The sequence below is a fragment of the Mobula birostris genome, chromosome 1 (genome assembly GCF_030028105.1).
Source record: "Mobula birostris isolate sMobBir1 chromosome 1, sMobBir1.hap1, whole genome shotgun sequence".
NCBI classification, from domain to species: domain Eukaryota; kingdom Metazoa; phylum Chordata; class Chondrichthyes; order Myliobatiformes; family Myliobatidae; genus Mobula; species Mobula birostris.
The window spans coordinates 142,789,279-142,925,699 of record NC_092370.1 but is presented as its reverse complement, the minus strand read 5'-3'; the positions used below and the strand labels follow the sequence as shown (position 1 = coordinate 142,925,699).

General features: G+C 42.6%; 1 protein-coding gene and 1 long non-coding RNA gene across 2 annotated transcripts in view; one reads left to right on the top strand and one right to left on the bottom strand.

Annotated features, from left to right (window-relative positions):
* The window catches only part of LOC140206674 (uncharacterized), an 11,807-nt gene extending 4,966 nt beyond the window's left edge, over window positions 1-6,841 (bottom strand). Inside the window, exons 1-2 of the long non-coding RNA XR_011888360.1 lie at window positions 6,567-6,841; window positions 5,340-5,563 (exon numbers count right to left, since the gene is read on the bottom strand). This is a non-coding gene — a long non-coding RNA (uncharacterized lncRNA). The remainder of the gene's footprint in view (window positions 1-5,339; window positions 5,564-6,566) is intronic.
* An 8,021-nt stretch (window positions 6,842-14,862) lies between these two features.
* Window positions 14,863-83,641, top strand: dpys (dihydropyrimidinase). The gene is made up of 9 exons (XM_072274934.1): window positions 14,863-15,139; window positions 40,443-40,601; window positions 42,723-42,902; window positions 52,703-52,892; window positions 59,204-59,360; window positions 64,889-65,030; window positions 77,379-77,521; window positions 78,443-78,650; window positions 81,002-83,641. Exons 1-9 carry the CDS (start codon window positions 14,876-14,878, stop codon window positions 81,047-81,049), a joined length of 1,491 nt encoding a protein of 496 aa, XP_072131035.1. The 5' UTR covers window positions 14,863-14,875; the 3' UTR covers window positions 81,050-83,641.
* Window positions 83,642-136,421: the final 52,780 nt, after the last annotated feature.

Here is a 136,421-nt window from a genome sequence, read left to right as displayed (position 1 = left end):
CCTTCCAAACTGTCCGGTCAATCACTGGCCCAACTGCTGAAAGGGCCCAGCTCCTCAGACTGGGGTGACTGCTTCCAGATGCCGTGTGCAGTCTGAAATGCCATCGAAGTGGTGGAACTTGCTGTCTCGGCTTTAACTCAAACATCCCTCCCCATCTATTTTCCAATAAGTCTCTATACTGTGCTATAAAATTAATCATCTGCCTTCAGCAACCAGCCTTCTTTACAGAGTACCATCATCATCACACTTTAGCAGGCTATTCATGGTTTTCCAACACGTTCTCTGTGTCTTCTGCCACGCTCTCAGCGTTTTCTGCCTTTGCGTTTCGTCCGGGTATGTTTTCATCAGCTGTGGTCAGGTCTGGCATGGCCGGCTGGTGTTCCTCTCTCAGGTTCTCTGTAATTACATGGTTACTGGGTATGCTTGGTCCCCTGCTCTGTTTGTGGGAGCAACAAGAAAGTGAGTCATATGTTTTAATCTGGTTCCAGTGTTTCCACTGGCTGCCTCGCCGAGTCTGTACACAGACACACATATCATTGGTTAAGAGTACCATTTGTGGTCCTATCCACCCGGGGGCAAACCCCGGCCTTTCCGGCAGCACCCTCACCATAACTTGCTCGCCGGGCTGTGGAAGGACTATCCCCTTTTCCTCTGACTCTCTCTGATCAGCGATTCACTGCTGTTGTTTCGCTCGGTCCTTCAACACTTTAAATTGGTTACAAAGGTCTTTCACATATTGGCTCATTCTATCCCTGTAAGCCCCAGGCTCCCCACAACCCATAATTACCCCATAGGGGAGTCGCATTGCTCGCTCCATCAATAATTCGTAGGGGCTGAGACCCAAAGTGTGATTCGGGGTTGCGCACAATCTCATCAGGATTCCTGGTAATACATTAACCCATGTCTTTCCAGTCTCACCTATAGCTTTGGCTAACGCATTCTTGATTGTTCAGTTCATCCTTTCTACCATCCCTGAACCCTGGGGGTGGTAGGGTACATGGAACCGTTGTCGAATCCCTAGCAGTCGACACATCTCCTTCATCACTTTCCCCGTGAAATGTGCTCCCTGATCTGAATCCACCTGAACTGGGGTTCCCCACCTTGGGAGGATTTCCTGAACTAGGATCCATGCAGCGGTGTGGGCAGTGCAGTCCCTTGTTGGGAAAGCCTCTACCCACCGGGTGAAGTGATCCGTAATTCCTAAATGGTAACTTTCCCCCCTGCTTTCTGGCAGGGGCCCTGTGAAGTCTATCTGGATGTTTTCCCAGGGTCCCCTTGGCCGAGGCTGATTTGCCAGCTGTAGCTTTCTGCCCTTACCAGGGTTATGCTGGGCACAAATGCTACAACGACGGCAGAATTTCTTAACATCCCCTCCCATCCCAGGACAACCAGTCCTGCCGGAGGGCTGTGATCATGCTCTGCCTTCCCTGATGCATCACCCTATGAGATAACTATAGTAGTATCTGTCTAATGCAGGGTGGGGCCACCGTGACTCTTTCCTCCCCGTGTGTCCAGCACCCGTCTGGTTCCTCCTTTGCTCCTTTTCTCCTCCATGGTTCCTTCTCTTCTGCCTCTACCTCTTCATATAATTTTACTAAGCTGGCTTCTGTCGTTTCCTCCTGCACATTTGCAATTTCAATTGTTCCTCTGCTGCCTTCTTCGCAGCAACATCTGCCCACTCATTTCCCTTCTGTTTCATGCTCCGACCCTTCTGGTGCGCTTTTACCTTAATCACTGCCACCTCTTCTGGCAGGCTCACTGCTTCCAGTAGCTGTCGTATTTGGTGCCCATGCTGAATATTAGCACCTGTTGAAGTTATGAATCCTCGTCGTGCCCAAGCCATTAGGTAATCATGCACCACCCCAAATGCATACCAGCTGTCAGTATATATATTTACCCGTCTGCCCTCACTGCAGCGTAGAGCTTCTATCAGAGCAGCCAGTTCTGCTACCTGAGTTGAGCAACGCCCTGGCAGTTCACCTGTTTCCTTTGCCGCGGCCCACCCAGTTTGTGGTTTCCCATCTATGTACCTCCTAGACCCATCTATAAAGATTTCATCTGCTATTCCTTCCAGAGGTGTTTCCTTCACACCGATATCTCCTTCCTTGACAATTTCTATTTGGCACTCACGTGCTTCTCCGTCTGTTAGGATGGTGCTCGTGGGATCCTCCCCCGTGTCTCTAACTATAGTTACTGATTTGTCCTTTAGAATGAGAACTGCCTCCCAAGCTGCTCTTCGGCTATCGGTGACTGCCCTCAGCCTCCCCGTGTTCAGGAGCTCTACAATGGTATGGGCTGTGTGTAGGATCAGTTGCCCCATCATCACAACTGGTTCGCTTACTCGCACAGCCCACGCGGCGCAGTCCAAAGCTGCAACGCAGCGGGGGAGTCCTGCTGCAGCCGGGTCCTGTTTCGTACAGTAATAGTCCCATGGTCCTGCACCACTACCGTGTTGTAGTACCCTCCCTCGTTACTACAGTATAGGTGAAAGGGGCGAGCTGTATCTGGTAACCCTAATGCGGGTGCGGGAACCAGCGCTTTCTTGATTTCTGTAAAGGCCTTTTCCTCTTCTGACCCCCACTTTACTTCTTCCAGAGGGGCTTCCCTCCTTTAATCAAGGCCACTAGTGCTGAGAATCCCGGTATAAAATTTCGGCAGTAGTTTCACAAACCCATCACCTTCCTCACTCCCCTTACGTTGACTGGGCAGGGCATGGAGCTGATTGCCCAGCGTCTGTCATCTGACATGTCCTTCCTCCCTTGGGAAATGGTGTAGCCCAGGTACTGTATGGTTTGTTTGCCCAGCTGAGCCTTGTGCGGACTGATTTTAAACCCTTCATCCTGTAGTACCTCTAAAACACCGGCCATCACTCCTAAATGGCCTGCTTCATCTTCCGAAGCAACGAGTAGACTATCTACATATTGTAAAATGGTCGTCCGGTAGGGCATTAAATTGAGCTTTTCCAAAGTCTGCGCCATGACTTTATGAAAAATAGCAGGGCTATTGTGGAATCCCTGGGGGAGTCTGATCCACGTATACCGCCGCCCACCCAGGGTGAAGGCTAATCGGTCTTGGGATTCAGGTGCTAAGGGAAGCCCCTAAAACCCATTAGTGATATACAGGACTGAAAAAAATTTATGTCCTGGAGACAGGCCATTCAGGATTGTTGCAGGGCTCGCCATGATGGGATGCAATCTGGGTGTGGTCTTATTAAGGGCGGTATAGTCTATTGTTAACCGATATGATCCATTGGGTTTCTTTACTGGCCATATAGGTGAGTTAGTCATGGCTGCAGTCTCTCTGAGTATCCCTTGGTGTTTTAGTTCCTTCACTCTACCCTGGACGGCTGCCAGCACGTCAGGTTTTATCGGATACTGCTTATGGGGTTTATGCAGGTCCCCAGCTATTTTAACTGGGTTTATCTTTACCTGCCCACAATCTTGCTTGTGCCTAGCCCACACAGCTGGGAACTGCTGACAAGGTAACCCATAGACATCATCCTGGCTCCAGTCTCTAATGATCGGGGCAGCTGCGCCTATGCTAGCCATGCTGTGTATTCTGTTGGTTGTGCGCGTTCGCTGCCCTTGACATGTCCGTATTACTTCTCCTTTTCCTGAATCTATAATGAGGGCACGATCCTTGGAATAGACATTGTAATATAACAGCTGTTATATTGCAATGTCTGTTCCAAGGATTGTGCCCTCATTATTTGGACACACCCAGAAAAACACTGGAAGCTGCACTCCCCCGATTTCTAGTACTTGCGACTCGCTTGTTTCTGCTTTTACCATTTTTCCTCCTACTCCCGTAATATAAATAGCCTGTCCGGCTGTTGATAAGGGTAGGTCAGTTATTTATACCGATGCCCCTGTGTCCACTAACATATTATGTTACCGGCCACCTAACAATGCTGTTGTGTACATCCGCGGGTCACCAGGGCTGGCAGTGGAGCCCGCTGCCACATCTTTTCCTGCCCGAAGACGCACCGTTACTAACTCTGATCAGATCGACAGTCAGACTGGTTGCTGATGGGATGAGTGACTGGGTGTCTGCCGTGACCTTCGCCTGGGTTTTCCCCCTCCCTTTTGGACACTGTCTCCAGCCATGTCCCAATAGGCCTCAGCTGTAGCATATCAACTCCTTCACTGTCTTATACCTGGTCCAGCAGTCCTTTGCTGGGTGCCCTGGCTGCCAGCAAGCAAAACAAACTCTCCAGGACATCACAGCAGCTGCATCCACTATACTCACCTTACGATTTCTCTTGCCTTTTCTTTGGTCTATCTCACCGGCCCACGAAACTATTGCAGAGCAGTCGGACCCCACCGTTATGCCTAAATCTAAAACTTCCTGGTGGGCTGAGCTCAGGCCTTCCTTCAGCATTTCTAGGAAGACTGGGTCATCCCTCCCTGGATTATCCAACCCTGTATGCTCTTCGTATGCTTGGTATTGACGTTCTGCATAATCCATGGCTGTCTCATCAGCCCTGTGGGTCACTGCCATTATCGTTCCCCAGCTACTCTCGCTTTCCCCCAGTCACTGCCACACTTCCCTTTTAAAAGAGCGATATCTTTTTTCATTACTGTCACTCCCGGTAGTTGCCCATGTACTATCCCGCACCCCCTGAGACATACTGTCCCACATATTCCTTGGGCACTTGGCTTTCACTAACACGTGTATATCTTTAGGGTGCATCTGGTGAATTTCAACCATTTCCTCAAGCTTGCAACAGAATTCTGAATTCCCACAGGACGACTTTATGTGAGGGCAACTCAGACAAGATGCTCTGTTTCTCCCCGGGGGTGAAGGGCTTATGAATAGTCGTAATCAAGGTCAAGGGCTGGCTCAGGTCATCAGGGTTCTCAACCTGACGTTGCCTGACCTCAATAAGTGCCATTCTGGTAGATCTACCTGGGTAAAACCTCTTCCTGAGTTATCCCCACACTACGCAAAATATAAAAGACGAGTACCAGTTAAACAACACATAGTCAAAACCGCGGAGTATGTATTCCACAATCTGCCACTTTTGAGTACCCGAACTCATGATGCCTGCTGTATTCCCTTGCGTCACACTTGCAAACGCATACACTAACCTGCAGCTCCCCGAACAAGTATATATGCCCCTACTCTGGTGTCTCGAATCGTACGGTCGGTTACCACCTTCGCAACTGGTGGTCCAAGTTAACACGTACAGTTTCCTCACATACATAAACACACATGCACATGCACACACTCCTTTTATATCTACCAGTTCAACTCTCCGTGTTCGTGATACCTAGTGTTCCCGTGTACCACCGACCGAACTGATCCAAGTCTGAGTGTTACTTTAGAAAAATACTCACCAACTTAGACTGCTAGGAACGCTGGCCACACGACGGGTCACGAAGTATTCCACTCCTGACACCAAATGTTGTGGGGTGGATGAAATCACCGGGGAGACAGAGTTACTGGTAGATACAAAGCAGCTTCTTTATTCGACACAACAAGGTACGGTAGGCATCATTATGGATGGAGACGCTTTCGGTAGAAAGATCTGCTAGCCCAATGTGGGCTCGATATTTATATGCTAAACACAAAAGGCAATCGCTGCTTACAAAGTTATAGGCAATGCATGGACAATGCTTCCTATTGAAGCTACATACAAAACATCACACCTTCTGACTTCATCCTTTCCTCCTGACGCCAACATGTCTGAGTTGGTACTCACAGCCTTTAGGAATGCAAGTCAAATCCACAATACATTTATTTGGCATTTTACGTGCTAACATAGAGGACAGTTAATATTTATAAAGTATATATAATACTGTCTTCAAAACTACAGCATCTGGTCAAACTACAGCGTCAACAGCATCTAGTATTCACAGATTTTAGGAAATGCATTGTTGTGAACTCAATCCACAGTACTTTGTCAAACAGAAGACTGGTGACCAGAGTCATTTAAGTGTAAAATGAATCATCTACCCAAAAACTCACTCTGACAGGCTGACAGGGTGCCAGTCGGTCCCAGTACAGCACAACTGCCTTCCGCCGCTCAGGCAACAGCACCCGATATACCACATCGGAGATGCGGTATCACCTCTCCCAGCCCCTTCCAGTGGCTTCCAAGCCCGGGGGATAGTCCCTTCTTCCGGGAGGGGCAGTAGACCCATGCTGGAGCTCCCACCATGAACTGCTGCTTTAGCACCTCAGACTGGCGGCCTAGCCCTTTCTGGAACCTGGAAGCGTCGCAGCAGCGCACGAACGCTCCACGTCCTGCCTGTACCCAGGCCAGTAGAAGCGTTCACGCAGCCTGCCCCAGCGTCTTTGCAAATCCGAAATGGCCGGCCCCCACCAGCCCGTCCACCGACAGCAGCACCTTGGCGCGGAGTCCCCGGGGGACCAGCTGCAAGAGATGTCGGTCACCATCGGACAACTGCCACCACCTGAACAGGAACCCGTCGGGGACTTCCAGCGTTCCCCACTGCGAGTACAGGGCTTTGGTCTCTGGGTCCAGGACAGAGACCTCTGCCCACTCCGGCCGTCGTCCCACACAGCCATGCCCTCACCCGGGCCAACATCGGATCGCTCACCTGTTCGCTGTGCACTGCTGGTCCGTGGTGGGGAGGTGGTCGTCGGCGTCACCGTCACTTGCTCCTGGTTCAGCGGTGTTGCGTTGCGCCACTGCCGGGTGTGCTGCACTGCCCCGGGCCGCTGTGAAACCGGTGTGGTTGTTGCTCCCACTGGGACTGCTTCCTGGAGCTGCCCTGCCGGAGAGCCACGGCTTCAGCACCGAGGTAGAGTGTTGCCCCCGACACATCCACACGGGCCTCTACTGGGACAGCAGGTCCAGGCCGATGATTCAGGACTCTCGGATGTTGGTGAGTCACACCTCGTGTCCACTGCGATGCACAACCTCCTCTTCCCTCGCATTGCCGCACAGTCACCGGTGACCGTAGCCAACCGGACCGGTGTCGTTGTCCACCCAGGCGGGGATGGCTGGTCCGTGCTGGGGAGGACACTGGGACAGATGGTAGTGATAGTTGACTCCGTGTCCACCAACATACAGCACCTGATGCCCTCCAGCACGCAGGCATCCACGTGTAAGCCTTGCTCTTCACCCAAACGGCCCGCCCGGAGGGGTTCTGCTGCTCCTGGGCTGTGGCGTGGTGCCGGGGTGGGGTTGTCCCGGACCAAATGACCTGCCGCACCGCACTGGTAGCAGAGATTGTTTCTTGGCCGCAGCGCTGGTCGGACTTGCCTCACCGGCTCCTCCTCGTCACTTTCCTCCTCAGTCTCGGTGAGGCAAGCCCGGGCTCGCTGGAGGGAGGCGACGCTTTGGTCTTCCTCTTGCACCGGCGGTGTCTGCCATGGTACCCATCCTCCTATGGCTACGGCGTCTTGGGTTCCCCGGTGCGGGTCGCGACGGAGACGAGTGACGCGCTCCGCTCTGTCCCCGGGTTGGGGAGCCTGGGTACACTCGCTCCGTCGGGGCTCCCTGGGAAGGCACAATGCTCGGTTCCCAGGTCCTCCCTCCGGGTCTCGTCTGCTTGAGCCCTGCCCGTGGGTGAGAGGGAGGCATACTGCTCGGTCCCTCGTCTTATTCTCCAGGTTTAAGGCTCTCTGTCCGACGTCGTAGCTGTTCAATCTCGCATCCCACTCCTGACACCAACAACACGTTGGAGGTGAGCATTTGGTCCATAATGACAGACGAGGAAACTCGTTGAACTCGACAACCTTTTTTTTTAAACAAATTATACTTTATTCACAGTAAAATTATTTACAATAAAACATTCAATAACTTTGAGTACTTTACAGACATTACCATTGCATTCTATACAGTTTACCAATTTCAGCCACTCACGTAGCACTCTGTTGGTTCATATTGTACAACCCTTATTGAGGGGCATATTCCCCGCCACCCGACCCCTCCCACTCCCGCGGGAGAAGAACCCTAAACTACGGTCCTTTCCCATCGGGCCCTTGCGGTGGCTGCAGCAAGTTTCAGTGCGTCCCTCAGCACGTACTCCTGCAGCCGAGAATGTGCCAGTCGGCATTCTGCCACGGACATCTCCATGTGCTGGTAGACCATTAAGTTTCAGGCCGACCAAAGAGCATCTTTCACCGAGTTGATGATCTGCCAGCAGCACCGGATGTTTGTCTCCGTGTGCGTCCCGGGACCAGCCCGTAGATCAGAGAGTCCTCTGTTACTCAGCTGCTGGGGATGAAGCGTGACACCAGCCCTTTCATCCTCCTCTGCGAACCCACGGTGTGAAAAAGAGGTGGGTTACTGATTCCTCCCCACTGCAGTCCTCCCGCGGGCAGCGGGATGTGGAGACGATGTTCCGGGCTTTCAGAAGGGATCTGACTAGGAAGGGCCCCTCTCACCCCAGACAGGCGAGGTCTTGGTGGCTTGTTGGTATGGCGCACCAATACCTACCCTGGCTCAACAACCGTTTTATTTTTTTATATATTTCAAAATATACTTTATTCAAAAATAAATATATACAATAAACCATTCAATAACTTTTCATCCTTTACATACGTTTCCATTATACTCAGTACATATCCGTATTTATAGCCACCCACGTGGCACTCCAGTAGTTCAGCTTACCATATCATTGTGATAAACACAAACAGACCGGGCACCATGACCCTGAGAGTGAACCCAACCAGTCTCTCAAGACGGGGGAGGTGACTATCACACACCCTGGTTACAGTTAGAGTGACCCGCAAATACACAAGGAAATAACTGTATAACCCAAGCTAAAATGTAACAATAAATTAACTGGAAACCCAATAATCGCACAAAAACATTTCAACTCAAGAAAAACAAACAGGGCTGGTCATTAGAAATGCAGGGCGCCCCCCAGAGCGTCACGGTATATTCTGCTAAGACTTTTTAAATAATTTTATTCAGCTGAGATGTTACATTCAGGTACGAGTTGTCAGTTTCAGGACTTTACCCATTGTTCGATTCGACCTTAGGTGATATGTACCTTTTTCACTTTGACGGAGATCCCGAAATATTAATAGATTGTAACCAAATGGCAAATAGTTTGCTCCGGCAACTAAATAGATAGCAACTACATGGTTTGATCCAACCAGCAAATGGATTATAACTAAATACGTTGTACAACGATTATTTTCACTAGCTACCAAAATAGATCGTAATCTAATAGGATGGGACCAATAGATTGCAACCAGTATTTCTGCAACTTTGCTGACAGACTGCGAGACCGCTTTGCTGAGCGAGACCCGACGCAGACTGGGAGACCGCTTTGCTGAGCGAGACCCGACGCAGACTGGGAGACCGCTTTGCTGAACATCTACGCTCTGGCCGCCAGAGAAAGCAGGATCTCCCAGTGGCCACACATTTTAATTCCACATCCCATTCCCATTCTGACATGTCTATCCACGGCCTCCTCTACTGTAAAGATGAAGCCACACTCAGGTTGGAGGAACAACACCTTATATTCCGTCTGGGTAGCCTCCAACCTGATGGCATGAACATCGACTTCTCTAACTTCCACTAAGGCCCCACCTCCCCCTCGTACCCCATCTGTTACTTATTTTTATGCACACATTCTTTCTGTCACTCTCCTTTTTCTCCCTCTGTCCCTCTGAATATGCCTCTTGCCCATCCTCTGGGTCCTCCCCCACTCTTTCTTCCCGGACCTCCTGTCCCATGATCCTCTCGTATCCCCTTTTGCCTATCACCTGTCCAGCTCTTGGCTCTATCGCTCCCCCTCCTGTCTTCTCCTATCATTTTGGATCTCCCTCTCCCCCTCCAACTTTCAAATCCCTCACTCACTCTTCCTTCAGTTAGTCCTGACGAAGGGTCTCAGCCTGAAACGTCGACTGCACCTCTTCCTACAGATGCTGCCTGGCCTGCTGCGTTCACCAGCAACTTTTATGTGTTTCTGCAACTGTTTCTCTTTTTGAGGGCTGTGTTGTCCTCAATCCTGATTCTTATCCAATATTTGAAGCCAGAATGTTTTTCTGAACTTTTCACTCAGGTAACAGAGAAACAGAGGAAGTTCTTATCCCTTTTGTTGTGCGCTAAAAATTTCCTCCTTTGTCTTTGAACGTAACAAATTTAAAACTTCAGAATATCTCTGCCCACTAGGCCAAAAATGTTTAAATCCAAGGCTTTTTCAGAAGTCAGGAACGAGGCATGACACTTGTTGCGTCACGATCGTTTTATTAAGAGTTAAGTATTAAGAGCTGGTAGAACAAAGGGAAGTTGAAACAGACATGGATAGAAGTCTACTACTTAAAGAAGAGAAACTACTTCAAGAGAAGATGGTGCTTACACACAAAACAGCTACTTTTATACCCAGAGGTAAGAAAATTGCATAGATACAAATAATCCAGTTAGAAAATACTTATTCAATACTGTAGTGGAAAGTTAACCAATGGAGAAAACCTAATGCACTATATCTGTTGTGGACTTCTTGTGACAAGAGGCAAATTGGAGTAGATCAAAATGGCTTCTCAGGCAGAAGTTGATGCGTTTCATCACCAACCTCTCAAAGCACTTCATCACAGTGGATGCAAATGCTGTTAGACAATAGACATTATGGCACGTTACCATGTTCTTCTTGAGCCTGATGGAAGCAGGTGGGTACCTCAGACTGCACAGTGAGAGGTGGTTAAAGATATCTGTGAATACTCCAGCCAGCTGATCACCACATGCCTTTAGTAATCAGTCGGGAACTCCATCTGGGCTGGGGCTTCACCTTGGTTTCAACCTCCTGAAGATTGCTCTCACATTGGCCTTAGACACTGAAATCACAGGGTCATTGGGGTCTGATGGACTTTGTGAAGGTTCTTTCATGTTTTGATCATCAAATAAGCAGAGAAGGCATTGAGCTCATCTGGGAGTGAGACGTCTGTTGCTTGGTTTCACTTTGTAGGAGGTGATAGATTTCAGCTGTTGAACATCCTTCAGTAATTCATATTTGGTCCAGGTTTGCCACTTCTCACGCTAGATGGTTTTATGCAGATCATACCTGGACTTCTTTTATCACTAGACATCAATGCCACGGTTGTGACCCTCAGCAGATTGCAGATCTGCCTTAAATATACATTAAGTCTTGGCCTCCACAGCTGCTATGGCAACAGATTCCACAACTCTCTGCCTAAAGAAATTCCTTCTCCTCTCCATTCTAAAAGGATGCCCCCCCTATTTTGAGACTGTGTCCTCTGGTCTTAGATATTCCCATCATAGATAATATCCTCTCTACATCCGCTCTATCAAGGCCTTTCACCATTTGATGGGTTCAAATTAAGTCACCCCTCATTCTTCTGAATTCTAGTGAATACGGGCCCAGGGATATCAAACACTCTTTGTATGTGTGACGGGGTCCTGAATTATCCCTATGAACTGTGCTTTTGAAAAGAGAGAGAGAGAGGTGCCCAACGCAAACACCTTGTTAAAAAGAGAGAGAAAGAAAGAGAGAGAGAGGCGAAGACTGCTCACAGCATGTTTAGACTTTCTACAAGGACGCTGCTTGCTTGGAAATTCTTACAGAGAGGGCAGGGAGGAGCTGTTTGAGAGACAGTTGGTACTCAGCACGGGGAGATGAATAGAATGTCAGATGATAGACCTGGAGACACATGGTTTTGGATACTGAATGAGCTTTGTTGTGCCCACAGAAAAGGTGGATTTTGGAGGATCAATCAGGCGGATTGATCAGCGGCTCTCGCGGTGTGAACAGTGGGGAGTTATTTGTTGTATCCAACCCTCGCCTGGGTTGATAATTCCACCACAGAAGAACGGTCCCCTTTTTTGTCGTCACAGTCGGTGACTTCTAAAGGATTTTGGAGGACAACGGGAAGATTGATGGTGTCAGCTCACCTGAAGACTCAAATCTCTCCCTCTCTCCATCACTACTCAACTCAATACCATGAACTGAACTGAACTTTACTCATCGTCGTAAGATTATCTATTTACCCCTAGACTTGAAGAAGCCTGATTTTCATGTATTTCCACACTTACTGATATAGTTATATATAATCATTGCTAACCTGTTTGATTTATCTGCATTTATATTTAACTACTGCATAGTTACTAATAAGTTCCTTTAGTTAATAGCAATACTGAGCTCCAAAGTGTTTTCCATTTGTGCTGGATCTTTAACCCGTCACGGGATACGTGACAGTATGACAAGCTGTCTAATCCAGGAATAATTTTCATGAACCTCATTTGAACCATGCCTCCCTCATCTGCCTCACACACCAACCTGTCTGTTTTCCTTATCTGAGGAGCCTTTCTATTTAGCTGTGGCCTGTATGCAGGTAGGAGGAAGACAGCTGAGTGATCTGTTTTCCTGCAATGTGGTGCAGGCATGGAATAGTAGACATTCCTTATCGTAATATGGCACTGGTTGAATAAGTTGGGACCCTGGTGCTGCAGGTTAATCACTGATGATAATTGGGCAGAGGTCTCTTTGAACAAACTTAATTGAAGGTCCTGACTATGATTTGAAATGTGTTGGAATGGGATGTTTCTTGTTTGGTGATGGCAACATTCAGTATCTTGAGTGCCTGATTAACTTTAACTTTTGGCAGTATGTAAACTGCTGCCGGGATCATGGAGGAGAACTTTCTAGGTAAGTAGAATGGTTGGCACTTAATCATTTGATGTTCCAGATCAGGGAAATGTTACGTACCCCGTAACTGGGTTGCCAAGCCAGCAGAAATGGATCACTCAGTTGGAGTCTGGATTACTAGAACTAAGAAAGTTTTATTAAAGAAACAAGCAACACAGTAATCGAAAGGATAATAAATGCAACAGTTCAGCAATGATAACCACACATGTGCACAGAATTAAGATAACAGCATCAATCAAGCTCTATCGTTGTCTAGGGATAAATGACCAATTTCAAAGTGACACAAAGTTCAGTCCAATTTAGTAGTGCAGTTCGCAGTAATCGTTGCCATGGTGATGGACAACGTGGGGAGAGAGAGAGAGAACGGGAACGACTGATCATTCAGACACGGCTTCCACTCACAGACCGGTGATATGGCTCACAAGCAGCTTTCGGGCAGATCCTTGGTGATGTCACCTGAGGTCACTGACTGTGACCCCTCCTCCAGATGCGGTCGATCCTCTGCAGTGAACTCGGCACCCAAGCAAGGGCGGACACACACCGGGTTCCCACTGATGGTACCTTTCCACCCTGTGCGTTGTCCGGTATTTCCCACCGACTCGTGAGAGGCGCACCGCTTCCAGGGTCTCGTTACCTCGGGTGTCGTGTGTCCTGCCTTAGCGAATCTGTCCCTTTTTATCCCCCTGCTGGGGTATCGCCTGTCCATCACTTCAAACAGTTCAGGGTTCAAAGGGGAAGCCGATCTTGGCAATACCCAGACTGATGGCTCCTTCATTAACATCTCCACATGCTGCTTCATTGTTCCTTATCTCTCCTTCCCCCTGAGGACAGGTGGCAGACCAACTGCTGATGCCACTGATGCTAACCCAGGCCAGCAAACATCTTAATTTTATGTGTATTCTCATCACAGGAAGAAGACTGCTGTGTCTGAGCACTATGAAGAGTTTATCATGAAACAGAAACATCACCTTTTGTCTTCTCTGCATCAGCAGTTCAGTCTATCCTGTGTATTGAGAAGTCATCAAATCTTACCAACGTATCCGGCGTGTCCAGAGTGAGCTATATCTCCATGAAACAAAGAACGTAGCAATTACTCATTTCCCTTCAATACAGCAATCATGCCTTTAGGTCCTCAGTCTTGTTCCCCAGTCACTGTACATTTGGTAACAAGATGCTGAGTAGAGGAACTTTCATTTCTTGATATTTCAGTCTGGCTTGGAGTCCTCCTCTCCTCCCTCTCTTCTGTCTATGCAATAGGTTTAATAGAATCAATTAAAAACTACACACAACAACTGATGTTTCTCGTTTCTTACAAACAACAAGGAGACGCAGAAAATCCTTCAAGACGTTTTAAACTTTAATTTGCAAATCAAAGCTGAGACAATCAGAAGCTAGTAGCTGACTGCCCATCGAGGCTTGTACACAGCATTTTTTATAGCAATCTCCTATCTTAGCTACATTATCATATCCAGACGGCCTGTGATCACATATCATCAATACATCCGCTCTCGACCTTCCACTATTGTTTTACTCCCCAATTTAATTATGTCCTAGTTTACTTTTTAGACCAGGTGTCCCCTCATCCCTAACCACAGTTATTTCTTAATTGGTCTTGTTTTGACATACTGCCACATATTTCATTACCTTACTCGCCACCGTTATCTTCCTACTTGGTTTCATTCTAGTTCTCTTCATGAATTAATAGTGATTAGGTCAAAAGTCATGGCTACATAGTGAATACCTTCCACTGAGCTAGTAGCAGTTACATAGTAAATATAGAAAATATAATGTGTGCATTTGAGTGAATACTGAAATACTGTTGAGTAAATATTGTAAATACTGTAATACATAGAAAATACAATGTATGCGTTTACATTTTCCAATACTGACAAATAACTAATATGCAAAAGAAGACAAACTGTGCAAGTACAAAAGACAAATATTAGTCATAGTAAATAATACTGAAAACATGAGCTATAAAGTCCTCGAAAGTGAGTCCAAACTTTGTGGAATCAGTTCAGTGTTGAAGTGAGTGGAAAAATCCAATCGCATCCTCTGTAAGTTCAAAATGAACGGTAGTCTCACTTCTTCGGAAGGGTCTGTCTCTTGCAATATTAAATGTGTTCTGTGAACGGGCAATCACTGACCTGTTCCACCGTTTCCGCTGTCCCCTTGCATCGGTGGGCGGGGGCAAACGTAGTACCGCCACGGACTGTGGTTAAAACTGGAGCGAAAGGGAGGAGGAATCAACAGTTTTATCCGGACTCTCCTGATCTCTCTGGAAAATGGAACCAACGCTGAACGCCCACAACCGCATCCTAATTCGAGGAGGGAAAGTGGTGAATGAGGACTGCTCGGAGTTCGCCGACGTCTACATTGAGGATGGATTCATCCAGGGTGTGGGGCTCGATTTACCGCTGCCTGCAGGGGCGAGAGTCATCGACGCATCCGGCAAACTTGTCCTGCCAGGGGGCATCGACACACACACTCACATGCAGTTCCCTTTTATGGGTTTCGAAGTTGTCGATGATTTTTATCATGGAACTAAGGTATAAATCAGAAAGTTTTATTGTGCTTTTATCTTTTACGGCTTATCCTTCTGGGAAAATTCAAGTTAGAAAGTCGTGCTAAGGAAAAATCGTTTCTATAGCTTTTCATTTTAAAACTTTTGCGAGAGATAACCTCCAAAACGAATTTGCTGTACCATGGGTTACTGTACTGTTTGGTTTGTGGAAATGTATTTGCATGGTCCCCGAGGTAAGAGATGCGATTTCTAGCGAATTCATTATGTAGATAAAAGTTGGTTTATACCAAAAAAATGTATTGGGTGGCAGGGTGGAGTTATTAACTTCAAACTTTCTGCATCATCACTCAAAGCGTTGAACTGCATGTGCATGTAATGAGAGCTGTATAACTCATCTCCTTCTACCGTAGGCCACGAACGTATCAATCACCCTTGCCGTGGACACTCTCTGGAGGTCCAAGATCCGTATGCTCCATGACCGCTGGACTAAGTGTGTAAATGTAGGAGGGGACTATGTTGAAAAATAAATGTGCTAGGTTTTCTAAAATTGACTCCGTTTACCTTAGGCCACGAACTTATCAATCACCCCTCATATATATATATACATATATGTGTGTGTGTGTGCATATATCTTTTTTTTCTAGTTTGAGCATCTTGATCTTGGGCAGGTGCATTCACTTCACTGGAGTGTTCTCTTATTAATCCTTCTATTGCTCCTTTACGATCCCATCTCTCCTCTTAGTTTTCTCATCTGCAACATCATCTGATGAATCCTTTGTTTTCATATCTCCATTGACTCGTTTCTTTTTCGTCTTCCATTCATCCAGCTGGGCTCTGGTCTTTGTATCTACTTTTACAAGCAACTTTTTGTCTCCCAGTAACCTTAATGCAGGCAGAGTAGATCCTGGTTCTTTGTACTCACAAAAGCCATGTTCTTGCAACTTTCCTCAAGCTCCTTGAACTCTCTTCCAGCTTAAAACCAAGCCATATTTTGCGAGTAACTGCCTGATTAACATATCAGAAGCTTTCTCAGATAGATTACCTACAAAAACAATTGTAGCCAGACCACTGCTTTCACCACTTTCATGCTTCCATTGAGCAGCTTGGTCCAATTAGCTTTCCAACCAGAGGCACAGAGGTTGGCACTAATGCCTGTTTGTCCTCTGATGGGCAATGATTCATGGTGTTTGGCATGGAGACAGTTGTGGCATCATCCAGTACCTTTCTTAATTCACTTTCAAATAGCATCATTGCAAGGAATGTGGCATGAAAATTGTGGATGGATCTCCAATTAAGTTGTAGTTGTCTCAGCCAATCATGTCCCAACAATGCTGCTCCTTCTGTGTTTACCACATACAAGCTCAATGTGTCTTGTTGGTTGTTGTATTTCACTGTTATGAATGTTATTCCCACTTTTTCTCTTCTCTGTTCAATCCATTTATCTTTGTCTGCCCAGCGTGCTCTTTGTATGTGACCTACTTTCTACAAGTTTCACCATTAAATGTGTATTTGTTTGGTGCATATAAGCCCTGCCACAATGGTAACATAATTTGTTTGCCCAGGCTGGTTTCTAAGTTTGATGCTGTAATTTTGTTCACACTCACTTTCATTCTGACTGCAACTCAATTGTGTGTCTGCAGTTTCCATTGAAACAGCGATTTCAACTGTCTTTTAAATGTAAGTTGTGCTTCAGCTAGGAACCATTTTTAAATGTTGAATTTTAAGCTTCCATATACTTCTCAGTGTATCGTTAAGACCACTGTCTTAATAATGCTCAGACAATCTCTTCAATTCAGCCACATATGCTGAAATGGACTCCCCTTCTTTATGATTCTGCTCTTGAAACCTAAAGTGTCCTGCAATCAACAATGGCTTCAGTTCTAAATGTTCCTGCATCACTTTGAGAATATCAGCAAAGCTCATTTCTGCTGGTTTAGCTCGAGCAGTTAAACTTTGAAGCAAATTGCATGCCTTTAAATCTAATGGACTCAACAAAATTGGCAAACAACAGGAATTCTGCAGATGCTGGAAATTCAAGCAACACACATAAAAGTTGCTGGTGAACGCAGCAGGCCAGGCAGCATCTCTAGGAAGAGGTGCAGTCGACGTTTCAGGCCGAGACCCTTCATCAGGACTAGAAGGGTCTCGGCCTGAAACGTCGACTGCACCTCTTCCTAGAGATGCTGCCTGGCCTGCTGCGTTCACCAGCAACTTTTATGTGTGTTGCTTCAACAAAATTGGCACTTGTTTGTCATTGGTTATTTAATTCAAAATATTGTTCAGTTAGTTCAGTATACATCTCTTTTATGTAATCAAATATGTCAATCTTTCTGATGTAGCCAGCCATTTCTGTTTTTGTTTAAATGATTATTATCACCCAGTTCTCACTTTTTATGAACCCATGAATTTTTCCATTTACTGACTTAAAAAAAACTTGATTGTGTCTTCCCTTCTGGAAAACTTGCTGCTTTGTTTAAAAACTTGAACATTTCAGCACATTTTTACGTTTTTATAAATTTCGACCATCTCTCACTGTTTTTTTTTAGACTGAACATCTTGTTGTGCTTTAACAGGTCAGAAGCTGTCTCGGTTTCATTTTGAAAACACCTCATTGCCAATGTTATGTTTTGTATCTTCAAAACATTAAACTAATTCAGATGAAGACACAGGGGTCCAAAATGTTGGTTTAACGTTGAGTTTACTTTAAGCAAGATGTGCATGTACCACATTGTAGTGTGATGATGTATGCAATTCATGTGCTTTTACATATAACCTGTAATTATTTAACTGAACAAAAATGCTTAAACAAAATATATAGGATTATTCAAATGTTCTTGAAATGTTAAATACACAATTTTTTCATGTTCTTGTAGGGAATAGGAAACCATTTCACCCCTAGGCTGATTCACAGTGCAATCCTATTCTCTCACTAGTTTTCCTTGTAATCATTTCTCACCACATTACCGTGAAGAGTTTGATTATGCTACACACCTAAAAAAAGGGGTAATTTGTAATGGCCATTTAACCTTCAGAGTCACAAGAAGAACATGCAAACAGAGCCACGGAGGCCCATTTCCAAGTGAAAACATTGCCCTAACCTCATCGTAACTGTTGACTTTTGTCTTTGTATAATCATTAATCTTACATATACAACATAGCCTCACTATGCTCCATTTTCCCCCTGGTTTTGCCTGAAGTATCTGCTTGTTCTGAGTTGTATCCCATTGGAAGAATTGTTTTTGTTACCCTAGCTTTTCATAATTCTAAATAATTTTATCTATTCTAATAAGTTCCATATTTTTAAAATCGATCTTGGAAATTTTCCCATATAGTGCTGATTTTAATGCTGAGTAAAGAGAAGGAAGCTTGGATCTCATTGTTCGGCATGCAAGCCGATGCATTTTGGAAGGTCAAACCAGAGAATGGCTTATGAATGGTAGGGCACTGGGGCTAGTGAAATGGTATAGAGGAAGAGAAGAGTTGATTGGAAGGGGTGTCACAGGTAGACAGGGTAGTGGAAAAGGCATTTACCATGCTGAATGGTAACGGTTAGCAGAATGGTAACCCAGGGTAGGGGAATCTAGAACTAAGGGAGATAAGTTTAAGGTCTCAGAGGGAAATGATTTAAAAGGAACCTGAGGGCATTTTTTCCCCCACAAAGGATAGTGAACAGGTGGAATGAGCCATCAGAGGAAGCAGTTGAGGCTGGTATAATAGTATCATTTATGAAGCACATGGAGGGGAGAGGCCTGATGGGATATAGGGCAAATGCAGGAAGTTGAGATTAGTTGGGTGGGCAGCATAGTCAGCATGGATTTGTTGGGCTGAAGGGCCTGTATCTGTTCTGTATTGCTCTGTGACTCTGTCTGTTGTTGAGTTATTCTGGGACAATGCAGTCTTAAGATCTGCACTGACTTAGAAAAAACTGCAGGAAGTGAAACACTCTGCTTTCAGAACCACCCCACCTCCCCATCACCCACACAGCCAATGTGTTGTCTTCCACAATCCATTTCTGCTACTCAATTTTGTCTCAGCCTCCCTGACCACACCGGCACAAAAGCCATTTCTTTAGAATGCAACAGAGTGTCTAAGCAATAGTACAGAATTGTGTAGGCATACACTGCAGATGCTGCAATCAGCAGCAATAAACAAGATGCTGGAGGATCTCAGTGGGTCAAGCAGCATGTGTAGAGAGAAATGGACAGTGAATACTTTGGGTCAAGATCCTTCATTTCAGCTGAAAGATAGTGGGTTTATTTAAAAGAAAAAGGAAGGGGTGAAGCATGAGCTAGCAAACGATGGGTGGATCCAAGTGATTGGTTGACAGGTAGGCATTTAATTGTGATCCTTTATGTAACAAAATGGCTACCTTTGTCTTTCCTCACTTATCCAAGATGATGTTGCAGATTGGTCTATCCAATACCTGTAAGTGGGTCATCTCAAACAGACAACAGTGCACACAATACAAGCCTTTCAACCTACTCTAAGACCAGTCTAACCCATTCTGCCCACATAGCCCTCTGTTTTTCTTTTATCCATGTGTCAAACTTCAGTTTTTCAGGTTTGTAGGGAATGTTTTTGGGACAGTGGGGAGTTAGGAGTTGGGTTAGGATTTAAGGGCAGCGATGTGGGGGATTTGAACTCAGGGCTCTGGTATTGTATGTTGGGTGGACAAGTGCTATGGATGAAGCCCAGCGAGGATGAGGGCTGGTGACCCTCCCAGGTGGGCAAGTCCCCACAGGTCAGCAAATCCTGGGATTTGAGGTCCTTGCAGATTGGAGGTATGGTGGTCAGTGACCCCAAACCCCAGGCTAGAGAATCTGGAATCCAAGGGCTGGAGTTGGGAGTTCCAGTACCAGAAAATCCTGTGGTTGATACCGAAGATCGAAGTTGGTGATTGTGGAAATCGAGGTCGGACAGCTGAAGTCATGGGTTTGCGAGTCCACTGGGGAAGTCAGAGACCAGGCTTGGTGGGGGGGGGGGGTTGTGTGTGGCTCTTGTGGGCATGCTATGTTGGTACTGGAATGTGTGATGACAGTTGTGGGCTGCCCCCCAGCACATCCTTAGCATGTGGTGGTTATTAACATAAATGGTGCATTTCACTGCATGTTTCAATGTAAATGGGATAAATAGATTTAGATCAGATTCATTTAAGAGTCTCTTAAATGTCCCTGATGTACCTGCCTCTACCATTATCCCTGGCAGCGATTTTTCGCATACCCACCACTCTTTGTGTATTTTATAACAAACATACTTCTGACATCTCCCCACTTTACTCTCTTCCAATGCCCCATCGTGTTAGCCATTTCCTCCCTAAGAAAAGGTCTCAGGCTGCCCACTCTATATAATTCTTATAATTTTATACACCTCTATCAAATCACCTCTTGTCCTCCTTCACTCCAAAGAGAAAAGCCCTAGCTCGCAACTATGGAAGCCTGCACATACTTTAATCTGTGGCAGGGCTAATTTATGTTGCTATTATATCAAGGGAGAAGGCTGATTGATAAATCACTGCAACTGATATGGTTCCTAAGGTTGTTATAGCCGGGGGTGGTAGTGGGGGTAAGCTCCCACTACCTATAAGCTGCTCCAAATAATGTGCGCCTCTGACAACCAAGTTCAAATCTTGGCTTAGCTACTAGGCCCGGCAGAACTGTTTCTTCTGACAAGAGAAGGGGCAAAGGCGGACCACTGGCGTCGCAAAACCAGATGCTTCAGGCAGGTGAGGCTCATCAGCCTTGGACAGCAGCCTGCTTAGCAGAAGGAAAACTCTGATTTTAAACCTCTGCTGCCTTGCGGCCGTACCCACCTATGGGAAAGACTTCAGGAGTAAACCACGAGGAAGAAATCTGGAGCCAGGGTCTGTAAGGCAGTTTGATGTTGTTTACAACTTCACTCTGGCAACCTCTGTGACGACACTGGTGCCAAGCTGTGTCGGTGCTTGCCCTTCCCTTGGACTACATCAGTGACGTGGAGAGGGGGAACCCGCTGCATGGGTAATAGCCGGTTCGTCAAATCTTCCTGCCCAGGCTTTCGCCCTGGAGAGGACACAGTCCACCGGAGGCGCAAACCCATGATCTTCTGGGATCGACAGCTGCAACTGACATCCTTGATCCTGTCTGTGACTGACAACTTAAAAAGTTGTTATGAATTGAAAAGGTCTTCAGAATCCAAAAGAATACACATTGCTTGAAATGCCAGTTTTCTGTGAAAGCAGAATTTGGATCCCCATTTCCCCCAAGAATAAATACATCTGTAGGGCCATGGAGATTCATGGCAATGTACATCGTGTAGGAGTTATCCACCTAGTTTTCCTTCTCTCTTTCAATTTAGCTCTTCAAATATTTATCTTTTTTAAAAAAATGTATTGTTGAAATTATATCCATCATCTTTTCATCATCATGTTGGCTGTTTTGACCGATCTTCTTATCTTCCAGGAGAGGTGAAGTGAAGTTAAGATGCTGCTAAACAGCGACTCCTTTGCTTGCATCTTTGGAAAAAGCTCTATTTCCATCTTTAATATTTTTATTTTCCCTTTCAGGGTTTCTTTGAAGACCCTGACCTGGAGTTACATGCTAACTTCGGTTCTTTGCAGGAATGGGACCCACTCTCGGGGTTTCAGGACTGGCCATTGTTTGACACGCCAAGGGTTCGGCCTGAGAGTCCGGCTCGAATTTGGAAGCCTAAGATCTTGGGGCTCTGGAGATGGGCGGATTGAGGGTTGGTGTCACAGCAGGAGACCTGTGTGTCGTTGGGGGAAAATCTACTGCTGTATGCCCGAAGACCCGGGATCTTTGTGATCTTCAGGCACAGAGCTTGAAAAAAGTGACGTAATGGACTTCTAACATCGTACACCAGTGAGTTGCTTGTTATGTCTCCCGGCTCGCTAGGAAAATGGAGTCATCTCCTTCTCCCTTATTAGGGAGAGAGAGAACCTGTGGTATGTTGAATGCCGGGTGAAACGCGAAGTCTTTGGGGTAACTGCAAGTCTCTGTCTTTGCTATTGTTTTGCTCACGCTTGAGTGCTTGGTGGCAGTGTTGATGCTTGATGCTTTCTCTTCTTTGCTGGTGGGGGGAGAGGGGATTGTTGCTCGCTGCCGCTTACACGCGGGAGGGAGGCGCTGGGGGGGACTTTGGGGTTCTCACGTTTAACTGTTGTTCATTCTTTGGGGCACTTCTCTGTTTTTGTGGATGTTTGTGAAAAAAAGCATTTCAGGATGTATCCATTTCTCTGACATTAAAATGGACCTTTGAATCCTTGTATACTTTATTTACTCTACTATGTTGTAAGAGTCACCAGTGAACTCAAGTGCAGGAATCACTGCAATTTTGGCAACTCAAACAAAACGAAAGATTTATTACAGAAGTTACCAGCAAAACTAACAAGAACTCAGGCAAACTATACAGAATCTAGAAGAACTGAAAGCAGTCATGATACACAGAAGAACTCAGTCAGAGTTTCACCAGACAAGGATCCACAACGACCAAGCAAAGACGGGTTGGCAAGCCTGTCCCCCCCAACCCCCGCTGAAATGCATTCAGGACCAATCAGACATTCCAGGTGTCCAGATGAAGCAATAACCCCCAACGGCAACAACCACATTGCAAGACATTGAAAATTCCTTGCTAATTAAATGATCCCAAATTTAAGAGAAGTGATAAATACAAAGATATCTTAAATCCTCATGATACCAAATGAGACACCTGCAACATAAAGTGAAAACCCAGAGCTAGTCCAAGATAAACAATTTTATATAAAAGGTAAACAATCCAAGGAACGATGCATTCTCATGAGGAGACACTGAGAAAATAGAATCCACATACTAATTGGGGGGAAAATCTTTTTCTTTTAAAAACAACCTCTGGTTGTGACACATGTAGATAGAAAGAATTTACATGGAATTCGGGGTTTACCTTCAGGAGAAACTTTCCCCTTTATCACAAGCTGACATCAACCTGCGAGTCACTCGAACTGGAACAATGGTCCCGATTCAAAGTGTCTTTTTATTATGCTGTCTATTATCTTCTTCAACCTCATTTCTCTCTATCCTGCATGTGCTGTGATTACCTTAAATGTAGTAAGTCTTTTTCAGTCAATCTTCAGCACCTATGTGCTATATGAGTCCTCAAACTTCAGTGCTTCATGTCTTATGCGAGCCACGTGCAGTTCCATCTTTATCTTGTGTACAATAGCAAGCTTCTATCCTGGAGCTTATGGGATAGTTGCTAAGTTAGTAGCTATGCGTGGGTTTCCTATAATTCACTTTCGCCTCCAACTTGTTACTTGGGTCAGAATTAACCAATTCTAGCCGCCCCTGTCTCCAAGATGAGAGATGAGGAGGAATTCTTTAGCCAGCAGGTGGTGAATCTGTGGAATTCTTTGCCACACACAGCTGTGGTGGCCATGTTGTTGGGTATATTTAAACCAGAGGTTTGTAGGTTCTTGATTAGTAAGAGAGTGAAAGGATACAGGGAGAAGGCAGGAGAACTGTTTTGAGAGGGACAAATCAGGCAAAGTTCAAATGAGAATAATGACCCCAATATCTATAGTTGCTCTTCACATTTCATACCCTCATTCTTGGTACCATTCACTTATAAAAAAAATGAGTGCTATTGTTTTATTACTTTTTGCTTCTGCTGGAATTATCCTTCTGATACTGCATCTTCCAACACCCATCCTCCCACCACCCCCACCAACTGCCCCCGGCTAGGGGCTCCAGTTGTATTTCAAACTGGCAGAAAGACCAGTTTCTGTACAGCTCTGATGCTAAATTGCCTCTTGAGTTTCACTTTTCATGCCAAGAGTGTAAATGCATCTAGTTCTTTAACCCTCAAACTTTGGTTTGGCTGTATCTTTGATAAGCTGGCACTAGTTGCTCTGCAGTATTGTTTCCACAACCTCACTGACTCTAATCATAATCTTTCTTTATTTTAACTTAATATTCAACTCTTTCAAAGGTTTGTTTGCTTTGCAATGCTGACCTTTTCTTGCAAAACCAATGATTTTGCTTGTTGAAGTATGCTTTATTTTAATACATCTGTTTCATTAATAAATTCTTGGGGATTTTTTTTTAGCTACACTGATTTTTGAAGTTGAACCAGACCACTCACAGTTTTGGTTTTATATCTTGTCCAAACGAAGGAGATTCCAATTAAATATTTGCTCTAAGTGAACTGGTGAAGAACTCAGCAGGTCAAGCCAGAAAATGCTCAGTAGGTCAGATCATCATCTGTGGAGAGATAAGCGGTTAACTTCTGGATGATGAATTCTTTTATTAGAACTAGGTAAAAGATAAACAGAAACCTTATTGGAGAGAGCAGTAGAATTTATTTGAGGGGAGATATGCCTGGTAGAGATATGACAGTGAATGAAACTGTAATTGAAAGGGAAATTATGAAAATATAAAGAGATTGCTAGAAGCACTTCAGTCAGGTGACACCAATGAAGAGAGGAATAGAATTAAGATCACCTACACGAGACGCACTAGGTGACTGATTGCTGGAAGAGGCACAGTCTTATGAGGGGATTTTAAGCCGACTGGACACGTTGTACATTCTAAAACTAATTCTAAAATTAGTTCCTGAGGATTGGAGGGTGGCTAATGTAACCCCACTTTTTAAAAAAGGAGGAAGAGAGAAATCGGGGAATTATAGACCGGTTAGCCTGACATCGGTGGTGGGGAAAATGCTAGAGTCAGTTATCAAAGATGTGATAACAGCACATTTGGAAAGCGGTGAAATCATCGAACAAAGTCAGCATGGATTTGTGAAAGGAAAGTCATGTCTGACGAATCTCATAGAATTTTTTGAGGATGTAACTAGTAGAGTGGATAGGGGAGAACCAGTGGATGTGGTATATTTGGATTTTCAAAAGGCTTTTGACAAGGTTCCACACAGGAGATTACTGTGCAAACTTAAAGCACATGGTATTGGGGGCATGGTATTGATGTGGATAGAGAATTGGTCGGCAGACAGGAAGCAAAGAGTGGGAATAAACGGGAACTTTTCAGAATGTCAGGCAGTGACTAATGGGGTATCGCAAGGCTCAGTGCTGGGACCCCAGTTGTTTACAATATATATTAATGACTTAGATGAGGGAATTAAATGCAGCATCTCCAAGTTTGCGGATGACACGAAGCTGGGTGGCAGTGTTAGCTGTGAGGAGGATGCTAAGAGGATGCAGGGTGACTTGGATAGGTTGGGTGAGTGGGCAAATTCATGGCAGATGCAATTTAATGTGGATAAATGTGAGGTTATCCACTTTGCTGGCAAAAACAGGAAAACAGATTATTATCTGAATGGTGGCTGATTTGGAAAAGGGGAGGTGCAATGAGACCTGGGTGTCATTATACACCAGTCATTGAAAGTGGGCATGCAGGTATAGCAGGCGGTGAAAAAGGCGAATGGTATGCTGGCATTCATAGCAAGAGGATTTGAGTACAGGAACAGGGAGGTACTACTGCAATTGTACAAGGCCTTGGTGAGACCACGCCTGGAGTATTGTGTGCAGTTTTGGTCCCCTAATCTGAGGACAGACATTCTTGCCATAGAGGGAATACAAAGAAGGTTCACCAGATTGATTCCTGGGATGGCAGGACTTTCATATGATGAAAGACTGGATCGACTAGGCTTATACTCGCTGGAATTTAGAAGATTGAGGGGGAAATCTTATTGAAATATATAAAATTCTAAAAGGATTGGACAGGCTAGATGTAGGAAGATTGTTCCTGATGTTGGGGAAGTCCAGAACGAGGGCTCACAGTTTGAAGATAAAGGGCAAGCCTTTTAGGACCGAGATTAGGGAAAACTTCTTCACACAGAGAGTGGTGAATCTGTGGAATTCTCTGCCACAGGAAACAGTTGAGGCCAGTTCATTGGCTATATTTAAGAGGGAGTTAGATATGGCCCTTGTGGCTACAGGGATCAGGGGGTATGGAGAGAGGGCTGGTACAGGGTTCTGAGTTGGATGATCAACCATGATCATTCTGAATGGCGGTGCAGGCTCGAAGGGCCGAATGGCCTACTCCTGCACCTATTTTCTATGTTTCTATGTAAAACAAAAATGCAAAGCCATTTGATTGAAAAGTACACGTTTCTTATGGGACTAGACAGGATTCATGCACAGGTGATAGTTTTCCTGGCTAGATTATCTGGAGCTAGTGATTGGCCTCAAAAGAGGCCCAGCTTTTCAGGACTGATACAACGTATCTTTTTTTCACTCGGAGGTAATAAAAGCCAAGAGAGTTGTGGCAGATCAGTCCATGATGTTGTTCACAATAGAGATTGTTGATTATCAAAACAAAACTGCAAATACTAGAATGTGAAACATAGAATTGAACAGCTGGAAGGTCCACTTGCATTTGTGGAAAAAGGAACCAGTTTGTGTTTCTGGTTAGGGACCCTTTTTAAGAACTTGGATCCTTAGAAAATTAGGTAATAAATAAATCAGAGATATAAGATCATACGGCCATAAGATATAGGAGAAGAAGTAGGCGATTTGGCCCATCAAGTCTGTTCCACCATTCAATCATGGGTTGATCCAACTCTTCCAGTCATCGCCACTCCCTTACTTTTTCCCTATACCCTTTGATGCTCTGGCTAATCAAGAACCTATCTATCTCTGCCTTAAATGCATGCAATGACTTGGCCTCCACAGCCACCTGTGGCAACAAATTCCACAAATTTACCACCCTCTGACTGAAGTAATTTCTCCACATCTCTGTTCTAAATGGACATTCTAAACCTCTGAAGTCATACCTTCTTGTCCTAGACTCCCCTATATCTAATCTGTTCAGGCCTTTTAACATTTGGAATGTTTCTATAAGATCTCACCTCATTTTCCTGAACTCCAGGGGATACAGTCCAAGAGCTGCCAGACATTCCTCATATGGTAACCCTTTCATTCCTGGAAACATTCTCGTGAATGCTCTCTGAATCCTCTTCAATGTCGGTATATCCTTTCTAAAATAAGGAGCCAAAACGACACACAATATTCCAAGTGTGGTCTCACAAGTTTCTTATAGAGCCTCAACATCACATCCCTGCTCTTAACATCTATATCTCTAGAAATGAATGCCAACATTGCATTTGCCTTCTTCACCACCGACTCAACCTGGAGGTTAACCTACTCCCAAGTCCCTTTGCATCTCTGCATTTTGAATTCTCTCTCTATCCAAATAATAGTCTTCCCGTTTATTTCTTTCACCAAAGTGCATGACCATACACTTTCCAACATTGTATTTCATTTGCCACTTCTTTGCCCATTCCCCTAAACTATTTCAGTCTCTCTGCAGGCTCTCTGTTTCCCCAACACTACCCGCTCTTCCACCTATCTTTGTATAATCCACAAATTTAGCCACAAATCCATTAACCCCATTGTCCAAATCATAATTCCATGGGCTGTTATCTTGCTAAACCGCCTCATGTGCGGCACCTTGTCAAAGGCCCTCTGAAAACCCAAGTACACCACATCTACTGCATCTCCTTTGTCTACCCTGCTTGTAACTTCCTCAAAAAATTGCAGTAGGTTAGTCAGGCAGGATTTTCCTTTCAGGAAACCATGTGGCTTTGGCCTATCTTGTCATGTGCCTCCAGGTACTCTGTAGTCTCATCCCTAACTATCTATTCCAACAACTTTCCAACCACTGATGTCAGGCTAATAGGTCTATAGTTTCCTTTCTGCTGCCTCCCACCCTTCTTAAATATTCCACTAACATTTGCAATTTTCCAGTCATCCAGTACAATGCCAGAATCTATTGGTTCTTGAAAGATCATCATAAATGCCTCCACAATCTGTCCAGCTGCTTCCTTCAGAACCCAAGGGTGCATTCCATCAGGTCCAGGAGATTTATCCACCCTCAGACCATTAAGCATTAAGATTCAAATTGATGGGTTCAGGTTACACCGCCAAGATAGGACTGCTAAGTCTTTTAAAGCCAAAGGCCGGGGGTGGGGAAGGTGCTTCATGATCAATTCCTCATGGTGCACAAACGTGGCGATACTCTCCCAGTCCTGTTCTCCAAACCTAGAACACCGGCCATCTTACTTCCCGCTGGAGATTCAAGTAATAATTTTGGTAGCCGTGTACAATCCACCATAGGCCAATGTCAAACAGGCTCTAGACAACCTGAACGATATGATCAACAGGCATGAAACAGCACACCCTGATGTTTTCCCTGTCATTGTGGGGATTTTAACCAGGTCAGCTTGAAAAAGTATCTAAGTGATTATGATCAACGAACTTGTAGCAGTGCACTGGATGACTGTTACACCACAATCAAGAGTGCTTACTGTGCTATTCCACACCCACACTTTGGAAAGTCTGATCACCTGGCTTTGCCCCTACTCCCTGAGTATAGGCAGAGACTGAAGACTGCAGCCCCAGCAATGAGGACCAAGAGGGTTTGGACAAGGGAGGTGCAGGAACACTTACAGGACTGCTTTGAGTCAGTGGACTGGACGGTACACAGGGATTTGTCTTTGAGTTTGAATGTGTACACCACAGCAGTCACTGACTTCATTAAAACCTGTGTGGATGCTGTGTGACTACAAGAACATACTGCACATACCCAAATCAAAAGTTGTAGATGAACCAGGAAATTCGTAGTCTGCTGAGGGCTAGATCTATGGCATTTAAGGCTGGTGACCAGGTGTGTACAAGAAAACCAGGTACGACGAGGAGGGCTATTTCAAGAGCTAAGGAACAATTCTGAGTGAGGTTGGAAGCAATATTGGATGCACATCAACTCTAGCAAGGTTTGCAGGCCATTACTTCTTACAAATTAAAGCTCAACATCATGAATGGCAGGGTTGCTTCACTCCCAGATGAGCTCAACACCTTTTATGCTCACTTTGAAAGGAAGAATAAAACTACAGCTATAAGGATCCCTGCTGCACCTGGTGACCCTGTGATCTCTGTCCTGGAGACTAACGTCAGGCTGTCTTTCAGGAGGGTGAATCCTCACAAGACTGTGGGCCTCAATGGAGAACCTGGTAAGGCTTTGAAAATTTGTGTCAACCAATTGGCAGAGTGCTCAAAGACATTTTCAATCTCTCACTGCTACAGTTGGAAATTCCCACCTGCTTCAAATGTTAACAACTATACCAGTGGCCAAGAAGAGCAGTGTGAGCACAGTAGCACTCATATCTATGGTGATGAAATGCTTTGAGAGCTTGGTCATGGCTAGAATCAAGGATCAGCAAGGACCTGTACCCATTGCAATTTGCCTTTAGTCACAATAGGTCTACAGTGGACGTGATCTCCTTGGCTGTCCATGAGCCCTTAGATCACCTAGACAATACAAATACCTTTGTCAGGATGCTGTTTATTGACTATAGCTCAGCATTTAACACCTTCATTCCTACAGTCCTGATTGAAAAGCTACAGAACCTGGGCCTCTGTACCACCTTTTGCAACTGAATCCCTGACTTCCTAACGGGAAGACCACAATCTGTGCAGGTCAACATCTCCACCTTGCTGAAGATCAACTCTGGTGCACCTCAGGGCTATGTGCTTAGCCCACTGCTCTACCATTATTGGCAGAATCTCAGATGGTGACGAGAGGGCTTATAGGAGCGAGATAAACCAGCTAGTTGAGTGATGACACAGCAACAACTTTGCACTCAGCATCAATAAGACCAAAGAGCTGATTGTGGACTTCAGAGAGGGTAGGTCGAGGGAACTCACACCAATCCTTATGGAGGGAGCAGAAGTGGAGAGAGCGAGCAACTTCAAGTTCCTGGGTGTTAATATCCCTGAGACCCTAACCTGGTCCCAGCATATTTACACAGCTATAAAGATTTGGAATATCACCTCAAACATTTGTAAATTTCTGCAGATGTGGAAAGCATTCTGCCTGACAGTATCACTGTCTGGTATGGGGTGGGGGGCCACTGTACAGGATTGAAGTAAGCCGCAGAGAGTTGTAAACTTAGTCAGCTCCATCATGACTACTAGCCTCCATGGTAGCCAAGGCATCTTCAAGCAGAGGTGCCTCAGGAAGGTGGTATCCATCATTAAGGACCCTCACCACCCATACATGCCCTTTTCTAAATGATTCAGGAATAGCTTCTTCCCCTCTGCCATCTGATTTTTGAATGGATATTGAAACCATGAACACTACCTCACTACTTTTTTAGAAAATTTATGTTTTTGCACTACTTATTCAATTTAACTATTTCATGTACATATTATATACCTACTGTAATTCAGTTTTTTCCTGTATATCATGTATTGCATTGAACTGCTGCTGCAAAGTTAACACATTTCACAACATATGCCGGTGATGCTAAACCTGTTTCTGATTCTGATTATAGGAAGATACATTGCCTTTAGCCGGCTGGTGGCGTAGTGGCATCAGTGCCAGACTTCAGAGCGAAGGCTCCCGAGTTTGAATCCAGCCGGTTCCCTTCCACGCTTTCCATCCATGCTGGGTTGAGCGTCGAGCTAGCCTGCTAAAAAAAACGCCGTCATGACGGTGTCCTGATGATTCCACTCAGAGTTAAGGGCTTTCTTCTTCTTCTTCTACATTGCCTTTGGGTCTGTCAAATTGATATTGGCAGTAGTGACTTCACAGTTTAGCTGTATGAAATGAGGAAAGGAAATTTACTTTTGACATACAGTATATTCTGTCGATGCAAGTTTTTCTTCAGACTTAAATAGTGTAAATCATAAATGAGCCAGCATAGTTTGGACATTATCCTCTGAGGTATCATTTTCAAGATAAGCAACATTCACTTACCGATGATTGTGGCAACATCTCTTCATGCGATCTGTATCGATAAGGAAGAAATTGAAGAGATCTCCTCGATGGTGAAATTTCAGTTCTAATTGCCATGTACCTATGTACAGCTGTAAATGTAACTGAAGGCTATTGTAATCATTTGTCTGATTTATAGGGATCGCAATATGAAATGGGGCAAAATTCACATGCAGCATCATAGCACTCTACAGCCTTCCTATTGGTTCTTGGTCTGTTCAGAAAGAGGGGGCCAGTGACTTGGAGCAGTTCAGAGTAAAAGAGAGATGTGGGGTAAAAGCACCATGTCCTCATCTAAAATAATCAAGGAACTTTCATCTTGCACATTGCAGATTGAAGGATGCTATTCAAACACAGTTATCAATATTATGGAGAAAAATATGAAACCTAACCTGCCTCATCCTTCACCCTCTAAATATACAAAGAGGCAGGACCCAAATTAAATGTCTACTCCCTCCCCTGCATCTCAGGGAAAACAAAATGTAAAGAAGGGGGAGGTTGAAGTTAATGTAATAGAAACTGCACAGAAGAATTTCAGCTACAACTCTAATCCAAATGCTCCATCTAACGAATAAGATACAGGCATACCTAGTCCTGCCTTACCATCTGCCAAACCTCATATTTTTGGCAAAATTTGCCCTTGCTGTTTTAATACAGCAACAGTCATTATAACAAATGGCCAAGGTTTGATTGGTGTAAATATAAATCTTGCACAGATTTGTAAAGTGAAAATGCTTTCAAAAGTAATGAAAAGAAAAGTTTCTAAATATTAAAAAACTGTAGGAACAATAAACAGTGAAGAAACTAAATCAATATTTAGTGTGACTACCCTTTGCCTTTAAAATTGGCATGTAGTTCTATACCCTGATGGCATAAATATTGATTTCTCCATCCAGTAAAAAAAATTCCCTCCCCCTCCCCTCATCCCCACTCTGGCCTCTTGCCTTTCTCATCTGCCTATCACCTCCGCTGGTGCCCCTCCTCCTTCCCTTTCTCCTATGGTCCAGTCTCTTGCCCTATCAGATTTCTTCATCTCCAGCCCTTTACCTTTCCCACCCACTTAGCTATCCTTCTTCCCCTCCTTCACCTTTTTATTCTGGTGTCTTCCCCCTTCATTTCCAGTCCTTAAGAAGGGTCTCTGCCTGAAACAACATCAATTGTTTCTTCATTTCCATGGATGCTGCCTAACCTGCAGAGTTATTCCAGCTTTGTGTACCTGCAGAATTTCTTGTGTTTATAAGAAAATCAGTTGGTAGGTTCTTCCAAGCATCTTGGAGAACTTCCCACAGTTCTTCTGCAGACTTTGGTTGTCTTGCTTGCTTCTGTCTCTCCAGGTAATCCTAGGCAGCCTTGATGATGATTAGATCATCAGGGCTCTGTGGAGGCCATACCATCTGAAACCATAAAAGAAAATCTAGGGACCTAAGACTTTTGTGCAGTTATGATAGGGGACTCGATAGTAAGGGGGTCAGATAGGCGATTCTGTGGACGCAGTCCAGAGACCCGGATGGTAGTTTGCCTCCCTGGTGCCAGGGTCCGGGATATTTCTGATCGTGTTCAAGATATCCTGAAGTGGGAGGGTGAGGAGCCAGAAGTCATGGTACATATAGGTACCAATGACGTAGGTAGGAAAAGGGAAGAGGTCCTGAAAGGAGAATATATGGAGCTAGGAAGGGAGTTGAGAAAAAGGACCGCAAAGGTAGTAATCTCGGGATTACTGCCTGTGCCACGCGACAGTGACAGTAGGAATGCGATGAGGTGGAGGATAAATGCGCGGCTGAGGGATTGGAGCAGGAGGCAGGGATTCAAGTTTTTGGATCATTGGGACCTCTTTTGGCGCAGGCGTGACCTGTACAAAAAGGACGGGTTACACTTGAATCCTAGGGGGACCAATATCTTGGCAGGGAGATTAGCAAGGGCTACTGAGGTGACTTTAAACTAGAATGGTTGGGGGGTGGGAATCAAATTAAAGAGGCTAGGCGAGAGGAAGTTAGTTCACAACAGGGGGATGGGAACCAGTGCAGAGAGACAGAGGGGTGTAAAGTGAGGGTAGAAGCAAAAAGTAGTAAGGAGAAAAGTAAAAGTGGCAGGCCGACGAATCCAGGGCAAGCATCAAAAAGGGCCACTTTTCAACATAATTGTATAAGGGCTATGAGAGTTGTAAACGAGCATCTGAAGGCTTTGTGTGTCAATGCAAGGAGCATTTGTAACAAGGTGGATGAATTGAAAGTGCAGATTGTTATTAATGATTATGATATAGTTGGGATCACAGAGACATGGCTCCAGGGTGACCAAGGATGGGAGCTCAACGTTCAGGGATATTAAATATTCAGGAGGGATAGACATGAAAGAAAAGGAGGTGGGATAGCATTGCTGGTTAAAGATGAGATTAACGCAATAGAAAGGAAGGACATAAGCCGGGAAGATGTGGAATCGATATGGGTAGAGCTGCGTAACACTAAGGGGCAGAAGACGCTGGTGGGAGTTGTGTACAGGCCACCTAACAGTAGTAGTGAGGTCGGAGATGGTATTAAACAGGAAATTAGAAATGTGTGCAATAAAGGAATAGCAGTTATAATGGGTGACTTCAATCTACATGTAGATTGGGTGAACCAAATTGGTAAAGGTGCTGAGGAAGAGGATTTCTTGGAATGTATGCGGGATGGTTTTTTGAACCAACATGTCGAGGAACCGACTAGAGAGCAGGCTATTCTGGACTGGGTTTTGAGCAATGAAGAAGGGTTAATTAGCAATCTTGTCGTGAGAGGCCCCTTGGGTAGGAGTGACCATAATATGGTGGAATTCTTCATTAAGATGGAGCGTGACATAGTTACTTCAGAAACAAAGGTTCTGAACCTAAAGAGGGATAACTTTGAAGGTATGAAATGTGAATTAGCTAAGATAGACTAGCAAATGACACTTAAAGGATTGACAGTGGATATGCAATGGCAAGCATTTAAAGATTGCATGGATGAACTACAACAATTGTTCATCCCAGTTTGGCAAAAGAATAAATCAAGGAAGGTAGTGCACCTGTGGCTGACAAGAGAAATTAGGGATAGTATCAATTCCAAAGAAGAAGCGTACAAATTAGCCAGAAAAAGTGGCTCACCTGAGGAATGGGAGAAATTCAGAGTTCAGCAGAGGAGGGCAAAGGGCTTAATTAGGAAGGGGAAAAAGGATTATGAGAGAAAACTGGCAGGGAACATAAAAACTGACTGTAAAAGCTTTTATAGATATGTAAAAAGGAAAAGGCTGGTAAAGACAAATGTAGGTCCCCTACAGACAGAAACAGGTGAATTGATTATGGGGAGCAAGGACATGGCAGACCAATTGAATAATTACTTTGGTTCTGTCTTCACTAAGGAGGACATAAATAATCTTCCAGAAATAGTAGGGGACAGAGGGTCCGGTGAGATGGAGAAACTGAGTGAAATACATGTTAGTAGGGAAGTGGTGTTGGGTAAATTGAAGGGATTAAAGGCAGATAAATCCCCAGGGCCAGATGGTCTGCATCCCAGAGTGCTTAAGGAAGTAGCCCAAAAATAGTAGATGCATTAGTGATAATTTTTCAAAACTCGTTAGATTCTGGACTAGTTCCTGAGGATTGGAGGGTGGCTAATGTACCCCACTTTTTAAAAAAGGAGGGAGAGAGAAACCGGGGAATTATAGACCGGTTAGCCTAACGTCGGTGGTGGGGAAACTGCTGGAGTCATTTATCAAAGATGTGATAACAGCACATTTGGAAAGCAATGAAATCATCGGACAAAGTCAGCATGGATTTGTGAAAGGAAAATCATGTCTGATGAATCTCATAGAATTTTTTGAGGATGTAACTAGTAGAGTGGATAGGGGAGAACCAGTAGATGTGGTATATTTGGATTTTCAAAAGGCTTTTGACAAGGTCCCACACAGGAGATTAGTGTGCAAACTTAAAGCACACGGTATTGGGGGTAAGGTATTGATGTGGATAGAGAATTGGTTAGCAGACAGGAAGCAAAGAGTGGGAATAAACAGGACCTTTTCAGAATGGCAGGCAGTGACTAGTGGGGTACCGCAAGGCTCAGTGCTGGGACCCCAGTTGTTTACAATATATATTAATGACTTGGATGAGGGAATTAAATGCAGCATCTCCAAGTTTGCGGATGACACGAAGCTGGGCGGCAGTGTTAGCTGTGAGGAGGATGCTAAGAGGATGCAGGGTGACTTGGATAGGTTGGGTGAGTGGGCAAATTCATGGCAGATGCAATTTAATGTGGATAAATGTGAAGTTATCCACTTTGGTGGCAAAAATAGGAAAACAGATTACTATCTGAATGGTGGCCGATTAGGAAAAGGGGAGGTGCAACGAGACCTGGGTGTCATTATACGCCAGTCATTGAAAGTGGGCATGCAGGTAGAGCAGGCGGTGAAAAAGGTGAATGGTATACTGGCATTTATAGCGAGAGGATTCGAGTATAGGAGCAGGGAGGTACTACTGCAGTTGTACAAGGCCTTGGTGAGACCACACCTGGAGTATTGTGTGCAGTTTTGGTCCCATAATCTGAGGAAAGACATCCTTGCCATAGAGGGAGTACAAAGAAGGTTCACCAGATTGATTCCTGGGATGGCAGGACTTTCATATGAAGAAATACTGGATGAACTGGGCTTGTACTCATTGGAATTTAGAAGATTGAGGGGGGATCTGATTGAAACGTATAAAATCCTAAAGGGATTGGACAGGCTAGATGCAGGAAGATTGTTCCCGATGTTGGGGAAGTCCAGAACGAGGGGTCACAGTTTGAGGATAAAGGGGAAGCCTTTTAGGACCGAGATTAGGAAAAACTTCTTCACACAGAGAGTGGTGAATCTGTGGAATTCTCTGCCACAGGAAACAGTTGAGGCCAGTTCATTGGCTATATTTAAGAGGGAGTTAGATATGGCCCTTGTGGCTACGGGGATCGGGGGTATGGAGGGAAGGCTGGTGCAGGGTTCTGAGTTGGATGATCAGCCATGGTCTTAATAAATGGCGGTGCAGGCTTGAAGGGCTGAATGGCCTACTCCTGCACCTATTTTCTATGTTTCTATGTTTCTATGTATGGATAGAGAACATCCCCACTTCAGAGTGGGCAATTAAAATGACATATAGATTTTCAACTTGTAATACTCAAGTTCTATATGGTAATTTGTGCAATGATTCAAAGGTGTTCCAAACCACAAAATATACAAAGGTACAGTATATGAGCTGTTGAGACACCTAATACAAGGGCAAGTGCAACAGCTAGTTAATATGAAGAAAATCCCATGAACAATTGGTGTTAATTCTTGGTATTTGGCATTTCCTCATCTCCGGTTAATTAATCATGGCAACATATAGCAAAACATAAATAACGATCGGACATGTGGCAGCTAATATTTATACCTTACAATTACCAGGCAATAACTATCATCAACAAAAGTAGGTCAAGTATTTATTCGTAATGTTCAAGAGCAGCATTATCATTAAGTTTTCAACCATGAGCATCCTGTCGTCAGGGTGGGTGTTGGCATGAAACAGAAATGGGGTTGAATTATTGTTATGGCAGGATAGAGATTAAATGCTTAATAATGAGGAACTCCTCCAAGAGAACCACAACCTTGACATAGGGTTTGGAGGCTTGTGTGCCTCAATGACCCAGAAAGCTATATGGGCTTTATGCTTTGGCTTTTGGTGGGGTCACACATGCCAAACTGATCAAAGCGTAGAGGGCAGACCAAGAGAGGTCCACCGGTCCTCCAGGTTCAGGGGTTCAGCTCAGGCTAACAACCCTGACAGTAAAACGGTTAGAGAAACAGCAATGAATAATCTGTCTGCATCTGAGTGTGATGGTACTCCGGAATCTCCACCTGGGACTTGCATGACTGACAGTAGTGAAAACCCAGCTACTGACATGATGAACACCGCCACAGTTGGATGACCTTCATTGCTGCCCTAAACCTTAGCACCATAATGGTCAGTAGAGAATGAGGAACTGCTTCCTCAATTGCGAGAACCTCTCTGCTATCTGCAAAGTACAAGAATATTCTTCTAAATCAGTGTATCCGCATTACCATCCATCTCCATGCTTCTAGATGGTTCACTCAATCTCTCCAGCGCTAGTTCACTGTGCCTTTACTCTGTGCGTGTGTGTGTGTGTGTGTGTGTGTGTGTGTGTGTTTGTGTGTGTGTGTGTGTGTGTGTGTGTGTGTGTGTGTGTGTGATCCATAGTTAGAAAGCACTGCCAGTGAGAAGAAGTGTAAAAGTATTGGGGGAAAACTTTCCACTTTGTCTCTAATTGCACACTATACAAGGCTAGGAACATGCAGAGGAAGTATGGGGCATAGAATCAAAAAGTCATAGAGCAGTATAGCACAGAAAAAGGCACTTCATCCCATCTAGTCCAAGCCAGCCTGGATTTTTGCCTGGTCCAATTGGCCCACACCTGGACCATAATCCTCCATCTCTTTTTTGCTCCCTCTCATTCATGTATCTATCTAAACTTTTCAAATGTTACAAATGAGTCTGCATATACCACTTCTGCTACCAATTCATTCCTCTGGAATTGTTGCTGATGTTAACAGCCACAAAGTCGATTATCATCAACACATTCTCACACCATCAGTATTCATGTGTTGCTGCTTGGCTTCCCAGCTGTCTTATGTGGAATAGGACTATTCTTAGGGTAAAACTGTAATACAGTGTGAAGTTGATATTGAATTTCTTGACTGAGACAAATGATATACAAAGGTTAATTACCTGGCTAGAAAGGATGGAATTGCCCAGCAGAGAACTGTTACTTCATTTTACAAAAATCAATATAAAGCTTCCTTGATTCTGAGCAATCTGCTCAGTGGAACTTCAAAGGTAACTCAATGGCAAGGGACCATTTCCCTTGAATTCCAACTTACCTCTAAGTGTAAGTATCTTCAAACTTCATAAAGATCTAATTGAAAAGACCCCATTTAAAACAAATGCAGTTTATTTTTCATTTAAGCAGTAGATTTATTAGAAGCATTCTCTGTGTGATCTATAGAAACTTTTTCTCATTGTAAAGTACTTTACTCGTTCACCCTGCAGTTTTTTGTTTGCAAGAGAAAAGGGACCCAGCCCATTCATCATTTCTGATTTGGTGTGAGTGTGCAGTTCATGGGTCATCCCTGTAATTATTTTCCCACATCCTCCAAGCAACTGTTCTTCTGCCTTGTTTCCTCCTCTTCCCCTTCTTCCTTTTCTTTTGGCTTTTTTCCTCACTCCTTCTTCCTCCCTCTTCTTCCACTCTCCCTCTCATTTCTCTTCCTTCTTTCCAGAACAGGGAAGTTTAACATAATATCTACTTTTCAATTTGACTTTTCTAGTGATAAAGAACTGTGCTTTATTTATTTTTCGATTTAAGGCCTTATTGCCTGCACCTTTATTTTCTGCAGCCTTTGGAACATACCATATTGGTGTCATCTGAAAATTTTTAATGAGCTTGCTACATATTTCTAATTCCATATTTTCTATCCTTGCTATGGGCTTCCATGTTGTGTGCTGTTGAAGGTATTTTGAAACTCCCATCTATGTTTCATCTTCTGCAGATCAGGTACTTTTGGTTTCTGCTACTGAGAATAATAGTGTAAGTTTGGTCAATCACCACCCTCTATTTGGAAATCTCTGCTGGAAATTGTGTATTCTCAATCTCTGAAAGCTTTTCTGTGCATCTTTGATGAAGGATTGGATAATATTTCACCAACTCAGTGAGGGGTGACCTCATTGAAACTTATCGAATGCTGAGTGGATGTGGAGAGAATGTTTCCTATGGTGGGGGAGTCTAAGACCAGAGGATATACCCTTAGAATAGAGGGGCATCCTTTTAGAGTGGAGATGAGGAGGAACTTCTTTGGCCAGAGGGTGGTGAATCTGTGGAATTCGTTGCCACAGGTAGCTGTGGAGGACAAGTCATTGGGTGTATTTAAGGCAGAGGTTGATAGATTCATGATTAGTCAGAACATGAAAGGATATGGAAGGTGGCAGGATATTTCGACTGAGATGGAAAATGGATCTGCCATGATGAAATGGCGGAACAGGCTCGATGCACCAAATGGCTTAATTCTGGACGAATTCTCTGAACTTGCTGGATCTCTATTTTTAAACATAGGATTGCTGCCAATCCTCTGGCGGTATTTAATTTTCTATTGACCATTTTTCATTTTTTATGCAAGGCACCTGGCTGCTTTTAGATATATAGACGCAATCCACCTAAAAAAAAAAAATTGCTCTGGGAAGTTTGATTGTGATTTCCCTTTTTGCCCTACCAGGGTAGGATTTACACAGTGAATTTTAAGGCATAAAGGAGTGCAGTAGAACAGAGGGATCTGGGAATAATTACTTGAATGTGATGTCACAGGTAGATAGGGCTAATTTGGAGTATTGTGTGCAGTTTTTGTCACATACCAACAGAAAATGTATCAATAAATTTAAAGAGTATAGAGAAAATTTACAAGAATTTCACTGGAATTTGAGGACATGAGTTTCGAGTATAGGTTGAGGTGATTAGCATTTTATTCCCTGGAGTGTAGGAGAATGAAGGGAAGGGTATATAAAATAATGAAGGGTATAGATAGGGTAAATGCAAGCAGGCTTTTTCTACTGAGGTTGGGTGATTTTAGGACTAGAGGTCAGGTTAAGGATAAAAGCTGAAATATTTAAAGGGAACATGAGGGTGAACTTCTTCTCTCAGAGGGTGGAGTCATTGTGGAAGTGGTGGATGTGGGTTCAATTTCAACATTTATGAGAAGTTTGGGTAACAACATGGATGGGAAGGGTATGCAGGGATGTGGTCCACGTGTGGGTCGATGGGACTAGGGCTACACGGGCTGAAGCGGCTGTTTCTGTGCCGTAGTGCCCTATGACTAGGTAAACCACTACATGACTAATGTCTGAGTGTGTCATCCCATTCCCCTTTAAAGTTTGATTCCTGAGTTACAGACCTGAGTTAAACTTCTGGGTTGAAGGTCAAATGAGAATAAGGCACTTCTCCAAAAATCATGTCAACAGGGTGGGTGGCGAGATCGATTAACCAAAATTCCCAAGGTTCTGAAAGTGTTCTAGTGAATTGTATAACAGAGGTGACATTAGAACTGACACAGGAATCCAATAACAAACGAGAGGTATGAAGACAAACGAGACAGCTGATTAAAGATTCAAGTTTGTTTATCATATACATCAAAACATACTGTGAAATATGTAATTTGCATTAACAACGAGCATATCCAAGTGTGTACTAGGGGCAGTTCGCCAGTGTCGCCACACCATCTGGTGCCAACATAGCACGCCCACAATGCTTAGCAGAACAATACAGAACACAACAAAACAAGCCCCATTCCTCCCTCCCACCCATGCATATGCTATACATAGCTGATGCTGGACTTCGGAACAGAAGGCAAGGGAGAGACACTGGTATGTGATAAGTGGAACTAGATGGAAGGGATTCTGGGCAGATGAAACTAGATTGGGGGAGTGAGTGAATGGGAAACGTGAGAAATTTCTTTGGTCTAACTGAGCTCAGCAATGTAATATTTCATATTTTACAGGCTGCTGTGGCAGGAGGTACGACCATGATATTGGACTTTGTGATCCCTCAGAAAGGTACCTCTTTATTAGAAGCTTATGACAGATGGAAGAGCTGGGCAGATCCCAAAGTCTGTTGTGATTACTCATTCCATGTAGCTGTGACCTGGTGGAGTGCAAAGGTACAGTGAACACATTAAGTTAATTTGTTTCAGCTTAAATAATATTTGTAAAATTCCAGTGATTATCATAATATGTGTTAATATTGAGGGCTTTCTGAAACAAGTCTCAGTAGTTAATGTGTGTTTTGAGATATTTTCAACAGGATTAGTCTTGCATGGGTGATGTAGAGATTGAATATACAGAGTGGTAGTGGAATTCCAGTCAAGTCAAACAATGCATGATATTGTTTGAATTGCACTGATTCAAACAAGTGGAGACATTTCCATCACACATTTGGGCTTTTAGATGATGGGAAGGGTTTGTGTCAGTGTATTGTTCACTGCAGAATATTCTGCCTCAATTCTCTTGTAGCTACAGTATTTATACGATTGATCTAGTTAAGAGGTAGTGATCATAATATGATAGAATTCACCTTGCAGTTGGAGAGGAAGAAGCATAAATTCAGATGTATCGGTATTACAGTATAGTAGAGGGAATTATAGAGGCATGAGAGAAGAGCTGGCCAAAGTTGATTGGAAGGGAACACTAGCAGGGATCATGGCAGAACTGCGATGTCTGGAGTTTCTGGGAGTAATTGGGAAGGTGCAAGATAGATGAATCCCAAAGAAGAAGTATTCTAAAGGCAGGATGACTCAACCGTGGCTGACAATGGAAGTCAAAGACATCATAAAAGCAAAAGAGAGGGCATATAATAGAGCAAAAAATAGTGGGAAGTTAGAGGTTTGGGAAGCTTTTTAAAAACCAACAGAAGGCAACTAAAAAGGCCATGGGGGGAGATGAAATCTGAAGGTAAGCTTATATTAAAGAGAATACCCGAAGTCTTTTCAGATAGGTAAAGAGTAAAAGAGAGGTGAGAGTAGATGCCAGCCTTGGCTTGACTGTGTGTAGGTAAGAGCAGGCACTGTTTGTTACAATGTTTAAGGTTTTCAGGATTAAGCATATTACCGTAAGTGTCAATGCTTTGAAGTTGAGCGCCACAGGTCTCCTCCAGAGTACAGAATTCCAGGTAGTAACTCTGGAAGTTTCTGGCGCCCCCTTACCATTTCTCTTCTTCTCACCTACCATTCACCTCTCTCTGCTGCCCCTCCTTTTTTTTCTCCATTAGTCCATTCTCCACTCCTATCAGATTCTTCCTCCTTCTTCATTCCTTTACTTCTTCCACAAATCACTTTTTAGCTTCTCTTCTCCTTCCATCCACCTTTCCGCTCACCTCCTTTCATCTATCAGCTGCCAGCTAGTAGTCCGACTCCTTTCCCACCTTCTTATTCTGACTTCTTCCCCCTTCCTTTCCAGTCCTGATGAAGGTTCATGGCCCAAAACATTGACTACATATTCCCGCCCATTTATGCTGCTTGACTGCTGAGTTCCTCCACCATTTTGTGTGTATTGATCTGAATTTCCAGCATCTGTAGAACCTCTTGTGTTTATTTTTCCAGGAAGTGGCAGTTATGCTTTGAGGATGCCAGATGTCTGTTCTGTAATGTTCTTCATGAGTCATAGGTGTTACTATAGGCTGGTATACATACCTACTCTGGCGACTCTACATGGAAGTCTCAGTGAATTGTCTTGGATTGAAGAAATTATATTGTTGATAGTATAGTTCTCTGTAGTTGAACACCAACTGCAAATTGACACTGGAATTCATGAAAAAGTTCAAGTTCAGAAGAGATAGCATGTGTGCAACAATAGTACACAAACTATACCGAGTTCAGTAAATATGGATGGTATATTGTGTTAAAGAAACAATCTGGGAATTGATTTGAGTGGCTGGCTGCCCTCCAGTTGCTGACCTGGGCAGCACTTTCATCTCCTTCCCTTGTGTCTCTGCTGTAGTCATCCATTGTCTGGTCTCATTTTTCTCTGTCCCCACTGTTTACCCCCTTCTCCAAACTTGCTCATTGTTCTCTTTTTCTACTTATACTATGTTCTACTTTCTTTCAGCCTCCTTTCTCACTCTCTCTCCTGCTTCTCCTCTCTCGTTCTCGTGTCCTTTTCTCTCTCTCTCTCTCTCGCTGCCTCTTTTTATTCTCTGTCTCCCCCTGCCTCTCTTCTGTCTTTCTCTCTCTGTTGTAGCTGTGGAAGACTACCATATCTACCTGTTTTAATCTGCTTTTTCACAGGTGAAAGAAGAAATGGAAATATTAGTTAATGAGAGGGGTGTGAATTCCTTTAAGATGTTCATGGCATACAAAGATCTCTTCATGCTTCAGGATGACGAATTGTATTCCATCTTCTGTCACTGTAAGAAGTTGGGAGCAATTGCTCAGGTTCATGCTGAAAATGGACATATAATATCAGAGGTGAGTATTAACCAAGCTGTGCTTTTTTCCCTCATTGTTTTCCCACACGTATGCTATACTTTTCGTTTTGGTTTTTGCTTGATAAAAACCAAGGAATTGAAATGAAGTTTTTATGATTCCAACATTTTAAACACTTTGGAAAAGGTTGCTTTCAACTCATTCCACAACTTGACTTGCCATAGCCCTTTGGTTGTAACACTTTAATTATGGAGGACTGAATGAGCTGAGCGTATCTAGCAAGGCAGATTATTTAAAAATAATTTAATGAACAAATATAAATACATTTAAAATGAATGGGAGTAATGTAAATAAATGATACTTGAAATTGGATTTTGTGTTAAAAGATTATGAAATTTTTTGTTTTGATGTTATGATTGATGCCAAATATGTTGCTATATAAGTAAGAGGGGTAGGCGTAATAAACTGTAGCTTCAGCCTACACCCTTTCGGTCTGTTTTAAAGAATATCTATGTTTTTTTTGGGTTGTAATTTTGTCCTATGAAATCATTGTTGAAAATGATGCTTTTTGTCAGGTTTGTACTGACTGAAATAAATTTCATTCACTCATTCATTCAGATGGGCTTCAAGTGAAAAGTGGACTTGGCCAACCCTGAAGCTTCATCCCGGGAGTATCCAGTCTGTTTGTCATTTGCTTTAGGTTTTTAATCAAAACTTTACCATTTGATTTAAATAAGTACTAAGAAATAAACAAAAACGTATCAATGTAAGTGAAATAGGTCAAGCAGATATCTCTATCACAGGGTTGTTGATTGAAATGAATGGGAGGTAGCAGCCATCACTGATGTAGAGGAGAAGGTGTGATGCAAAGAGTATCTGGACTTCAGTTTAGTAAATCATTTCTCAGCTAGTGGGTTTTGTGGTGAGTTCAGTGGGCGAGTGAACAGTTAATTGTGCTTCTAACCTTCAGTCTGTCTGGACTTCTGTCATTCACCATTCCGCGCACACCTCAACCACTTCAGTTATTAGTCACACCAACCAAGCTGATATTTTCAATATCAAATGGTGCTAAAACATGTATAGTCTCTGTTTCATATTCCAGCTGGGTGGTGGCTTCTTCCCCCAGGCTATGAAGCTTCTGAACAACCTGCTACCACCCACTACTCATCATTTATGATAGCACCAGTAGCTGTAATACTGATGTATATTTTTTATTATTAAATTTTTATTGCAGCACCAACAAATTACATTCAATACAACCAATTGGCAATTACATTTTGACTTTAACCCAGCCACCCCCAACCTTCATCACCATTCCCCCTCCACCCCTCTCTCCCCACCATCCATCTTCCCTCCACCAACCAACTGAATAGTAGTACATACACAGACAAAGCATTCCTATTTTAACAAAAGATCTTTTAAGTAAGATATCAAATTTGTCCACATTAAGATTGTGTTTGGTCGTGCATCATTTAGTCTTGCTGATGAAAGTTTCAGGTAAGAAATGTCCAAAAAGCTCTGAAGCCAGTCAGTATTTGAAATATCATGGGGAGGTTTCCAACGCTGGACTACAATCTTCTTAGCTGCAGTCAGGCCTGCCAGCCAGATTTTGCATGATTTTCCGTAAGGGAAAAGTGGGAGTCATCATTTAGAAGATGTACAGTGGGGTCCATTGGTAATTGTACCCCTGTTAGTTCTGTAAGAGTACTGATAACCTACCCCTACAAACCAAAAACCCCTGGACATTCCCATACAACATGTATAAAAGAGCCCACTGTTCTGTGGGAGCAAAATGAGCAACATGGGTCAGGAACCAGTCCCACTTGGATGTCTAATTCTCGGTGTTAAATATGCTCTATGACAAAATTTCAAGTGTGTATACCGATGATTTGGGTTTTTCCAATCACCAGCAGCATTATCCCAAATCACATCCCAGTCTAAGTCTTGTCCCAATTCAGATATGTCCCTATCCCAGGCTTTCATTCCTGATGTGGGCATATATTTCTGGGAGTTTAATTTATCATAGATATATGACACTATCTGTCCTGGAGCACTCTGTATCCAACTTAAAATGGGATGGTCCTTTAAATCTGACCCCCAGGGAATGCCGTAGGCTTTAAAAGCTGATCTTACTCTAAGGTAGAAGAAATGAGAGTGTTTATTAATATTATATTGAGATATCAGTTCTTGAAAGCTAAGGATAATACTTGCCCCATTAATATCTTGAAGAGTAGTAATACCTTTATCCTCCCAAGTTCTGTTAGTGAATGGTTTCCCCCCAGGTAGAAAATGATTATTGTTCCATAATGGAGATGATTTTCACCATACGCTTTTAAATTTTAGGAATTTTTCTGCTGCTCTAATCATTTGTAGCATATGGGTTAAAATTGGACCGTAATACAAATCACCTTTTTTGGTAGACATACCTACAAGGAGAAAGCCCTTCAACTTTATTGGTGCCATTAGCTCTTGTTCTATATTTTTCCATGATGAAACTTTATCCTCCTCCATCCAATAGCTAAGACTTTTTAATACAAATGCCCATTGATACAATTTAAAATTTGGACATGCCAATCCCCCATCCGACTTTTTGAATTGTAGAGCTGACCATTTTATATTGGGTCGTTTACCATTCCAAACATAGCATTATAGTAAGGAGTCCAGTTTTTGCCAATATCCTGCTGGAGGTGCAAGTGGGATCATTCAGCTGATAAAATTAATGCGGGGGAAGATGCTCATTGATGCTGGCAGGTGTCTCCATCTATTAATATCTATTTTTTTCAGAATTAAAGAGTAAATTGTTTTAGCCAGAGATGATAGGGAAGTATTAACTTTAATATCCAAGTAGAGGACCTCATTTGTAACCCTAATCTGGGGAGGGAGAGACACCTTACTTTTATCTGCATTAATCAGCATCAGTGCTGATTTTGACAAATTAACTTTGTATCCTGAAAAAAGTCCAAATTGCTCCAGTGTTTTTAAAACATCGAGGAGAGTTTGTTGAACATTTGCCATATAAACTAGCGTGTCGTCCGTGTAGTGATATCGAATGTGAAGTTGTACCTATTGTAATAGGGGAGATCTGAGGAGAGTTTCTAATTAAATGTGCAAATAGTTCAACAGATATAGTAAAAATTAAAATAACTCTGAGAAACCTCCTCCCACACATACCCAGGCTGAAGGATTAGCATACAGTGTTTGAATCATATTGATAAATTTATCGCTGAACTTAAATTCTTTTAGAACTCTCCAAAGATATGGCCATTCAAGGCAATCAAACGCTTTTTCAGCATCTAGAAATAGCAGGCCACAGGCAGGCAGGCTTTTATGTGTTGCACGCAGTATGTGTAAGAGCCAGCGAATATTATCAGATGCAAGATACCCCCTGGTAAAGCCCGTTTGATCTGGGCTAATTATTTTCCCAAGTACTGTCTCAAGCCTACTGGCTAAGACTTTGGAAAATATCTTGAGGTCAGCATTTATTAAGGAGATTGGATGGTAATTGGCACACTCCAAGGGGTCCTTACCAGGCTTAGGTATAACTGTGATCAGGGCTGTGTTTAGATCTCTATGGAAAGCGCCATTTCCAAAAGCATAATTTAATGTTTCTAACCATACTGGTCCAAGAATATCCCAAAGTGCTAGGTAAAGTTCCACAAGTATGCCATCTATGCCTGGCGTATAGCCCTTATTTGTAGCTTTGACTGCTTTAAGTAGCTCATCCAGTGTAATAGGAGAGTCTAGAGCTTCGGTGTCCTCTAATGACAATGTAGGGAGGTCTAATCCACTAAAAAAATCTGTGAAGTGATTCTCAGAAGGAACTGAACCACTTGTATACAGCTTTAAAGTAGTTCTTGAATATCTCATTTATTTCCTCTGTTGAAGATACTACTCCATGTTTAGCACATCCAATCGCTGGTATAGACCTTTTAGCTTCCTGTTGTTTGAGCATTAGAGCTAAAAGATGGCTCGGTCTGCTGCCTTCTGTGTAATACTTATGTTTGGTTATATGGATCATATATTCTGCCCTGCTTCTTAATAAATCATTTAATTCTGCTTGTTTTGTTTTGAGCTTGTTTTCTTTTGTTATGGTGTATCTCCTTTTGAGATCATTCTCCAAAACCTTACATTCTTCTTCTAGGGTGGGAATCTTTTGAAGCTGGCTTTTATGTAGGTGAGAACTGAACCTTAGGGTGTTATTTCATAAGAAATCCTTGATGGAGGCCCAAATCAGTGTCACACCTGAGACACTATTTTTATTTAAATTTACAAATTCTGTCAGTTTTGTTCTCAGTTGTGATAGAAATTCATTGTTTTTTAGAAGGGTGGAGTTAAACCTCCACCTAGTAGCCTTATTTTTAATTTTGCCATAATTAAAAGTAGATATGACTGGGTTGTGATCAGATAGAGGCCTGGGCAAAAATTCCATTGAGTGTACTAAAGGCAGCAGACTGGAGGATATAAGAATGTAATCTAACTGAGAGAAAGTTTTATGTCTTGTGGAGAGAAGGTATAGTCTTTAGCAGACGGATCATGTACCCACCATACATCAGTTAAATTTAAATCCGTTAGAAATAGATTAAGTGCTTTGGAAGCAGATTCTTGAGAGCCTGATATAGTTGAGGAAGATTTATCGAGGTTAATGTTTACCAAAGCATTCATGTCTGAACCAACATATAGTTGGTAGTCACTTAACTTCAGTAATTGTGAGGTAATTAACGGAAAAAATTCAACCTCGAATATAGTTGGGGCATATAAGTTAATGAATGCAACTTTTTTACCCTGAATGGATATACAGCAAAAAGCTAGATGTCCTTTATTGTCGGTGCCAGTCCTTTCAATTGAAACATTAATATTACGTCTTGTTAATATCATAACTCCTTTCGTACGAGTACCATCAGCTGATGCTATGACGGGTTTATAAAAGCGGTTTTGAACCCTGGGAATGTCATTAGGTTTAAGATGTGTTTCCTGTAACAGCGCGATATCTATTTTCTTTCTGCGTAAGAAATTTAAAACCTTTGAATGCTTGTAGGGAGAGTTTAATCCTCTAACATTAAGTGATACAATAGTAAGATTTTCTAATTTATCTGTGTTGCTCATCTTCCCCTGGATCTGTTGTTGTAAATTGGTGGTGGAGCCCTGAGTTACCCCCTTCCCACCCCCCCTCCCATTCAACCCTTTACTTTGTAACATCTGTGAGTGTCATTTAGCAATGTCAGACACTGAACATTGACATTAACCGCCCCCCCCAGCACCAACAAATTAGAAAGGCAAAGTAGTTCTCATGGACAATCATATCAAAAAGATAAGAAAGAAGAAACCTGGACAATCCTGTTAACCTATATAATTAAAACTGTTTCCGTCTCAAATATAGTATAACACCTAATCAAGACAGTCGCTTAGTGATGGCACCAATTGCGTCTTACCTGGTGCCCAAGAATGTAAACAAGTCTACTGGAGACATAACGTTCTAAAGTTAGTCAAAACAAACCGCTGCTTTTCAGCTTCAGTCTCGATGAAGTATTACATTTGGGTATATTGAATATCACCTTAAAACTCTGACCTGCAATAGTCAGAAACAAATTGGCTCCTTAATTAACTAAATACAAAAGTGCAACGAATGACTTTCCAATAAAAGAATAACCAGAAAACTTCACACCCAGGATGTTAACTTGCCCGTGCCCGTTAGATTGCACATACAGGCTGGTCCGAGCTCTTAATGCAGTTCCATCTCCTCCCGAGGGGCGTGTGGACTTTGCCCAGGGTCTTCTTCCATATCTCCCAGCACCGATGATTTTAGAGCTTCTTTTGCTTCCTCTGCCGAGTTAAACAGCATCTTCATGCCCTTGATATTCACTCTCAAAATTGCTGGGTATATAAGGAAAGAGTCGATCCTCTTCTGTGGAAGCTTAGCGCGGATTTCCTTGTATCCCTGCATCATGCTGTAGTTGGCGAAGAACTGCAGCTGGGTGCCATCAGGGAGAGCAGGTTTGGCTTTCCTCGCACCCTCCAGGATAGCCTGCCAGTGTACTGTAGAAGCCTAAAAATCATGGTCCGGGGTCTTGAGGTGTTGTTGGAAAAGATCCTATGTGCTCTACAAATCTCCAATGGAGTGCTGTGGGAATTCTTGAGTGCTGGAATCCAATTAGGCAGCATCTTCTGGAGGTAACCTCTTGGATCGTTACCCTCAGCGTCTGTCGGTAAGTTGACCAGCCGCACATTGTTTCTCCTGGATCTGTCCTCCAGGTCGTTTAACTTCTTCCATATCTTAGACACCTCCACGAGACAGGAGTTAGTAACTTTCTCATTCTTGCGTAAGCAAACCTGAATGTTGTCTATTTTATTGGAGACCGTGCTAATTTTTTTTAGCATGAATGTCCGCTTGCTCCTTTAACGACTGGAGGATGTTGCCATTCTCTGCCATATAATTCTGTATGGAGTTGAGAGCCTTTTCCAGCAACTCCTTTAGCATGTGGGCTACCGTTTCTTGCAGCGATTCCATCTCTGTTGCTATTGTTTGCTTAGTTAGCATAGCTATTTCCTCGGATGAATCGCTAGCTTGGTGTTGTCTGCTGGTATCTTGTTTCCTGGTTGAATTTGGATCTTTTTTTGAAGCCATGTCTTTAGTTAGATCTTTCTCCAACTCAACCTTGTATTAAGACTGTCTACCAACCCTAAAGAACTTGAAAAAGGAGGGTTATATGTCAGCGCTCAGTGCCGTGCTGCCATCTTGCCTCGTGTCTCACCGGAAGTCCATGTATATTTAACTACATGTTGTATATGCACTTTCAGAATATATTTGTTATTATCTGTTAATAATATTGTGTTAACGTTACTTCATGTGATATCTGTTTTGTGTTTTACCTTGGTCCCAGAGGAGCATTGTTTTGTTTAGTTGTATACGTGTGTATAGTTGAATGAAAATAAACTTGAACGTAACCTTTCACCAGGATAGGACAGTTGTTTGAATACAGACTCTCACTTCCTACCGACTTGGAATTTTGTTTCCCTGATTTTCGGAATGGATTAGGAAGGGATGACTTGATCTCTGTTTAAAGAAGGAAAAGTGAAAGACAATAGGGAAAGGTCAGATCAATGGGATTGCTGTAGTAGTGAAGGATGAATGACTTCCTTCTGTGGCATAATTCTGAATTTCTATTATGGTTACTTGCTAAAATTACATCATAATTGCAAAGTTAACCTCAGGTATGGCACCAGAAAACTAGAGGCTAGCTAGTTCTGTTGCCTTGTTCCAAAAGCTAGTAGGGGATAAGACTGGGAACTACAGGCTGGTGAGCCTCATATCGGTAACTGAAAGTTGATGGAAAAGAATCTGAAGAACAGGATTTATATTCACTTGCAAGGAACGATGAGAAAAAGTCAGTGTACTTGTGCGCAGGGGAGATCATGTCTCACAAAGCTGCATTTCCTGAGGAGGTATCTCAGAAAATTGATGAGGGTAGAGCAGTAGATGTAATTTAGATGAACTATATTAAGGGTTTTGACTAGGTCCTGTATGCTGTGTTGGTCCAGAAGTTTAATGTAAATGGATCCGAGGCACGTTGGCAAATTAAGAGGCAGAGGATGTTTTCATGACTGGAAGTCTGCACCAAGTGGTGTTCCATAGGAGTGGTGCTGGTACCTTTTGTAGGTTGTAATGCATAACAGTCTTGGATGATTGGCAAGTTTGCCGATAACACAAATGTTAGTGAAGTGATAGATAGTGAAGATGATTGTCAAGGGATATAAGTGGGATATAAGTCATCTGGAAAATTGGGCAGAACAGTGATGGATGGAATCAAACCCAGATGTAATGTACTTTGGGAGGTCAAATTCTGGTTGGTCATATAGAGTAAATGGCAGGGGCATTAGGAGCATTGGTTTACAGAGAGACTTTGATTGTAAATCCATAGCTCCCTGATATGTTGATGAAGAAGGCATTTGATGTGCTCATCTTCATAGACCAAGACATGTTGGGTTGTCATGTTGTAGTTGTACAAAACATTGGTTAGACTGCACCTAATTGTGTGTAGTTCTTATTATCACAGTACAGGAAGGATGTGCTAGCAATAGAGAGTGTGCAACAGGAACTGACTGGGATGAACTTCCAGAGGAGGTTATGCAGAAGGATACAGTATGTATTAAAATAGGATTAGCATAGACAGGCATCAAGGTCAGTAGGAACAAGATGAATTCAAATGGCTTGTACTTGTATCTGTCCTATACACTTCTGTTGTACTGTGATTCTTTGTCAGTTGTTATTGGTGCCACAGGTGGCACAGTGACTTGTTGAAGAGTGGATCCAAATGTATTTAGCATACAGCCCTTAATGCCGTATCAGGAAGGGCAGACATTTGGGTGGTAAATTCGCCCCTCCATATAACTTCATTGATTTTCCAATCATTTCACAAATCAAAAGGGACAAATGCTTGGATAATGAAATGCATAGACTGTGCTAAATCAAATTAATGAGGTATGTTCTGGGCAGCCGGCAAACGTCACTACACTACTGGTGCCAACATAGCATAGTGCTCATAAATTACTAATCCTAACAGTATGTCTTTGGAATGTGGGAGGAAACTGGGGAACTCAGAGGACACCCACACAGTCACAGGGAAAATGTACAAATCCTTGCTGTCGGAGATGGGAGTTGGACCTTGATTGGAGATTGCTGGCGGTGTAAAGCGATGTGCTAACTAACCACTTGCTACTGTGTCACCCTGATTGAATTGAATAGTACAAGCAATAACTGCCTGCATTTGGTTAGCACATTTAACTGGAAAAAGCGTGCATAGATGCTTCAAAGAAGCACAGATGGACTTGAAAAACTAAAGCAAGAAATATTTGGAGCGATGGCTTAAATTCACAGGTGAAGACTTCTAATTGAAGACATTTGAAGGCAGCATTCCCATGTAGCTAAGCAAAGACATTAGCATGGGTTAGGACAATGAAAATAATGGAAGGAAGAATTGGGGAGTATGTTCATGCTCTAGAGATTACAAAAATGTGAGAGAAGGTTTCAGCACCAGATGTAGGGGCAGTGCCAGGCTATATTATATGTGTGGATGAAGACTATATAACAGAGTGAATGGGCTTGGAAGACTGGCTCTGAATCAACTAGGCAGCTGATGACAAAGACAATGGTTCAACTCGAGTCTGTGACCAGGGTAGGAAATTAGTAGCAGAGATATATGGTTAATGTCATAGACCGAAGGTTACAGTTCTGGTCTTCTCAGAGATTAGCATAATGGTTCTACTTGTAAATCCGCTGCCTCACCATTCCAGTGATTTCAGCCTTGCAGATTGAATTTAACAGTTAATGTGTGTAATTCTCCAGCTGTGATTGCCTGTATTTCCCCCCTTGTTCCACAGATGTGACAGTTGGAGGTTTGATTGGCCATTGGAAGTTCGCTCTGGAATGCAGATACAGTAAATGGTAGAAACTTGGACAGTTGATGAGAATGTAGGAAAAATGAAATAGGACAGGTATAGGTTTTAGTGAAGAGGGCGCTTGATGCCACTGAGAGCTCAGTCCTATAACTCTATAATGGATATTGGGGAGGGGGAGGAGGGGGGTCACTGAAGTGAAGTACTGCCACAATGCCGCTGATTAGAAAGTTTCAGAATTTAGACCCAATGACAATAGAAAAAGCAGCAGTAATTTTCTAAGTCAGGATTGTTTCTGAGATGGAGGGTACCTGCAGCTGACTTCTTCCTGGCCTAAAGCAGGAATTTGAGCAAAAATTGAAGAATGTTGTAAGTTTTTGCTGACTTCTGCTTTCTACCATAGTATTTAATAAAATCTTCAGTTCTATTTATTTATTTGTTTGTTTTTGCAGGGTGCAAAGCAGATGCTTGCAATGGGAATTTTTGGACCTGAAGGTCATGAGCTTTGTCGACCTGAAGCAGTAGAGGCTGAAGCCACACAAAGGGCAATTACTATAGCCAGTTTTGTTAACTGTCCCATCTATATAGTCCACGTAATGAGTAAATCTGCTGCTAAAGTGATTGCTAGTGCACGGAGAGAAGGTAAGAAATGGTAGACAGTCAATCCCATTTCTTCCTTGCACTGTTGATTTATGGTCTTCCTCACATTTTCAACACATCCCTCAGAGCACCATTGGAATGAAATGATCTGTATGGATGGCATGCAAAACAAAATTTTTTACTGTACTGAAATACATGACAATAATTTACTCATTTATTAATTTGCTGTGTTATGTACTGGAATGTTAATTCTCTGATCCTTTTCTCTCTGGGGGAGCTGCACTGAAGATACAATCATAGATGGATTTGTAGCATTCATGAGCTTATGTAATTCATCCAATACCAATTTACTGACCCCTCTGTTGTGGTGTGAGTATGTGATCACAATGAAACAAAATGGCAGAGCACAGAGACACAGTGACTTCTCTGAATACCAATAATGGTGCTAGTTTTAAATTCTTCAGTCATGTCTTGTCTTGAAGACTGCCTTTACTGAAGAAGAATGCACTGTCAATATAGTAATAAAGCAAGGGGCAGGAATTAGATTAATAAGATAAAAATGGATAAAGAAGTGGTACTTACAGGAAGTGGGTGCTGAAAGTTGAAAAGTCATGTGGACCAGATGGATGCATCTTAGATTACTGGCTGAAAGAAAAGCAAGACTTGTGAAGATTCTGTCCAATCTTACACTCTTCAGACACACACTTAGCAGTTACGGGCTGCTCAGCCTAACAACAAATAGAATTACATGTCTGGAGCTTCATTTGCATTGCATTTTATTCAGCATATCTGATTGAAGACATTTTTCCCCCAGAAGTAAAATGTGACATAAACCATTTTGGGTCATTTCCTGTCCTTTGGAACTCACCTTCAAGAAAATTCAGGATGATGTACACTCATTTGTCCTGGAATGAATTGAATTCTGATGATAATGTGGTCTTCACCCCACAGTAGGAAGTAATTCTTTTAAAGGTGAAATGTGGATATTTGAGAGGGATTACTTGGCATCGAGCTGAGAACTAAGACTGAATGAATGTTTTTTGGACAAAATCCAGCACAGTTGCAAACCTGTTACCTTTGTGATGTACGTATGTTTGGGATGTTTTGTGGACATTATGCAAAATGGTCAGAATGCCCCTTTCTCCCTTTTTGAATGTCTTTTGCTCTATTGTTAAAATAAGCCAATCAATACATGTGAAAATATTGCAGAATGTATGATCAAATAATGAAAAAAAATAAAATGAGTTAATGAGTATATGGTAAGTGAGTATGTATAAATATGGATACTAGAATAAAACTAAGGAAATTAACTGTCAAGATCCACACATCAAAGTTGCTGGTGAATGCAGCAGGCCAGGCAGCATCTCTAGGAAGAGGTACAGTCAACGTTTCAGGTCGAGACCCTTCGTGAAGGAAGAGTTAGTAAGAGATTTGAAAGTGGGAGGGGGAGGGGGAGCCAAGGGCTCCATCCCTCCCCCTCCTGTCTTCTCCTATCATTTTGGACCTCCCTCTCCCCCTCCCACTTTCAAATCTCTTACTAACTCTTCCTTCAGTTAGTCCTGACAAAGGGTCTCGGCCTGAAACGTCGACTGTACCTCTTCCTAGAGATGCTGCCTGGCCTGCTGAGTTCACCAGCAATTTTGATGTGTGTTGCTTGAATTTCCAGCATCTGCAGAATTCCTGTTGTTTGTTGTTTGTAACTGTCAAGATGTTAGGTTTCAGTATTTCCACAACATGCTTCAATATGCTTCAGTATTTTCAGAATATGCTTAACATAGCAACATAATTTATGTTACTAAGATTAACACTGTAAATTCAGATGTCATTTGTGACCGCATGTAGGTGCCAGATACCTCACTCGATGGTCAAGGGCATATATATTAATTGAAAATGCATCTTAACTAATAAAGGTATTTTATTAGCTAAGAGATCAAAAAGCTGCTCTGTGAAGGATAACACTAAAATTTGGTCATGTGTAGTTAAGATTTATGGATTTTGACTATTTTTGCAATATCTCATTTGAAGTACAGTGGATTCTGGATAATTGTACCATTTGTTAATTGGTGCAGCCATTTATTTGGGACAACTCTTCAAGAACAAAAATTAATTGAGGAAGTAGCTGGGATTCCCTTCATTTATTTGGGACAACATGAAGCTTAATTGGGACAGGGGACTGTTTCTGAACAGTTTCTAACTACTGTCAGTCGTGTGCACTTGCATGGCCATTAGTCACTACATTGTGCTTATAGCGAGCAGTTTATAAATAGCATCAGTTGTGCACGTTTGTGTTCAAAAAGCTGTGATTTTTGGCAAGAAATGGGCAGCAAGACAATTCTTGTTTATGATTCCTTCATCAATGACTACTGGGAACCAACACACAAATTTAAAGTATGATAGTTGTACTGGTAATGTTCTAATTAGTTCTGTGTTGTATTTAAATACATTTTTAAAATTTTATTTCGTGCAGAATAGCCCCTTGCAGCCCTTTGAGCCATGCCACCCAGCAATCCCTATTTAATTGATTTAATCCTAGCCTAAACATGTGTGACAATTTGCAATGACCAATTCACCTACCAGCTGGTAGTCTTTGGACTGTAGGAGGAAACTGGAGCACTCAGAGGAAATCCATGCAGTCACGGGAAGAACATACAAACTCCTGGTGGGAATTGAATCCATGTTGCCTGTACCGCAAAGTGTTATGCTAACCAGATTGCTACCATGTCACCGGTACATTTGTTACTCAGTTAAACAGTAGTTTGGTTTTTTAAAAAAAATCTTTTTAACTATTTCCATGAAACTTCAGCTAATTGGGGCAACTCCTTAATTGGGCCAATATGTACTGGTCCTAATGTGTCCCAATTAACCGTAATCCACTCTACTTGGTTGTAGATCTACTCAGCTGGTTTCAGATCAACATAGTAGTATTAACAAAAGAAAGTTCTGAAAGCAAGTTTGGTTCCCCAAAGAGTGTTAACATAAGATGAATTGAAACAGATCATTTAGAAAGGGATCATCTTACTTCTTACATTAACTTAGAAATGACACATGAACATACAAAGTTAAAGAAGACCAAGAAACAGCACTTTTTAGGAGTAATTGCAAAACCATTTTCTGTCTTTAGCATCTGTTAACTAGTTTAATCAGCACCTATTAACTAGTTTGCTAGCTGTGCAAGCCAAGTCATTGAAGATACTTAAATCAGAGGTTGGTATGTTCTTCATCAGTAAAGCTATCAAAGGAAATGGAGAGAAGGCAGGAGATTGGGGCTGACGGGGTTAATAAATCAACTATGATTGAATGAAGGAGAGGACTCAATTAGTCAAATGGCCTAATTCTACTCCTATGTCATATATTAGTCAAGGCACTCACCAGAGTGTATCCAGCCTCTGACTTGACCTTGTAGCCATGCTATTTATGTGGCTGGTTCAGTGAAATTTATGATCATTGGGATCCCCTGTATGTTAATGGTGGAGGAATCAGTATTGGTAATCCCTTTGAAATCCAAGGTTATTGGGCATCCAGCCATGTCCAGATGTCGACTTGAACTGATGTGCAATGACAAATTCCACCATCTTCATCAGGGATGATGCCTAGGCATGTCTAGTTCAGTGGTATATATACTCAACTTCCATCATTCATCCCTCTTGATTGGTTAGTTCTCAACCAGTCCGGTTTCTGCTGTCCCACCTTGTTTAAAATCATATTTCAGTTCTTACTTAGATTGAGACCTTCATCTTTGTTGAAATTCTTATTCTCTAGTCTTATTTCAATGGCTTCCTGTCCAGGTGGTCGCAAAATCCATTGGCATGGCACAGTACTTCTGGGCTGTCGAAAGCAATCCTGTAGTAATTACATATGCAATGTTTTGCTACTGCTGATTTCTCCAGGAAACCCAACAGGTGCACCTCCTATGCTCCTTGATGTGGGTTTCCACCATGCTCCATGTCTGGCTGACATACGCTGCTCTGTAAACGCCAGCTGTCCTGAGTCCCAGGCCACCTTTATCCTGCATAAGATGGGATTTGAGATTCCTTACGGGTTTGTGGATAGTATTTATTGGTATTCCAGTACCAATAATGGTGAGTTTCTATGTGGTGTCCCTGTTCACGTGAGTTTTCATTAAGGAAACTCCTCCTCCTGTGGTCAGGGTTTGATAAGGGTATCATTGACCTTTCTGAACACCCTTACGTCGACAAACTTCCTCTATAAGAGGAACTACTATGAACAAATGGATGGATCTCCTTGTCGCTGGCTATTGCTAATTTCTACATGGAAGACTTTGAGGACAGGGCACTGAGCTTATCTCCCTTGCACCCCAAATGCTTCTTCAGATACGTCAATAACACCTTTTGTAGTGTGGTCATATGGACTCCAGGCACTCCGACAGTTCCACAATCATCTGAACAGCACACATCCAAACATTCAATTTACGATGGAGATGGAGAAGAATGGTTGCCTCCCGTTCCTGGACATTCTATTATGATAGGAACTGGATGGACTTGTATTTCAACAATAACAGCCACCATCTCATGTCTCCCAATGCTCAGCAGTTCTTTCTACTTTGAATAACCGTGAGAAAACTATTTCAGATGTGGACAGTCTCCATGAGGAAATGACAATTATGCAGAAACTTCCTACAGAAGGGCTACAAGATGAAGGAAATCAATTGGGCCTTTAAAAGGATCAACAGAAAAACCTAACGATGAGGAGTAACCTGCTGCTGTCACCTGTCTTCCCTATATTTCCACGGTTTCTGGAAGAATCACCAGGATCCTGAAAAAATACTGGATAAGTACCATCCACAAACCTGCAAAGAACTCAAATCCCAGTTTATGCAGGTCAAAGATGAATTGAGAGTCAGCACAGCTGGGTTTACAGCAATGACCGCAGGATTGACTTTGACAGCACAGAACTACTGTCCTACGCCAATGGCTTTTGGGACTACCTGGTGAAGGAAGCCATTGGAAGTAAGACTAGAGAATAGAAATTACAACAAAGATGAAATTCTTGCTCTAAGTAAGAATTGGAATGCAATTTTTAAATAAGGTGGGACAGCGGAAATCTGTTCGGTTAGTCCTCAACCAATCAACAGTTCAATAATTCCATTTAATATCTGAGAATGTATATAGTATACAACCTGAAATTCTTGTTCTTCACAGACATCCATGAAAACAGAAGAGTGCCCCAAAGAATAAATGACAGTAAAAAAAGTTAGAACCCCAAAACTCCCTGCTCCCCCTCCCATGCAGAAGCAGCAGCAATCATTGACACTCTCTCTCCCCACTTATTTCAGCAAAAAGTTTCAGCACCCTCTACCCACCAAATAAGCAATAGCAAAGGCTCCAAGAAAGACCATGATCTCCAGTACAACAAAAACTAGTTGTTCTCCCGACGAATCAACATAACACAGGCTCTCTCTCTTTGTCTCTCTCTCTCTCTCTCTCTCTCCCTCCCTAATAAAGGTACAGAGAAGTATCACACAGCAAGAGGGAAAACATAAGCAAAATATAAGCTGACTTATGGTGTTAAAGTAGGGACAGACAGACAACGGGAATAGAGTATATATACCACCAGTCTAGACATGCCTAGGTATCATCTCTGATGAAGATGGCGGAGTTAGTAATCAAAACGTCAGTTAAAATTGACATCTGGACCCGGCTGGGAGCCTGAGAAGAGTTTATGTGGTATATACGCCAGGAAGGCACAAGTTCCTTTTTCCAAGGTTATATTTTTAGATTCTCTTTTATTGGACTAAGAATGTGATGATTTCTGGAACTATGTGGTTCTGGTGAAACCAAACTGAGCATAATGAGTTGGTTATTTTTGATGACACTGTCAATGACTGCATGTATCACTCTGCTGGTAATTGAGAGGTGACTGATTGGAACATATCTGGGTGACCATGATATTTCCACAGGTGGGTGACCATGTTGTAGCTTTACTGAAATTTGGTGAGGGAAGCTTAAGAGTTTCAGAACACAGACCATCAGAGCTACAATATTGTTGATTTCTAGAGACTTCGCTGCATCCATTTTTTTTGCACATTGGGTGTTCGACAGTCTTTGTGTGGAGGGTTTCATGGATTCTGCTACATTTCTTTGTTTTGTGGGTGCTTGCAAGTAGATGAACCTCAAGGTTGTATATGGTATACAGACTTCGATAATAAATGTACTTTGAATTCAGAAGGAAACTGAAATGGATAGTCTATCTGGCACTTCTGGTTGACTGTGGTTGTGAGAGTTTCAGTGAAATTTATATTCATACTAACACACAAGAACAGCAATACCTTCATTGAGAAGTTGTGTATTTTGTGATCTAATTAGTTGTGTCTCCTACAAAATTTTTACTTCTAGGGAAGGTTGTTTTTGGGGAACCTATTGCAGCCAGTCTAGGAACTGATGGGACTGCATATTGGGACAAAGACTGGCGCAAAGCTGCAGCTTATGTCATGGGACCTCCACTACGACCCGACCCCACTACACCGGGATACCTCATGGACTTGTTGGCTAAGTGAGTATTGTGAAAACCTGCCTTGCAACTATTAAGTTTACTTCCAGAATGAACAAGAGCACTGTAACACTGCAGTGCTACTTTGCTGTCTCGATTCGTGACGTATAAACGTATCTAGAAATTACATTAAGATCAGATTTATTATCACCAACACGTCATGAAATTTGTTGCTTTTGTGGCAGCAGTATGGTGCAAGGCATAGAAATCTAAATTACTATTAAAATCGTACAAAAGATGGATAGTGAGTTGGTGCATTTATGGATTGTTCAGAAACCTGACGGCAGAGTGGAAGAAGCTGTTCTAAATTGTCGAGTCTGTGTCTTCAAGCTCTTGATGGTATCAGTGGGAAGAGGGCGGGTCCTGGATGGTAAGGATGGTGAGGTGAGGCTTTTTGTCGCATTACATTTCCAGAGTGGAAACATTTATGTGCCGGGCTAGATTGTAAAGATCAGGGTGTCAAGACCAGAGGTGAGTGATGGGCCGGTTCTGCCTAGTTCTGCTCACTAGTCCATGACGTTTACTGAGCTCTGTGCTGACCGAGGCTATGGCCTGTTCCAGCTGCAGTGATGCCTGGCTTCATGCCTTTCATAAAACCTCAGTTCAGAACACTATTTACTTACTTTTATTGTTGCGCATTTTGTTTTTTTTCACTGCATATTGAATGTTTGACTTTTTTAAAATAGGTTTTATTGGGATTTCTTTGTTTTGTGGCTGCCTGTAAGGAGACGAATCTCAGGGTTGTATAACGTGTACATACTTTGATAATAAATGTAAGACCAAAAGACATAGGAGCAGAATTAGGCCATTTGCCCATCGACTCTGCTCATCCATTCAATCATGGCTGATCCTTTCTTCCCCTCCTCAGCCCCACTCCCTGGCCTTCTTCCTGTAATCTTTGATGCTGTGTCCAATCAAGACCCTATCAATCTCTGTCTTGCATATACCCAACGACATGGCCTCCACAGCTGCCTATGGCAACAAATTCTACAAATTCACCACCCTCTGGCTAAAGAAACTTCCCCACATTTGTTTTAAATGGATGCCCCTCTATCCTGAGGCTGTGTCCTCTTGTCCTAGACTCCCCCACCATGGGAAACATCCTTTCCACATATACTCTGTCTAGGCCTTTTGACATTCAAACGGTTTCAGTGAGATCCCCCCTCATCCTTCTAAATTCCAGCAAGCACAGACCCAGAGCCATCCAATGTTCCTTGTATGATAACCCTTTCATTCCCAGAATCATCCTCGTGAACCTCATCTGAACCCTATCCAAAGCCAGCACATCTTTTCTTAGATGAGGAGCCCAAAACTGTTCACAGTGCTCAAGGTGAGGCCTCACCAGTGCCTTATAAAGACTCAGCATCACATACCCGCTCCTGTATGAAGTTAAACTTTAGGGTGTTCTGCACAAGGACTCCCAAAACCCTTTGCATCTCAGATTTTTGGATTTTCTCCCCATTTAGAAAATAGTCTACACATTTATTTCTTCTACCAAAGTTCACAGCCATGCATTTTCCAACATTGTATTTCATTTGCCACTTTGTTGGCCAGTCTCCTAATCTGTCTATGTCCTTCTGCAGCCTACCTATTTCCTCAACACTACCTGCCCCTCCACCAATCTTCGTATCATCTGCAAACTTGGCAACAAGGCCATCTATTCCATCATCTAAATCATTGATATACAGCATAAAAAGCAGTCCCAACAATGACCCCTTCGAAACACCACTAACACGTGCAGCCAACCAGAAATGGACCCTTTTATTCCCACTCACTGCCTCCAACCAATCAGCCAATGCTCTAACCATGCTAGCAACTTTCCTGTGATACCATGGACTCTTGACTTGGTAAGCAGCCTCATGTGTGGCACGTTGTCAAAAGCCTTCTGAAAGTCCAAATACACAACACCCACTGCATCTCCTTTACCTATCCTACATGTAAACCCCTCAAAGAATTCCAACAGGTTTGTCAGGCAAGATTTTCCCTTGGGGAAATCATGCTGATTTAGTCTTATCTTGTCCTGTGTCACCAAGTACTCCATAATCTCATCCTTAACAATTGACTCCAACATATTCCCAACCACTGAGTCAGGCTAACTGGTCTATAATTTCCTTTCAGCTGCTTTCCTCCTTTCTTAAAGAGTGGAATGCCATTTGCAATCTTCTAGTCCTCTGGCAACATGCCAGAGTCCAATGATTTTTGAGAGACCATTACTAATGCTTCCACAATTTTTACCTTTTTCAGAACACTAGGGTGCAATTTGTTTGGTCCGGGTGACTTATGTACCCTTTCAGTTTTTTGAGCACCTTCTCCCTTGTAATAGTAACTGCACTCACTTCTTTTCCCTCACACCCTTCAACATCTGGCATTCTGCTGGTGTCTTCCACAGTGAAGAATGATGCAAAATACTCATTTAGTTCATTTTCCATCTCCTGTCCCCCGATATTATTTCTCTGGCCTCATTTGCTAGCGGTCCTATATCCACTCTTATCTTTTATTTTTACGTAACTAGAAAAAGCTTTCACTGCCCACTGTGATCTTACTTGCTAGCTTCCTTTCATATTTCATCTTTTCTCTCCTAATGATTCTTTTAGTTGCTCTCTGTAGGTTTTTAAAAGTTTCCCAATCCTTTATCTTCCCATTCATTTTTGCTTTGCTGTATGCCCTCACTTTTGACTTACCTTGTCAGCCATGGTTGTACTATTTTGCCTTTTGAGTATCTCTTTGTTTTTGGAATACATCTATCTTGCACCTTCCCATTTTTCCCAGAAACTCAAACCATTGCTGCTCTGCCGTCATCCCTCTCAACTTCTCCCTCCAAATTACTTTAGCCAACTCCTCTCTCAATCCACTGTAATTTCCTTTACTCCATTGAAATACTGCTACATCACACTTTACTTTCTCCTTATCAAATTTCAAGTTGAGCTAATCATATTGTGGTCACTGCCACCTTAGGGTTCTTTAACCTTAAGCTCCCTGATTGCCTTTGGTTCATTACATAATACCCAATCCAGTATAGCTGATCCCCTTGTAGGCTCAACAACAAACTGCTCTAAAAAGCCGTCTCGCAGGCATTCAACAAACTCACTCTCTTGAGATACATTACTAACCTGGTCTTCCTAATTGACCTGCATGTTAATATCTCCCATGAAAATCATAACATTGCCCTTTTGACACATCTTTTCTATTTCCTATTGTAATCTGTGGTTCACATCCCAGTTACTGTTGAGAGGCCTGTATATAACTGCCAGCAGGGTCCTTTTACCCTTGCAGTTTCTTAACTCAATCTACAAGGATTCAAGATCTTCCAATCTTATGTCCCATCTTTCTACTGATTTGATACCATTCTTTACAAGCAGAGGCACGCCACCCCTTCTGTCTACCTTCCTAACCCTCCGATACAATGTGTAACCTTGGACATTCAGCTTCCAACGACAACCATCCTTCAGCCATGATTCAGTAATGGCCACATCATACCTGACAATCTGTAACAGTGCAACAAGATCATCCACCTGATTTCTTACACTCTGTGCATTGAGATATAACACTTTGAGTACTGAATTTGCTACCCTTTTTGATACTGCATCCCTAATGCACTGATACTCACCCTGCTGGCTGCAATTTTGTCCTATCATCTGCCTGCCCTTCCTGACAGTCTGACTGCATGCTATCTTTATTTTATTACCATCTGTTTTATCCTAAATCCCTTCAGTCTGGTTCCAACCTCCTGCCAAATTAGTTTGGTACAATAATAAGTGTACTTTCAACCTTGAACACAATTGGCATAGTTATGATAGAAACTAGATAGACACTTCCAGTTGAAATTAACATATTAATACATTTGATGTGAAGCATAAAATACATATCTAATGAGACCAGTTGTTATGTAATACTGTCTTTCACTATTATTGACGTAAATTAGAGGTCTTGGGTCCAGGTCATGATTCTCTGTTGACAGTGGTGAGAACAACAAACTACTCAATGTAACACCATGCAGAGTTCTGATTGGACCAGCCTGAATGTGTATGGAAGCACTATGTCAGTGGTTAGTTTCCACTGGTTTTTATCAGTGAGAAGTGTCCAGTCCAGTAGCATAATACTTTTTATGTCATTACCTTTGAGACAGAAATAGCAGGAATAATTTCTTGACATATTGTTAGCAAAAAATTCCATTCTTCCCTCCCCCCCACCACCTACACACCAACACATAAGCACCTTGTTCTTGGATATATTCTATAAACAATTCCCTGACCTATAATCTGCATTTTGCCTTGCTTCCATTGGTTACACACTAAGTCTCATTTGACCCTATACCTGCAATCTCAACCTTGTCCTGGCAGTCATAACACCGTTAACGTTCTGAGCCTTTCCAGATTGGACTTCCAAACCCTCTAGTCGTACATTTACTTCTCTTTCGAATCTTGTCTGTGCTTGTATGTCCTTTCTGATAATTCCCTCTAGTTCCCTGTGGTTCTGACAGCATTGGTCTTCTGGACAGAATACCCTCTCCTTCCTTTGGTCTGGCTGCTGGCTGAGAAATGAAGCATGAAAAATTACAAGTATATTGCTGAAAATTATTCCTCCGGGTCACCAAAGCAAATCAGTGTGCTATTTTTTTGCACATTCCTTCAACAGAAAGTGAAAGTCTCTTGAATGGATCTCTCATATGCTGAAGATTGAACTCTCGATCTTGCAATCTACCTCATTATGGACCTTGCACTTTACTTGTCTACCTGTACATGTAACATTATTCTCCACATTTGTGTGCAGTTTTGGTCCCCTAATCTGAGGAAAGGCACTCTTGCCATAGAGAGAGTACAAAGAAGGTTCACCAGATTGATTCCTGGGATGGGAGGACTTTGATGAAAGACTGGATCGACTAAGCTTATACTCTCTGGAATTTAGAAGATTGAGGGGGGATCTTATTGAAACATATAAAATCCTAAAGGGATTGGACAGGCTAGATGCAGGAAGATTGTTCCCGATGTTGGGGAAGTCCAGAACGAGGGGTCACAGTTTAAGGATAAAGGGGAAGCCTTTTAGGACCGAGATTAGAAAAAACTTCTTCACACAGAGAGTGGTGAATCTGTGGAATTCTCTGCCACAGGAAACAGTTGAGGCCAGTTCATTGGCTATATTTAAGAGGGAGTTAGATATGGCCCTTGTGGCTAAAGGGATCGGGGGTATGGAGGGAAGGCTGGTACAGGGTTCTGAGTTGGATGATCAGCCATGATCATCCTGAATGGCGGTGCAGGCTCGAAGGGCTGAATGGCCTACTCCTGCATCTATTTTCTATGCTTCTGTGTTTACTCTCTTTTGACTACCTTGATGTAATGATGTACATGACATGATCTCTGAATGGCATACAACACAGAAACGTTTCACTGTATCCAGGTACTGTATAGGAATCACCACTTTAAACATGATGAGTGTATCTGCTTCATGGATTAAGATACTTTCTTGAACAGCTGCCTTGGTAAAGCATTATACTGGCAGACTCTACTTGACCCTCACTTCATCTCTCTCTGTAGTGATGATCTCACTGTGACAGGAACTGACAATTGCACATTCAATGGCTGCCAAAAGGCTTTCGGAAAAGATAATTTTACGAAGATTCCAAATGGAGTGAATGGCGTAGAAGACAGGATGTCCATCATTTGGGAGAAAGGAGTGGTAAGTGTGACTTGAGGATAAATGGACAATAGTATTGACGCATAGCTAAAGATTTTATGATTATGGGAGGAAGGAATTCATCTCATTATTAGGGCAGTGGCTTAATTGCTGTTATCAAGTTTAATTAATGCAATTCATTCATTCTCTAACCTTCTTTCTTTTGTTTATTTCTTTCCTTCTTTTATATCCTTTGTTCTCTCTCTGAAAATGAGCAGCTGAAGTGAACCACTGTCATAGACTTCAGATTTGGATTCACATTAAAATTTTTTTTAATCAGATGTGCATTGAAACATACAGTGAAATGCGTTGTTTGCATTAACAACCAGCACACCCAAGGATGTGCTGGGGGCAGCTCACAAGTGTTGCCACACATGCCAGTGCCAACATTGCATGCCTCGCACAAGCTGCAAAAACATCAGCAAAACAAGCCCCTTTCCCATCCTTCCCACCTGCTCACACACCCAGACAGGCCTTCAACCCCCAGGACAGGCTGTGTCCAGTCCTCCAGTCCTTGTGAGTACCTGGGAGGATAAAATGTTGGAGAGGTACATGACAGGTGGAGGAGAGAGAGGCCCAGATCTGTGGCAGAGACTGAGACAGGGCCACCAGGCATCTCCACATGGCAGAAAGTGTGGTGTAAAATGTGGAGGGAGAAGCAGTCCTTGTCTCTGGATTCTCATAGACAACGGGCCTCCAAATTTTGTCTTCACCCCAGGACAGTAATCCTGGGTTTGACCTTCGGGCATCGACATCCAGACTCACGTGGACCTCTGATTAATAAGATTATTTTTTAGTTCTTGATTCTTTTCTCCTGGAGATCTCATCTAAGTAAATCCATTTTTATTGTTGAACTGTAACAAAGCAATTTGATAAAGGTTCACATGGTTGTTTCTCAAAATTAGCAAAGGGAACTAGGGTAATGGGGAACTTGGAGAAATGCAGAGGTATGAGTTTTTCAGTTTGGGAACTACTGACAGATATAGGGGCACCCAACAAAGGGATCTGTGGCATAACTTGTCGAATTGCTGCCACATACCTGTAGCTCCAGTGACCTGGTTTTGATCCTGACCTCCAGTGCTGTCTGCAGAGTTTGTGCATTCTCCCTGTGAACACATGGATTTCCTCCAGATGTTCCTCTTTCCTCCCACATCCAAAGACGGTGTGAGTTGGCAGATTAGCTGGGCAATGGCGATTGCACCTGGTGTGAAAACGAATGGCAGCAAGCGAGGAGTGTTTGTGGGAATGTGGAGAGAATACAATCAGTTGAGATAGGATTAGTGTAAAAGGAAAAAAAGCTTAGCTTTGTTTGTCGTATGCACTGTACATTGAAACATCAAAACATACAGTGAAATGGGAGGTTTATGTCATCATTTGTGATGTGCTAGGGGGCAGCTCACAAACGTCACCGTGCTTCCAGCGCCGATGCCCACAGGTCACTAAACCTAATCCTAAGTCTTTGGAAAGTGGGAGGAAACTGAAATACCAGGAGGAAACACATCTGGTCATAGGGAGAACATACAAACTCCTTACAGGCAATGGCAGGAATTGAACATCAATCAGTGATGCTGGTGTTGTAAAAAGATTGTGCTAACTGCTGTACTATACCTGCTTGTTGGTCAGTATAAACTTGGTAAGGTCAACGACATGCCACGGTGACCCTGAATGTAATAATATGAGAACTTAAATGTCATTACAGATTACTAAGGAAAGAAATTTTTAAAGAGGTCCATTCAAAATTAAACAATAGGTGCTTTACTTTGGACCATTCATAAATAATTGATATTCTATTATTGCTTAAGAATGCAACTAAATCCATGATTATACCTGAAGTAATTTATTCAGTCACTCAACAGGCCTAATGATCATTTCTGCATTGAGACCAGCATTTGTTATTAGTCCAGGTTCTACCCACATTTTTAAAATTGCATAATCATTCCCACGCATGTAAATTACATCCAGGAAAAATGCAAAATAGAACAATCTGTACTTCCTAATACCCTTCAATATGTCTTAAAATAGCTACTAAAATACATTGTGTTGTCATAGGTGGACTTTGCTTTTCTCCGAGCATATCAGATGTTTCACTCTGATATTCCTCATCTCATGCAGAACACAACAAGGCTAATAACAGCTGGTACTACTATTATGATCTATGACTGTGCCATAAAGGGCTCCCACATTTTAAATGGTATGGTACATGCATTATCTGTGACCTGGAGGATAAGCTGTTCATTATTGCAAATCATTTGGGGAAGAATGCACTCAGTGGCCACTTTAATGGGTACACTTGCACACCTGCTCATTCAAGCAATCATATGGCAGCAACTCAATGCATAAAAGTATGCAGGTGCGGTCAAGAGGTTCAGTTGTTAATGAAACATCACATTGGGGAAGAAATGCAATCTAACTGAGGGATCTGGGTGACCTTGTGCATAATTCACAAAAAAACAATGGTGCAGAGACAGCAAATAATTAGGAAAGCAACAGAAAGTTTTTGTTCATTGTTAGTGGAATTGAAAACAAAGGAGGGAAGTTGCACTTTAGTGACACAGGATATTGGTCAGACTTCCTGTGGCACAGTCTGACTCAGTAAGAGTGCAAATCATTTGAATAATATCCAGAATGGACAGGTTGTCTTAAGAGCAGAGGTTGGACACACTGGGTTTGTATCCATTAGAGTTTAGAAGAAAAGAGAAAAATAGACTGAAATTTATGACAGACTGAAAAGTCTTGCCAGAGTATATTCAGGATTGTTTAATGTCTTTTCCAGTACACAAGTGTCAAGGACATCAAAGTAATTGTTATTCTGGGTCCAATGCAGCACATAAAGATAAACAATAATAAAGATACACAATAAATATTAATACATAAGGTAGTTTATATACATATGTTGACTGTGTGTCCATAAATGACGTTAGGCACAGGCATCTCCGTACATAAGCCGACTGACAGGAAATGAAGTAGTGGTGTGGGGAGGGGGTGAGATCTGAGATGTGATGGGGTGGGTTATCTGGTGGAGATGTTGATCAGCCTAACTACTTGGGGAAGTAACTGTTTTTGAACATGGTGGTCCTGGCGTGAACGCTACATGGCCTCCTCCCTGATGCAAGTGGGGCAAACAGTCCATGAGTAGGATGGGTGGGATCCGACATTGTGTTGCTGACCTTTTTCCTGCACCTTTCCGTATATACTGTATGTCCTTGATGGCAAGAGGGCCGGTGCTGGTGATATATTGGGTGAAGGTATGAAGAGGATTTCTCCTCTTGTTGGAGAATCCAGAAATAAAGATCACTATTTTAACATAAGGAGTCATACATTTTAGGCAGCTGAAGTGAAGTATTTTCTCAGAGGTTTATGAATATGGTAAATTCCAGAAAATTTAGACAGATTGGGATCAGGACATTTTGGCCCAATTAAGTGGTTGCCCCAATTAGCCAAAGTTTCATGGAAATAGTTGAAAAAGTGTAAAAAAAAGACAAACTACCATTTAACTGAGTAACAAACTATGTATTTAAATGAAATACAGAACAAATTAGAACACTACCAATGCTATTACAGTATCATAAAACTATATTAGCTCCTCATACTTATTGATGGAGGAATTAATCCACTGTATGCTGCGTGTTCTTTTGATTGACTGTAAATGAACAAAATCAGCACAGTCACCTACTGCAGATAACAGACAGCCATCATACAATGCTTTCAACAACTGCTTCCTTCAAGTCTTCATTTTCATTGTAATATTCGAGATTATTGTCAATAACTTCAAATTCTTCTTCGCTCTTACCTTGCTGAAGTAGTCAAATTGTTTCATTTTCACTCCCAGTCATTTGTGGCATCTCTAAACCTGGAATGCTTGAAACCACACAGTGAGCAAAACAGCTCTGAATTGTCTTGCTGCTTACTTCTTGCCAGCTTTCAGTGACAAGAATCACTGCTTTTTGAACACAATCACATACAAGTAACTTCATTTAAAAACTGTTCCCTTTAAGCACTGTGTAATGTCTAATGACCAGCAAGTGAACATGATTGACACTAGTTATTAACTGTTTGGCGATAGTCTCCTGTCCACAATAAAGTGTGGCTATTTTCTTGATTAGTTTTTGCCCTTTAAGATTTGACCCAATTAAGTGGCTGCCCTCATTAACTGATGGCTCAATTAACCTGATCGACTATAGGGAGCTTTATTCCTCAAAGGGTGACAGGAGCAAAGACCTTTAGTATTTTAACGGCAGAGGGATAGACAGATCTTTGAAAGCTAGGTGTGAAAGATCACTGGGAATGGGCAGGAATGTGGAGTTGAGGTTATAATCAGATTATCCCTGTTCTTATTGAAGGTGAGACAGTGCCATGAGTTGTGTGGTCCACATCTGAGCCTAATTTGTATGTTTGCTTGTGCTTTCCAAGTAACTGCTTACTTCTATCTTTTATTCAGAAACAAAGACACATACATTGCTTTCTTTCTCCTTATTCTCTTTAATTGCTATTAAATCAATTGATTTATTTACCATGACCCTTTTGAACGAGTAGCTACAGTTATAGACGATTGTTCCAGAGTTGAGTTACAATCACACTGTGGCAGCTGTGGATATAAATAGAAATCCAGACTTAGAAAAACAGAAATTGTCTGAGTAATGGTAGCCACAAAGCCACTGGATTGTCATAAAACCCCATGTGGTTCACGAACTTCCCCTATGAAGAAAATATGCCATTCTTACCTGGTCTGATTGATATGTGGCTTAATTCATATCAAGACCTGTCAATGTGGCTAACTCTTATCTGTCTCTCTAGTTGAGCAACAAAAAGAAATATACAATAAAATATTTCTATTTGTGTGGGTCAGTGGCAAAAGAAGTTAAAAGGAGTTGTAGCATGTGAAAGAGATTACCGGACTGCAGAAAAGTAAGACCACCACTAGTATCCTGTGTGTAATCAATAAGTAACGAGTGCCAACCAAATCCACATTCCTGAATGAATAAATAAGAAAGAATAGGGTGAGAAATACCTGATCTTTTCAAACTGTAATCCCAGTCATTATGGAAGTGTGGGATTACTTTTTGAGTATACTTATGTGATGTGCAACAGACCTTGTAGAAGAGTTTATTTCAGGAATATTATTTCTTGACCACATTGTACGAGTGTTTGGAGGTACTGAAGGAGTCGAGGCTACAGCCTTATTGAGGCTCAGTATGCAGTACGTGGGTAGGAAGAGTGTCCTAATCTTTCATTAAGAATTTTAACAGTTTTACAACTAAAGGTCATGGGTTAAGTGTGAAAGGTGAAAAGTTTAAGGGGAACATGAGGGGAGTCTTCTTCACTCAGGATCGTGAGAGTGTGGAACAAGCTGCCAGCATAAGTGGTGCATGCAAGCTCGATTTTGATGGTTAAGATAAGTTTGGATAGGTGCATGGATGGTAGGGGTATGGAGGGCTATGGTCCTGGTGTAGGTTGATGGAATAGGCAATTTAAATGGTTTGGCACAGACGAGGTGGGCTGAAGGGCCTGTTTCTGTGCTGTAATTTTCTATGAATCTAAATATATTTGTAAGATATATAAAATATATAAAAACAGGCTCGTTTCATGATGTATTTATTAATTTCATTTTCTTTGGATGGCATAATGGCATACCAAGTAAAACTGCTCCCTCATGTCTTCAGCAACTTGGGTTCAATCTGAACATCTGGTGCAGTCTTTGTGGAGTTTACAGACTCTCCATATGACCCTATGTATTTCCACCAGGTGCTCCAGTTCTGTTGCATATTCCTAAGATTTTTGAGTTGGTAGTCAGCCTCATATAGTGGGTAGCGTAGTTTGTGGGCAGTGGAGTGAGCCGGGAGCAGAGTTAAGGCTTAAAGGCTTTGGCTCAATGGGCTTAGGCGGAAACGGGTGAGGCGAGGAAGGTTTGGTATTCATTTTTTGTTGTTATTTGAGGAGAGGGGCAGTATGAGTGTGAGGACAGTTTGTTGTTCTCAGTGCCGGATGTGGGAGGTCCTGGTGTCTCCAAGCCTCCCGGACGTCCACATCTGCGCCAGGTGCGCCGAGATGCAGCTCCTAAGGGACCGCGTTAGGGAATTGGAGCTGCAGCTCGATGACCTTTGTCTGGTCAGGGAGAGTGAGGAGTTGATAGAGAGGAGATACAGGCAGGTGGTCACACCGGGGCCATGGGAGGCAGACAAGTGGGTCACGGTTAGGAGGGGGAAGGGGAAGGGGAAGGGTCAGGTACTAGAGAGTACCCCAGTGGCTGTGCCCCTTGACAATAAGTACTCCTGCCTGAGTACTGTTGGGGGGGACAGCTTACCTGGGGGAAGTGACAGTGGCCGTGCCTCCAGCACAGAGTCCGGCCCTGTAGCTCAGAAGGGTAGGCAAAGGAAGAGGAGGGCAGTAGTAATAGGGGACTCGATAGTAAGGGGGTCAGATAGGCGATTCTGTGGATGCAGTCCAGAGACCCAGATGGTAGTTTGCCTCCCTGGTGCCAGGGTCCGGGATATTTCTGATCGTGTCCAAGATATCCTGAAGTGGGAGGGTGAGGAGCCAGAGGTCGTGGTACATACAGGTACCAATGACATAGGTAGGAAAAGGGAAGAGGTCCTGAAAGGAGAATATAGGGAGTTAGGAAGGGAGTTGAGAAAAAGGACTGCAAAGGTAATAATCTTGGGATTACTGCCTGTGCTACGTGACAGTGAGAATAGGAATGCAATGAGGTGGAGGATAAATGCGTGGCTGAGGGATTGGAGCAGGGGGCAGGGATTCAAGTTTTTGGATCATTGGGACCTCTTTTGGCGCAGGCGTGACCTGTACAAAAAGGACGGGTTACACTTGAATCCAAGGGGGACCAATATCCTGGCGGGGAGATTAGCGAGGGCTACTGAAGTGACTTTAAACTAGAATGGTTGGGGGGGTGGGAATCAAATTAAAGGGACTAGGAGAGAGGAGGTTAGTTCACAACAGGGGGATGGGAACAAGTACAGAGAGACAGAGGGGTGTAAAATGAGGGTAGAAGCAAAAAGTAGTAAGGTGAAAAGTAAAAGTGGCAGGCCGGGAAATCCAGGGCAAAAATCAAAAAGGGCCACTATTCAACACAATTGTATAAGGGCTAAGAATGTTGTAAAAGCTAGCCTGAAGGCTTTGTGTGTCAATGCAAGGAGCATTCGTAACAAGGTGGATGAATTAAAAGTGCAGATTGTTATTAATGATTATGATATAGTTGGGATCACAGAGACATGGCTCCAGGGTGACCAAGGATGGGAGCTCAACATTCAGGGATATTCAATATTCAGGAGGGATAGACATGAAAGAAAAGGAGGTGGGGTAGCATTGCTGGTTAGAGAGGAGATTAACGCAATAGGAAGGAAGGACATTAGTCGGGAGGATGTGGAATCGATATGGGTAGAGCTGCATAACACTAAGGGGCAGAAAACGCTGGTGGGAGTTGTGTACAGGCCACCTGACAGTAGTAGTGAGGTTGGGGATGGCATTAAACAGGAAATTAGAAATGTGTGCAATAAAGGAACAGCAGTCATAATGGGTGACTTCAATCTACATATAGATTGGGTGAACCAAATTGGTAAGGGTACTGAAGAAGAGGATTTCTTGGAGTGTATGCGGGATGGTTTTTTGAACCAACATGTCGAGGAACCAACTAGGGAGCAGGCCATTCTAGTCTGGGTATTGAGCAATGAGGAAGGGTTAATTAGCAATCTTGTCGTGAGAGGCCCCTTGGGTAATAGTGACCATAATATGGTGGAATTCTTCGTTAAGATGGAGAGTGACATAGTTAATTCAGAAACAAAGGTTCTGAACTTAAAGAAGGGTAACTTTGAAGGTATGAGACGTGAATTAGCTAAGATAGACTGGCAAATGATACTTAATGGGTTGACGGTGGATACGCAATGGCAAGCATTTAAAGATCGCATGGATGAACTACAACAATTGTTCATCCCAGTTTGGCAAAAGAATAAATCAGTGAAGGTAGTGCAGCCATGGCTGACAAGGGAAATTAGGGATAGTATCAATTCCAAAGAAGAAGCATATAAATTAGCCAGAAAAAGCGGCTCACCTGAGGACTGGGAGAAATTCAGAGTCCAGCAGAGGAGGACAAAGGGCTTAATTAGAAAAGGGAAAAAAGATTATGAGGGAAAACTGGCAGGGAACATAAAAACTGACTGTAAAAGCTTTTATAGATATGTGAAAAGAAAAAGATTGGTTAAGACAAATGTAGGTCCCCTACAGACAGAAACAGGTGAATTGATTATGGGGAACAAGGACATGGCAGACCAACTGAATAACTACTTTGGTTCTGTCTTCACTAAGGAGGAGATAAATAATCTTCTGGAAATAGTAGGGGACAGAGGGTCCAGTGAGATGGAGGAACTGAGGGAAATACATGTTAGTAGGGAAGTGGTGTTAGGTAAATTGAAGGGATTAAAGGCAGATAAATCCCCAGGGCCAGATGGTCTGCATCCCAGAGTGCTTAAGGAAGTAGCCCAAGAAATAGTGAATGCATTAGTGATAATTTTTCAAAACTCTTTAGGTTCTGGACTAGTTTCTGAGGATTGGAGAGTGGCTAATGTAATCCCGCTTTTTAAAGAAGGAGGGAGAGAGAAACCGGGGGATTATAGACCGGTTATCCTAACATCGGTGGTGGGGAAAATGCTAGAGTCAGTTATCAAAGATGTGATAACAGCACATTTGGAAAGCGGTGAAATCATCAGACAAAGTCAGCATGGACTTGCGTAAGGAAAATCATGTCTGACGAATCTCATGGAATTTTTTGAGGATGTAACTAGTAGAGTGGATAGCGGAGAACCAGTGGATGTGGTATATTTGGATTTTCAAATGGCTTTTGACAAGGTCCCACACAGGAGATTAGTGTGCAAACTTAAAGCACACAGTATTGGGGGTAAGGTATTGATGTGGATAGAGAATTGGTTGGCAGACAGGAAGCAAAGAGTGGGAATAAATGGGACCTTTTCAGAATGGCAGGCAGTGACTAGTGGGGTACCTCAAGGCTCAGTGCTGGGACCCCAGTTGCTTACAATATATATTAATGACTTAGATGAGGTAATTAAATGCAGCATCTCCAAGTTTGCGGATGACACGAAGCTGGGCGGCAGTGTTAGCTATGAGGAGGATGCTGAGAGTATGCAGGGTGACTTGGATAGGTTAGGTGAGTGGGCAAATTCATGGCAGGTGCAATTTAATGTGGATAAATGTGAGGTTATCCACTTTGGTGGCAAAAACAGGAAAATAGATTATTATCTGAATGGTGTCCGATTAGGAAAAGGGGAGGTGCAACGAGACCTGGGTGTCATTATACAAAAGTCATTGAAAGTGGGCATGCAGGTGCAGCAGGCGGTGAAAAAGGCAAATGGTATGCTGGCATTTATAGCAAGAGGATTCGAGTACAGGAGCAGGGAGGTACTACTGCGGTTGTACAAGGCCTTGGTGAGACCACACCTGGAGTATTGTGTGCAGTTTTGGTCCCCTAATCTGAGGAAAGACATTATTGCCATAGGGGGAGTACAAAGAAGGTTCACCACATTGATTCCTGGGATGGCAGGACTTTCATATGATGAAAGACTGGATTGACTAGGTTTATACTCTCTGGAATTTAGAAGATTGAGGGGGAATCTTATTGAAATGTATAAAATCCTAAAGGGATTGGACAGGCTAGATGCAGGAAGATTGTTCCCAATGTTGGGGAAGTCCAGAATGAGGGGTCACAGTTTGAGGATAAAGGGGAACCCTTTTAGGACCGAGATTAGGAAAAACTTCTTCACACAGAGAGTGGTGAATCTGTGGAATTCTCTGCCACAGGAAACAATTGAGGCCAGTTACTTGGCTATATTTAAGAGGGAGTTAGATATGGCCCTTGTGGCTAAAGGCATCAGGGGGTACGGAGGGAAGGCTGGTACAGGGCTCTGAGTTGGATGATCAGCCATGATCATACTGAATGGTGGTGCAGGCTCGAAGGGCCGAATGGCCTACTCCTGCACCTATTTTCTATGTTTCTAGTGTGGTTGACCGGGAGAATATGGGGTTTGCAAAATGGAACAGGTATAGCTGATCATGCTGACTCAGTGGGCTTGAGTACCTGTCCCTGCTGCATATCTTTCTGAGTCTTGATCTGAGCTTTAATTTACATTGACTGAATTATAATTTCAGCCCATCAGAAGAGTCACACTGGAAGTAACTTGAAAAATGTGTAGCTTAGGTGGTTGATGGTTAGGTTGACTTGTTCTTCGTTTTTGGTGATCCAGTTGCAAGTGTTTTGTCACCATACGAGGAGACATCATCTCGTTGTTAACTTGATGAAGTTTAAAGACCATAACAGCACATTGATGATGTCTGCTGGTATGGTGACTAAACATTTGCAAATGGATTTCCACAGTTGGAGAACAGCTCAACCCAAGAGTCACACTTTTTAAATTGCCAAGTTGGTCGACTAAATAGTTTGAAGAAATTCTTTGTGCTTTTTAATAATTAACAGGAAATAGTGTTATACAGTGGCATGCAAAAGTTGGGGCACCCCTGGTCAAAATTTTTGTTACTGTGAATAGTTAAGTAGAAGAAGAACTGATCTCCAAAAGTCATAGAGTTAAAGATGAAATCTTCTTTTCAACATTTTAAGCAAGATTAGTGTATTATTTTTGTTTTGTACAATTTTAGAGTGGAAAAAAAGGAAAGCAGCACCGTGCAAAAGTTTGGGCACCCCGAGAGATTTGAGCTCTCAGATAACTTTGACCAATGTCTCAGACCTTAATTAGCTTGTTAGGGCTATGGCTTGTTCACAATCATCATTAGGAAAGGCCAGGTGATGCAAATTTCAAAGCTTCATAAATACCCTGACTCCTCAATCCTTGTCCCAACAATCAGCAAGCATGGGCTCCTCTAAGCAGCTGCCTAGCACTCTGAAAATTAAAATAAATGATGCCCACAAAGCAGGAGAAGGCTATAAGAAGATAGCAAAGCATTTTCAGGTAGCCGTTTCCTCAGTTCGTAATGTAATTAAGAAATAGCAGTTAACAGGAATGGTGGAGGTGAAGCTGAGGTCTGGAAGACCAAGAAAACTTCCCGAGAGAACTGCTCATAAGATTGCTAGAAAGGCAAATCAAAACCCCCATTTGACTGCAAAAGATCTTCAGGAAGATTTAGCAGACTCTGGAGTGGTGGTGCACTGTTCTACTGTACAGCAACATCTGCACAAATATGAGCTTCATGGAATAGTCATCAGAAGAAGACCTTTCCTGCATCCTCACCACAAAATTCAGTGTCAGAAGTTTGCAAAGGAACATCTAAACAAGCCTGATGCATTTTGGAAACAAGTCCTGTGGATTGATGAAGTTAAAATAGAACTTTTTGGCTGCAATGAGCAAAGGTATATTTGGAGAAAAAAGGGTATAGGACTTCATGAAAAGAACACCTCTCCAACTGTTAAGCATGGGGGTGGTTTGATTATGCTTTGGGCTTGTGTTGCAGCCAGTGGCAAGGGGAACATTTCACTGGTAGAGGGAAGAATGAATTCAATTAAATACCAGCAAATTCTGGAAGCAAATATCACACCATCTGTAAAAAAGCTGAAGGTGAAAAGAGGATGGCTTTTACAACGGGATAATGGTTCTCAGCACACCTCAAAATCCACAATGGACTACCTCAAGAGGCGCAAGCTGAAGGTTTTGCCATGGCCCTCACAGTCCCCTGACCTAAGCATCATCGAAAATCTGTGGATAGGCCTCAAAAGAGCAATGCATGCAAGATGGCCCAAGAATCTCACAGAACTAGCAGCCTTTTGCAAGGAAGAATGGGCAAAAATCCCCGAAACAAGAATTGAAAGACTCTTAGCTGGCTACAGAAAGTGTTTACAAGCTGTGATACTTGCCAAAGGGGGTGTTACTAAGTACTGACCATGGAGGGTGCCCAAACTTTTGCTTCGTGCCCTTTTCCTTTTTTGTTATTTTGAAACTGTAAAAGATGGAAATAAAAAAGTAATCTTGCTTAAAATATTAAAGAAATGTGTCATCTTTAACTTTATGCCTTTTGGAAATCAGGTCATCTTTTATTCGCTTAGCTATTCATAGTAACAGAAATTTTGACCAGGGTTGCCCAATCTTTTGCATGCCACAGTATATGGTCTTTTAAATTAGCAGTGTTGTGAATGAGCACAAAATGCAGATGTCCACTGATCTCAAGTGATTTGTAGTCAGCAGTATAACTCCTGTTTTTTAGCAGTGTTCTAGTTCCAAGTCTGCAATACTTCCAATACAATTGCTTGTCATAATGTATTGCAAGTGGTTTGTTTAAACCCTGCAAATTATCACAAGATCTCTAATTTCTCCCTTTTTCTTCCAGCACAGTGGTAAAATGGATGAGAATAGATTTGTGGCTGTGACCAGCACCAATGCAGCAAAGATATTTAACCTTTATCCCAGAAAGGGGAAAATAGCCAAAGGCTCTGATGCTGATGTTGTTATTTGGGACCCAAATGTTGTCAGGTAACATAGCAGCCTTTTTGGTAAAGGGTAGACCTTCTCTTTCCAAAAACCTCATTTGTCAATGTTTCTGAGCTAGAAATTCCTGTGTTGATTCCATTTTCAAGTACCACTGTCAATGTCTGCTAAGAGTTCAAATTTATATCAGTAGTTTTGCTATATTAATCATTTTCTGATGTCTCATCAAAAGAATTTAATTGTCAGCAATCCCGTGTCCCTCAGCCTGCTGAGAAGAGAGAAGGTGAAAGGCAGGTGCTGCATCTTTTCCTATACCAGTGATTCCAGGAGGAAGTGGTGGTGTAGATAGATGTACAGTATGTATAATGTTTATGTTTTCTGAATTATAACCATTATTGTTTCTTAATTTATTGAGACACAGCGCAGAATAGCCCTTCCAACACTCTGAGCCACGCCACCCAGCAACCCCTGACTTAACCCTAGCAATCAGAGGACAATTTAGAATGACCTACCAACCAGTACATCTTTGGATTGTGGAAGGAAACCAGACAAAACGCATGCGGTCACGGGTAAAACGTACAAACTCCCTGCAGACAGTGATGGGAAATCCTTGATGATCCTTGCTTTCAATAACTGCACATTAACTTTAAGCGATATATGTACAAAGGCACTCAGTTGCCTGTGAACACCAGAACATTTCAATTTTTCACCATTAAACAGAACAGTACTTTTCTATTCTCCAGAGTAGATCACCTAAGTGACAGCTTATTTGCCACTGCCCCAGTTACTGCATTCTTGGATCAAGAGTCAGCAGTGGTACAGTGGTCTCTGTGGTACAAATGCTATCGATACTTCCTCATTAGAACATAGAACATTACAGCACAGTGCTGGCTCTTCCGGCCACAATGTTGTGCTGACTTCATTTGACTGTTGTGATTTTTATAGGCTCTTTCTGTTTTTAAACAGGACTATTTCAGTTAAAACACATCATCAGGCTGTGGATTTCAACATCTTTGAAGGTATGGTCTGCCATGGGGTCCCTTTGGTTACCATCTCACGAGGAAAGGTGGTGTTTGATCATGGAGTCCTACATGTTGTGCCAGGCGACGGAAAATACATTCCACGGAAACCATTTGCAGAATATGCCTTTAAGCGCATTAGACAACGTGATCAGGTCAGTGATTGTTTCCAAGATTAAAAATGTTGATGCAAGCTGGAAATGAACCCTCACTAAGTAGAATATGACACAGCCATTTCCCAGATGTGTAAAATTTCTTCAGCTTGCTCTTTAAGTTTACAACTTTATCTTACTATTACTCACTTTCCAATTTCATCCCTTTTCACTTTGCATCTTTTGTACTGGTTTAGTACAATTCCCGCTACTTTCCCCATTCCACTTCTCGTCCTTTCATAGAAGGATCAATTCACTTGCGTGTTGCTTCACTGCCTCTGATTAAAAGCAATTTTGCCTTGTCAGTAAACTTGTAGTGTCCTATTGTATTGCTATTCACCTTGTCTATGGACAGGGCATAATTTGCTCTTCTTCACATCCCAGGGAAGGGGTAAATCAGCTTGTGTATTACGTACCTCCTAAATGACATCAGTAATAAAAACCCGGAGTTTATCTTGGGTCAAATGTGGTGTCTTCGCCGTTCCATTTCCTTTCAGTATTTGGACTGGAGGGACAGAATGGTTAACTTCTTCAGAGGCATGGAATGTAGGCCAAAGCTGGGGAATTTAAATTGAAGTATTTTACAAAAAATTGAACATTTAAAAAACACTAGCATTAGTAATGGATTATTGTATAAATCTGAAAAATCCATGTGTTTCACTGGTATTCCTCAGGAGAAACTGGTGGTGAGCTGCTTTCTTGAACCTCAGCACCCATTTTTGTAAATATGCACTCGCAGTACTGGTTGGTAGGGCGTACCAGAACTCAGACCCAGGGACAGGAAAGGAAAGACCACATATTTACAGGTCATGATATTATACAACCTGGAGTGGAACAAGCAGTCAGTGGTATTCCCATGTGCTCCTAAACCTTGTCCTCAGAGCTAGAAGTCATGGATTTGGGAGGTAACTTCAAATATGTGTCTGCATTGTTTTGCTATCAAAATTCTGCCTTAATGTGCATGCTTCCCGCAATCTATCCTGAATATTAGCCTTTATATAGACTGGAAAGGGGAAAATAATGTCTTTGTGCTAGATGAATTAGTAGTTTTCTCTTGAGCAGCACTGATCCCTTCTGCTTCTTTCAAACAAGATATAAAAACCAATTGGACAATGATTAGCCAGTAAATTAGGGCAGACGTTATGTAGGGTATATTACCCTTTCACTTTTGCGTTTCACTCTTCCTCTGCTTGTTGTGAATGTGCTATTTAATTAAGACTAATTGAGGTCAAAACTGCTTTTGATTTTGCACAATTGACACTGAATAGACATCACAGGATGTAATATTAACTCCCTACATTAGATGTATGCTGATCAAAACCAAGCAATGGAGCAGTTAATCTTAGGCCTTCAAATTACTCACTCTGATCCCATACCCATACAATACTCCAATTTTAAAAATGCAGGAAGGAGTTTCTGATAGCAGGTGGAGGAAGGGCAGTGGTAAATCAAAGATGTTTTCATTTTTAAGTTTCTTATGAGGACAAGGAATGCCTTAAAAACCCCTTAACCTGGGATTCTCCTCTTACATCTCTGCCTATTCAACAATGATGATCTCTAGGTATTTCTGCTCCATAAGATTCCCTCCAGATATATGGTGTAGATTTCCACAGGAATCTACACCATATGTACAGGGCTCTGGCTTTTTGAATTGCTGACCAGAAAGTGGATCTATCCATGGCGTTGGGAAAAATCCTTTCAACCGGGTCCTGATCATTATGACTCACAGATGTCTTCAACCCCAAACACGCTGGTTGCTTTGAAGTTTCATACACTCACCCATCCCATTCCACCCCCACCAACCACTTTGAAAGCCAAGCCCTTAAAGGCACCGTGTCCCGCTGCTATGTTTGTGTTGGGAGTGCTTGATTATCTCCATTATTTACATCTTTCATCGCAATACAACTCTCGTTTCTGTCAAAGATAACGTTGTAACATTGAAACAGAGAGCTGCTAGTCTTCCACTCTTGTTTGTTGCTGGAGTGACCCGTGAGATACTGAAGTGTTGGGTTGTGGATGGTAGATTTCTGATGGAGTCTAGATCAAGGTCTCTTTGGGGGCTTTGCTAACCCTTGGATGGTGGGGGGGAAGGGGAGGGTTGATGCTTTTGCTGCCGCTTGTGCGTGGTAGGGGGTGCTTTAGGGCTCTGATGTTTCTGTCATTCATTCATTGGAGTTTTTTCTGATTCGTGGATGTCTGTGAGGAGGAAGAATTTCAGGTTGTATACTGTATACATTCTCTGATATTAGATTGACCCATTGACTCTCTTTTCCATCAAAGCTAACTTTTAAAATAGCAGTAATTCTACTCCCATTGATGGGTAACCATGTTAACCATTGTTTTTAAAAAAACAGGTTTGCCAGCCCAAGCCAGTACAGAGAGAGCCCTACATGGGCGAATGAGCACCACTGCCCTGTAAAGACAAAGAGACATGAATACACCAAAGATTTTCCTGTCTGAAATATATCATCTGTTAATAAATTGCAATTGTTGCTCCAGCAAGTACTAAATGCTTTTGCAGTTTGAAGCACAAATGATTTTGACTGAAGATTTATTGTGTGTTTGCCTTTATTTCCCTGGAGAATCCACTGCATTGAATCAGTTCTTGAGAGATGATGGAATTACTAAAAAGAAGTTTGTCTACTGTACAATATACAAATCATTATGACTGGATGCAAAACAATGGTGAAATACTCAGCAGGTCAAATAGGATCTATGGAGAGGGATGAAGCACAAGAACACAGATGCTGAAATTTTGAGCATAAATCAAACAGCTGGAATAATTCAATGTGTTAAGCAGCATCTGTAGAGTTAAAAGGATGGTTGACATTTTGGGTATAAAACTTTGAATCGGCACACAGTTTCAATTGATCACTTCTGCCTTCCACTCTAGCAAAAACATTTGTGCAGTGCTGTCCTCCTTCCTTCCACTTTTCACTGGATATTGTCTATTTTTAACATTTTCTAGTTTTACCAAAGGGGCATTGATCTGAAATATTAATTCTACTTCTTTCCATGGAACAGAAAAATATCTGCTGGAAAAACTCAGCCATTCAATTAGCATCTGTAGAGACAAAGGGTAGTTGATGTTTTAGACTGAGAGCAAAAAGTAATTTACATAAACAATGAATAAAAGAGGTCCCATGTGGCCCCGCTCGTCCCAGGCCTCCAGTCCGAGAATGGACCTTTAACCATCACCTTCTGCTTCCTATCATTGAGCCAATTCTGAATCCATCCTGCTAGCTCTCCCTGAATTCCATGCAACCTCATTTTCCAGATCAGCCTGCTATTTGGGGTCTTGTCTTACTAAACTCCATCTAGACAACATCCACTATCCTATCTTATTCTGTTCCCTTAGTTATTTCTTCAAAAATCTCCAAAAGATTCATTAGGATTGACCGCCATGCACAAAAACATGCTGACAATCCTTGATCAGGCCTTGACTATCTAAGTGATCTCTTCCCTCAGAATTTCCTCCAGTAATTACGCCACAACTGAAGACAGGATCACTGGCCTGTAGTTCCCAGGCCTATCCTTGAACAATGGATCATTATCCACCCTCCAGCTTTCTGGAACTTCACCAGTGGCTAATGATGAAGCAAATATCTCTAAAGGGCCTCCATGATTTCTTCCCAGACTTCTCTTAGGATCTGTCCTTGCACCTGGTCAAGCCCTGGGGTTTGCTCTTGTTAATGTACTTCAAGGCCCAAATTCCTCTTTCCTTGTTATACATAAATGACCCAAGACCTTGCTACTTATTACCCTCATTTCATTGGTATCCATGTTATTTTTCTTAGTACACACTGAAGAAAAATATATATTAAACATCTCAATCATCTCCTGCAGCTCCACATAGAAGCAGCCATGATGGTCTTTAAGAGGACGTGGACCTTCCCTAGTTACTCTTTTGCTGTAAATGTAACTGAAGAACCTCTCAGGATAATCTTTAATCTTGCCTGCCAAATCCATCTTGTCCCCAATTTTTCACCTCCTGACTTCCCTCCAAAGCCTGGTGTTTTATCTTTTTATATTAATAAAAAGGACTCCGAATATGACTTTTTTAAAAGCCTCCCACTTGTCATCTGTTCCTTTGCCTTTAAATAGAGTCAGCCAGTTGACTCCAGTCCTAATGCCCTCAAAGCTGGCCTTACTCTTGTGCACGACTTTAACTTGTGACCTGTTCTATCTTCCTCCATAACTCATTTAAAACTGATAGAATTGAGATCACTGGACCCAAAATTCTCCCCAACTGTCACTTTTGTTACTTAGCCTGCCTTGTTCCCCAAGAGGAAATCTAGTATTGCTCCTTCCCAAAGTAGGTGTTCTATATATTGTGTGAGGAAACTCTCATGGACATACCGCCTACAGCCTGCTCCACCAGGCCCTGTAACAAGTAAATTGAAGTGTAATGAGTCTTTACACTATTTCAGTTTGAGTTTCAGTGATATTATTTGGCAACACTCTTCTAGACTAAAACTTTGTTAATACCAGGAGATTTACCTTGAGTTTGCCGCTGACCAGGAAATCAAGGGGTTTCCATGCTTGAGAAAAAATGTCTCTATTTTCAGCCTTTACGTTTGCTTCCTTCACGTCAATATATATTGGGTTTCCAACTTTGTACAAAACATAAGATCAGTTCCATAAAGTGCTATCTTTGTGCTTAACTTTGTTCTTGGGTCTTATGTACATTTGTCATGTGTATGTCTAAATGAGCAAACGTTGGTGTGATTAAAACACGCTTACCTGATATATTGCCAGATTTATACCTTGCCAACACATCGTCAAAACCAAGCTGGAGGATTATTAAGTGAATGGGTTCTTCTGATGCATTAAATTGTGGTAATAATATACTTTGACTTTCATAGATTCCTGGAGTAATAAACTGTGGCAAAGAATTTAAATTCTGATAGGTATCTATTTATTCTAATTACCCTGGACCTGTTTTACATCAAAAATATTTGTTGAATATGCCATCCATAAATCCAATAATTTGCCTTAATAAATATCTGTTTGATATCTTTCCTGAAGTGCCTTGTGATTTCAATATACTTTGGAAATACTTTCACATGTCAGATATAATTTGTACAAAACAGTGAACAGCATTGCCAGCCAGTGGTGTAGTGGCATCTGCACCGGACTTTGATGCGAGTGGTCCTGGGTCAAATCCTGAGGGCTCCTTGTAGGCTTTCCATTTGTGCTGGATTGAGTGTTGAGCTAGCACCAGAAGAGCAAAACAGACAAATGCTAAACAAATGGCAAGGTTGCCACCCGATGCGCCACAAGGTGTGGAGAGCAACGAGAAGTGAACAGCATGGAATTAATTTTTAAATAGGTCACAAACAGTGGTGGGTACTGCTTCCTGAATCCACTGTGTCTCTCCACTATGTTATGACTCGCTAGTCGAGCTGTTGCCTAACGCAGCCAGAGGACCAAGTTCAATCTTGACCTTGGCTCCCATCTGTGTGGAGTGTCACGGACCCTGTGACGGGGATAAAGAACCAGCAGAGATGGAAAACACTTTGGAGTCTCGTATTGCTATAAACTAATAATATTTATTAGTAACTATGCAATACAGTAATATAAATGTAAATAAATCCAACAGGTTAGCAATGATTATATATAAAAGTAAGTGCGGAATATATATGTATGAAAAAACCAAGCTTCGTTAAGTCTAGGGGTAAAAAGATACAGTCTTACGATGTTGAGTAAAGTTCAGTTCAGGGTATTTAGCTGAGAAGTGATGGAGAGGGGGAGGGGGATGGGGAGGGGGAGAGAGAGAGAGAGAGAGAGAGAGAGTCGAGTCTTCAGGTGAGCTGATGCCGTCGATCTTCTCGTCGTCCTCCGAAATCCTTTACAAGTCACCAACTGTGACTTTAACCAGGGGGACCAGTCTTCTGTGGTGGAGCTATCACCCAGGCGAGGGTGGACACATAGGCAACTCCCCACCAGTCAACCCCTTCTCCACCGATGGAATAACAATTTGGATCGATCCGCCTGATCGATCCTCCAAAACCCACTTTCTCTGTGGGCACAACAATGCTCATTCAGTGTCCAGATCATGTGTCCTGAGGTCTGTATCATCTGACCTCCTATTTATTTCACCAGGCTCAGCATCACCTGTCATTCAAAGAGTCCCTCCCTCCTTTGTCTGTAAAGGAGTGCACAAGCAGGCAACAAGTCCTTGAAAGTAACATCAACAACCAGCTGAAAATCATAACATCGAGTGTCCACCGCCTTCGGTCACCATAGCAACTTCCGAGCTGCTCGGTGCTGTCTCCAACTCCTAACTCAGTAAAAATCCAATGTTACTTCCAATGCCTTAAAGTGACAGTCCATTAATCTTCGTCTCTCTCTCTCCCTCTCTCTTTTCAAAAGCAACATATCGGTGGTAAATAACTCTGTCTCTCTCTCCTTTCCAAACAAACCATCAATGATGAATGTCTCTCTCCAAACAGTTAATAGGGGTACTCCAGGATCCCCTCACAGGAGTGTGCAGGTTCTCCCTGTGACATCGTGTGTTACTTTGGGTGCTCCAGCTTCCACCCACATCCCAAACAGGCACAGGTTGACAGGTTATTTGGGCAGTGTAAATTGCCCCAGCTGTGAAGTGAGTGACAGAATCTGGAGGAAGTTGAAAAGAATGTATAAAGAATTAAAAACTGAGTGTGAATAGGTGGTTGATGTGGACTCAGTGGGTCAAAGCCCTGTTTCTGCACTTCATATCTGTAACTCTAAATGCACCATACTTGAGGGAGGATTTCTTCTGCCAAGGGGAGAAAGCAGTTGAAGAAGACATTGTTGGTGACATTCCAAAGTCCTCTGTAATAATGGTAGTCACTTATATACCCTACCTTGGAAAGAGTTATGATTATGGTATCTTTGACGTTCTCCAGTAGATAGTTCTCCTCCAAGATGTGGGGGATGAGAGACACAAGATACTGCAGATACTGAAAAGCTGGAGCAAAGCACTGGAGACCAGCGAAACTCAGCAGGTCAGGCAGCGTCTATGCAGGGATATGGGCAGTAGACTTTTCAGGGTCAAGACCCTTCATCAGGATTGGAAAGAAGGAGGGAAGATAACCAGAATAAAAAGATTTGGAAAAGGTGTAGAGCAAGAATTCGCAGATGATAGGTGGATCTTGGTGAGAGGGGATTAATAGGTGAGGGAAGGAGAGATTGGAAATGATGTAAGAAGCTGTAGCACGATAGGTAGAAGTGACAATTGGCTGAAGATGATGAAATCAGATAGGGAAGGACAGTGGACCATGGAATAAAGGGAAGGAGGTGGGAGGAATGTGTGGGTGCTGGACAGATAGAGAGGGTGGGGGAGGGGGAAGTGATGGTGTGATGCAAGGCTGGTGGAATAAATAAGAAAAAAGGGCGCTGAGGTGAGAGGTTACTGGGAGTCAGAGAAATAAATGTTCATGCCATCAAGTCAGAGATTGATTGGCATAATATGAGGTGTTTTTACTTTGTTACGTACCCCGTAACTGGGTTGCCAAACCAGCAGAAATGGATCACTCAGTTGGGGTCTGGATTACTAGAACTAAGAGAGTTTTATTAAAGAAACAAGCAACACAGTAATCGAAAGGATAATAAATGCAACAGTTCAGCAACGATAAACCCACATGTGCACAGAATTAAGATAACAGCATCAATCAAATTCTATCGTTGTCTAGGGATAAATGACCAATTTCAAAGTGACACAAAGTTCAGTCCAATTTAGTAGTTCAGTTCGCAGTAATCGTTGCCATGGCGATGGACAACGTGGAGGGAGAGAGAGAGAGAGAACGGGAACGACTGATCATTCAGAAACGGCTTCCACTCACAGACCGGCGATATTTCTCACAAGCAGCTTTTCGGGCGGGTCCTTTCTGATGTCACCTGAGGTCACCGACTGTGACCCCTCCTCCAGATGCGGTCGATCCTCTGCAGTGAACCCGGCACCCAAGCAAGGGCGGACACACACCGGGTTCCCGCTGATCGTACCTTTCCATCCTGTGCGTTTAAGGTCCGGTACTTCCCACCGACTCGTGAGAGGCGCACCGCTTCCAGGGTCTCGTTACCTCGGGTGTCGTGTGTGTTTTACCTTAGCAAACCTGTCTCTTTTTATCCCCCTGCTGGGGTATCGCCTGTCCATCACTTCAAACAGTTCAGGGTTCAAAGGGGGAGCCGCTCCAGACAGCTCTCTCTCTCTCCCCCGTCCCTTCATTACACATCTCCAGATGCTGTTTCATTGTGTTCCTTATCTCTCTCTTGAAGACAGGTGGCAGACCAACTGCTGATCACACAGGACAGCTAACATCTTATCTATGTGTATTCTTGTCACAACTTTTTTCTGTGCCTGGCCACAACTTAGCAGTAGAAGAGGCTGTGGACATACAGGCCGATGTGGAAATGGGTGGCCATGGGAATATCCTGGTAGGTATGGAGACAGAGAACAGTCACTCCTTAAGGTGATTCCCCCAATCTGTGTCAGGTCTCACTAAACTAATATGGCAGGGGGATGGGAACCAGGATGATAGAGCTGAGGATGAGCCAGCAGGTTTACAAGTAGATGATGGGTTTTACATGAATGACTCAATGGGCTGAATGGCCTACTTCTGCTCCTATGTCTTACAGTCTTATGCAACGATTGACAAGCCAATGATTGGGTACAAATGCAGACAGAGCAAAGAATTAAATTGTACCATAGAGGCAAAATTCAAAAGGACAAAGAATGCAGGACTGAAGGTGCTGTATTTACATGCGCATAGCACTTGGAATAAAGTGGACAAACTTGTGGCGCAATTAGAGATGGTCGGTATGACATTGTTGGCATTACTGAGTTGCGGCTGTAAGAAGGTTAACATCAAAGGATGTACTTTGTATCGAAAGAACAGGCAGGAAGGCATAGGCAGTGGTGTGGCTCTGTTGATAAGGATATGGGAATCATATAGAGGCCTCCAAATAGTAACCAAGATGTAGGGTTGAGATTGCAAAGGGAGCTGGAAAAGGCATGTAATAAGGGTAATGTCACAATTGTAATGGGGGACTTCAATATGCAAAGAGATTGGGAAAATCAGGTTGGTGCCAGATTGCGAGAGAAGGAGTTTGTTGAATGCCTATGAGATGGCTTTTTAGAGCAGCTTGTGTTTGAGCCTATAAGGTTATCTTAGACTGGGTATTGTGTAATAACCTAGATCTTATTAGGGAGTTTAATGTGAAGGAACCCTTAGGAAATAGTGATAATATGATTGAATTCATACTGCAATTTGAGAGGGAGAAGCATAAGTCACATGTATAAGTATCGCAATGGAATAAGGGAAATTACTGAGGGATGAGAGAGGATTGCCCACGTGGATTGGAAAAGGATACTGCCAGGGATGATGGAACAGCAAAGATGGCTGAAGTTTCTGGGAATAGTTCACAAGGCGCAAGTTAGATATGTCCCACTGAAGAAGTTGTTCTCAAATGGCAGGGGTAGGTAAATGTGGCTGACAAGGGAAGTTAAGGACTGCATAAAAGCCAAGGAAAGGGCATATAATGTACCAAAAGTGAGTGGGAAGTTGGATGATTAGGAAGCTTTTAAAATCCAGCTAAAGGCAGCTAAAAAAGCTATAAGAAGGGAAATGATTAAATATGAGGGCAAGTTAGCCAATAATATAAAGCAGGATACTATTTTTTTTTCTGTTATATAAAGGGTAAAAGGGAGGTAGGCCAGCTGGTGGCGCAGTGATATCAGTGCCGGACTCCGGAGCGAAGGTTCCCGAGTTCGAACTCAGTCGGGCCACTCCCGGGCATGCTTTCCATCCGTGCCGGGTTGAGTGTTAAGCTCGCGACTCAGTCTCGTAAAAAAAACTGCGCTGTGAGAAGGATGTGGGGGACCACTCACAGAATCTTTCCTCCAAGACAACCATCTGAAAAGTGGTCGCCGAGGCTCTGGCAGAGTACGGCACACAAAAAAAAGGGAGGTGCGAGTTGGACCACTGGAAAATCATACTAGTGAGGTAGTAATGGGGGACAAAGAAATGGCAGGTGAACTTAATGCGTACTTTGCACCAGTCTTCACTGTGGAAGACACTAGCAATGTGCCAGAGGTCCATGAGTATCAGGGAGCAGGAGTGAGTGCCATTGCTATTACAAAGGAAAAAATACTAGGCAAACTCAAAGGTCTTAAGGTGGACAAGTCACCTGCACCAGATGAACTACATCATAGAGCCCTGAGAGAGGTTGCTAAAAAGATAACAGATGCATTGGTCATGATCTTTCAAGAATCGCTTGATTCTGGCATGGTCCCAGAGGACTAGAAAATCGCAAATGTCACTCCGCTCTTTAAGAAGGGAGGAAGGCAAAAGAACGGAAATTATAGGCCTGTTAGCCTAACCTTAGTGGCTAGTTAAGTGCTGGAGTCTATTATTAAGGAGGAGGGTTTTGGGGTACTTGGAAACTAAAAATAAGTCAAAGTCGGCATGGTTTCTGTGAAGGGAAATCTTGCCTGACAAATCTGTTAGAGTTCTTCGAGGAAGTAACAAGCAGGGTGGACAAAGGAGAGGCAGTGGATGTCATTTACTTGGATTTTCAGAAGGCATTTGATCAGGCGCCACACTTGAGACTGCTTAACAAGATCAAATCCTATGGTGTTACAGGAAAGATACTGACATAGACAGTGGGCTTGCAGGAGCCAGCGAGTGGGAATAAAGGGGGTCTTTTCTGATTGGCTGGTGTTCCTCAGCGGTTAGTATTGGGACTGCTACTTTTCACATTGTTAATGATTTAGATAAAGTAATTGATGGCTCTATTGGAAAGGTTTGCAGAAGATACGAAGATAGGTGGGGAAGCAATATGATTGCAGCAGGACTTAAACAAATTGGAAGAGCAAAAAAAGTGGCAGATGGAATACAGTGTTGGGAAATCTATGACAATGCATTTTGGTGAAAGGAACAAAAGTGCAGATTATTATCTAAGTGGGGAGAAAATTCAAACATCAGAGGTGCAGAGGGACTAAGGAGTCCTTGTGCAAGACTCCCAGAAGGTTAATTTACATATTGATTCTGTGGTTAAAAAGGCAAATGCAACGTTGACATTTATTTCAAGGGGAATAGAATATATAAGCAAGGAGATAATGCTGAGCCTTTATAAGACACTAGTCAGGCCACAGTTGAGAGTATTGTCAACAGTTTTGCGCCCCATATTTCAAAAAGGATGTGTTGTCATTGGAGAGAGTCCAGAGGAGGTTGCCGAGGATGATTCCGGGAATGAAGGGGTTAACATATGAGGAGCGTTTGGCAGCCTTGGGCCTGTACTCACTGGAACTTAGAAGAATGCAGAAGGATCTCATTGAAACTGACCGAATGGTAAAAGGACTAGATAAGGTGGATGCGCAGAGGATGTTTCCTATGGAGGGTCTACCCAGAACTAACGGGCACAGCCTTAAAATTGAGGGGCCACCTTTTAGGACAGAGGCAAGGAGAAATTTTTTTAGCCAGAGAGTGGTGAATCTGTGGAATGCTCTGCCACAGACTGCTGTAGGGCCAAGTCCATGGGTATATTTCAAATGGAGAGTTGATAGTTTCCTGATTGGTCTGGCCATCAAAGGATATGGCGAGAAGGCAGGTGTATGGGGTTGCATGGGGATTCAAGATCAACCATGATGGAATGGCAGAGTGGACTCAATGGGCTGAATGGCCTAATTCTGCTCCTGTGTCTTATGGTTTTATGGTCTAATGCAATGGAAGTTGCATGAGGAGCATTGGAAGCAATAAATGACACTGATGAATATTCCACACCTGGAAGGACTACTTTAGGCTCTAGGTGGTGGTGAAGGAGGAGGTGTAGGAAGTGTAACATTTAGTTGTAAGTGTCTGCAGGCGCTCAATGGGGAACGATGAATGGTCAAGGGGTGTCATGAAGATAATATTGCCTGCAGAAACTGGATGAGATTTTTGACTGAATTTTCTCACTGCCAACTGTTACAGCTTCAGTAGAGATATCTGCTTTCAAGGCACTGATTATTTAGTTGTCATGTGGCCATCTGGATTTCTTATCATCTGGGTTAAAAACAAAATAGGACTGGATAGTGTGAAAGTCAAAAGATCTTGGAAATCTAAAATAAACACACAAGTCACCATAAACACTCAGCAGGTCAGGCAGTATCAGTGGAAAGAGAAGTGGTATGAGAGAATAGTTGGCCAGAGGAAATTGGAAGGAGCTGCTGGCAGGGATGTCAGCAGAGCAGCAGTGGTGTGCCTTTCTGGGAAAAACGAGGAAGGTGCAGGACATATGTATTCCAAAAATGAAGAAATACTCAAATGGTGAAATAGTATAAACACGGCTGACAAGGGAAGTCAAAGCTATTGTAAAAGCAAAAGAAAGGGCATGTAACAAAGCAAAAATTAGTGGGAAGATAGAGGATTGGGAAATTTTTAAAAATCTACAAACAGCAACTAAAAGAAATATGAAAGCAAGCTAGCAAATAATATCAAAGTGGATAGTAAAAAATTTTTCAAGCATGTTAAAAATAAAAATGAGAGTGGATATAGGACCGCTAGAAAATGAGGCAGAAGGAATAGAAACGGGGGACAAGGAGATGGCTGATGAACTAAATGAGTATTCTGCATCAGTCTTCACTGTGGAAGACACTAGCAGTCTGCCTGACGTTGTAGTGTGTGAAGGAAGATAAGTGGGTGCAGTTACTATTACAAGAGAGAAGTTGCTCAAAAAGCTAAAACATCTAAAGGTACATAAGTCACCCAGACCAGGTGAACTGTGCCATAGGTTTCTGAAAGGGATAGTGTTAAGAGATTGCGGTGGCATTAGAAATGATCTTTCAAAAATCATTGGACTCTAGCATAGTGCCAGAGACTGGAAAATTGCAAATGTCACTCCACTCTTTAAGAAAGAAGAAAGGCAGCAGTAAGGAAATTATAGACCAGTTAACCTGACCTCAGCGGTTGGGAAGATGTTACAGTCAATTGTTAAGGATAAGGTGATGGAGTACTTGGTGACACAGGACAAGAAAGTACAAAGTCAGCATGGTTTCCTTCAGGGAAAATCCTGCCTGATAAACCTGTTGGTATTCCTTGAGGAAATTACAAGTAGATTAGGTAAAGGGGATGCAGTGGATGTTGTACATTTAGACTTTCAGAAGGCCTTTGACAAGGTGCCACATATGAGGCTGCTTATCAAGTTACGAGCCCATGGCATTACAGGAAAGTTACTAACCTGGATAGAGCATTGGCTGATTGGTAGGAAGCAGCGAGTGGGAATAAAAGGATCCTTTTCTGGTTGGCTGCCAGTGACTAGTGCTGTTCCACAGGGCCTGGTGTTGGGACCACTTCTTTTTATGCTGTATATAAATAACTTAGATGATGGAATAGGTGGCTTTGTTGCCAAGTTTGCAGATGATATGAAGATTGGTGGAGGGGCCTCACCTTGAGTATTGTGAACAATTTTGGGCCTCTCATCTTAGAAGTTCACAGGGATGATTCCAGGAATAAAGGGGTTATCATACGAGGAACTTTTGATGGCTCTAGGTCTGTATTCACTGGAATTCAGTGAGGGGCAATCTCATTGAAACCTTTCAAATGTTGAAAGGCCTAGACAGAATAGATGTGGAAAAAATGTTTCCCATGGTGGGAGAGTCTAGGACAAGCTCAGGATAGAGGGGTGCCCTTTCAAAACAGAGATGTGGAGAAATTTCTTTAGCCAGAGGGTGATGAGTTTGTGGAATTTGTTGCCACATGCAGCTGTGGAGGCCAGGTCGTTGGGGGTGTATTTAAGGCAGAGATTGATAGGTTCTTGATTAGACATAGCATCAAAGGTTATGGGGAGAAGGCTGGGAACTGGGGTTGAGGAGGAAAAAAAAAGGATCAGCCATAATTGAATGGTGGAGCAGACTCGATGGGCCAGATGGCCTAACTCCTATGTCTTATGGTCTAAGCAGAGATGCAGAGTTTTATATCCAAGACTCTTAATCATAACTAGGAAAGAGTGATGGATAGGACAAAGGGAATTTCTCTGCAATTGTCACAGTGGCAAGCCATTAATTAAGTGATCTGACTGATGAGGACAGTTGGAGGGAAACCAGACAAAGGAACAAGAAAAGATGAAAATTGCAGGTCATAGCTGTAGTAAATGTCCAGGAAATCATGTAGTGTCAGTGAAGAGAGAAAAACTGTGTTAATTTTATAGATGAATAAACTGTAAGAGGATAGGCCACTTCTGTTAGTGAAATTGTTGAATTCACAATTGAGTCCTGGAGGATGTAACATATCCAGATGGAATGTTCCTCAAGTTATCTAACCAGGTAACCAAGGGGATTGATGATGTCAGGCAATAGGCATTATCTACAGGGACAGCCAGCAGTAAACTAAGAGCTGTCCCTTCCTATTAATAAAGGATGCACTGGAAAGTGATCATTCTATTCGCTTTTTGTTTTTCCAATACAGAGGAACCCACATTGTGAGTATGAAGGCAATACACTCGATCAGAAGAAGAAATGGTTGGTAGATGGGATAGCCTTTCGGGTGGGTCAAGGGCAGAGTATCTGTTGAGATCTATGTAGTGTTCTCTCCAACAGATACTGACTGCCAATCTGCCCCTGATGAGTTCACTCCTGTTCTTAGCTCACAGTGTCATGATACCTCAGTTATTTGGGGAATAGTTGGCCTTGACCACACTGAAAAATCTGTGCATGCAATAGTCATCAGCAAGTTGCTGGGTCTCCTACCCCTTTCTCCGCTGGAGATTGGCATTCGTGATATTAGGTAGCTCCTTTCCAGTAACGCACTGTGAAGCTCTGGATCTACAAATACTTTGTGCTTTTTGCTAGTTACCTTCTGAAGTGCCACTGGACAGTGTAAGGTGAATGTACGCACATTCAATCGACTGGTGAACCTGGTCTGAAGTATTTTGAGTGTGTCATCATAGAAGTCAGGCAGATTGTGATGCTAAGACCATAAAACACAGGAGCTGAATTAGGCCCATCAAGTTTGCTCTGCCATTCTATCATAGCTGATTTATTATCCCTCTCAATCCCATTCTCTTGCCTTTGCTCTGTAACCTTTGATGCCCTAACTAATCAAGAAACCATCAAACTCCACTTTAAATATACCATTGACTTAGCCTCCAAAGCCATCTGTGGCAATGAATTCCACAGATTTACTACCCACTGGTTAAAGAAATTCCTCTGTTCTAAATGGATATCCCTTTATTCTGAGGCTGCAATCTCTGGTCCTAGACTCTCCCACTATAGGAAACATCTTCTCCACATTCACTCTATTTAGGCCCTTCAATAGTTGATGGGTTTCAATGAGATCCCTCCACATTCTTCTGAACTGCAGTGAGTATCGGTTCAGAGCCTCTAACTCTTTCATTCCCAAAATCATTCTCAGGAACCTCCTCTGGACCCTCTCCAATGCCAGTACATCTTTTCTTAGATAAGGGGCCCAAAATTGCTTGCAACTGCAGTCTGACCAATGTCTTATAAAACTACAGCATTGCATCCTGGCTTTTACATTCTACTCCTCTTGAAATGAATGCTAACATTGCAATTGCCTTCCATTCCATCAACCCAAACTGTAATTTAACTTTTAGGGAATCCTGCATGAGAATTCCCAAGTCCATTTGCACCTCTGAGTTTTGAATTTCTCCGTTTAGAAAATAGTCCATGTCTTTATTCCCTCTGCCAAAGTGCATGACCTTGTCAAAGGCCTTCAGAAAATCCAAATAAGCAACATTCACTGTCCATTCTGCCTGTTATTTTCCCCTTGAGAAAACTGTAATGCCTTTGGGCTACTTTATCAAGTGCCTCCAAGTACCCTGAAATCTTATCCTTAAGAATGGGCTAGAATATCTTCCCAACAGCTGAAGTCGAGCTAACTGACTGATCAATTCGTTTATCTGCCTCCCTCCCTTCTTAAAAAGTGAAGTGACATTTGCAATTTTCCATTCCTCCAGAACCATTCCAGAATCTAATGCTTCTACAATTCCTTCAGCTCCCTCATATTGAACCCTGGGGTGTAGTCCATCTGTAGTCCAGGTGACTTATCTACAGTACCACACAAAAGCCTTAGGCACATATACTTAGCTATGACCTTTGCACAGTACTGTATTTGTCAACGTGGAGTAGAGAGCGAGTTTGTAAATCTGGTGGGTACAAATGATGTTGCAGTGGTGAGGGTGGAGTGCTGCAGCAGGGCTGTGTAACAAGTGGCAGAGAAGGAGTGATGGGGCAGAGGGTGGCACGGGTGCAGACACACCCAGCCCTGAGACACCAGGCAATGTCATTTGATAACAAATATAGATAATTATAGATGATCAAACAAGTTATAGATCATTACAGAATGTCTCTCTGGTGTTTCCACTTCTCCCAACTATGACTTCCTCACTCTCTGCTCCCTTCCAACTCTCAGTCCACAACAGAGACCCATATCAGAATCAGGTTTATCATCACTCACAAATGTCATGAAATTTTTTTTGAATCAGCAGTACGGTGCAATACAAAAAATTACTACTGTACTGTGCAAAAGTCTTAGCACCCTAGGTATAAATATGTGCCTGAGACATTGCACGATACTGTATATTCAGACCAAGCACCTTCTCCTTAGTAATAGCAGGTACACTCACTTCTGCCCCGACACTCTCAAATTCCTGACATCTACGGACACAAAATATTTATTAAGTTTGTTGTCATTTATTTGTCCCCAATTACTACTTCTCCAGCATAATTCTCTAGTGGTCTGGTATCTACTCTTGTCTCTCTTTTACTCTTTATATATCTGAAAAATCTTCTGGTATCATTTTTTAAATTTTATTGACAAGTTTACCTTCATATTTCATCTTCTCTGTCCTTATGGCCTTTTTAGTGCCTTGTTGCTTTTTAAAAGCATTCCAATCCTCAAACTTCCACCAAATTTTTGCTATATTATTTGCCCCCTTTTGTTTTTATGTTACCTTTGACTTCCGTTGTCAACCATAGTTGTCACGTTTTCCTTTCAGTATATGTCTTCTTTGGGATGTACCTGTACTATGTCTGCTGAATTGGTCCCAGAAACTCCAGCCATTGCTGTCCTTTTAAATTTTGGCCAGCTCCTCTCTCATGCCCCTGTAATTCCCTTTACTCCACTGTAATATTGATACATCTGATCTTAGCTTCTCTCTCTCAAACTGCAGGGTGATTTCTATCATTACTTCCTAAGGATTCCTTCACCTTAAGCTCCCTAATCAATCAGTTTCATTACACAGCACATAATCAAGAAGTGCCTTTTTCCCATGAGCTTGACCACAAGCTGCTCTAAAAAACCATCTTGAAGGCATTCTACAAATTCCCTCTCTTGATTTCACCAACTTGACTTTCTCAATCTTCCTGCATATTGGAATCCTCCATAACTACTGTGGCATTGTCCTTTTTACCTGCCTTTTCTATCTCCCATTGTAATTTGTACTTTATATCCTGGCTATTGTTCAGAGGCCTGTATGTAATTCTCACCAGGGTATTTTTACCTTGCAGTTTCTTAACTCTACCCACAAGGATTCTATATCTTCCGATCCAATGTCACCTCTTTCTGAGGATTTGATTCATTTTTTACCAACAGAGATATGCCACCCCCTTTGTCTACCTGACCATGCTTTCAATACAATGTGCACCCTTGGGTGCTAAGCAGCTGACCATGACCTTCTTTCAGTCCTGACTCAGTGATGCCCAGTACCTCATACTTGCCAACCTCCAGCTGCACTACAAGTTCATCTACTGTACCTTATTCCATATACTGCATGCATTCAAATATAACACCTTCAGTCCTGTATTCATCACCCTTTTCAATTTTGACCCCATATTACATTTCAATTTTGTCCCATCATCTGCCTGTCCTTCCTCATAGTCTCTCTACACTCTATGTTGACATGTATACCAAATGCCCCATCCTCCTGCCTAATTAGTTTAAACTCTCCCCAACAGCTCTGGCAAACCTGCCTGCAAGAATACAGGTCCCTCTCAAGTTCAGGTGTAACCCGTCCTTTTTGAACAGGTCATACATTCCCCCAGAAGAGATCCCAATGATTCAAATATCTGAAACCCTATGCCCCGGCACTAATTCCTCTGCCACATATTCATCTGCAAAGTCGTCCTATTCTTAACCACACTGGTGCATGGTTCAGAGAGCGATCCAGAGATTACTATCCTTGAAGCCCTGCTTTTAAGCTTTCTACCTAAATCCCTATATTCTCCCTTCAGGACCTCATTCCAGTTGCTAACTGTGTCATTGGTACCAAGCAACACATATAAAATGCTGGAGGAACTCAGCAGGCCAGGCAGCATCTATGGAAAAAAGTATAGTCGATGGTTCGGGTCCAAACCCTTCAACAGGGCTGGAGAAAAATAGCTGAGGAGTAGACTTGAAAGGTAGGAGTGGAGGGGAGAGAGAAACACCAGGCGATAGGTGAAACTTGGAGGGGAAGGGATGAAGCAAACAGCTAGGAAGTTGATTGGTGAAAGAGACAGAAGGCCATGGAAGAAAGGAGGGGGGAGGGAAGATGAGCACTAGAGGGAGGCGAGTGATGCAAAATACTCATTTAATTCATCAGCCATCTCCTTGTACCCGATTATTGTTTCTCCTGCCTCATTTTCTAGCAGTCTACGTCACTCTCATTTCTCTTTTATTTTTAACATACCTGAAAAAACTTTTGCTATCCACTGATATTATTTGCTCGCTTGCTTTCATATTTCATCTTTTCCCTTTTAATTATTTTTTTTGTCCTCTAAGTAGGTTTTTAAAAATTTCCCAATCCTCTATCTTTTGCTTTGTTGGATGCCTGGGAGGCCTGTCTATAAGTGCCATCAACATCCTTTTACACTTGCAGTTTCTTAACTCAACCCACAAGGGTTCAATATCTTTTCATCCTATCTCACATCTTTCTACTGATTTGATGCCATTCTTTACCAGTAGCGCCACATCACCCCCTCTGCCTACCTTCCCATCCCTCTGATATAACGTGTAACCTTGGACATTCAGCTCCCAATTACAACCATCCAACAGCCACGATTCAGTGAAAGCCACAACATCATACCTGGCAATCTGTAATAGTGCAACAAGATCATCCACCTTATTTCTTATATTATGTGCATTTAGATACAACACCTTGAGTTTTTGCTATCCTTTCTGATCCTGCATCCTTAATGTTTTGATTCTCAGTTTGTTGGCTGCAACTAAGTCCCATCGCCTGCTTGCCCTTCCTGACAGTCTGACTGCATGCTAACTTTACTTTTTTACCATCCGTCCTATCCTGAGTCCCATCACTCCGGTTCCCACCCCCCCCCCCACCAAATTAGTTTAAACCCTCCCCAACAACTCTAGCAAACCTGCCCGTGAGAATATTGGTCCCCCTCAGGTTCAGGTGCAACCTGTTACTTTTGAACAGGTCATACCTCCCCCAGAAGAGATCCCAATGATCAAAGAACCTGAAACCCTGTGCCCTGCACTAGCTTCTCAGTCACACATTTATCTGCCAAATCATCCTGTTTCTACCCTCACTGGCTGGCAGCAATCCAGAGATTACTACCCAAGAGGTCCTGCTTCTTCACTTTATACCTAGCTCTCTAAATTATCTTTTCAGGACCTCTTTGCTTTTCCTTCCTATGTCACTGATACCAATATGTACCAAGACATCTGGCTGCTCCCCTGTGGATGTGATCTGAGACATCCTTGACCCTGACACCATCCGGTGTCCTGTTGACGCCCACAGAATCTCCTGTCTGTTCCCCTCACTATTGAGTCCCCTATCACTACTCCCTTCTTCTCTCTCTTTCCCTTCTGCACCACAGACCCATGCTCAGTGCCTGTAACCTGGTTGCCGTGGCATTCTCCCAGGAGGTCATTCCCCCACAAAAGAATCCAAAGCGGTATACTTATTTTTGAGGGGACTAGACACAGGGGTGCTCTGCTCCATCTGCCTATTTCCATTTCTCTTGACAGTCACCCAGCTACTCGCCTCCTGCAACTTCGGGATGACTACTTCCCTGTAAATTTGATTAATTATTTCCTCATTCTCCTGCACAAGCCGAAGGTCATCCAGTTGCTGCTCCAGACCCCTAACATGATCTTCAAGGAGCTGCAGCCGGATGCACTTCACTCAGATGTAGTTCCCTGGGAGACTCTGGGTCTCCCAGTTCTCCAACATCAGGCACAAAGAACACATCACAGCCATTTAAATGGTACAGTAAGAGAGAAAAAAGAAAAAAGGTTTACAGACGCTTTACACAGAGCCGATGCCTCTTCCGAGCCAAAGCCTGTCGCTTCTACTCTTGCTACTGGCCTACTCCTGACAAAGGTCATGCTGCTTATCCCTTCTGTACTTTTATTTAGTTCATAGAGCTCTGTTGACACCACTAATAGGCCCCGTACAATGGACAAATGCCTGCAAAGCTCTCTTTTTAAATAATCGCCGTCGACCTGTGAGAAACACCTCTTCTTTGTAGAGCTCTGTTGATGCTGCTGCTAGGCGACCTGGGTCACAACTGCCCTTCTATGTTAGTTCCGCATAGCCCTCAATTTCCTGACCTTCCATAAATTTAGTTTCCTAATCTTTAAGTATCTCCTAAGCCCACTGGAGTAATAAATTATCTTTTCAGATCTCATCTGGGGCACCTTCTTTAATTTCGTTCTGGATTTATTGGATTTTTGGGATGGTGTAACAGAAATAAACCAGTATAGCACTGAAACACAATAATTAAAATGATTGAAATTTGCACAGGGTAGCTTGGAGAAACACTTTCTTGCAATCACATCTATGCTCTTTAGAAGACGTAATAATCCTTCAAGGGGTGAGGTTCATTATAGCAGTCCTGATGGCCACAAGACAACAGAGAAATAAATGTGCTTTGCATACAAGTGCATGTTGAGACAAATTCATCTCTATTATTTCTACTCAACGGTTGTGTAGAGAAATCAGTGGCACTATGATTATTGGCGAGGAGGATGGGGAAAGAAATAGGAAGATGAAACATTATTACAGTATTAGAGAAAAATCCATGGTGACAGTGGAATGAAATGGTTCTCTGGGGATCTACCACGAGGAAGAAGAGTTTTTTTTGAAGTGGTTTTGTGAAAGTGAAGCTCATCAATTTTGTCTGGTGGCCTGAAATAAAGAAAAATTTAGAGGACACAATGGAGGAGAAATCACCTCAAACTTAAGATTCTTTTCTCTCAAACCTAACAAACATAGTTGTGAAGACAAGTGGATTTTGCAATTCTATTTATGGCAAAGGAGATCATGATGATGATGGGTATGCATTCTAAGTGGAAGGAAGGGTACCTGTAGCTCTCAAGTAACAAGCTGAAGAGCTACAATAGCCTGTAAGCATTACTCATGACAGACATTGGAAGAAACTTCACTGATACAGTAAAAGGAATGCGCAGAGCTTCATATTGTAACACCAGTCTTATAGTGTGTGACTAGTTACCTCACTCTTTTGAGAAAATCAAATTACACTAGGTGCTAGTAGGCCATCAGAAGGTTCCAGGTATCTGAAGGAGGCAGTATATAGAAACCACACACTTCTGGAGATAAGTTTCATTTACAGGAAAAGAAACAATATGTACAAAATATTCACATGCAAGAACAAATTAAAATTCAAACATTCTGTTTAGGTTCAAAATCTCAGCTATCACAGCACAGCATATTCCTTTTTAATTAGAATCAGTAATAATCATTAGAATAACCCTTGTTACTCCAATTTCTCTAATTAATTAGATCTAGTGGTATTCCCTATTTAAAAGTTTACAGACTAAACTTTCCTTTCTACTTATCCCTAGTTAGTTAGAAAACCAAATATAATTCCTATTCTCAAGTATTGTAGTTAATTTCAATTTCAGTTCCAGGCAGCATATCTACAAGTTTAAATTCAGATTCAAAAATTATATATACACAGTTTAACACCTTTCACAATAATTTTCCAACATCACAACTTTTAAACAAAGTAAATTTCATTCAGTAACTTATCAAAGTCTTTGCAAAATAATCAGTTCTTGCTGAGAATCAAATTCGGACTCTTCGAATGAAAATAAACTTATACATCTAACCGTATTAAATCCTCTGCGTCATTACACATTTCGGTCCCGCGCTGGTTTTTCATAGTGGGTGGCTTGTCATATTATTTCTTGGATTCGTTGGAATGAAATAGTTTATCATCCACAGAAAGTCAATTAACAAACTTGTACCAAAACTTGGCCAAATCCCTTGGTATGAATTTGCAGAACTAATTCCCGACTACATGGTAGGGATTTTGGACACTCGTCTCTGCCGATATTGTCTCGTTAAAGCTGTAGCTTCAATAAATCTGTTATCGCTATTGTCTCTCCTCCAGGGGTATCACCCCGAGGGTTTCAAGATAGTAAAGATACTCAGTACCAATTCTACTCTTAACAGTTCATGTCTTCAGCTTCCAATTGTTGCCGCGTTTCTCTCCTTGCCCATCCTGTGCCCCACCCTCGCATAGCGTTTTTTTTTCAAATTCTCTCCTATTTTAATCGGTAAATCTTGTTTTCATCCCTCCGCAGGTACAATAGAACTTTTTAACATTACAACTTTGGGTTTAATTAACTTGGGTTACAATACCATTCACCGTCATTCAAATAGGTAGAATTTGCAGTCTAAATTGGACTGAAAAACATGAAAGAGATTAAATTAAAATTAATGTTTCACCCTTTATTTTGTTTCGACGAAGTGCCACGCACAACTGCAGGACAGATACTTGCAAGGTTTATAGATGGGTAGAATTTTATTAGCGCATCGTAGCTCGCACTTAGGACCCGGGCACCGCTGCTATAAAAGGCTCCGGTGCTAGGTAAGATGATAGTGCCCTGCGACTCGCTCCGTGCCCAGATTTCACCGCCCTGCCCGAAGCTGCTCTTAGGGTCTTCAAATCAGCTCAGCCAGCGCCCACAGCGATCCAACCGGGCCTGCTGTATGGGCATCGCAACTCCTTCACCGTTTGCGGCGATAATTTAACACAATTTACCTCAGAAAGATATTTTTATTAATGTTTTTAGTTGGGTTTCTTAGGTTTCTGACTACCAGAAAGCTGTCACACATGTTTGATAGCGCCATCTTAACCGGAATAAGGTTGAGAGTACGGAGAAAATTCACAAGGATATTGCTGAGATCTGAGTTGAAAGGAAAGATTGAATAGTTTATTCCTTGGAACGTAGAAAATTGTGGGGAAATTTGATAGAGGTATCCAAAATTATGAAGGGTGTATGTAGTAACTTCTACTTTGAAAAAGGCACACTCGACAACTTCATGCCCAAAGAAACAACTTCATCTCGAATGTCAAAACCGTTATGTATATACAGAGGCTTTTTACAACCTGTACGGCATAGCAGGCACACTATATACAAAGCACACCGGCAGTCAAAAAAGAACAGAAGTAGAACCCCCCCCCCCGCCCAATTATCCTATTTAGTATTATCTTACTTTTAATAATGCTCACATTACAGCATTTCTCACCCTTTAAAATCCAACATCCCCAAATGTAAAAAAACTAGGAAATAAAAACAGTGGTGTTATTGACTTGCATACCCCTGAAAACTTATACTCGTATCTCAGCAACAGTTTATCAATACAAAACATCTGGAAAATGTGACAGATTCAACATTCAGTCTAACAAAAGCAAAAAAAAACCTGTCCTGTCAAAGATTCAGTCTGTCAGGAGGTTTACGAGTGCACTGTGATCTGCACACTACCCCCGTGACCCAGCAGGCACTGCTGGTGAAGAGGTTTTGGGTGGATCTGGTTTTGGGGGCATGAGAGGAGTCTGCCTGCCTACGTGAGAATATCCATCCCCCTCAAGGGACCCCGACCCCTCTGCCAGCGTTTCGACCACTGGCAAAGTAACTGGTGGACATGCTTCCACCGTAGTCTGTCTCACAAATGAAAATTCCATGGAACTGTCTGCCTCTGAGCCGGTATCATGACGCAGGCGCACATGGTCCTGATGTCTGCTGAAAATACGCCCATCAGTCAGCTTAACAACATAGGAGGCGGGACCAGTCTGCTTAAGAATAACCCCAGGCAGCCATTGTTGATTGTTTCTCGCATAGACATTGTCAACTGGTTTTAACTGCCTCTCTCACGCATGTTGATCATGTCCCTCCTTCTGCTTTTCCTGCTTTCTCTCCACTTTTGCCTTCATGTCCGGCTACAGCAGGTCCAATCTTGACTTGGGCCTACACCCCATCATAGTCTGTGGCATGAGGCGGTATTTAAACAGGAAACGTGAAAGCCACATGCTAAGAGAGTCCCCTGTCATCTGCTTCAGGCCTTCCTTCACTGTCTGAACAGCCCGCTCAGCCAAATCATTGGAGGCTGGGTGGAAAGGGGCCGCCCGAATGTGATGAATGCATTCTGCTGCATGAACTCACTGAACAGCTCACTGGTGAACATCGGGCCATTATCAGTGACGAGAGTGTCAGGCAACCAGTGGACTGCAAACACTTGCCTGAGTTTGTCTATGATTGAGGGGTCTGTGATGTTGCTCATTATGTGAGCTTCGATCCATTTAGAATGCGCATCTACCATTACAAGAAATATCTGCCCCATAAAAGGGCCAGCAAAGTCCAAATATAGCATAGACCAGGGGTGGTCTGACCACTCCCATGGATGCAAAGGAGCTGGTGGTGGCATATTCTGATTAGTCTGACATTGCGTGCATGATTTTACCTTGTTCTCCAGATCCTGATCCATTCTTGGCTACCAGATATAGGATCTTGCAAGGCTTTTCATTCAAGACACTCCTGGGTGAGTCTCATGAATTTCCTCCACAATTTGAATGGCCAGGGGGAGGCACAATGGCCCGCACCCTCCCAGAAAATGAAGCCACCCTGCAGACTCAGTTCTGTGTTGCATTTGGCATAGTTCCTCTCCTTCCACGACTCTGGGCCAACCTTGTAAAGGAAAAGTCTTGACCTGGGACAGGACTGGGTCCCTCTCTGTCCACTGTCTGATCTGGGTCGCCCTTACAGGTGTCTCTGACAGCCTCTCCAATGAAACACAGTCTCTGGAGGCACATATGTAGCAACAGGTGTCTCAGGTAAAGGTAGTCGACTCAGTGCATCTGCATTTGCATTATTCCCACCCACTCTGTACACTATAGTGTACCGGTAGGCTGACAATGTAAGAGCCCAATGCTGTATCCTGGCAGAGGCTAGCGGTGGGATGCATCTAGTCTCACTGAACAGGCTCATCAGTGTCTGTATAAATTGTAAATACGCGACCATAAAGGTACTGATGAAAGCATTTTACCGCAAAAACAATCAGATCTTCTTTGCCTAGCTGTGAATATCCCTTCTCAGCAGCTGTCAGGGTATGTGAAGCAAAACCAATAGGCTTCTCTGAATGGTCCTCCATTACAAGTGAGAGAACTGCCCTGACTCCATAGGGCAAGGCATCACATGCAAGGGTGATCTCCTTGTCTGGGTCAAAGTGAACAAGCAGCTTTGCTGAGTGGAGGAGTTCTTTCACTTCCTTGAAAGCTTTCTCCTGCTCTTCACCCCACTGCCACTTAGTGTCATTGTGAAGCAGCTCATACAGTGGGGTCAAAACCCTTGAGAGGTCAGGAAGAAACTTGCCATAATAATTCATCATGCCCAAAAATGATCTGAGTTCCGTGATGGTCTTAGAGCTTGGGGCTTCCTTAATAGCTCTCACTTTGTCCTCCACAGGGCAAAGCTCCTCAGCTGTGAACTTGTGTCCCAGGTAAGTCACACTCGATGCCAGGAACACACATTTTCCTCATTTCAACCGCATCCCTGCGTCTGAGAGCCTCTTCAGCACCCGTTCTAACTTAGCTGGATGCTCCACCTCCGTCGCCCCCGTGATCAAAATATCATCAAGATACACTGCTATGTGCAGAATCCCCTGCAGCAAAGTGTCCATTATCCTTTGGAAAATGGCAGGGCTGGATGCCACTCCAAACACCAGGCGATTGTACTTGAATAATCCCTTGTGCATATAAATTGTAACATGCTGCTTTGAATCCTCGTTGAGCAGCAGCTGTTGGTAGGCATGGCTCATGTCCAGCTTTGTGAACAGCTTACCCTCTGACAGGGCCACAAACAGGTCATCCACCCATGGCAATGGGTACTCCTCCAGCCTAGAGATCTGATTCACTTTAAGTTTATAATCCCCACATATCCTCACCGTTTTGTCTGACTTCAAAACTGGAACAATGGGAGCCACCCACCTTGAAAACAGGACGGGCTCAATAATGCCCAGCCTCTGTAAACATTCCAGCTCCTCCTCGACTTTGCCTTTTATGGCATAGGACACCGACCTAGGCTTAAAAAGACATGGTGTATCCTCAGGGTCGACATGGAGTTTCACTGTCATACCCTTCAGTGTTCCTAGCTTGTCCCTGAAAATGTCACTGTACCGCTGCAGAATGTCCTCCGTCGTGTGTGCATACTTAATTTCATGCCAGTTTAGCTGGATTTTGTGAAGCCAATCATGACCCAAAAGACTGAGTCCCCTGCCCTTAGCTATTACTAGCCTGGCTTCAGCGTTCTGACCCCTGGCTGAAATGTCCACATATAACACCCCCAAATGAGGTATGGGCTGCCCCGTATAGGTCCTAAGTTTGAGCCTTGACAGTCTAATGGGAGGCAGGTTGGACCCACATGTCCTTCTGTAGGTCTCCTCACTAATGACCAATGCAGTAGCCCCTGAATCAATCTCAAACTTAATGTCCTTTCCCCTGACAGTGACTGTGGCATAATATGGTTCAGGTGGTTCCTCATCTGCTTCCACTGCAAACATGTTGTAGGAACACGATGCCTCTTCATCTGCTTCTTCTAGATGGTGTGCGGCTGCTTGAGCCTGTCGAGCTTTCCCCTGCCCAGGCTTAATCTTACCCTTTGAACTTCTGAACTTTTTAGCTAAATGTCCCTTTTTGCTACAAGCATGGCAGACAGTGTGTCTTTGAATTTGCAATCATTTGCATAGTGCGTCCCTCCACACCGGAAACATTCCACCCGCTTTGCCCGTTTACCAGTCTCCCTCCTGACTTGGTGCACTGCCGCCGACTGCAGCCCCAATGTCCTTTCTGGATACCTTTGACATTATTAGCAGCCATCTCCATGCCTTGGGCAATCTCTAAGGCTTTGAAAGTCAGCGGTGGGGCTTCCCCTAACAGGCGGCGTTGTATGCCGTCATTATTAATGCCGCATACCAATCAATCACGGAGCATATCTTCCAACACTGCTCCAAAATCACAATGTTCAGACAGCTACTGAAGCTCAGCCACAAAATTGTCCACAGACTGACCTGGCTTCCTGAAACGGCTGTGAAACTTACACTGTTGGACTATCACAGAAAGTTTCGGATTGTAGTGGTTCCCCACGAGCTTGACCAGTTCGTCATATGGAATGTCTCCTGGTTTCCGTGGTGTGGCTAAATTCCTCATTAGCTTGTAAGTCTTTGCCCCACACACACTCAGGAGAATAGAGCGCTTCTTAGCCTCCTCCATAATTCCATTCGCACAGAAAAAGTGTCCCGACCTTTCCTCATACTCCGGCGAGTCCTCGTTCCCTTCCAGAAATTCACCGATAGTTCCAAACGTAGCCAGCTGAAACTCGAAGCTTCTGTTCGAAAAATGTGCTGATACGTTCACAAAACCAGTTCACCTCGTTGCAAAAAAAAATGTAGTAACTTCTACTTTGAAAAAGACACACTGGACAACGTCATGCCCAAAGAAACAACTTTATTTCGAATGTCAAAACCGCTATGTATATGCAGAGGCTTTTTACAACCCGTATAGCATGGCAGGCACACTATGTACAAAGCACACTGGAAGTCAAAAAAGAATGGAAGTAGAACCCCCCAATTATCCTAATTAGTATTAACTTACTTTTAATAATACTCACATTACAACAGTGTAGATAGGGTAAATGCAAGCAGGCCTTTCTATTGAGATAGGCTGGGACGACAATGAGAGGTCATGGGTTAAAGGTGAAAAGTGATAAGTTTAAGGGGAACATGAAGGGAAATGTCTTCACTCAGAGGGTCATGAATGTGTGGAACGAGCTGCTATCATAAGTGGTGCATGCAAGCTCGATTTCAACGTTTAACAGAAGTTTGGATAGGTACATGGATAGTAGGGGTATGGGAGGCTATGGTCCATGTGCAAATCGATGGGACTAGGTAGTTTAAATGGGTTGGCTCAGACTAAGGGCCTGTTTCTGTGCTGTTCTTTTCTGTGACACTATGACTCTAATTAAAATGTATTCTACTGTTTTGATGCATAAATGATATAACATGTATACATAGGAAGTTATTTACCCAAAGAACAAGCAATTTGAAATGTTAAAATGATGATATATGTGTTAAAATGCTGCTGATATCCAGTGGTAATATAAAATGGATTGATGAGTTTAAGAGCTTAAACAAATCTAAATCTGCCACCTAGTGTTCATTTTAATTTTATATTTTAATGTTGTATTTGAGATTCATCATTATTTTTTGCAAATCCCAGAAAACGAAGAGAAATTTCATTCTTTTCAATGCAACAATAATTCAAAAGACCTAAGTAATTTGTATTCTAAGACTGCAAAATGATTGGGTCAGTTCAGTAGATCCACAGTGGACTCTGCTCAATAAATCGCCAGCTCAACCCTTCCACCATTGGCAGCATCAACAGGAGGTACTCAAGAAGGCAACATCCATCATTAAAGGTCCCCACCAACCAGACCATGGTACCTTTTCACAGCTACCATTTGGCAGAAGGTACAAAAGCCTGAAGTTGCATATCACCAGATTCAAGAATAGTTACTTCTCTTCAAACCGGCAAACCCTAATCGCAGCAATTTAGCAACACTATGACCACCTTGACCAGTTTGTACTAAAATGGACTTAGTTCTTTTGTTATTCTAATTGTGTTTTTCTTGTGAATTCTGCTAATATGATTCTGAGTCTGTGATGCTGCTTCAAGTAAGTTTTGCATTGCACCTGTGCATATGTGAAATTATGCACATGGTAATCAAAGTTCAAAGTACATTTATTATCAAAGTATGCATAAATTATACAACCTTGAGATTTGTTGTTTCCTTACAGGCAGCCCCAAAACAAGAAACCTGAAAGAACCAATTTTAAAAAAGACTAATAAACACCCAATGCACAGAGAGAGGGGGGAAAATTACAAACCATGCAAACAATAAAAGCAAGCAACAGCATTCAGGATCAGAGTGAGTTCACAGACACAAAGCCTGGAGCAGCCTCTGAGAGTGGGTCCACAGCCTCAGCTCCAGTTCATTACCCAGCTGAGCAAAACAGAATAAAAACAAAAAATAAGCTTGCTTGAAAACTTTAACCTTGTCTTTGACTTTAGAAATATAGGTTTACTCAGCAGTGTTTAACTGGCAAGTAGCTGGATTTGATTCCAGAAGTCATATTTCTGATTGCAAACAAGGGAAAGTTTGCAGATGCTGGAAATCCAAGCAGCACACACACAATTCTGGAGGAACTCAGTAGGCCAGGCAGCATCAGGATGAGGGGTCTTGGCCCGAAATGTCGACTATACTCTTTTCCATAGATGTTTCTGATTGTGTGGTTCTTGTTTGAACTGGACACCAATGACAAGTTTAGAATGTATTTAGTTATTCTTGAGAAAGTGGTGGAGAGTTGGTATCTTGAACTCTTGCAGTCAATGTGGTGATGCCCTGGAGTTCTAAAAGTTTAGCCCAGTGACATTATAGTCAAGGCCATATCTTCTAAAGGTAAAGTAGCATGTGAATTGGTGGGGTAATGGGACCATGCATTTGCTTCATTTATTTTTCTCTATGGTAGAGCTTGTGAATTGACATAATATAACATTTAGGAAGAGCTGCAATACCTCCAGTTTAACATTGGGTGTCAACCTTTCAATTTTACAGTAATCTTCATACACTTAGTACACATACTTTCCTACCCTCACTATTGTCTCCATCTCTCACCATTCACACTCCCCTATACAATGATGGAACAGCAGTGGAAATTGCAAACAGTTTGCAACTCCCACGAGTGCATGTCACACACAACCTCACACTGTTACAGACACATCCTACACGGTTGAAAAAGCTCACCAACATCTCTATGTTCTGAGGAGGCTGAAGAGGGCTGGACTCCGCACATCCATGTGCATGTCATTCTAAAGATGTGCAGCAGAGAGCATCCTAACAAGCTGTATCACTGCTTGGTACGGAAACTGCACTACAGTGGACAGGAAGGCTCTACAACAGGTACCAAAATTGCCCAATGAATCACAGGCACCGACCTACCCAACATCAAGGAGATATATACAGAAAGGGCCAGTAAGATCATAATGAATCCCACACATGCTGCTCATGGACTATTTGACCCACTCCCAGCAGGGAGGAGGCTACATAGCATCAAAGACTCAAAAATCAAAGTATTGAGTACAGGAGATGGGATGTTGTGTTGAAGTTGTATGAGACATTGTTGAGGCTAATTTGGAGTATTGTGTAAGGTTTGGCCACTTACCTACAGAAAAGATGTAATCAAGGCTGAAAGAGTACAGAGAAAATTTACAAGGATGTTGCTGGGCCTGGAGGACCTGAATTATAAGGAAAGATTGAAAAGATTGAGACATTATTCCTTGTAAATGTAGAAAAGTGAGAGGAGATTTGATAGAGGTATACAAAAATTATGAGGGGTATAGATAGAGTAAATGTAAGCAGGCTTTTTCCACTGAGTTTGGGTGGGACCACAACCAGAGGTCATAGTTTAAGGGTGAAAGATGAAAAATTTATGTGGAATATGAGGGGAAACTTCTTCACTCAGAGGTTTGTGGGAGTGTTGAACGAGCTGCCAGCACAACTGGTGTATGCAAGCTTGATTTAAACGTTTAAGGGAAGTTTGGATAGGTACATGGATAGTGGGCTATTATCTCAGTGTAGGTCAATGGGAATAGGCAGATTAAATAGGTTGGTACAGTCTAGATGGGCTGAAGGCCCTGTTTCTGTGCTGTACTTTTCTATGACTTTATGACTAAAAACAATTCCATTCCTCAAGCGGTAAGTCTGATCAACACCTCCACCCACTAATTCCACCAATGTTTTATTATTTCCTTTCAGTCACCTTATGAACAGCGCAGCTTCACTCTATAGACATACAATCAATCTGTGCATATACTTTATGCATTTATATTTATTGTGTGTTTTTTATTATTATTGTGTTCTTTATCTTTTGTGTATTGTGTGCTGCATTGGATCTGGAGTAACAATCATTTCATTCTCCTTGCACTTCTGTGCAGGAAATGACATTAAACCATCTTGATTCCAAACTTGGCTTATGTTTAGATTCTGAATCAGTGAAGGTCCTGACACAGTGATCCACAGCTCTGTCCAGAACTGGAAAAACTGCAGAAATATGGATGGACAAGCTTTTCACTGCATATTGGTATATGTGACGATAATAAACCAATTCCAATTCCAATTCCTTGCATTTGAAACAGGGCTGTGAAGAGTATAAAGGGAACAAGGAACATACACCCTGGTGAGTTTAAAGGGAGGATGGGAATAGAGGCCAAGGTATGTTTAAATGGAAAGAGGGAACCTGGACACCATTGTGGAGCCCTGGTTAGTTAAAGGGATAACAGGTTTTATGTACTTAATTTTATTTATTAATTATTATTATAGAGTAAATGGTTGCTATAATGGGTGAACAGAACTTGAAGTATGGGCACCTCTGCAATATCTAGATATCTACACACCTAACAACATATTAGAGAAAGAAATAAACACACAGTGGCTATTTTATTAGGCACACCTGCTCATTAACGCAAATATTTTATCAGCTAATCATGTGGAAGCAAATCAATGCATAAAATCATGCAGAAATAGTCTAGAGGTTCTGTAGTTCAGACCAAACTTCAGAATGGGCAAGAAATGTGATCTAAGTGACTTTGACTGCGGAATGATTGTTGGTGTCAGATGGGTTAGTTTAAATATTTCAGATACTGCTGACCTTCTGGGTTTTCACACATAATAGTGTCATGGTCTGGTCCATGAAGTCCATATTCCGGTTCACGGTCCGGTCCATCGACCCTTGCTCCAGGTTTTCCTGTCTACCCTGTTTCTGTTCTTGTTGAGCTCTAATTGAGGCAGCTGATGCTTGTTGGGGCTGGCTGCATAAATACCTTCAGAGACCAGGGTGTGGCTGCTGGATTGTTCTTGTCCTTACTCCTTGTATCCCTTCCTCTGCCTTCTGTTTCCTCGCCTGAAACCCTGCCTTGTCTTGCCGGTAACTCTCGCCTCGGCTGAAGTTCTCGTTTTGCCTTGCTTTGCCAGAAGCCTTGCCTTGTCTTGCCGGTAACTCTTGCCTCACCTGAAGTTCTCGTCTCACCTTGCATTGCCTGAAGCCTTGCCTTGTCTTGCTGGTAACTCTCTCCTCATCTCGCCTGCAGTCTTGTCCTGGGGCCACCCTGTGCCTAGCTCCCTTCCTGTCCCTTGCCTTCGCCCAGGTAAGCCAGGCCGTCTTGCCGTTACCTGCGGTTGGTTCTGGCCCTTCCTGTCCCTTGCCTCCGTCGGGTAAGCCAGGCCGTATTGCCATTACCTACAGTTGGTTCTGTCCCTTCCTGTCCCTTGCCTCCGTCGGGTAAGCCAGGCCGTATTTCCATTACCTACAGTTGGTTCTGTCCCTTCCTAACTCTTGCCTCCGTTGGGTAAGCCAGGCCGTCTTGCCATTACCTGCGGTTGGTTCTGTCCCTTCCTGTCCCTTGCCTCTGTAGGGTGGTGATCCAGGAGGAGCCTCTAGCCTCTAGCCTCTTGCCTCCTGCCAAACCTCACCTCTGGTCTCTAGCCTCAAGCCTGAAGACTCCAGCCTCCTGCCAAGTCTCAAGCCTGAAGACTCCAGCCTCCAGCCTGAAGACTCCAGCCTCCTGCCTAGCCTCAAGCCTGAAGACTCAAGCCTTCTGCCAAGCCTCGCCTCAGGTCTCTAGCCTCTAGCCTCAAGCCTGAAGACTTCAGACTCCTGCCTCCTGCCAAGCCTTGCCTCGTCTCCTGCCTCCTGCCAAGCCTCGCCTCAAGTCTCCTGCCTCCTGCCAAGCCTAGCCTCAAGTCTCTAAGTCTCCAGCCTCGTCCTGCCTGCCAGCCAAGCCTCGTCCTTGCCTAGTTCTGGGGTCCGAGCCAGAGGAAAGACCCAGCTACTGGGTCCTTGTCCAGTCTCTGCCTCGGAGTCCAAGCCCGGGCTCCTAGCTCTCTTGTCCAGTACTGTTCCAGGTTCCTGGTTTTCGTGTCCATGTCCTTGCCCTCACCCTGTATTCTAGTCCTGTCCCTAGTACTTCAGTGTCTGTGTCTTGCACTTGGGTCCATTCCCAGCCACCTCCTTATGACAAATAGACTCTAGAGTTTACAAAGAATGGCATTAAAAATCCAATGAGTGTCAGTTCTGTGGGCAAAAATGGCTTGCTGAAGGATCTTGGCCCAAACCATCAACTGTACTCTTTTCCATAGATGCTGATTGGCCTGCTGAGTTCCTCCAGCATTTAGTGTGTGTTGCTTGTTACTGAGAGAGGTCGGAGGAGAATGGCCAGACTGGTTCAAGCTGACAGGAAGGTGGTAGAATTTTATTTACGTGCAGTCTCATACTTGCCTGTAATTCCTGCCTATGAATTCCTATTGAAGGCAACTTAAGAAATCGCGCCATGTGCCTTAGCTCTGTACCAATCACAGCTCCAATCACGATCTGCAAGGAAGGTTAGGATTGTGATCCTGAATGAGCTATACAGTAACTGGAGTTGTAGGTCTTTATTTAGCACCAACATACTGAGAGAAATACTGGAGGAAAAATCTCCAAGGAGAATGTCCTGGTAGAATCTGCTGAAGTCAAAGTAAATCAAGGTTTAAACACTTTAAATGTAAGGATAATAGCAGGTGATTAACTTCAGTTTCAGTAGTTGCAATTGCATAGTCCATTTCAATATTTTCACACCCTAGGGCTTTGGGGAACTTTTTATTAGTCTGTAATAGAAGCATATCTCAAGTGACAAGGACACCTTTGAATATTCAAACATCTTTGGTGGAAATCAAGACACCCAGCTTTCTTTTATCTCTACATTGGAGGATGACTCTTCGCAGACGATTGTGTTGTTTGATTGACACACTTGACACACGTGACAGTTGGGTGGCACGGTAACATAACAGTTGGCATGCATTTCGAGGGCCAGTGATCTGGGATCAATTTCCACTGTTGTTTGTAAAGAGTTTGTACGTTCTTGCCGTGATTATGTGGGTTTCCTCCAAGTGCTCTGGTTTCCTCCCACATTCCAAAGACATTTGGGTCAGAAGGTTAACTGGTCACATGGGTATAATTGGTCAGTGCAGGCTCAGTGGGCTGGAAGAGCCTGTTATCGTGCTGTATCTTTAAACAAAATAAGCAAGCAACATGAATAGGTTCTTTTTTGAAGATTAGTTCCCATTGCAACCTCCATAACTCCTGAGTAAAATCTAAATTCAATTCCTAACAGTAAAGGGAAAAACTTGGGAGAAATCTGAAATGAATCAATATTCTAAGCTGTTGAGCCTGATGAACAGCAAATGAATACATATTGCTATTATTTTTACTTAGTACCTCTGAATCTTCTCAATTACCCTACAATCCTCTTTCATCTAGTCTGTGCAACATACTGAATGTACATGAAGAATGGAGAATTGCCTTCTAATTTGATGTGTAAGGTAATTCACCCCTTGCCATTTACTAGCTCAATTTATTAAATACAAAACATTAATTTCCTAATGCAACTGTATAAAGATCCCAGACCAGCCATGGTTAATATATATATTTGACATATTTTTCAAAGTTCATGGTTCTAATGAAGGGTCTGGACTTGAAATGTCGGTTCTTTATTCCCATCCACCGATGCTACCTGATCTCTGAGCTCCTCCACTATGTTGTGTGAATTGCTCTACATTTCCAGTGTCTGCAATAACTCTTTTGATTTTCGAAGTTCAAAGTACATCTATTGTCAAAGTATGTATACATTATACAATCTTGATAAACAACCGTTAGGAGCACACAGAAGCACACATGATACACTTTTTTTCCCTTCCAGGCAGCCAAAAAAGAAGAAACCTAAAAGAGCCCATTTAAAGAAAATCCAATAAACGCCCATTGGGGAGGGGTGGCGGGGAGAGAGAGAGAGAGAGAGAGAGAGAGAGAGAGAGAGAGAGAGAGAGATAAACAAATCATGCAAACTTTAAAAGCAAGCAAACAGCTTTCAGAATGAGAGAGAGTCCATAGATACGAAGCCTGGAGCAGCCGGAGCGGCCCACAGCCTCAGCTTTAGTTCATCACATTTGTCTCCAGTTCTGACCATTGTGAAAACCAATGAGCTAAATATGTGTGGAGGATGGGAGTGGGATGATATGAATTATAACCAATAGTCCATTGCACAGCAAGGTCAATTTACTCAGAAACATTAAAAGAACAAAGTATTCAAAGAAAGAGGAAACAACTGTAACTTCTCCACGAAAGCAGTGTAATTTCTCCAGGGAAATAAAATGAGTGCGTAAAAATAACGTATGTGAGTAAAATCACTGTCATTTATGGCATTATGATAATCAAGCTCATTTAACAGGAGAGTTAGTCAACTATCTGAATAGAAATTATGTTGTAACCATATGTAGCTTTTCCCATTAGGAGCAAACGTCAACCAACAGTCTTTCTGGGAGTCAAATAAATACATTTGAGAAAATTATTCCAGTTTGGTGCCCTCTTGTCTTAGACTTTCCCATCATGGGAAACATTCTTTCCACATCTACTCTGTCTAGGCCTTTCAACATTCAAAAGCTTTCGATGAGATCCTCTCTCATCTTTCTAGATTCCAGCAAGTACAGACCCAGAGCTATCAAATGTTCCTCATATGATAACCCTTTCATTCCTGGAATCATCCTTGTGAACCTCCTGTGGACCCTCTCCAGTGCCAGCACATCCCTTCTAAAATGAGGAGCCCATAACTGCACAGAATCACCAGTGCCTTATAAAGCCTCAGCATCACATCCTTGCTCTTGTATTCTAGACCTCTTGAAATGAATGCTAACATTGCATTCGCCTTCCTCACCACCGACTCAACCTGCAACTTAACCTTTAGGATGTTCTGCACAAGGACTCGCAAGTCCCTCTGCATCTCAGATTCCTGGATTTTCTCCTCGTTTAGAAAGTAGACTGCACAATTATTTCTACTACCAAAGTGCATGGCCATGCATTTTCCAACATTATATTTAATTTGCCACTTTCTTGCCTATTCTTCTAATCTGTCTAAGTCCTTCTTCAGCCTACCTGTTTCCTCAACACTACTTGCCCCTCCGCCAAATTTTGTATCATCTGCAAACGTGGCAACAAGTCATCTATTTTATCATCTAAGTCATTTATACACAGCACAGAAAGAAATGGCCCTGCAGAACACCACTATCACTGAGAGCCAACCAGAAAAGGATCCTTTTATTCCTGCTCACTGCCTCCTTCCAAACAGCCAATGCTCTAACCATGTTAGTAACTTTCCTGTAATACCATGGGCTGTTAACTTGGTAAGCAGCCACGTGTGTGGCACCTTGTCAAAGGCCTTCTGTAAGTCCAAATATGCAATATCCACTGCATTCCCTTTATCTATCCTACTTGTAATCTCCTCAAAGGATTCCAGCAGGTTCGTCAAGCAAATTTTCCCTGGAGGAAACCATGCTGACTTTGTCTTATCTTGTCCTGTGCACCAAGTACTCCATCATCTCATCCTTAACAATTGACTCTAACATCTTCCCAACCACTGAGGTAAGGCTAACTGGTCTATAATCTCCTTTCTGCTGCCTTCCTCCTTTCTTAAACAGTGGAGTGACATTTGCAATTTTCCAGTCCCTGGCACCATGTGAGAGTCTAATGATCTTTGAAAGATCATTTCTAAAAGGGAGCGGGAGGAGAAGATGGTGGCGCTACACTGCGCGCGCAGCTCTCCAGTGAAATGATATCGTACTTGTAAGTAGGATGCTGTTCACAATTCTGATTTGATGGAGACAGACGTGAGAAGCAGAGGAACATCTGGAGAAATTTCTGAAATGCTCGGTTCACTGCCGCTGCTACTACGCGATCGAGAATCTCCGGAGGGAAGGCTCCAAAATCCCTGGCATTGCTTGCTGCTGGCAACGAGGCTGAGATCGAAGCGTTTGGCAGAGATGGTGCTCGGTACTCGGTGTCGGAGGGCTGACTGGAGCTTGAAGTTTTCGGATGACTCAGAGTCGGACTGTGGTCAGGCATGGCAGGGAGAGTTTTCTTCCTTCTCCTGTCTACGTGAGATGTGGGACTTTCGAGAGACTTTGAACTTTTTTACTGTGCCATGGCCTGTTCTTCATCAAGTTATGGTATTGTTGCACTGTTGTAACTATATTTATAATTATGTGGTTTTTGTTAGTTTTTCAGTCTTGGTCTGTCCTGTGTTTCTGTGATATCATTCTGGAAAAAGATTGTATCATTTCTTAATGCATGCATTACTAAATGACAATAAAAGAGGACTGCGTGTCCTCATAATCTAATCTAATCTAGTACCACCACAATCCCTAATACTATCTGTTTCAGAACCCTAGGGTGCAGTTCATCTAGTCCGATGACTTATGTACTTTTAGCTCTTACAGTTTTTTTGAGCACCTTCTCCCTTGTAATAGTAACTGCACCTACTTCTCTTCCCTCACACACTACAACATCTGGCACACTGCTAGTATCTTCCACAGTGAAGATTGATGCAATATACTCATTTAGTTCAAATCAGCCATCTCCTTGTCCTCCATTACCATTTCTCCTGCCTCATTTTCTAGCGGACCCATATCCACTCTCATTTCTCTTTTTTTTATATACTTGAAAAAGCTTTTACTATCCACTTTGATATTATATGCTAGCTTACTTTCATATTTAATCTTTTCCCTTCAAATGATTCTTTTAGTTGCTCTCTGTAGGTTTTTAAAAACCTACAATCCCCTATCTTCCCACTAAATTTTGCTTTGTTGTATGCCCTCTCTTTTGGTTTTACATTAGCTTTGACTTCCCTTGTCAGCCATGCTTGTACTATTTTGCCATTTGAGTATTTCTTCATTTCTGGAATACACATGCCCTGCACGTTCCTCATTTTTCCCAGAAACGCACACCATTGCTGCTCTGCTGACATCCCTGCCAGCAACTCCTTCCAATTTACTTTGGCCAACTTCTCTCTTATACCACTAACTTCCCTTACTTCACTGAAATACTACTATGTTGGACTTTACTTCCTCCCAATCAAATTTCAAGTTGAACTCAATCATATTGTGATCATTGGTTCCTAAGGGTTCTTTTACCTTAACTCCCTAATCGCCTCTGCTTCATTACATAATACCCAATCCAGTAGAGCTTATCCCTTAGCAGGCTCAATGATAAACTGCTCTAAAAAGTCATCTCTTAGGCATTCAACAAACTCTTTCTCTTGAAATGCGTTACCAACCTGATTTTCCCAATCGACTTTCATGTTAATATCTCCCATGGCTATCATTACATTGCCTTTTTGACACGTTTTTTCTATTTTCTGTTGTAATGTAGGGGGGATGTCAGAGGTAGGTTTTTTTAAAAAAAGTGGCAGGGGTGTGGAATGTGTTGCCAGTGCTGGTGGTAGAGGCAGACACATTAAGGCACATTTAAGGGACTCTTAGATAGGCATCTCTCTCTCTCTCTCGCTCTCTCTCTCTATCCATCCCATAGGATGATGATGGTTCCTTTCAGTAGAAAGGAAGAGCATGTGCGTGAATGGATTTTATGGATTTTTGGAGAGTAGGAGGTTGCACAGGTCCAGACCCACCCTTTTGACATCCCCTCCTGAATCCAGTGGCATGGTGGAGTCCAAGACAGCTGGGGGGAGTTCTTTTGCAGTGAAGGGCCAGACCAAGCTTCGATGCAAGGGATGCCCTTTCCGTGCTTCATGGCATGTGTTTGCTAGATGGCTGTTGACCCTACGAGAGGGTTCATCCGCCCTTTAACAGGACTTGTTTTTCATCCTGCAGGGTGTCTAGCCACCCTCCTCACCAGGCAAACCTGGTGGGGGAGCCAGTTTAGTCGTCGACCACCCGACCATGTGACAGGTAGTACTGGGTTAGATAGGCATAATGATGAAAGGAAAATAGAGGGCTTTGTGGAGGGAAGTGTTAGTTTGATCTTGGGGTAGGTTAAAAGATTGTTACAGCATTGTGGGGTGAAAGACCTGTAGGGTAAGAAAAAGAAACTTCAGCCCTTGATTATAATGTCCAAAGTTTAGCAAATAATTGAATAAGAGGTTGGAATCATGAAAATTCAAAGCATAGTTCCAAACTCATTCCTCCCTTGCTTTTCCTCTTATGGCTACCGCTAGGATAGAGGCTGACTTAATCTATTTCTGTAGGCTCTAAAGTGAAAAGGAAGCTAATGTGGGAACTACAGACTCACTCACTGACAATGTAGAAGTGGCCGGCAGAGCAACTGGATAAGCACAATAAGACTGCAATAATCTAAAACACTTGAGTCTTTTGTGCTGAGTTTAAAGGGATGCTGGAAAAACTGATCCCAGTACATTTAACGTGAACATGGGAAACAAGTTTAAAGTGATGTGGGAACTGGAATTCTGGTGAGTTTAAAGGGAGCACAGGAAACAGAACCCCATTAGTCATATGCAAAGCTATTAGGATTTATGAACAATGGGATGGCGGATTATTGGAGTTTTACTATGGTTTGTAAGGTAAACCAATGAATTTCTTCCACTGATCCTGTAGGGCTTCTGTGTGCTCCTGATGGTTGCTTTTCAGTCTTTGCTTGTGCAGCCTTTTCAGTGATTTTATTGTATTTCTTTGCTCAACTGTGAATGTCTGCAAGAATCTTAGGATAGAATATGGTGACATACACGTACTTTGATAATTAATCAACTTTGAACTTTTAACTATTATGCATGACTTGAGGTTTCTCGAGGATAAATCTGTTCCTCCGATAGTGGAGAAATCGCCTTCCATGATAGAGTTTGAAACAGAGTGTTGGGTGTTATGTTTGGAACATGCTATAGAAAAGATCTACACAACATAGTTACCTGAGAGTAACCAAAGCCTCAATGCCAGGAGAGGATGCTGAGATGGATTCTCCTGTCCAACCAGTGATCTTGAAGGATTTCTGAATCAGCATTGGTGGTACTTCTCCCTTATGTATTAAGAGGTCCTCTGTAGGTAGCACCACGTAGAGCCCAGTAGACCACATGTTTTGCATTGAGTGTGTAGTCGTGATCATCAATTATCCTTTTCCTCGATCAACCTGTGTTGTTAAATTTGAAGAAAGGGATGAATCTATGAGAAGTGGTTCCTGAAGTAAAGGAAATTGTGTATGTTTTCCTTGGCTCCTATGACATTAACATAAATAATTTCAGACATCCATCAATTTTATTCTAAAAGTGGTATACTAAATGGAAACAATTTTAAATTTTGATATTAGTGTTCCATCCTTTAAATTAGAAGTTTACCACTGACACTTTAACTACAGATGCTAGAGATCTGAAATAAAACCAGAATTTTTTGATAAACAGTAGACAGAGAACCAAGACAGTAAAATGAACAAAGCATCAGCCACATCTCTTCTACTTCCCACATGTGTGCTCTCACTCCTTCTCCTGGACACAGAAAGAACAAAGTTCCCCTGGTCCTCACCTTCCACAGCACTGTTCCTTGTATGCAATGGATAATCCTTCACAATTCCTACCTCCAAACACATCTCCTCCTTTCAGCATTCAATGAGACCAAATCCTTCACCGGGAAGACCCGACGGAGAAAGAAGGACTGCTTCACCACAAAGGTCGGGATTTCCTATTTGCAACCCATTTTAATTCTACTTCCCAATCCCGTTCTGACGTGTCAGTCCATGGCATCCTCTATGAGTCTATTTGCAGGTTGGAGGAGCAGCGCCTCATATTCTTTCTGAGTAGCCTCCAACCTGATGACATTTCTCTAACTTCTGGTAAATGCTACTTTCAGTTCCCTTTCTCTTTTTTTCCATTCCCCATTCTGGCTCCCCTCTTACACATTTTCTTTCCAATGAAGTTGAAGAGCTCAGCATGGGTACAGGAAGCAGCACCAATGCAGTCATCGATGTAGTGTAGGAAAATTTGGAAATTGAGAGTGTAGGCTTGGAACATAGAATATTCCATATATCTAACAAAAAAGACAGGCATAGCTGGAATCCATGCAGTGCCCATGGCTACACCTTTTGTTTGCAGAAAGTGGGAGTAGCTGAAGGAGAAATTATCGTAAGTGAGGACCAGTTCCACTAGATTTCCACCAGATGGAGGGGAGTAGTGGTGGAAAGGAACTGTTGGGCCTGGTGTCCAGAAAGAAGCAGAGAGCTTTGAGTGCTTCCTGATGAAGCATGGAGGTGTATATGAACTGGACATCCATAGTGAAAATTAGATGATCAGGGCCAGAGAGCTATAGGAAATGGACATCCATAGTGAAACTGGGACAATTGGGGCTAAGGAATAATAGGGACTGGACGTCCATAGTGAAAATGAAATAATTGGGGCTACAGAACAAAGCCACTTCTATCCTCCATTAGGAAGGCCTCAAAACTCTCTGCTTCTTTTTGGACACTTCCATCTAGATGACTGCATTGGTACTGCTCCCTGCACCTGTGCTGAGTTCATTGATTTCATCAGCTTTGCTTCCAACTTCCACCCTGCCCTCAAATTTACCTGATTCATTTCTGATGCCTCCCTCCCCATTCTCAAGCTCTCTGTCTCTATCTCTGGAGATAGTTTATCTACTGATACCTTTTATAAACCCATTGATTCTCACAGCTACCTGGACTATACCTCTTTCCCACCCTGTCACTTGCAAAAATGCCTTCCGCTTCTCTCAATTCCACCGTGTCCATGGCATCTGCTCTCAGGATGAGACTTTTCATTCCCGAACAAATGAGATGTTGTCCTCCTTCAAAGAAAGGGGCTATCCTTTCTCCACCATCAGCACTGCCTTCACCTGCATCTCTTCCATTCCACACACGTCTGCCCCCACCCCATCCAGCTGCCACCCCACCAGGGACAGGTTCTTCTTGCTCTCACCTACCTCCATATTAGCCTCCGCATCTAGTACGTAATTCTCCAGAAACTTCTGCCATCTCCAATGGGATCCCACCACCAAGAACATCTTTCCTTGCCCTCCACTTTCCATTTTCCCCAGGGATTGCTCCCTACATGATTCCCTTGTCCATTCATCCCTCCCCACTGATCTTCCTCCTGGCACTTATCCTTTCAGGCAGAACAAGTGCCACACCTGCCCCTACACCTCTTCTTTCACTACCATTCAGGGCCCTAAACAGTCCTTCCAGGTGAGGTGACTCTTCATCTATGAGTCTGTTGGGTGATCTACTGTATCCGGTACTCCTGGAACGGCCCCTGTATATCGATGAGACCTGATGTACAAACATTTGTAGATGGGAGACCACTTCATTGAGCACTTACACTCCATCTGCCACAAAAAGCGGAATCTCTATTTTAATATTACTTCCTATTCCTATTCTGACATGTCAGTCCATGGCCTCCTCTACTGTCGTGATGAGGCCACACTCAGGTTGAGGAACAACACCTTATATTCTGTCTGGGTAGCCTCCAAACTGATGGGATGAACATCGATTTCTCGAACTTCCAGTAATGCCTCTCCCTTCACCATTTTCCATTCCCATTTCCCTCTCTCACTTTATCTCCTTGCCCACTCATCACCTCCCTTTGGTGTTCCTTTCCCTTTCCTTTCTTCCATAGTCTTCTATCCTCTCCTATCAGATTCCCTCTTCTCCAGCCCTTTATCTCTTTAACCAATCGACTTCCCAGCTCTTCACTTCACCCCTACCCCTCTCCTGGTTTCACCTATTCACTACTACTTGTACTTCTTCCCCCCCCGCCCGCTTCTTACTCTGACCTCATCCTTTTTTTTCCTGTCCTGATGTCTCATTTTGTCTCAGTCCAAAATGTTGAAGGTTTACTATTCCATAGATGCTGCCTGGCCTGCTGAGTTACTCCAGCATTTTGTGTATATTGGTTTGATTTCCAGCATCTGCAGATTTTCTCTTCTTTGTGAATAAAGATTGTCAAGAACACAATATGTAGTCTTCCATATGTTGATAATAGTGAAGCTGAGGTTATAAATCAGCTGATCACTAAAATAAAATACTGTCCAGAGTGCTTGGTGAGACAAATAATGCCCCCAAGTGTCTGATACTCTGTTTAGGAAAATGTAAAAACACCAGAAAAGTCATTTTTACATTTAAAGACTCATTTTTTTCAAAAACAATATTTCCTAGTTTCTGTTGAATTAATAATACTTTATTAACTGTTGAAATAATTAAGTGGAAATAAAACTGAAAAACACATTTGTTTTCATCTATCACCTTTCAGCTTGTCCTCCTACCTCTTCTCCCATATTAGCCGGGAGGATGCGGAATCGATATGGGTAGAGCTGCATAACACTAAAGGGCAGAAAGCGCTGGTGGGAGTTGTGTACAGGCCACCTAACAGTAGTAGTGAGGTTGGGGATGGTATTAAACAGGAAATTAGAAATGCGTGCAGTAAAGGAACAGCAGTTATAATGGGTGACTTCAATCTACATATAGATTGGGTGAACCAAATTGGTAAAGGTGCTGAGGAAGAGGATTTCTTGGAATGTATGTGGGATGGTTTTTTTGAACCAACATGTTGAGGAACCAACTAGAGAGCAGGCTATTCTGGACTGGGTTTTGAGCAATGAGGAAGGGTTAATTAGCAATCTTGTCGTGAGAGGCCCCTTGGGTAAGAGTGACCATAATATGGTGGAATTCTTTATTAAGATGGAGAGTGACATAGTTAATTCAGAAACAAAGGTTCTGAACTTAAAGAAGGGTAACTTTGAAGCTATGAGACGTGAATTAGCTAAGATAGACTGGCAAATGACACTTAAAGGGTTGACGGTGGATATGCAATGGCAGGAGTTTAAAGATTGAATGGATGAACTACAACAATTGTTCATCCCAGTTTGGCAAAAGAATAAATCAAGGAAGGTAGTGCACCCGTGGCTGACAAGGGAAATTAGGGATTGTATCAATTCCAAAGAAGAAGCATACAAATTAGCCAGAAAAAGCGGCACACCTGAGGACTGGGAGAAATTCAGAGTCCAGCAGAGGAAGACAAAGGGCTTAATTAGGAAAGAGAAAAAAGATTATTAGAGAAAACTGGCAGGGAACATAAAAACAGACTGTAAAAGCTTTTATAGATATGTGAAAAGAAAAAGATTGGTTAAGACAAATGTAGGTCCCCTACAGACAGAAACAGGTGAATTGATTATGGGGAGCAAGGACATGGCAGACCAATTGAATAACTACTTTGGTTCTGTCTTCATGAAGCAGGACATAAATAATCTTCCAGAAATAGTAGGGTACAGAGGGTCTAGTGAGTAGGGAAGTGGTTTTAGGTAAATTGAAGGGATTAAAGGCAGATAAATCCCCAGGGCCAGATGGTCTGCATCCCAGAGTGCTTAAGGAAGTAGCCCAAGAAATAGTGGATGCATTAGTGATATATTTTTCAAAACTCTTTAGATTCTGGACTAGTTCCTGAGGATTGGAGGGTGGCTAACGTAACCCCACTTTTTAAAAAAGGAGGGAGAGAGAAACCGGGAAATTATAGACCGGTTAGCCTAACATCGGTGGTGGGGAAAATGCTAGAGTCAGTTATCAAAGAGGTGATAACAGAACATTTGGAAAGCGGTGAAATCATCGGAAAAAGTCAGCATGGATTTGTGAAAGGAAAATCATGTCTAACGAATCTCATAGAATTTTTTGAGGATGTAACTAGTAGAGTGGATAGGGGAGAACCAGTGGATGTGGTATATTTGGATTTTCCAAAGGCTTTTGACAAGGTCCCACACAGGAGATTAGTGTGCAAACTTAAAGCACACGGTATTGGGGGTAAGGTATTGATGTAGATAGAGAATTGGTTGGCAGACAGGAAACAAAGAGTGGGAATAAATGGGACCTTTTCAGAATGGCAGGCAGTGACTAGTGGGGTACCGCAAGGCTCAGTGCTGGGACCCCAGTTGTTTACAACATATATTAATGACTTGGATGAGGGAATTAAATGCAGCATCTCCAAGTTTGCGGATGACACGAAGCTGGGCGGCAGTGTTAGCTGTGAGGAGGATGCTAAGAGGATGCAGGGTGACTTGGATAGGTTGGGTGAGTGGGCAAATTCATGGCAGATGCAACTTAATGTGGATAAATGTGAGGTTATCCACTTTGGTGGCAAAAACAGGAAAACAGATTATTATCTGAATGGTGTCCGATTAGGAAAAGGGGAGGTGCAACGAGACCTGGGTGTCATTATACACCAGTCATTGAAAGTGAGCATGCAGGTACAGCAGGCAGTGAAAAAGGCGAATGGTATGCTGGCATTCATAGCAAGAGGATTCGAGTACAGGAGCAGGGAGGTACTACTGCAGTTGTGCAAGGCCTTGGTGAGACCACACCTGGAGTATTGTGTGCAGTTTTGGTCCCCTAATCTGAGGAAAGACATCCTTGCCATAGAGGGAGTACACAGAAGGTTCACCAGATTGATTCCTGGGATGGCAGGACTTTCATATGAGGAAAGACTGGATCAACTAGGCTTATACTCGTTGGAATTTAGAAGATTGAGGGGGGATCTTATTGAAATGTATAAAATCCTAAAGGGATTGGACAGGCTAGATGCAGGAAGATTGTTCCCGATGTTGGTGAAGTCCAGAACGAGGGGTCGCAGTTTGAGGATAAAGGGGAAGCCTTTTAGGACCGAGATTAGGGAAAACTTCTTCACACAGAGAGTGGTGAATCTGTGGAATTCTCTGCCACAGGAAACAGTTGAGGCCAGTTCATTGGCTATATTTAAGAGGGAGTTAGATATGGCCCTTGTGGCTACGGGGGTCAGGGGGTATGGAGGGAAGGCTGGGGCGGGGTTCTGAGTTGGATGATCAGCCATGATCATACTGAATGGTGTGCAGGCTCGAAGGGCTAAATGGCCTACTCCTGCACCTATTTTCTCTGTTTCTATGTTTCTTATTATGGCTTTTTCCTTATGAAGGTCTTGGCCGTAAACATCGACTATTCCTCTCCATAGATGCTGCCTGACCTACTGAGCTTGTCTAGCATTTTGTCTGTGTAGATATTAGTTTGGAACCTACCCCAAGGTGACACTCCACCTATTTACACTGTCAGTCAATGATGCATTGCACCTAAATGTTAAAGATTTCGGAATGAGAAAAATAAACTGATAACTTCCTTACACTAATAGAAAGAAGGCAGAAGGTAGATGATCAACAGTTATCTTCAGATCTAGAGATGACACAATATATTCCACAAACCCCACTTCAAGTCTCCAAGTTTCATTTCCTCTAAATGTGAAACCTTGCTCATCATCTAATTCGAAGTTCTCAATTGTGTTCTTGCTACAAGAGTGGGTTGTTGCCTTGTGCCCTAATTAAAATGATAGAAATATAGAAACATAGAAAACCTACATACAGCACAATACAGGCCCTTTGGCCCACAAAGGTGTGCCGAACATGTCCTTACCTTGGAAATTACCTAGGGTTACCCATAACCCTCCATCTTTTCTAAGCTCCATCTACCTATCCAGGAGTCTCTTAAAAGACCCTGTCGTATCTGCCTCCACCACTGTTGCCAGCAGCCCATTCCATGCACTCACCACTCTCTGCGTAAAAAAAACTTACCCCTGACATTTCCTGTGTACCTATTTCCAAGCACTTTAAAACTACGCCCTTTCATGCTAGCCATTTCAGCCCTGGGAAAAAGCCTCTAACTCTCCACACAATCAATGCCTCTCATCATCTTGTACACCTCTTTCAGGTAACCTCTCATCCTTCGTCGCTCCAAGGAGAAAACGCCGAGTTCACTCAACCTATTCTCATAAGGCATGCTCCCCAATCCAGGCAACATCCTTGTAAATCTCTTCTTCAGCCTTTCTATGTTTTCCAAATCCTTCCTGTAGTGAGGTGAACAGAGTTGAGCACAGTACTCCAAGTGGGGTCTGACCAAGGTCCTGTATAGCTGCAACATTACATCTCTGCTCATAAACTCAATCCCATGATTGATGAAGGCCAATACACCGTATGCCTTCTTAACCACAGAGTCAACCTGTGCAGCAGCTTTGAGTGTCCTATGGACTCGGACCCCAAGATCCCTCTGATCCTCCACACTGTCAAGAGTCTTACCATTAATACTATATTCTGCCAACATATTTGACCTATCAAAATGAACCACCTCACACTTATCTTGGTTGAACTCCACCTGCCACTTCTCTGCCCAGTATTGCATCCTCCTTGTGTCCCGGTGTAACCTCTGACAGCCCTCCACACTATCCACAACACCCCCAACCTTTATGTCATCAGCAAATTTATTAAACCATCCCTCCACTTCCTCATCCAGGTCATTTATAAAAATCACGAAGAGTAGGGGTCCCAATACAGATCCCTGAGGCACACCACTGGTCACTGACCTCCATGAAGAATATGATCCATCTACAATCACTTTTTGCCTTCTATGGGCAAGCCAGTTCTGGATCCACAAAGCAATGTCCCCTTGGATCCCATTCCTCCTTACTTTCTCAATAAGCCTTGGATGGGGTACCTTATCAAATGCCTTGCTGAAATCCATATGCACTATATATATGGCTCTACCTTCATCAATGTGTTCAGTCACATCCTCAAAAAATTCAGTCGTGCTTGTAAGGCACAACCTGCCTTTGACAAAGCTATGTTGACTATTCCTAATGATATTCCAAATGTTCATAGATCCTGTCTCTCAGGATCTTCTCCATCAACTTACCAACCACTGAAGTAAGACTCACTAGTCTATAATTTCCTAGGCTATCTCTACTCCCTTTATTGAATAAGGGAACAACATCTGGAACCTCTCCCTTAACAATGCAAAGATCATCACCAGAGGCTCAGCCATCTCCTTTGCCTTCCACAGTAGCCTGGGTTACATCCCGTCCAGTCCTGGTGTCTTATCCAACTTGATGCTTTCTAAAAGCTTCAGCACATTCTCTTCCTTAACATTTACATGCTCAAGCTTTTCAGTCCGCTGTAAGTCATCCTTACAATCGCTAAGATTCTTTTCTGTAGTGAATACTGAAACAAAGTACTCATTCAGTACCTCTGCTATCTGCTCCGGTTCCATACACTCTTTTCCACTGTCACACCTGATTGGACCTATTCTCTCACGCATCTTATCCTCTTGCTGCTCACACACTTGTAGAATGCCTTGGGCTTTTCCTTACCCCTGTCCGCCAAGGCCTTCTCATAGCCCCTTCTGGCTCTCCTAATTTCATTCTTAAGCTCCTTCCTTCTAACCTTATAATCTTCTAGATCTCTATCATTACTTAGTTTTTTGAACCTTTCGTAAGCTCTTCTTTTCTTCTTGACTAGATTTACAACAGCCTTTGTACACCACAGTTCCAGTACCTTACCATCCTTTCCCTGTCTCATTGGAACGTACCTTTGCAGATCTCCACACAAATATCCCCTGAACATTTGCCACATTTCTTCCATACGTTTCCCAGAGAACATCTGTTTCCAATTTATGCTTCCAAGTTCCTGCCTGGTAGCCTCATATTTCCCCTTTCTCCAATTAAACGTTTCCCTAACTTGCCTGACCTATCCCTCTCCAATGCTATGGTAAAGGAGATAGAATTGTGATACTGTCTCCAAAATGCTCTCCCACTGAGAGATCTGACACCTGACTAGGTTCATTTCCCAATACCAGATCAAGTACAGCCTCTCCTCTTGTAGGCTTATCTACATACTGTGTCAAGAAACCTTCCTGAAGTCACCTAACAAACTCCACCTCATCGAAATCCCTCGCTCTTAGGAAGATGCCAATCGATATTTGGGAAATTAAAATCTCGCACCACAACATTATCTTTATCTGTTATGTTACTATTGCTAATATATTGGGCCTAGATATTTCTTATTGCTTCCAGAGTTGTCTTGAATATTTATTGGACATTAGGCCTCCTGCATTATTCCATTTACACAAATCAAGAACTTGCTTCGCTTGCTACGCTTAAAGGGAAGAACATTAAAGTCCAGAGAGGACATGGGGAGAGTGGCTGAAGACTTATGGAACTTAAGCAGATTTTTGGGCAAGAACAGTTACCATTAATCGGGACTGGTGCTTGTGGTCATAAAAGAGGCTTGTGACTAACTGCTCAGAGGTGGAATGGTGCCCCATCCATTTGGTAGGAGCATTTGGAGGTGTTGAATTGATGGGAATTCCATTCTTGGGGTGGTGAAGTTCACAGAACTATTGAAGGGCAGGGGAAGCAGCTTCATTGTTATAACATACAGTACTGTGCAAAAGGCTTTGGTGTGTATCTGGCAGTTGGTAAATCTGGCGGGAGCAAAGGATGTTGGGAATTCTGAGGATGGAGTGCCATGGGAGGGGTGTGGGACAGGTGCCAGAGATGGAGTGCCACGGTGGGGGGTGAGGTGGTGACAGACACACCCAGGCCTGAGACATCAGTCAAGGTCATTGAAATCCAAACAATTGGCTTATTGATCATTACAGAATATCTCTCTAGTGTTTCCCTTTTTCCAACCATGATTCCCTCATTCCTACCCCCTTCCCACTCTCAATCCACAAGAGACCCAAATCAGACTCACATATGTCACGAAATATGTTTTTTTGTGTGACAGCATTCCAGTGCAATACATAAAACTACTGTGGTACTGTACAAAAGTCTTAAATATGTGCTAATTTTCTTCTTGTAATACAGGTCCACAATCCCTTATCCGAAATCCTTGGGGCCAGTTACATTTCGGAATTCAGAATTTTTCAGATTTCAGACCCCCCCCCCCCCCCCCCCGCCGATACCAAAAATCACGTATGCTGAAGCCTCTTATTTAACCTGACTCACTGCGGTGGACTTTAGGATCTGGCGGCGCACCAAACCTACACACATCCTCCCGTATACTTTAAATCATCTCTAGATTACTTATAATACCTGATACAATGTAAATGCTATGTAAATAGTTGTTATACTGTATTGTTTAGGGAATAATGACAAGAATAAAAATTATTTCCAACAAAAACATAAAAATATGCAGCTTCAAACGAACTGAATCAAACATATAGTAAATGACTTATTGGAATAAATGTAGAACGTCACTGTCACTGTCACTATAAAACTTCAGTAACTTGTCTTTCTGTTTATTTAAATCATACACAGTGGTAGTTCCAACACTATTTTCTTCAGTGAGATGCCGTACAGACACACCACGATCAAGCTTCTGCAATAACTCCACTTCCTGCGTTGCTGATAAAAGAACAGATGTTTCCTTCTCTTTTTCTCATTGTTACCCTGAGGGGTATCTGCAGCTCTTTCTGACATTTTCACAGTGAAATTAAACACAAAGTCAACGGTGAGCACAAAATATCAGCGAACAGCAAATGCACGTGTAGCCAATACGAGTGCTGAGCCACAACTGACGTCTGGCGGCCTCTGCTAGTGCTGCCACGTCACACCTGAGTGATGTCAGCTGTTCGTGAAAAAAACTTCGGTTTTTGGAGCTTTTTGGATTTCAGAATTTCGGGTAAAGGAATGTGCACCTGTATCATGAAACATTTGAGATTACTGGATACGGAAAGGCCTATAAGACCAGCAAGAGCCTAGCTGCATTTTTGAAAACAAGTGTTCCAGAATGGTAATTGGATATACATTGACTGGAGAGGATAATGTCCAGCAATAAGTGAAAATTTTTAAATGATAGTCAGCAATGAGAGAACCATCATAGAACTCAATTGAGAAATGAGATTAATTTAAAGTAACTGATTCCATTAACTCTCCCCAAAATGCAATAGTCAACTAGTGAATCAAACCAAAGACCTGATCATCAATTCTCACGCATTTAACACAATTGGAAAATTAAAACTCAGTCAACTGGTTTCACTGGGATCAGCAATGACTCAGCAAATCTGCACAGTTTTGTGAATAAAGCTAAGCTACTGCAGTCACTTTAAAACACTTTTCATAATGCTGTTGATGTTGTAAAAACATAGCACATACTGTTATTTATGTATTTATGCACATTTTATTCCATATTTGTACTTTAACCTCTAACTTTAACTTTTATATGCATGAGAAATTCTGCAGATGCTGGAAATCCAAAGCAACACACAGAAAATGTTGGATGAAATCAGCAGGCCAAGCAGCATCTATGGAAATGAATAAACAGTTTACATTTCAGGCCAAGACACTTCATCAGGACTGGAAAGGGAGGGAGAAAATGCCCAAATTAAAAGGTGGTGAAATTATATAATTCTTTATTTTTTATGATCTTTGAATGTTGTAATTAACATGATGTGGTCATGAAGCTATTTATTTCCAGTGCTTATTCTCCAAAGAGTATTTCACAAAGCTTTGATATCTCACTGTCAGATCAAACCATTTCTCAGAGAAGCTCAAGGCTGTAAAGAAGATTTGGGGTTCTAACATTTTTAACTGTCATTCATTCTTTGGGGCACCCCTCTGTTTTTGTAGATGTATGTGAAGAAAAAGAATTTCAGGATGTACGTTGTATGCATTTCTCTGACATTAAATGCACCTATTGAAACCTATTGAGATAACCATGAATATGGATATGAAATCTTCACTTTACTGTGAATATTAGGCTTCAAGGATAAATGATCAAAGATTAACTTTGTTCGCCATATACATTTACATGTATTAGGAATATACTGTTATGTGTTAGTGTTGTATATACACTCTATATCTATAAATTAAAATATGCATCTCTAGCTGTAAGAGGTATCTCTCACAGCCTCTCATGGTCCCAGAACACATCCTCCACAGTCAAGAAAGCTCACTGCCACCTCTGCTTTCTGAGGAGGCTGAAGAGAGCTGGTCTATGCAGATCAATACTCACAGCTTTCTACAGGTGTGTAGTTGAGAGCATCTTAACAAGCTGCACCACTGAACGGTATGGAAACTACACTGCTGCAGACAAGAGGGCTTTACAACGGGTAGTTAAAATGTTCCAAAGCATTGCTGGCACAATTCTATCCACCATCAAAGACATATGTACAGAAAAGTGCCAGAGTAAGGGCAGCAATATCATGAAGGACCCCACCTATTCTGCTTATGGATTGTTTGTCCCACTCCCTTCAGGGAAGAGGTACACAGAATCCATGCCAGGACCACTAGGCTCAAAAACTCTTACCTTCCCCAAGCTGTCAGGCTGATCAACACCTCCACCACCACTACATGCAGATCAGGCACTCCTCTCCACTGCCCCTCAGCACATGTTGGCTCCCGTGCACTGCCACTTTACACTTTTGCTCTATACCTCATACCTATACTGATACAGTCACTGTCCTACTGTGATTTCATACACCCTGCTGTTACCCTGAAGAGTTTTCCTTGCCAAGAGTCACTGTCATTTTGTCATTTCCTATCACAGTCACCTTACTGTATGTACAGATAGCATCACTTTGTATACATAGAACATGTGAATGTGTACATGTGAATATAAGCTAATCTAATGTATATACGACCACACTCAAACAGTTACTTGTACATTGTGTTTTATAGGAGTACTTTCATATTTATATTTATGGTGTTTTTTATTGTCCTTGATGCTTATTGTGTTTTCTTTAATGCTGCATCAGATCCGGAGTAACAATCATTTTGTCCTCCTCTACACCTGTGTACCGAAGATTGATGATACACAATCCTGAACCTTGAATCTCATACTTGAATTTCAATACGTAACTGAAGCTTCAATGCCATTGTAACGTCACCTTATGAGGTCATAAAGTGTGCAAAAATAGGATATGAATTGAAATGTACCTCCAAAACATTTATTACAGTGTGTCAACGATGTAAGTAATTGCAATGAACCTGTATCACAGAACATTTTTATCTATTTGTATGTAGAAGTGTTGGACTAATAGTAGGATGAGTTTGTTTCTCTCTGGCCGCAGAGTTTTGGCCTGAAACATCAACTACTTTTATCCATTGATGCAGCCTGGCCTGCTGAGTTCCTCCAGCATTTTGTGTGTGTCGATTTAATTCTACTTAAATTTAAGGTGATTGGAGGAAGTCATAGGGGGAATGTCAGAGTTAAGTTTACACAGAGAGTGATGGGTGTCTGGAGCACCTTGCCAGGGGGTGGTGGTAGAGGCAAATACGTTAAGGATATTAAAGAAACTCTTAGATAGGAAAATGGAAGATATAAAAATGGAGGGCTATGAAGGAGGGAAGAGTTAGATTGATCTTAGATTAGGCTGAAATTTGGCATAGCATTGTGGACTGAAGGCCCTGTACTATGCTGTAATATGTCCTATGTTCTTAACAATACAGAATATTCTTTCAGTTGAATGGATATGATGGAGCAAGCTGTTCTTATTGCCTGTTCATGTGTTACACCAGACTTTAGCACCTTGAAAGATATATAATTCCCTATCCTCAGGAATTGACCATACCACCTTTTCTCTCATCATCATCATTATTATGTGCTGTGTCGTAGGACGTGAGTGATCAGGGTCCATGACCATGATTGCTTTTGGCAAAGTTTTCTACAGAAGTGATTTGCCATTGCCTTCTTCTTGACAGAGCCTTTGCAAGATGGGTGACCCCAACATTATCAATGCTCTTCAGAAGCTGTCTGCCTGGTGTCAGTGGTCACGTAAGCAGGACTTGTGATATGCATCAACTGATCATGTGACCATCCACCACCTGCTCCCATGGCTTCATGTGACCCTGATCGGGGAGGCTAAGCAGGTGTGACACTTTTCCCCAAGGGTGACCTGCAGGCTAATGGAGGGAAGGAGTGTCTTACACCTCCCTTGGTAAAGACTTATCTCCACTTTACCACCCAACCCTTTCATCCATGCCCTGCTAATAACAAGAGCTAAGTATTATTTTTCAGCAGAGAGCAGGACAGCCATAAAGTGGGTATTTCTGTAAGCAATGACAACCAAGTGTTAAAAACATCAGTAACACACAGCAATCATTCTAGCTGGAGCCTAAGTAAGGGAAGATGGCACACATTGTAACAATTGTCAAATTACATTTGGTTCAGAGCTCATAAACATTGATTGCTTTTCTTATGCAGTCCTCATGCAGGATGACCGAAAGATTAACTTGCAGGTTGAAACACTGGTGAGGAAGTTAGCTGCAATGTTAGCATTCATTTCGAGAGGACTAGTAGAGTTACAAAATACACGTGGACTAAGATGTTAACTGTCCTGTGCTATCACCAGCAGGATCATCAGTTGATCTGTCACCTGTCTTCAGGAGTTTCGGCCCGCTTATGATCAAGACTCCCTCGAGGTGGTGGTCCAGCAGTGCTAAAGCACCACCTCCCACTGGTGAGCTTAAAAACTTGGCATCTGCCTCTATCAGAGTTGTTGGTCACTTCCATCCAACAGATAGTCTGCTCTTCAGGTGTCTTATGCAACTACTGAAGGGTTTGCAAGATATGTATACACTGCCTGACTATCTGCCCCTCTGGACATACTTGACCCATGCTGATCCTTTCTCTGCTGCCTCAACTACAGCCCTGCTGGTTGATTTGATCTCTCTTCTAGTGAAGCCAAGGTCACGCAGCCACTTCTGGAAAGTGAACGCAATAAACCCACGGCAGCTTACTTCGAATGGATAGCATGAGACCTTCCACCATCTGTCTCTGCACTCTGATCTTAACTCTGCATACTTGGTTAACCTGCGCTCATGGGCTTCATCGATGTTGTCTTCCCAGGGGACTGTGAGTTCACCAATAACCGCTTCTCTACTGGTGTCAGACCATACGATTATATCTGGACGCAATGTTGTGAAAGCTATTTGCTCTGGGAAACTGCCTTTCCCGTCCAGGTCAGCCTTGACACACCAATCATTGGCGAGTATATAAACACAAGGATGTGATGGTGAGGCTGCACTTGGAGTATTGTGAGCAGTTTTGGGCCCCTTATCTAAGAAAGCATATGCTGGCAATGGACGGGGTCCAGAGGAGGTTCAGGAGAATGATTCCAGGAATGGACGGATTAATGTAAGAGGAGCATTTGATGGCTCTGTGGATTAACTCGCTGGAGTTTAGAAGACTGGGAGGGTGGAGGAGGGTCTCATTGAAACCTATTGAATGTTAAAAGGCCTAGATAGAATGGATGTTTCCTATAGTGGGGAAGTCTAGGACCAGAGAGCACTGCCTCGGAATAGAATGACATCCATTTAGAATGGAGAAGAGGAGGAATTTCTTTAGTCAGAGGGTGATGAATCTGTGGAATTTGTTTCCACTGGCGGCTGTGGAGGCCAAGTTATTGGGTATATTTAAAGTGGAGGTTGATAGGTTCTTGATTAATAAGGGTATTAAAGGTTACAGGGAGAAGGCAGAAGAATAGCTTTGATATGGATAATAGACATGATGGAATAGCGGAGCAGAACCGATAGGCTAAAGGGCCTAATTCTGCTCCTATGGTCTAAAAGAAGAGACATTGAAGAGTTTAGCTTTATTTGTCACATGTACATCAAAATATTTAAACATACAGTGAAATGCGTCATTTGCATCAAATCATATCAGCAAGGCAGCCCGCAAGAGTTGTGACATTTCCGGCACCTACATAGCCTGCCCACAGCTTACTAACCCTAACCCACACATTTTTGTGATGTGGGAGGAAATCAGAGCACCTGGTGGGAACCTGCATGGTCACAGGGAGAATGTACAAACAGCAATGGGAATCCAACCCCGACTGGTGATAACCACTTCACTACTGTGCCACCCCTCACCGGCTGCAAATACAATATTATAAAATCCTCTCCCATGTTCTGATGCCATTTATAAAGCACACTTCAAAATGCTAATTTGATGTCTGAAAATGTTATTTAACTTGCAGAAGTGAAATCTTGACAACGGTTTTGTATTTTTAGGGGTTTTTCCTATTTGTTGAGTGCTTTGGTTTTGGCCTGTTTTTTACCTGCATGGTTTTCACTCTGTACATTTACTCAGAGCTTCTGCTTTCTGATAATGGCTCTGACAGGAACCCTGTTTGACAGCGTAGATGTGCCTTTTGTAAAAGTTTCATTGGTGCTTTCCAGCACTTAAAGAAGTGGCACTGATAATTCAGCACGTACAATATTGAATTAGTGTTCTCACCATATTTGGACAGATGTCTTTACCAGTTTACTGCAGCTATTAAATAGGGGTAAAAACGCAAGGCCAGTCCACTTTATAGAGAAGAAATTGTTTGGTTCAATTTTCAGCTGGACAGAGGTCACGATATATGTGGGGAGGTGAGGAGGGTTAACACACTCATCATAGAACTGGTTAGGTGGTTTATGAACATAAGGGATTCTACAAATGCTAGAAATCCAGAGCAACACACACAGAATGCTGGAGGTCAACAAGTCAACATCTCCCTGATGCTGCTGAACCTGCTGAGTTCCTTCAGCATTTTTTTCTTGAGTGTAGTTTAGGTGATTTGCAGGTTTTCCTGAGCAGTTAATAAGCATGGGAATAATTTGCACATTTCAGTTTTCAACCATTTCTTTCAGGATAATTTGAATCTTCAGCACTGGGAAAAGAAAACAAGGTGCAAGGCAGACGAGATTATGAGTGAAAGTACGATTTTTACATTATCACCTGTGAAAACAGGAGAAATATGCATAAATCAATAACATCAAATTTACCTCTTTATATTATTGTCCTCAATATTAAGTTATATTTGCAAGAAGAAGTATATCAAAAATATAAATATGAACTTTTTAGATTTCTTGTTCATTTCAAATGATTCGGCCTAATGTCAATTTATTAAAGAATAACTATTACTGGCAATTCAAAAGATATTTTATCAATCTGAGTAGTTTGATAATAAAATTTGCCTTGTGCTATGTCTAATCATAATCATTTCTGTATATTCACTGATTGAGATTTTAAATAAGTTATTATTTAATTAAGGCTCTGACCAAGTTTCAATGGAATAATAAGACCATAAGACATAGGAGCAGATTAAGGCCATTTGGTCCATCGTGCCTGATCTGCCATTTTATCATGGCTCATCCATTTTCCTTCTCAACCCATTTTCTGGTCTTCTCCCTATAACCTTTCATGCTCTGACTAATCTAGAACCTATCAACATAAATGCACTGAATGACCCGTTTGGAAAATATTCTACTCCTTTATTCCTTCTACCAAAGTGCATGATCAAAACTTCCCGGCATTATATTCCCTCTGCCAATTCTTCTCCATTCTCCCAGTCTGTCTAAGTCCTTCTGCAGATTCCCTGCTTCCTCAACACTACCAGCCCCTCCACCTATCTTCATAAGGTCCACAAACCTGGCCACAAAGCCATCAATTGCATCATTCAAATGATTGACATATATCCTGAGAAGAAAGAAACCTTGTGGAACTCCACTAGTCACTGCCAGTGACATTCAAGCAGCCTTGTGATAAAAGCAGAGAACTGCCTTATTTCAGACTTTAAAGTTGCATGCTACTTATTGGTTGGATAACCTTTAAGAGTTAAACAGGGGTAAAATTTAAATCTGATGACACAGCATTGCCCTGTCTTTCATGAGAAAGCTTGGGTCAGTCTTGTTTATGATATGCTCGCAAGCAGTTGTCCGCAGTAGAGTCTGAAAAGAAAATGAAATGAGCACCAAAACAATAGTCAGATGCAAAGTCAGTCTGACTTGGTTCCATACTGTCATGGGATGTGTCATTCTAAACATTTTGCACT

Excerpts from the sequence above, each read along its gene's own strand:
- dpys (XM_072274934.1), top strand. The coding sequence starts at position 14,876 with ATGGAACCAACGCTGAACGCCCACAACCGCATCCTAATTCGAGGAGGG. Across the intron at positions 65,031-77,378 it reads TCATTTGGGAGAAAGGAGTG|CACAGTGGTAAAATGGATGA; the intron begins GTAAGTGTGACT and ends TTTTTCTTCCAG. Across the intron at positions 78,651-81,001 it reads GCATTAGACAACGTGATCAG|GTTTGCCAGCCCAAGCCAGT; the intron begins GTCAGTGATTGT and ends TTAAAAAAACAG.